Genomic DNA, 144,179 nt, shown 5'->3' on the forward strand with positions numbered 1-144,179 from the left:
AAGCGATGCAGTTTGAATACGACAGCATCATAAAGAATGACACTTGGGAAGTAGTGGATCGGCCTCCAAAGAAGAAAGTCATTGGCACAAAATGGGTGTACAAGCTCAAATATAAAGCTGATGGCTCTTTGCAAAAGTACAAAGCCAGGTTAGTAGCACAAGGATTCTCTCAAGTCGAAGGGTTTGATGTTAGTGACACCTTCGCTCCCACAGCTCGAATGACAACTATTCGTCTTGTGCTTGCTCTTACTGCTATCTATTTATGGGTTGTTTACCAAATGGATGTTTTGTCTGCATTTTTGAATGGAATTCTCAAGGAGGAGGTGTATATTGAGCAACCACCAGGGTTTGAGACACCCCATTCAAAACAGAAGGTTTGCAGATTGAAGAAGGCTTTATATGGCCTGAAACAGTCTCCAAGAGCATGGTATGTCAGAATTGATAAGTTTTTAAAAAAACTTGGCTTTAGAAGAAGTGCTTCTGAAGCGAATTTATATGTACTTAGAGAGAATGGAAAGCAAGTCATTATTATCTTGTATGTTGATGACTTGATAATCACAGGTGATCACAAAGAGCTCATCCAACAAACTCGTGAGAGTTTGAGTTCTGAATTCGAAATGACAGACTTAGGTTTGTTGCATTATTGTTTTGGGATTGAGGTTTGGCAATCCTCAAAAGGCATCTTCATCTCTCAACAAAAGTATGCAACAGAGATCCTAAAAGCTTTTGGCATGATAGATTGCAAACCTGTGAGCACTCCAATGGAGGCAAATGCAAAACTCTCCATGGAAGATTCTTCTCCCTTAGTCGACATTAAAAAATATAGAAAACTTGTGGGAAGTTTAATTTTCTTGTGCAACACTAGGCTAGATACTTCTTTTGCAGTAGCTGTTTTAAGCTGGTTTTCCAACCAACCAAGAGAATCTCATTGGAAGGCAGGTATGCGAGTTCTTAAGTACATCAAAGGTACTTTAAGCCATGGCATTTCCTATGGCATTGGCACAAATATTCTTAGTGGGTATTGTGACTCTGATTGGGCAGGAGATTGTGACTCTAGAAAGTCAGTTTCTGGATTTTGTTTCTCACTTGGTTTTGGAGTGTTTTCTTGGATCAACAAGAAGCGACTTAGGTGTTTCTCTTCATTCAGCAACAACACTTCAATGCGACAACCAGAGTTGCATGGCGATTGCCAAGAACCCTGTCTTCCATGCCTGTACAAAGCATATTGAGGTTCATTATCATTATGTTCGAGAGCTAATTGAGGATGAAATTGTGGAGCTAGAGTATTGTCCTACTGAAGATAATTGTGCAGATATCTTCACCAAAGCTCTAGGGAAAGACCAACTACTTCAACATCTTCATCAACTTGGAGTTGGCACACGGCCAACATAGAGCATCTTCGGGTGTTCATTGAGGGGGGGTGTTGGTATACTTACAATGCCCACCTCTCTAAGTTTTGCCACCACAATATATGCTGCACAGTTTGTAAGGCCCTCATATGAGGAGAAGCCAATGGTGCACATATATTTGGTGGATTCCAGCTATGCATGCTGATGAGATCTCTATTTGTGATCGTGGATGGTACAGAGCAAATTCAGGGGCAACTTTGGGGGCCTCGGGGGCGGAAGCCCTCGTGACTTTTTTTTTCCTTCGCTGGAATATTCCTTTTTGCCGGAATATCTTGGCCGGACGACGGTCGGAAGACAATCGGAAAATGGCCGTCCGGTGGCCGGTGGCCGGTGGTCCATGGTCTTTGGTCGGTGGTCGGCGGCCGGTGGTCGATTTCTAGGAGGACTTGTCTACCCAAAAGCGGCTACACATGGGCACATGGGAGAGTCCTACTTGGACTTGGCTATCTAAGGGCGGCTGCACATGGGCGTTTAGAGGCTCCCTTACAACTATATAAGGAGGCCTTTTCATGAGTATTTTTGTAGAATGGTGTGCACACTTGATGCACACAGCACATCCTTGTGTAAGGATTATTAGTCCCTGGTATTCACTTGCTCTAGTTGTCTAAATCGCCATCTAAGCTCTACCTTGAGAGCGCATGGGTGGATGACGCCATCAATTTGTATAGTGTGCTAATCTAAAGTTTTTGATTTGCCACTAATCTACTTTGCATCGTGTCTCTCTCTACTCTCCTTGCTACTAGATCCTTATTGTATTCCGCATTTCTTACAAAGACCTCACGAAGTGCCCAAATTTGTTACAGTTGAAGTAGACACCAAAAAAGGTACCAAAGTTCAATGGAATGACCCGGCCCCCACATTCACTACAAGATTCTTGGTCTGCCCATGTTGGGATGAACCCCAACAAACACCCCCTTCATCCAAACTTAGCATCATCATCATCATCATACACCCCCTTGAACAAATTTTTTCACTTTCATGAAACAATGAGTTTTTTGTATACACACCAACCGTGAGTTTTAGGTTTTCTCACAACGTGGCACTACTACTGAGCTACCAACACAAGGGGGTTTTGGTTTATGCCCAAACCTCGGGTTTAGGTTTACCAATTAACCTCATGAGAGTGGGTTACAAAACAAGCTAGGACTTTTCACAAATAGTGAGGGAAGGTCTTACCGTCGGCATCATCATACTCATCGAGGCAGTGTCTACTCCCTTTGCAAAAAAATTCATTGAGAGATATCTAGACAAAAAGTTTCATCATAATTATGGAGACAATTGATAGGGTTTTATCCAGATCATTTGACATATTGTAGTTTTTTTTGTGTGATTACAAATAGTTGTTGCATCAATAGGCTTGCAAACCACTAAATCTATTGCATATGAACACTAGATGTGTTCGCAAACTAGAGAAAAGCAGGTGAACAAACTGTAAGAGAAAACACAAACATTTGTCACTCTAAGGAGCCACTAATTCTATTGTAGTGGAATAGTACAAATGAGATATTCCTACTAAGGCTATTGAACTTCTCCTCTGTGTATTGATCGAGCTTTGCCTGGCGCTTGGGGATTACTTTAGATACAACAAAACTTATTGATCTTGCTCCACGGGAGCGCATTTGGCAAGGATGACGGGGTCGACCACCTGACATCAAATCTCCTCATCATGGCCACGGTACCTCTTGGAAGACTTGATGCGCTTCTTATATTTCATGCGAGTGTAGAGGCAAATTACCTCCACAGAAATTGTTTTGTTATTTGAAGAGCACACCACTTTGCCTTTGATCCTTTTTATGGCCTGAACTTGCAATTTCTAAGGAGCCAGACCCTTGCTATTTGGTGAGAAGAGAAGGTCTTGCAAATGAGCTTGCACCCAACTTCTCTCCCCGGAATCTCGCCTGCAATGCGGGAATTCTTTAACATGAGGTCGCACATGCCCTCGCCATTGCTGCCATCACTTCCGCTGTGCTACTTTGATTGCTTTCGATGCTTTGCATGAGTAGTCATATGGCCCACGCTCGACGCCGTGAGCTCTAATACCACCTGTAGAGCTCGTAGCGAAAGGCAATGACTTCTCGCACATACATGGAAATTTAGAGCGTGCACAGAGAATAAAAGAGAGAGAAAGGGGATAACACATGAGTGGAGCAAATGAAAGAGAGAGTTATCATTAAGTTTTGGGCCTTATATAGGCTAATACAATGCGTTCACACATAGAGATTGCCCAAGTTAGGGTGAACCCCAACAGGCTGCGCCCCCGTTGTGTTGGGTTGTGACAACTTCCTAGCCTTTATCTGACACACCGGGTGAGGGGTCCTTTGCCGCCCCCTGAGCATTAGAAAAACTTAAGAATCTTCTCTCTTTAAACATCCACTTGGTAGCTCATGGACCTATCATCTATCTTGATTAAATGCCTTTTTCAAGGTTAAAGAATAGGGATGCTACATTTTTCTCTTGTTGCCACATTGAATGAGCTTGCAATTGGAGTAAATGTTAAATCCGTACATAGCTATCTTTGCAAATCAAGGCCGTGCAAAATGCAAGAAAAACATGGCACTCACAACCTACCGCGTGCCCACTCCTAGCTAAATTTGGATTTTGTATCTTTTTTTTTTCAAAACTCACTCAACGGAGTGAGTATGTCATACCCATTTCGAAAAAAGATGTAATAACCCGAATCTTTCAAAATCTTGTCTCGAGAGGCGAGGTAGCCTGAAAATGGGCGAGGAGCAGCTCGGCGATGCGCTGGCTGAACCTTGTTCTGGAGAGGTAAGGCAAGCAAGGTAGGCCACAACTGCGTGCGACGCCACGAGGGGGAAAGGAGGGAAGGGGGGACTGCTTCATGAGTTTTTGTTTTAAATTTATTCAGCACAGCTCGTAGCACGCACACTTTTTGCCCGCATGGCTTGGAGCAGTGAGGACTACCGGTGCTGGCGACCTTCGTTCGAACCCTGCATTCATACTTCTTTTACAAAGGGACTTCACACGACATGAAGAGGCAAATACCTATGTGTGGAGATGGAATATGCCCGACTATTGAATAAGTTGATGAAGCTACCAGTATGGACGGAGTGAGTAGATTGAAGTAATCTCAAAACAATAAAACAAGTCCATGCTCATCACGAGCCATGGATTCAAAAAGAATTACAGAGGTATCATTTAGATGGTTGTATTGAGCTCTGTTGAAATTCGGATTTTGAATTTTAAAGCCTTGTCTCTCAATGAGCGACCTTTCAAGCTTGGATTTTTGGGCTCATGAAATATTTCAAAAAAAAATTATGAGTTGGCACTCAAAAGTGCTACCATGATGGCTCTCTCATCTTCCTATACTGGACACACAGTCATACCAAGCACTTAGGCCCTGGGCTAACATCAATAGTTGAGACTCGAGAAGGTTGATGCGTCCCCATTCCTCCATGCTAACAGGGTATAGGTCAGACTCAAAAATGAGAGAGAGAGAGAGAGAGAGAGAGAGAGAGAGAGAGAGAGAGAGAGAGAGAGAGGGAGGTAGGTTTAGCAAAAACATTATTTCTAACCACACAAGCGTGCAATTTTTTTTTTAATTTTCTTCACAAGTGTGAAGTCCAGCCCAAAATCGAAGACGACACCCACACCGCAATTGTTTTTTGCCAAGAAATTACCTAGTATGGGGATATTTTTTTGCCCATCTTTTCTAGCTGAAAACATAAGCTATCCTTTATAAATTCACTAAAATACAAAAAAAATCATAGAATATCTAAAATTTATGGCATGGATGTCCATCAAAATACAACCTTGCTCACACAACACTTCGCAATCTCAATAAGAACGATTGAAACTTTATGTCACATGATTGGTACCTTTACTTAAGTGAGGCTATTGTGGGAGTTAAAGTCCTAGGCATGGTTGTTCACTAGTAGGTTTTGAGTTCGAGACTACTCTCAATGAATGCCCATGCACATGTAAGGGCAGTTTTGCACAGGTCAACGAGTACAACCCCCGTCGGTTGACCTCAGCGAACGTTGCCTACTTCTTCCCACTCTGTCGATTTCGGCAAAGTTGGCAAACACCCTCTTCTACCCTCACTTTCGGAATTTTGTGTAGCTCACACACGGAGCCTCATAATTCACTACGCTCGAAATGGAGGACTCAAAAATTTGAGACTTCCTTTTTGATAGTCCTTTTCCTTGATGTTTGCTTTTTGAAGCCACTTTTTGTCTTTGTAAATGTATAAACAGGGAAGACAATTGAAGAAAACCTAGGTGTGGGATTGTTATGAAAGGCTGTAGAGGCCCTCCAAAGCTGGATAGGAAGTCTTTTAGAAAATTAAGGTAGCACAATGAACTCAAAGTGATAGGTTGGTAAAAAACACAATAAGCATGAGGGTGAGGGGCTATGGACGGCTGCTATAAGATTGTAAGTCAGGGTTATTGGGCTAGCCAGGAAGGTCATGACGATATTGTTATGCAAGAGGTTGGCGTGCTAGGGGTGGGGAGAGAGAGAGCAATGTGGAGGAGGAGAAGGTTGTTGAAGGGAGATGCAAAGAATCTTTTTAATATATCCATTGAATTTATTTGAAGTAGAGTCAATTCTTAAAAATTATGTGCCAATGATTTTGACTCCATTTGCATTAGAGGGTATTTGGACTTCTTTGGTGAACGCTCAAACAAAAAACATGTTTACTTGGTAAGCTTAATGAGATTTTGCTGAAATCGGCCACAAGATGAAGCCACTTGGAGCTACATCACACATTGATTACAGCAAGATCGAACGACCATGAACCCTTAGCTTTTAGTACAACAAATACGTCAGGAGCTTTTCAGGGCAACATATATTAGGCAGCTGTAACATCTTACAAGCGGTTGATGGTTAGCACATGGCCAAACTGCCTTCGTGGTGTCTCCCTTCATGCTACACCGACAAAAGCACTCGAGCTTATAGATTCTTGTGCCATCGTTGGCTGTGATTTATTTTTTCAACGATGGTGCTTTGACGCCTTGCTCGACGAATCGGTGTTAGGATTTGAAGGGCAACCTATTCTTTCAAAAGATGGGTTGTAGAAAAATGCACCCTTCCCTATAGAAGGGTCTATTTTTAGTTCGCCCTTCCAATGAGAAAATTTTGCATAATTTACAAGGCAAGATACTACATTCTGTCAATGAGTATAACCAATATACATATCGATATTATAAATGAGCATTAATATATATATAATGTTTTTTAATTAGCCCTTCATTGACATGTATTCTATTTTTTCACTCTTCTCTATAGAAGGCTAATTTTTTAAACAAGCCCTTCCAATGAGAGACTCAAAAAAACTTTGGCCTTCATACGACCGGCAAAATGCCTTAAGAAGGGCAGATGGACGTCAAATCCTATCATTGTCGACGATGGCCCTACTTTCTGTTTACGGGGCTGTCAGTCCTTTTGACAATAAACAAGGGAGTGCGCATCCTCAATATTCCTCCCAATTCAAGATTTTTGTTTTAAAACCGTGCGCACATACTCTTTACTCGAGCATGGATTGAGCCATTTAATAAGTTACTTGGTGAGCTTTTCTCTTTACTGGAGCATGGATTGACCCACTTGGCACAACAATAGCCCTTGATCAAAACTACCATTGACCAAAATCTATTGGTCACCGAGCAGGGAGAAAGGAGAGCAGAACGGAGGAGGAGAAGGGAGCAAAATGTTTATTTTTGAAAATATTAATAGTGACGTTGTTTACACAGTGAGTTCTTGAGTTGCTGGTTTAGGGCGGGAACTACAATCTCCGTTGTGCTGAGCGGTACAAGTTCGAAACTGTATTGACTCTTTTGTAATGAGTACTAGACAATGCTCTTAGGTGTGGAGGAATCTCTTCGAATCTGTTGGGAAAATGAATAAACGCAGAGGGTCCCCATTTTCGAAAAAAAAAGTCGAAGGCGAATCTTGAACGGATGCCATGTTGAAGTAAACAAGGCATCTGGGAATAGATGATGGAACTACCTTTCAATAGGGGAAAAAAGTTATGATGAAAAAGCAAGTCATCAAAGGGCACTTCTATGTACACAAATGCAGCTATGCTTTGCGTACTTATTCAATAAACAATCATTAACACTTTGATACCAACTTGAACATTTAGAATGTTCCTACACTACCCCTTGGATGAGTTGCAATGTTCTCTTGAGCTAATGAAGTTTTTACCTCCGTAGGTTGGCCATAGAACCTCATATTCACGGCCAACCTCCACCTTCTTTGAGCCTGACCTGGGTAGGCTCCTCCCCTGATAAACTACTCATTGATGGTAACGAGATAAAACTCACAATATATAAACCTAGGCGCCACAATGAAGATCATCTTTTGTGCTTAGCTTTGGATTAACATTCACCCCAATCCATGACTCTATGGTTCCATAACCAATCCTAAGAAGAGGAAACCTTCCAGCATAATGTTGCAAACAATTGAGGTAGGGCTTCATGGACGTGGTCATGATAAACTTATAAACCTAGGCACCACAATGCGGATCATCTTTCGTGCTTAGCTTTGGATTGACATTCACCCCAATCCATGACTCTATGGCTCCATAACCAATCCTAGGAAGAGGAAGCCTTCTAGCATAATGTTGCAACCAATTGAGGTAGGGTTCCATGGACTTGGTCATGATAAACTTTCAATTAGGCTACAGGGATTTGACTAGCCTAGCTCTCGATAGTGCAACACTCGGCAACAATGGTGTCTGCACAATCAAAGTTGAACCTTGGCATGAGCTTGGACATAGTTGCCCTCAAAACTGGGTCGTGATCCAACTATTGAGCTCACTGCGACAAATTTCCTTACAAAGGTTGGCCCATTTGAGCTCAAATGTGTAAAAGGCCGCAACAAAGATGTTTGCAAAAATGATTGTCATAAATTCAAGTTCTTCCCAACACAAGAAAGCATGTAGCAAGTGGCAATGCATGACCAAATCACCTCATCCGAGTTGCAGTATACATGCTAGTTAAATTTTGCTATTGTTTGAGCTCTTTGCTTCAAAAAAGATGCATCGTGACAGTTCCCAATGCAAGTCTTGCACCTCTGGTTGCGGATAGCTTCCTAGAAAAATAAGCTCCAAAAACATGCTTCTAACCCTTGTTGGAAATGTTATGTAATGACATACAAAGCCTAGCGTAAGCTCAGGCTAAAAGCTTGCAAATCACATGTTATGAATGCAACTCCCATAATCACCATAAACTTACTGATTTATGCGACAACAATCCTGTCGTCAGCAACAAGGTCTTTCTATTGAACATGAGGGGCATTCCGAGAACTAATTAGAAACAAAGAACGACACATTTAATTAGGAATCAATAAGTGCAAAAAAACCCAAGGGATATTTCTTACAAAGAAATGTACTTAATGATTACCTAAAAGCTAGAGAGTTAATGGAGTCTGCTATAAGAACTGTAGTGCAATCAACTTCTACAATCCCATTAACGTAGGGTTTCAAATTAGAACGGGTCACAAACGATACTATTAAACATGGATAATTAATTGGAGAGAAAGAGAGAGAGGGAGAGAGATCCAGCTTGTGAAATCCCCTATCTCTAAACTTTGCTTTGCAAAACATGCTAAAGGTAGCGAATAGATGTGTCCCGAACCATGGATGCGTGGGGCTGCAAACCTTTCTCAATCGCCAGCTTCTTCCTAAAGTGACGATCAGTATTGGAAATACTTTGCTAGTGAAAGCCAAAGAAGTGACGAGTCCCAAAAAAATTGCAGCAGTCAAGAAACGCATATTGCCAATTTCTTTTTTTTACTTGGTGAGCCAAAGGCTAGTATCTGAATGCAGAACCCACCACGTGGCATTATATTTATTTATTTTTTAAAACATGAAAGCTCTAAATAAACAAAACGCCGCGTCAAGTGAGTAAAATAAAAAAAGCTCTGCGTTGCTCAATTTCCCTCAGAAGCGGTTCGATCAGCAGTTCGCAGAGAAGCAGCTCGGAGCTTTGACTGCAGGTTTGTCTCTGTACACTCTTTTCAAGCGAGAGAGAGTGAGAGAGTGTAGACATATTGGAATCGGCCTTCTTTTGCAGTGAAGCCTGAATACCTAACTATAAGCCTACCTGCGCCTTCCCCGCGTAGCAATCATAACAGCTTTGTGTGCAATAAGACCCAGTGGGCATCTGAACAGTATGTCCAGCTTCAAATACTCGTTTCTGCAGGCGCAACTAGTTATGGCCAGCATTATGTCGCTCCAAGTATAGCTCATGTGGATTCATCAACCCTGTGCCCTCGGCCATCCTTCAATGTTCATGGAAATGATATATTGCTGCAGGTCCCCATGAGCCATGCCTAATTCTCAAGATTCATACCAATTCTTTTCTGTGCTGTTTATTCGTGCAGAAGCAAGTCGAGAAGAACCAAAAAGGAGTACTAGAGAGCTTTCAAATCCTAGTTATATTTCGTAAATCATCAAGCTAGAGGGTACTTCGGATGCTTGCCAACTTGGTGAGCACTCTCAAAGATCACATATTTCGTGTGATCAACCCATGGTAGAGGTCTGTTCTAGTGCTACTGAAACAGAAGATATCAGATTTCAATCGATGGTTAGTTGGCCTAATCTGGAGTCAAATCGCCAAAACTCATTGCCTTCGCAGGCCCGTTCGACACATTTTTCTACTGATGCTATCAGGCTGTCGGCGATAGAGACGGCAGAGGAAAGAGTAAACGTCGAACTGGACATGAGGGCATAAAAGCTTAGCAAGATCGATACACCAAATCTTATGCTTGTTATCCTCAAGCTTATGATGGTTAGCTGCTTGGGCTTTTTGCAGAGAGTGTGAGGGGATTAGTAGCAAACATCTCGATGTTGAGAGAAAGGCATGGGGGAATATCGCCACTAGTGCAAGTCATGGTTTGATGAGCCGTTGGCTTCAGTCGCACTCCTCATCTAGCTCTATTGATAGCCAACCAAAAAATTTGATGAGGCAAGCATTTCAAAATGATCTGCAGACAAACAGAAACATTTCTCATGACCAATTCAACGCAGAATATGGTGTCCGCGAGGGTTGGTTAATGTGTAGCTCCAAGAAGATGCATCAGCATTGCAGTGAAAGTCTAGTAGTCAATTATGCAGTACCCACGCTGTCAACTAGGATTAAAAGAATAGTCAAAGAGCAGAAGTGGAAGCTAATTCTTTTCCACACAAAGATTCGATATTGGAGAAGCCGAAGAACACTGACTGCAGAGTAATGGAATTTTTGAAGACATGCCTACCAATATGTCAGTGTCTATTAGCTTTCAGCAGCACTTCAGTGCTGGCCATTCAACAATTGGGTAGGATAGTAGAAACTTTACAGTATAGTCTCTCCCTACTACCTTCCCCGTGCTGATGGTGAAAAAAAAAGGCATCAATAGATATTTTACATTTGGTGCTGATGAGCTTGAGTATACCGTCTCTATGGCCACAAAAACACTCATTACACCCTCACCTTTGGGTGGTGATGAAGAGAATTGCTATTGGATTGAGACCTTAATTAAAACCCCTTGGAAATAACATTTGTCAAACGGACCGACAAATTTGACGTTGTGTTGCCTCAAACCACAGGTTGATGTGTTGAGAAGTATAACGTGGGGCATTTACAAGTTCTACTTGGTCATAGCTTGCCACAATGCCTAGTAGGCAGCTAAATGCAAGGTAGTATGGGCTTCATAACTGCTAAAAATGACAAGATCCCTGCCACCTTTTGGCTCTATTTTGAAGGTGAATGATATCGAGTGGAGTGCCACCCGTAATAAGGTCCATGAGCGTCACGTAATAGTAGTTCGCCAGATGCGGATTATTGATGGACGGATTAAATATAGTGCCTTTCGCTATGGGGATGCCGACCTCAAGATGCCCATTATCATGTGTAGTTGGGAAGCACCCCGGTTAGTCAGTAAGGAGACAAGAAGACATAATTGATGACCGAAGCAGCTTACAACACACACACACACATACACTCACAGATACAAAGAGATACACACACACACATACACTCACAGATACAAAGAGATACACACACACACAAAGAGAGAGAGTGTTAGGTGCAGCGGAATGATTGTTTGCGCTTTGCTCAAGATGAGTGCTCTGAACTGTGCTCAAGGTTCCTTTTAGTTCTTATGGAAGGGAGAGCCTTCCGTTCTTAATGGAAAATGTTATGATCACAAACAAAGTGAAGGGACACTGTGCGTGCAAGTGTATGAGACCGAGAGATAGAGAGAGAAGAGAGATACGACACCAGAGACTTTATAAAACCCTCCTCCGAAGGCCCCACTCTCGTCGGCGAGAGTCGTCTACTTAAAGATTGCACAAAGTGGTACAATGCGGGGTGCAATGGACTGATGCAATTTGGGACTATGCCGACGACGATGACGACTTTAGGGCTGAAATCTGTGGTCTTCTATCTGCTGAATTTTGGGGCTGTCTTGATGGCTGAAAGTGACTGTTTTGGCTGCGTTTTCGAGGGCTAAAAATGGAGATCCTCTGCAACCAACTAGGGTTGGATCTGCTGTAGTGTGGACTACTGAAAAACGCTGAACATCTGCTGCATTTATGGCTGAAAACTAAAAACGCTGCCCGTCTTTGCTAGCGTTAGTGAAATGCTGAGGCTCTGGAGTTGATGGCGATGCCAAGCAAGAAACGCTAGGGCTTAACTGTGGATGGCGATGATGCAAGGGCTGAAAACGTAAAATGATGGAAATACCCGGCGATGAAGGAAATCCAAAAACGCTGGGGGTACTGTTGGGGTTCTGCTGAGAAGGTGCCTGTTGAGCATGTGCTCCTGCTGCTTCTTCTGCCAGAAAGTGCTAACGTGGATTTGCTTATATATTAACTTAGCAAAATTGCCCTACCTACTTTTGTTGGAAAGTCACTTAAAAATAATAAGTGAAAAATACCAAAAATAGGGAAAATAGGCTAAATGCACTGGAAAATTCCCCCGACTGAATCTGATGGATTCTGAAGGGAATGCTGATGATCATGCTGTGTGCAACCAGAGGATATGCATCTACACTAAGTGACTGGGCATGCACGGTCTACGAATAGACTCACAAAAGTGCCATATCACTGCCAAATCTAGATTGACTGGACTGACTGAACCCTGTTATGCTGTAGCTTGTCCACGGACACATAGGGTTGGATGTGTCACGTGACATCCCCTCCTTTTCAAAGTGAGGTACTGGTACCGAATTGTATGGCGTCGAGGGAGATCGCCAATAGCATCCGGAATCCTGGAAGGGACTCTTCGCCGGCCCACTCTGATGTGTGGGTCGTGCGGTACTTGAACTTCATAAAGGTCTGCAACGCTTGCTTCTTTGGGTTGCGCCGAAAGCGACACAAAGTCTTCTGTGGCTCCTTCCTTGCTTCAACTTCGTCTAGAGACCTGCTTCTTTCGTCTTCAAGAATCTCCATGGCTGAAAATTCCTGAAACCATTTCCAACACAAAACCATAAACATACCCATTCCATGTAAAGTGAAGGAAAAAAATCTGTCTTCCTCAAAGACTGTGTATGCAATGTAGATAAACAAATAGACGGAGTGACGACCCGTTCATCAAACACATGCAAACATTGAGATCGAATCTTTCTCTTATGATCTAGAGCAATCAACTTTGGCAATTCACAACGGAAATGCCCATGCTTGGTGCTCACACTTACATGTGCTCGTTCGGAAACTGTGTCATGCCAAGGAAGAGACATGGAATGTGACCACCTAACATACATACTTTTCAGCTTTTCACGAAAAATCCGCATACATTCGTGTTCATCCATGAGAGAAACGTGCTCAACATACAATATGTCATGCCTAGGAAAAGGGATCACATAAAGATGCTGACGAAAATACAGGAAACGATCAGGAATGAAACACTCGAACAATGCGTGCATATCAATCATGCGAACACATAATACTTCCTGTGAGGATTCTTTGGACCTAGGCTCGAGAGTCAAGCTCGTTTCTTCCTAAATGATCAAATCGTCCTGTGGGGGTTCTTTGGACGTCGAGTTGAAAGCAAAGATCGATTATTCGTGATTGATTGAATCTACAACGAGGTTAGCTTCACTGAAAAAAGCATCCACTAACACATCATCTTGGTGAAAAATCACATCTTCTTCATGCAAATCATCATGCTTGTCATTGTCATCCAAATCATCATGTAAACCATTATCATTCTAATCATCATGCTTCTCATAATCATGCAAATTCTGTGTGTCATGCTGTGGAGAAAAAAAGACCGAGAGAGTCTCCTTCTCCTGAACCCTTTCAATCTTGTCCTTCATATTAGCAATGAGAGATGGAGAATGAGCAATGTCCTCTCCATGAATGACAATAGAAGAATCACTTTTGGCATTGAGAGTTAAAAGTGTTAGCCTCAAAATCAATGAGAGCGTTAGTATCACGAAACCTCGAATGCCCAAAATCATATCATATCCTGAGAGAGGAGAAACAACAAATCTTCTAGTGAAGGCAGTCTGTTGAATTGCAAACAAAACATCAAGGCACTCCTCTGTGATGAGAGCGTCCATATCGGGACGAAAGCCAGAGACCTCGATAGGAGATCTCGGACTAACTTCGAGGCGGGCTCTTTCAACAAGAGAGGAACTGATCACATCATGCATACTACCTGGGTCAAACAATATGACAAAACGATGCCCCGACGTACGACCACAACATTTAATGAGAGAATCATCAATGGGAGGGTCTTGAGAAACTTGGGGCACACTCTTGTTATCATTCATTGCATTGACAGAGGAAGTGGGTGCTGTGGGTTCTTTAGATTCATTCGATTCAAGCTTAGGACATGTTCTTTTTATGTGACCCTTAATGTGACAATGAAAACAACGACCTTCCTTAGAATAAGTGCTTTGTTCTTCCGACGTGATGTATCCTCTTACAATTCCTTGTGCTACCTTTTCATCTGGAGTAAGCTTAGGTTTAGCAATTGTGTTAGCCTTACCCTTAGATTCATTGGAAGAACTCTTTGCCGAGAGACTGTTGGAAGATTGGTTAGAAGAGTTATCATTCTTACCATTCTTACCATTCTGAGGGTTCTGAGAAGTTTGCGAGGTACTTGTGGAAGTCTTGTTCTCCTTAGGCTTTCCCTTGTTGTGCTTCATCTCTTGTGCGAGAGCAATCGCTACCGCCTTGTTGAGATCGATTGGATCGAGCACTTCGACATCGTACTTGATATACTCGTCCAATCCAAAGAGAAAAGCCTCTTTGCGCTCATCATCCAATTTTCGTAATTGAGTGCCTAGCTGCAAAACACGATTAGAAAAAGACATGACTGGCATACCCTTTTGCTTGAGAGCGCGCCAATCGTCCTTCAATCGTGCGAGGTACTGAGGTGGTATAAACCGCGCCTTGAGCTTGTCTTGGAAATCAGCCCAATTGAAGGAAAGGGACGTGAATCCGTCGGCTTCCTCTAGATGCACGGCTAGCTGTGCCTCTTGCCATGCGTGGTACCAATTGATGGCATCACCGGCAAGGTACATAGCTACCGTCAAAACTTTGCTATTTCCTGTCTTCTTAGTTGTCGCAAATTAAGCATTAAATTGATGCAACCAAGAATGAATAACCGTAGCATCCATCTTACCATCATACTTACTGAAGGTCAACTTCTCTGTGACTGGACGGTTGGAATCCGCGTCGTGGCTTGCGCCACTTGATGAACTCCCACGATCTTTGGGTGGTTCGGTCTTCAAGGCAAGTACCTATCGAACCAACTCTTGAGTTCGTAGTTCTCTTTGAGCCTCTCGCTCGATCTCCAAGGCTGCACTTCGTGCTGCCGCTTCCTCCTTTCTTAGTTCTTTTCTCTCTTTTCGTACGTTGCGTTCGCGTTCGAAAGCAAGGCGATTGTCTTCTTGTTGTGCGGCAAGTCTTGCGTTTCTTTCGTCGCGCTCACGGTCCTTATCTGCTTCTTCGGCGGCAAGTCTCGCAATACTTTCGTTGCGCTCACGGTCTTTAGCTTCTTGCTGTTCTGCTTTGCTCGCGAGTTGTGTCAATGCAACTCTATTCGTTTCTTGTTGTTGTGCCATCATGTCCAACATCGACTTGACCATCATCTCCATAGGAGTTAGTACAACTCGTGGCGTAGATGGCGAAGGGGGAGGGTCGAAAAAATCTCCTGGTGGGGATATAACAGACTTGGACACTCCAAGTCAAGAATCAATCGCGATAGCACCAAATAACCACTCCAAAACAAGTCACAGATCACAATAGATTTACACTGGCCCGACGGAGTTCCGTGCCTAGAGATATTGGCCCCAAAGACTGGCGTCCCTTTCGGTATTTCTTTTTATATTAATCAGATCAAAGTACAAGAGAGCGGTTAGGGTTTCACTCTCAGACTCTGCGTCCAGATGCTCTGAGAAGTGAAGCCCTCATCACTTATTTAAAGGTTACAAGGGAGGCCCAAAAGCAAAGCCCCAAAAGCTTCAAAATCAAAAGCCCTGAAAGCAAAAGCATCTGCTCTTTCTCTCTCTCTCAGAATCCCAAAAGAAAGCAAAAGACTTTCTCTCTCTCTTTCTCTTGCTATTTGCGTAGAAAAAGCAAGAAAAGTTGCCAGCGCAACTTCCGCTGGAAAACGCGGAAATCCGTACTGCTACTGCCACGTGGCACCCCCGGCAAGAATTAGGGTTTTCTGAATTAGGGTTTCAGCCTGAAATTAGGGTTTGCTGCAAATTAGGGTTTCTGGCAGATTTTAGGGTTTGCAGGAATTTTAGGGTTTCAGCCAGAAATTAGGGTTTTTGTTGTCCGCCACGTCATCACTTTGTGACATACCCCCCTCTTGAAAGCATTGTAATCGACCGCGATTACGCTTGCAAAACCGACAAAAGCCATAAACCGTCTTAGCAGACACTGACTGTTAGTACCTACGTACTAGGAACACACATCTAGCACATGTACAAAATCGACAATCACGTCACACGACATCACAGGACATCACCAGACATCACAGGACATCACATGACATTCAACATTCATTGGATCTTAGACCATGATTTATCGGTAATGTAGCTAGCAATCACATCTAGGTCCAATCGGGACCTCATCGATGTCCGATTGACTAACCCCTATTGCAACCATGTCTATTCAAGATCAAGTAGACCAAAATGCTGCAGACATTTCGTCTATTAGTTCCTGCACTCAAAAGAAGTGAAGAAACAAATCAGTATCATTATCAGGAAGTCCATTTCATAAAGTCATACAGCAGAATACTGTCAGCTCTCAGTATCCCTGAAGCTCAAAGAGACATCAGTGAGTCTAGTATCTAAATCAAGGCATCTATTGACAAAGGAGTGGAGTGACTCCCCTCTTGTGCATCCCACTGCACCAGATCTCCTGCCAAGCTGAATTCTGGGTTCCATTTGGAGTAGACTATGCTAAACCAAAAGCATCGAGGTAAAGTTTCACAATCTAAGGAGTATCTGCTAGGTCCTCCTCCTCCATCCACTTCGCATCTAGTGCAGGATAATTCTTGAACTTAACCAAGAACCGCCTTCGGACTTTACCTTTAGTCTTCTTATTTTTATGTGCCAAAATCTGTTCAGGAACAAGGATCTCCTCGTTTTCTTCCACTTCGGGTTGCTCATCGGGCTCCCCATCATCAGGCACATCACCTTTAAAAGGTTTCAAGAGACTCCCATGAAATGCATTGTGAATTCTCCAAGTATCTGGCAGTTTCAATCGGAAGGAGACATCATTTATCTTTTCAGTAATGTGGAAAGGGTCATAGTATCGCATACTAAGCTTTGGAAAAAGCTTCTCCTTTCCCTTTTTCTTTCGTAGGTGTACCTTCTCAAAATGTAAGAGCACCCAATCATCCTCCTTCAATTTCTTGTCGCGACGATGGCGATCCGCTGCCTTTTTCTGTCGTTCTTGAGACTTCTGCAAAGTCTCGCGAACCTTGGCAAAAGCCGTATCCAGATCTCGCGTATATTCATCCGCTTCAAAGATTTTATCTTTCGTGCTCAGGAAGGGTGGAACCTTCGCAACACCTTCAACAATCTCAAATGGCGCCTTCCCCGTCGAAGAGTGTATCGTGTTATTGTAGGCAAATTCCACCAAAGGTAAATATCTTTCCCATTGAGTCTTCTGATCTGAGATATAAGACTTCAATAAATCTAGAACCACTGAATTGACAAATCTTGGATTGCCCGTCAGTCTCCGGGTGGAACGATGACGAGAACTGCAACCGCGTGCCAATGTTCTCCCAAATTGCCTTCCAAAACAAACTCGTAAATCTGGGGTCTCTGTCGGAGACAATCGTCTCAGGCATGCCATGTAATCTGAAAATCTAGGCCACAAACAGTCTCGCTAAGTGTTCCGGCTTGACTGTTTTCTTTACTGGAATGAAATGAGCCTGTTTGCTAAATCTGTCAATAACCGTCCAGATACCATCGTGACTACTCTGTGTTCTCGGGAGATCTATCGGGTGGGTATGGGTAAAGGTTGTAACAATCCTTGTGCCTTATGCCTGTCAAACTCGACCTTCTAGCATACCAAGCAACTGCGCACAAATTCTTCCACATCCTTCTTGAGTCTCGGCCAAAAGAAGTATCTCTCTACCCCTTTCATGGTGGTAGCAATGCCGCGGTGACCCGTAAAAGGTGGACAGTGGCATTCAGTCATAACCTTTTCCCTCAACGGTTGTGTAACGCACAACATAGTCTTTTTCATCAAGTAACCTTCCCGAATACTGTCTCCCCATCCCGTATCCGTGTGAAAATATATGCAACATTTGTATCTGTGGCATACTGATCGACCATATCCTCGAAGCTCCTATGATGTATCACGGAAATAACCAGAACCAACGGTTTCCGAGACAAAGCATCTGCCACCACATTCTTCTGTCCCTGCACATGGACAATCTGGAAGTGGAACTGTGACAAGATGTTCGCCCACCGCATCTGCTTTTCCGAAAGCTGCTTCTGTGACAAGAAGTAGCACAAACTCTGATGGTCTGTAAAGACAGTAAAATCCTCTCCGAGTAGGTAATGCCACCACTGAGTAAGAGCATGGATAACCACCAAAAGCTCTTTCTCATAAATCTGTGCTGTCATCTCCGGCCTAGAGAACAATCGGCTCTCGTAAGCAATGACATGGCCTTCTTGCATCAAGACCGCACCCAGACTACAACCATAAGCATCACAAAATACTTCAAATGACTTCTGCAAGTCTGGCAAAGTCAAATATGGTCCTGTAGTCAATTTCTCTTTCAATGTCTGAAAGGCAGCCACCTCGTGGATCCCTACGAAAAAGGGACTCCTTTCGGTATCAAGATATGCAAAGGGGAAGCAACCTCTGTAAACTTTCGAATGAACCGTCTGTAGTACAAACACAGTCCAAAGAAGCTTTCAACTTCATGGACATTCTTCAAATCGGGCCAATCACGGATAGTGTCTATCTTGGCCGGATCCATTTGCACTTCTGCTCTGCTGACACAATGTGTCCCAAAAAGTGTATCTCTGGTAGGAAAAATTCACTTTTCTTTGTATTAATCACTAACTTGTGATCTCGTAATGCCTGAAAGACTGAAGCAGATGATCTCTGTGTTCTGCCTCATTCTTGGAGAAAACAATGATGTCGTCAAAGAAAGTGCCAACAAATAGCCTGTACTCTCGAAAAATCCTGTCCATCATCCGGTTAAATGTCTCAAGAGCATTGGTTAAGCCAAAAGGCATCACCAAAAACGCAAATAACCCAAAAGTCGTCCGAAAAGCTGTCTTGTAGACGTCTCCCGGTGCAATTCGGATCTGAGGATATCCACTCTTCAAGTCAATCCTGCTAAAGCACGAGGATCCCTGTAACCTGTCGAGTATATCATCGATCCTAGGAATCGGAAATCTGTTCTTGATGGTGATTTCGTTGAGAGTGCTATAATCGATGCACATTCTCCAAGATCCGTCTTTCTTCAAATCCAACAACAGTGGAGAGCAATACGGTGAAGTACTATGTTGGACAAGACCCTTTTCCAAGAGGTCTTTCACTGGGTTCATAATCTTTTCATTCTGTACTCGGCTCACACGGTAAGGTGGCCGGTTCGGTGGCGTGCTTCCAGGTATCAGATCAATGGTTTGATCTTCAGGCCCTCTGAAAAGCAATCGGCATGAGTGTGGAGAAAAATCTTCTTGTTCTTTTGATCAGGTCAAAACATATTCAACCTTTATCCATCGTTCAGTTCTCTCCCAAAAGAATGAGTAAGAATCTGAAGTTCATCAAGTACAATCTCTAAGCCCTTCATTTATCAAAGTCGCTTTCTCGGCCCGGTAGTCAACCACGGCGTAGTTCTTGTGGTACCAAGGGATCCTGAGTAGAACGTCACTCGTGTGCCTTGAACACCCCTGTCATTGCAAACGAAGTTTGCCAATGCTCGGTGTAATGGCAATATCCTATCCGGGTGCCAGTCGAACTAACTCCACCTGTGGCATCAGTCTGTCGGGCATAATTCCAAATTGAGCCGCCAATTCCAAGTGAAAAGAAGTTGGCCTTGGCTCCTTCAAAAGAGCTTCCTGATCCTTCACTTTGCCCCAAAAGCGGCAAAGTTTGTACTTTCATTCATTAGATTCGGTGCAGGTCCCACGCCATGTGGTACCAGTTCTTCTTTTCTATCTGCCTTTTCTGCCACGTACCTCAGCTGCTCTCGAACTCTCGGGCCTGTCATTGTCTTTATCATTCTGTCCTTTCTGTGCCTTTTTAGGGCACTTCGCGGAGATATGGCCTTGTTCCCCACATCCAAAGCACTTCCCCTCTCGGATGAAGCGAGCTCTCTCCTCAGGAGTAAGCTTGGGTCGTGCATCCTTTTTCTCTGGGTTGCTCTTTTTCTTTCTACTTTCATTGCCAGAAGTCTGTTCGGCTCGTTGTGTCATGGCCTTATCTGTGGGGTAGGTCAGACTGCCAGAGTGAATGGCAAAGCCCCGCTTCGCATGACTCATCAACTCCTGAATAGAAGCTGACTTCTGTTCCAAGCAGTGATCTTGGATCTCTGTAGGTAGACCCAAGGTGAACCGATCAATCTGTTCTCTGAACGAGATCTTCTTGAATGAAGAGGCGGGTAGCAAAGAGCTCCAGAATCTTTCACAATAAGCATTGATTGTATCTTTCTTGGTCATCCGAAGATGGTTCCAAGCAGCTCGTATATCTCGTTCATACTCTTGCGTTGTCACGTGACACATCCCAACCCTATGTGTCCATGGACAAGCTACACCACAGCAGGGTTCAGTCAGTTCAGTCAGTTTAGATTAGCAGTGATATGGCACTTTTGTGAGTCTATTCCAAGACCGTGCATGCCCAGTCACTTAGCATAGATGCATATCCTCGTTGCATCGTCGATCAACTGTCGACGCTCCATCTCTCGCCGCTCCGCCTGAGTAGGCCGAGGCGGGCCGTACTGTCTGTCGGAATCTTTGTTGTGATCCCTGCCCGCATCTCCAGATGCAGAGGGAGTCGACTGATCCTTGCGTCAAGCCATAGGTGCCGCAGAATTTTTTTTTTGGGGATCAGATTTCCCGTAGAAGAGAAATTGGCTGTGCTCTGATACCACTCTAACAGACTTGGACACTCCAAGTCAAGAATCAATCGCGACAGCACCAAATAACCACTTCAAAACAAGTCATAGATCACAATAGATTTACAATGGCCCGGCGGAGTTCCGTGCTTAGAGATATTGGCCCCAAAGACTGGCGTCCCTTTCGGTATTTCTTTTTATATTAATCAGATCAAAGTACAAGAGAGTGGCTAGGGTTTCACTCTCAAACTCTGCGTCCAAATGCTCTGAGAAGTGAAGCCCTCACCACTTATTTAAAGGTTACAAGGGATGCCCAAAAGCAGAGCCCCAAAAGCTTCAAAATCAAAAGCCCTGAAAGCAAAAGCATCTGCTCTTTCTCTCTCTCTGAGAGTCCCAAAAGAAAGCAAAAGACTTTTTCTCTCTCTTTCTCTTGCTATTTGCGTAGAAAAAGCAATAAAAGCTGCCAGCGCAACTTCCGTCGGAAAACGCAGAAATCCGTACTGCTACTACTGCCACGTGGCACCCCCGGTAGGAATTAGGGTTTCAGCCTGAAATTAGGGTTTCTGGCAGATTTTAGGGTTTGCAAGAATTTTAGGGTTTCAGCCAGAAATTAGGGTTTCTGCTGTCTGCCACGTCATCGCTTTGTGACAGGGGAAAAATCTTCGCCGCCTCTCTCATGCTCATCACCTGTACGCGAAGTATCCATTCTGCTTCGGGTGACGACCATGCACTATGATCTTTGGTTCTTAAGTTTACGAGGAACTTGGGTTCTTGAGGGTCTTGGGTTCTTGGGTTCTTGAGGATCTTGAGGTTTTCTTTCGCTTGCAAATCGCGTTTGAGAAGGATCTTCTCTTCACCTGAGTTCTACTCCTTTCTGCGGGCGCACCCCTTGGCGGCCTTGCGCTCACACCAAGGTTGCTTTTTCCCACCTCACGTCGATTGGCTGGCCGCTAAGTGCACGGTTCGCTCTCAATGAGTGAAAAGAGACACAAGGGGAGGCTGGACAAGCCCTTCTTTCTTGGGATTCCTGTCACTCTTCTACAAAACACGATTAGGAATCGACACGCCCAAGCGAACTTGGGTTCGTGCGACCTCAACAAACAGAAAAATTCTTGTGGTTCTTGTGGTTCTTGTGGTTCTTTCCTGGAGTGATACAGAACACTGCCAAAGCTCTGATACCAATGTTAGGTGCAACGGAATGATTGTTTGTGCTTTGCTCAAGATGAGTGCTCCGAACTGTGTTCAAGGTTTCTTTTAGTTCTTATGGAAGGGAGAGCCTTCCGTTCTTAATGGAAAATGTTATGATCACAAACAAAGTGAAGGGACACTGTGCGTGCAAGTGTATGAGACTGAGAGATAGAGAGAGAAGAGAGATACGACACCAGAGACGTTGTAAAACCCTTCTCCGAAGGTCCCACTCTCGTCAGCGAGAGTGGTCTACTTAATGATTGCACAAAGTGGTACAATGCGGGGTGCAATGGACTGATGCAACTTGGGACTATGCCGATGACGACGACGACTTTAGGGCTGAAATCTGTGGTCTTCTATCTACTGAATTTCGGGGTTGTTTCGGTGGCTGAAAATGACTGTTTTGGCTGCGTTTTCGAGGGCTGAAAATGGAGATCCTCTGCAACCAACTAGGGCTGAATCTACTGTCGTGTGGAGTGCTGAAAAACGCTGAACATCAGCTGCATTTATGGCTGAAAACCAAAAACGCTGCCTGCCTTTGCTAGCGTTAGTGAAATGCTGAGGCTCTTGAGGTGATGGCGATGCCAAGCAGGAAACGCTAGGGCTTAACTGTGGATGGCGATGATGCAAGGGCTGAAAACGCCAAATGATGGAAATGCCCGGCGATGAAGGAAATCCAAAAACGGTGGGGGTATACGTGGGGTTCTGCTGAGAAGGTGCCTGTTGAGCATGTGCTCCTGCTGCCTCTTCTGCTAGAAAGTGCCAACTTGGGTTTGCTTATATATTAACTTAGCAAAATTGCCCTACCTACTTTTGTTGGAAAGTCACTTAAAAATAATAAGTGAAAAATACCAAAAATAGGGAAAATAGGCTAAATGCACTGGAAAATTCCCCTGACTGAATCTGATGGAATTCTGAAGGGAATACTGATGATCATGCTGTGTGCAACCAGAGGATATGCATCTACACTAAGTGACTGGGCATGCACGGTCTACGAATAGACTCACAAAAGTGCCAGATCACTGCTAAATCTAGACTGACTGGACTGATTGAACCCTCTTATGCTGTAGCTTGTCCACGGACACATAGGGTTGGATGTGTCACGAGAGAGAGAGAGAGAGAGAGAGAGAGAGAGAGAGAGAGAGAGAGAGAGAGAGAGAGAGAGAGAGAGAGAGAGAGAGAGAGAGAGAGAGAGAGAGAGAGAGAGAGAGAGAGTGATGCTGATCTGAGGCCAATATAGAGCATGAAGTTACATTTGCGTGTTTTGTGTATGGCAGGGAGAACATATATTCACAACATTGCACGTTCCAATTGCACAAGCGTGACTCCAACTCAACAACATTTGAAGGTCCGTTATCTGCATCCAATTTTCCATGCGCATGCCTTTGCTTGGCGCAACACATAAATGCTACGGGGTAGGGCACGGCTTCCGTTTCTTATAATTTTTTGGAGAGACCACAATGCCAACTCTCCACCATACTTTTGTATGGCACCTCTGTATGACGTGCACTGTATACTTTGCACTTTCAGTCTGTGGTTTCATTGCAAGATGATATGTTTAACTATTCAAATTCGTTTTTTCAAACTTGACTCAAATATCGGCCTATTGGTTGGACAATCAAAAAGCATCAGTACAACATTGTAGGTCAGTAAGCACCTCATTTATTGTTGCATTTCATCCATCTTTGTCTCTTTGCTTGTTATAGAATTTTTTGTATTACTTCCTTTGCTTCGATTTATTTGGATCTCGTTTTTAGAACTATACACTTGATGTCGATCAACATCTGCACATGTTAGTTACACATGCAACTCTTTGCATACGATTGCTAGCGAATGCATGTGATGTATTACAATAGTGAATACACAAGTCGTGAATGCATGTGGTGTATCGCAATAATGAATTCACCATGTGCATCTTTACTTTAGCTCTAAATAACTGATACCATACTAGGTGTCTAAATAATTGATACCATACTATATATGACCTCGTTTTCCCGTACTAGGTATCAGTATGAAGTTCTCAAGACCTAGAAGATTATAGTCCAAGCGTCAATAAGCTAGGGAGCAAACTGCAACCAACTTAAAACTAGCTTATCATCCATATGCTAGATCATGGTTTGAAATTATTGCATTGTATAAAGATTGGAGCATGCAATGTGACATCTTTGCTCACAATCTAAAAATATCTCCCTCATGCACGACGGCATACCTCACATATATAGCGATGAACAAGGCTGATAGAAAAATAAAATAGACACTCCTGTTGCTCTCAATTTTGTATTATTGTTGGGCTGTATCATTGTTCTCATTCATTGCATTGAGAATAACTACAAAAGAAAAAAGAAAAAAGACAAATAACTACAAAAGAAGAAAAAAACAACACACTCCACATCCACCTTCAAAATGCGAGCCAACATTCTGTGCTACCAACCATTCGATGATTTTTTTTTGAAATACTTTGGTATGCAAGAATTTACATGAATCACATATACTAGAAAAAACATTCATTAGTAGACATAGTAGTACAACCTCGCTTGGATATAATCTCAATTGTAACCATCCTTATAATCTCTAATAGTTGATGCACTTAACTTAGTCTCGTTGCATAAACATTGTAGCATTTTTCAATTTTATATCCCTTTCACTCAGTGCCACGCTTGCCAAATTAGTCATTCTCTTGTTCCCTTCAGTGCTAGATGCTAAATGTCAATTTACATGTGTCATGTTATATTCTATAGATGTTATATATCAAGGCCCACCAAGAAAGACTAGTTGTCTGCAGTGTACACGGCCTGAAACAAGGCTCGGCATATACACCCCCTTTCTGCCGAAAGGCAGTGCCGACAAAAGGGCAGTGGAGTGGGCCGACGGAGCATAGCCATGCGGCAAGGTCTCCGATAGACACACCTGCTCTGTAGGAGAGTGAGCTGACAAAACGCAGGTTTGGGCTTGGGAGCACAGGCCAAGAAAAGCACTCTTTTTAATATAGATGAGGTGCCTTACGGTGCCACGAAACGATCTGGTTGGGGATTTTGCTCGCCATTCCACGAAGCATAAGGATTTCTGAAGGCTAGACTGCAATGCAAACAATATGTAAGAGCTCTCTCTCTCTCTCTCTCTCTCTCTCTCTCTCTCTCTCTCTCTCTGTGCATGTTGTTTCCGCTTGATTCTGCTGCATACGGTGCCAGAAGATTCACACGGATACACGATGCCAAAAGTTTATGCGTAGGTGAGTCTCATAATCCTCGATGACCCATATAGATTGCTATCTATCTTGATGCGCGCCTTGCCCTTATTAATGCCATACTACTGGAAAATCAGATTCCTATATTTGTGCTGGAGTTTGCATAGCAATCGATCCATCTGTTGGTAGCAGCGATCGCAGGGCTGGCATTGCATCCACGTGAGGCCGGAGCGTGTGTCCAGCATCAGGTGAAAGGTGCAACCGCTGCTGCCAACTTTAGGTTTTGCAAATTAGTAACCGTCATTGTTTGCAACCTCATAGCCGGATACCAGCGGCAGTCATGGCCCGGGTGGTTGAGTTAATTGTTTTGCTTATTAGGGTGTTCAAACACAATATATACAATAAATATACATCATGGTGGTGAAGGTTGCGTCGCCGCGGAGTCTTATATTCATCGCTACTTGTAGAGGATATGCAAACCCATTTCCAGATTGGCCCCTCTACCCTCACTTGCATGCCTTGGAAGACATAGCCATGGCACATCTACTTTTTTTTCTTTATGTATGATTATCTATCCTTTATGGATGATTATCTACATGACCATCTCACACCTCCGTGGTACAGACCCCTTTCGCTAGATAACCTTCCATCCACTAGCAGCCATGCCACTTTTTGCTATGCCTCTGGTGTCACGTGACACATCCAACCCTATGTGTCCGTGGACAAGCTACAACACGACAAGGGTTCAGTCAGTCCAGTCAGTCTAGATTTAGAAGTGTTCTGGCACTTTTGTGAGTCTGTTCGCAGACCGTGTATGCCCAAGCACTTAGTGTAGATACATATCCTCTGGTTGCACACAGCATGATCATTAGCATTCCCATCAGAATCCATCAGAATCCTTCAGGGGAATTTTTCAGTGCATTTAATCTATTTTCCCTATTTTTGACATTTTTCACTTGTTATTTTTAAGTGACTTTTGTTGGAAAGTAGTTAGGGCAAATTGAGTAAGTTTGTATATAAGCAAACCTAGACCAACACTAATTGGCAGAAGAGGTAGCAGGAGCACCTTGCTCAACAGGCAACTTCTCAGCAAAACATCAGATCAGCCTAGCGTTTTGCATTTGAGGACATCCGGTGACAACAGATCAGTTTTCAGCCCTAGCGTTTTTGGTTTGTAGATCAGCCCCGGCGTTTTGCAGATTTACCGCGACGGAACACCAAGAAGCATCAACGTTTTCAGTTTTCAGCCTTTAGCACTCGCAGAACAAGTCCCGAACCTCGCAGATCTCACCTTCTCGCAGCAGTTCCTTGCCGCACGGTCAGATTCCGCAAGGTTTACAGTTTCAGCCCAGGAAACGCAAATGTCAGCATCTGCGTTTTCAGCACGTCGTCGTTGCATCGTCGCCATCGACATCGTCACTAACATAGAGTCAGAATTCAGCAGATAGAAGATTTGCAGATTTCAGCCCTTAGCGTTTTCAGATTTCAATCCGTCTCGTTGTCGTCCTCATTGTCGGCAAGTCCAAGCATTGTAGACATTTGTGCAATCATAAGTAGACTGCTCTCGCCATGGAGAGTGGGGCCTTCGGAGGAGGGTTTTACGTCTCTGGTGTCATATTCTCCTCTCTCTCTATCTCTCAGTCTCATACACTTTCCGCACAGTGTCCATTCACTTTGTTTGTGATCATTGCACTCTCTCATTAAGAACGAAAGGCTCTCCCTTCCATAAGAACAAAATGAACCTTGAGCACAGTTCGGAGCACTCATCTTGAGCAAAGCTCAAATATTCATTCCGTTGCACCTAACATCTGGCCTCAAGGCTCGCATGATGCGAATTGTGGTTCCATGTTTCAGCCGGTGGCTGCATCTGCTTCGATTTTCTAGACCACGTGCTTCACTGGTCGACAACTACTGTGGAAAGATTGATGGTAAAGGCCTACTGTTGAGAGCAATTGTCAAGCACATAGGCGAGGGCGGGGGTTGCAAGGGAGGGCATCGATTTTTTTTTTGGGAGGGGGAGGATGAGGTAGGAGGGAATTTGTCACGGGGACGGGCACCAAGTGCCAACGGAAAAGAGCAGACTTAACACTGAACTGAAGAGAGGCACGACACACGGGACGGGGAGTGGCGGTTTCCACCCCAAGAGAGCATTGGCCCCAAACCTTGGCGCCCCTTTCGGTATTTCTTTATATTGCTTGAACTTAGTACAATGTTGATACTCTGTCCTCTGCATCTTCACCCAAAAGTGTGTCAGAGTATGAGCCCTCTGCACATATTTAAAGGCCCTTAGCCTATGAAAAGCAGTTACATGAAAAGCTTCAAACTCAAAAGCATATGGCCTCCAAAAGCAGCCAGCACGTTTTGCAGAATCCGTACAACTACCACGTCATCATGTTAGGGCAAAATCTGGGAATTTCGTACAAGTTGCCACGTCAACAGCAATTTCGCAAATCTGTGTGTGTGTGTGTGTGGGTCATGCTTTGATTTAATCCATCGTTACCCGGAACGGGATTTCGGAACGGGGAACGGGGAATGGCAATGGGCGTGAAACGCCATTCCCTGTTATGGATACTCACGATTCAAACACGGAACGGGGATTCGGAACGGGAAGGTGGAGTGAAAACGGGAACCAAAGACCTGAAAATGGCCATTCCTTGTTTCTATGCTTTAATCTCTTCAGTTCACTTGGGCCCCATTGGACGAGGTCTTGTAAGTTGGCGGAAACTCTGTCACGTGCACATCTTACCCTATGTGCATGTGGACAAGCTACTTCAGGTCCAGGGTTCAAGTCGGCTTAGAAAGTGTTCTGCAACCTTTGTGAGCCTGTGCGTAGGCCGTGCATGTCCAGGCACTTAGAGTAGTTGCATATCCTCTGGTTGCACACAGCATGATCATCAGAATTATAGTCAGTAGCCATCATGAGCATTTTACTGTCACAATTGTGACTATGTTGCAGTATTACACCTACTCCTAGTTGCAGATACGCGAAGTGCCATGCAAAGGAGAACCCCTATGCTTGGATGGTCACGACCCTTCGCTCAAGAGACGTGTCTCTTCGCCAAAAGCCACACTCCTTCGACGATTGGTCACACCCCTTCGCTCGACGGGTGCGACTCTTCGCCCAATGGTTACAGCTCTTCGCGGAAAGGATGTGTCTTTACGTTTAAAGTCATGTCTCTTCACGAGGAGACATGTCTTTTCATTTGTCTCTTCATCTCCTATATAAGGAGCCTATTGTACTCAGTTTCAAGAGGTCATTCAATCAATCAACACAGAGTCTTTTGAGTCTTGTTTCCGAGTTCAATTCAAGTTTCTTAAGTCTTAATCATGAGTTTAAGTACTTAAATAAGGATTAGTACCTAGAATCCTTACAGTGGTATCAGAGAAATGTTTTTTCCGGGACCCGAAGGTTTTGAGCCTCTCACCCTTGCCGCTACACTCTACTCTCTCCCTGAGTTACATGGAAGCAAAAGAAAGGCGGTGCACACACGTATACGTGTATGAGGTAACTTAAACCCTTCTTTCTCAATTGCACATATCAACAATAGATGGCAGATGTGTGTGTGGCGTGCCCGGTGAGTGTACCGAGATCCCGTGTTGGTAGCCCTTCGTGTACCACTTCATTGGGTTGTATCCTTTCGTGCATGGTTCGCACCCCTTCATACGAACGGTCAAAAATTCAGCCATGCAAGTATCCCTTCCCCTTGGTGGCACCCATTCCCCAAGAGAATCGTAGATAGGTGGTGTCTCATAAAGAGAATCGGCAGTGGCCAGGTACCCCTTTGCCTCCACGGGACACACGCGCATACCCTTGTTGTTGGAGCGCTAAAATTCAGCAGGCAGCCGAAATCAGAATCTAGCCGGAACCGCCCTTTTCTCACGAATCTGGCACTCTGAAATTCAGAACAAAGTGCCCTTTCGTGGCACCCCTTTGAAAGCGCGAAGCAAATGGTACCGATAGGTGCGCGTCGCAATGTAGTGCAGGATTGGGACAAGAAGCAGGAGGCCAGAGCAGCAAAGCGCTAGCGCTAGAGATCGAAGCAGGGAGAGAGAGAGAGCTCACGTTTTTGGGGAAAACTCAATAAGTGAGTTTTGGGTTTTCCCACTTTTATTATAAGCGACTTTAAAAAAATGTGTCCTGGAGAAAGTATAAAAAATTAAAATGTACAAAAAGGGGTTATTTAGGCCTTCAACCCAACAACCTCCCACTTAAAGGTATAAATGACGCCTTTAAGTTAACCAATTCCCACTAGCTGTATGCAATGCTCATGTTGAGCCTTAGCACGACTCTTGGTGAGAAGTTAGAACATCTGTAGGGTTATCCTATGTATGGATGTTAGTCAAGGTGACTAGACCATTCTCCAATACCTGACGTATGAAGTGGTACCGCACATCTATGTGTTTGGTACGCGCACGAAACATGGCATTTTTTGCTAAATAGACAGCACTCTGGCTATCACAACCCAACACGGGTGTATGAGCAGGCATGCCAAGTTCTTTTGCAAGTCTGCCCAACCAAATGGCCTCCTTTGAAGCCTTTGTGGCTGAAATATATTCAGCCTTAGTAGTACTCAATGCCACAATTTGCAACCTAGAACACCAAGAGACTGCATCACCAGCAATGGCAAATACATATTCACTGGTAGATTTCCTGGTATCCATGTCATGTGCCGTGTCTGCATCACAATATCCCTGCAACTTTAAGTCACTTTTTTCATAACAAATACACTTAAATTGTGTACCTTTCAAATATCTCAGAATGCATTTGACAGCTTCCCAATGCGCTTTGCCAGGATTCAACATGTATCGACTAACAACTCCCACTGCATAAGCAATGTCGGGACGAGTGGCAACCATAGCATACATAAGAGAACCACAAGCTGATGCATAAGGGATTCTCTTGTCACGTGACACATCCAACCCTGTGTGTCCGTGGACAAGCTACAGCACGACAAGGGTTTAGTCAGTCCAGTCAGTCTAGATTTAGAAGTGATCTGGCACTTTTGTGAGTCTATTCGTAGACTGTGCATGCCCAGTCACTTAGTATAGATGCATATCCTCTGGTTGCACACAGCATGATCATAGGCATTCCCATCAGAATCCATCAGAATCCTTAGGGGAATTTTTCAGTGCAGTTAGCCTATTTTACCTATTTTTGACATTTTTCACTTATTATTTTAAGTGACTTTAGTTGGAAAGTAGGTAGGGCAAATTGAGTAAGTTTGCATATAAGCAAACCTAGACTAGCACTAAATGGCAGAAGAGGCAACAGGAGCCAAGCTCAACAGGCAACTTCTCAAGCAAGACCTTGGTGGTTTTCCCTCCAAGCAAGATCCCATCCCTAGCGTTTTACATCAGGAGGTCATCGCCCTCATTAGCTTCAGCTTGGCGTTTTTCATCAAGGTGATCCTCGCCACACACCCCCAGCACTTGGCGTTTCCAGATCTCCCACATCGCCATAAGGTCCTCATTCCTAGCGTTTTTCCCTACAGCAAGCATCACCTCAGATTTCAGCCTTTGGGCATTTTCAGCAGGTGATTTTCAGCCATAAAAGACCATCAGCTTTCAGCCCTAAGACCTGCAGATTTTCAGCAATAAAGATCAGCAGAAATCAGCCTCAAAACGAGCGTTTTGGATTTGCAGCAGATTTCAGCCTTAAGCGTTTTTGGACAGCAGATAAAGACCTTCAGTTTTCAGCCCTAGTGTCAGCCTCGTTATCGTCGTCGCTGTCATCGATCTAGCCTAGACTTGCATCAGTCACATGCATTCAGTTTGTTCCAGTTTGTGCAATCAATAGTAGACCACTCTCGCCGACGAAAGTGGGGCCTTCGGAGGAGGGTTTTACAACGTCTCTTGTGTCGTATTTCTCTTCTCTCTCTATCTCTTAGTATCATACACTTGCACGCACAGTGTCCATTCACTTTGTTCATGATCATTGCACTCTCTCATTAAGGACGGAAGGCTCTCCCTTCCATGAGAATAAAAGGAACCTTGAGCACAGTTCGGAGCACTCATCTTGAGCAAAGTTCAAACATTCATTCCGCTGCACCTAACATTGATATCAGAGCTTTGGCAATGTTCTGTATCACTCAAGGAAAGAACCACAAGAATCACAAGGATTGTTTTGCTTGTTGCGGTTCGCAGGAACCCAAGTTCGCTTGGGAGTGTCGATTCCTAATCGTGTTTTTGAAGAGTGACAGGAATCCCAGGAAAGAAGGGCTTGTCCAGCCTCCCCTTGTGGCTCTCTTTCACTCATTGAGAACGGACCGTGCACTTAGCGGACGGCCAATTGATGCGAGGTGGGAAAAAGAAACCTTGGTGTGAGTGCGCCCGCAGAAAAGAGGAGAACTCGGGTGAAGAGAAGATCCTTCTCGAACACAGGTTGCAAGCGAAAGAAGAACCTCAAGAACCCAAGAACCTCAATTACCCCAAGAACCAAGACTCCCAAGAACCCAAGTTCCTTGTGAACTTAAGAATCCAAGACCACAAGAACCCACAAGAAAACCCAAGACTTCACTGGATGGTCATCACTCGAAGCGGAATGGATACTTCGCTTGGAGGTGATGAGCATGAGAGAGGCGAAGAAGAATTTTCCCCACCAGGAGGTTTTTCCGACCCTCCCCCTTCCCCATCTACGCCAAGGATTGCACTAATTCCTATGAAGGAGTTGCCGCAGTTGTTTATGGACAAGAAGTTAGACCGTAAAGCAGAAATAGAGCGTGAACACGAAGAATTGATGGCAGCCATAGAGCGTCAATACACAGAAAGAGTGGCAGCCATACATTGCGAGAGCAAAGAAAGACAAGCCAAACTGGATTGCGAGAACAAAGCAAGACAAGCAGAATATGACTGCAAGACCAAAGCACGACAAGAGAAGAGCGATCAACACATGAAAGAATTCTTGCGACTCTTTTCTCAAGTTCAGGCACAGATGTAAGAGATTCGGGAAAAGGAGACTCTCTCAGTCTCTTCTTCTCCCAAGCATGACACACATGATTTGCATGATGATTTGGATGACAATGATTTGCATGATGATTTGAACGATAATGATGAGTATGATGATTTGGATGACAGTGACAAGCATGATGATTTGCATGATCAAGATGTGATTTCTCACAAGCATGATGAGTTGCATGAAGATGATGTGATTGTTCACAAGGATGAGGTGTTAGTTGATACTTTCTCTAGTGAAGCTAACTTCATTGCAGAGACGATCAATCACGGAGACGCGATCTTGGCTCTCGAGCCTAGGTCCAAAGCACCCCTTTACGAAGAACCAATCTTGGCTCTCAAGTCGAGGTCCACAGAACCCCCACAAGAAGATTCAATCAGTCACGAAGAACCGATCTTGGCTCTCGAGCTTAGGTCCAAAGAACCCTCACAGGAAGTATTACGTGTTCGCATGATTGATACGCATGCATTGTTCGAGTGTTTCATTCATGATCGTTTCCTCTATTTTAGTCAGCGTCTTTATGTGATTCCTTTTCCTAGGCATGACATATTGTACGTTGAGCACGTTCCACTCATGAATGAGCACGAATGTATGCGGAATATTCATGAAAAGCTGAAAAGTATGCATTCAAGGAAGCCACATTCCGTCTCTTCCTTGGCACGTTACAGTTATAGGAAGAGCATATGAAAGTATGAAATGGAATATGTATGTTCATGGTTTTGTGTTGGAAGTGGTTTCAGGAATTTTCAGCCATGGAGATTCTTGAAGAAGAAAGAAGCATGACACTCGACGAAGTTGAAGCATTGAAGGAGCCACACAAGACTTTGTGTCGCCTTCAGCGCGGTCCAAAGAAGCAAGCGTTGCAGACCTTTATGAAGTTCAAGTATCGCACGACCCACGCATCAGAGTGGGTCAGCGAAGAGTCCCTTCCAGGATTCCGAATGCTATTGGCGATCTTCCTCGAAGCCATACAGTTCGGTCCCAGTACCTCACTTTGAAACGGAGGGGATGTCACGTGACACATCCAACCCTATGTGTCCGTGGATAAGCTACAACACGACAAGGGTTCAGTCAATCCAGTCAGTCTAGATTTAGAAGTGATCTGGCACTTTTGTGAGTCTATTCGTAGACCGTGCATGCCCAGTCACTTAGTATAGATGCATATCCTCTGGTTGCACACATCATGATCATAGGCATTCCCATCAGAATCCATCAGGGGAAATTTTCAGTGCATTTAGCCTATTTTACCTATTTTTGACATTTTTCACTTATTATTTTTAAGTGACTTTTGTTGGAAAGTAGGTAGGGCAAATTGAGTAAGTTTGTATATAAGCAAACCTAGACTAACACTAAATGGCAGAAGAGGCAACAAGAGCCAAGCTCAACATGCAACTTCTCAAGCAAGACCTTGGTGGTTTTCCCTCCAAGCAAGATCCCATCCCTAGCGTTTTACATCAGGAGGTCATCGCCCTCATTAGCTTCGGCTTGGCGTTTTTCATCAAGGTGATCCTCGCCACACACCCCAGCACTTGGCGTTTCCAGATCTCCCACATCGCCATAAGGTCCTCATTCCTAGCGTTTTTCCCTACAGCAAGCATCGCCTCAGATTTCAGCCTTTGGGCATTTTCAGCAGGTGATTTTCAGCCATAAAAGACCATCAGTTTTCAGCCCTAAGACCTGTAGATTTTCAGCGACAAAGATCAGCAGAAATCAGCCTCAAAACCAGCGTTTTGGATTTGCAGCAGATTTCAGCCTTAAGCGTTTTTGGATAGCAGATAAAGACCTTCAGTTTTCAGCCCTAGTGTCGGCCTCGTCATCGTCGTCATCGATCTAGCCTAGACTTGCATCAGTCACATGCATTCAGTTTGTACTAGTTTGTGTAATCAATAGTAGACCACTCTCGGCGACGAGAGTGGGGCCTTCGGAGGAGGGTTTTACAACGTCTCTGGTGTCGTATTTCTCTTCTCTCTCTATCTCTCAGTCTCATACACTTGCACGCACAGTGTCCATTTACTTTGTTCGTGACCATTGCACTCTCTCATTAGGGACGGAAGGCTCTCCCTTCCATAAGAATAAAAGGAACCTTGAGCACAGTTCGGAGCACTCATCTTGAGCAAAGTTCAAACATTCATTCCGCTGCACCTTACATCTCTTCATTGCTTTCAATGCCACCTCATCCTTTGGGCAATCTGCTTTGCGAAGCTGTGTGTATGGAGGTAAAGGTACTCCAAGAGGCTTAGTATCAGCCATATTAAATCTGTCAAGTATTGTTGCAATGTACCTTTCTTGAGATAAAAACAATAATTTCAGCTTTCTATCTCTTTTAATACGCATGCCCAAAATATGCTCTGCATCACCCAAATCCTTCATAGCAAATCGTTGAATTTAACTTACGTTTCAGAGCATCAAGACTAGTCTTATGTTTCCCGGCAAGCAGCATGTCATCAACATAGAGAACAAGTATAATGGGACTACCATCTTCATCCCTTATCGTATACAAACAATGATCTGCATGGCTGCGTTTAAAGCCTTGAGACATCATAAAAATGTCAAAATTCTTATACCACTGCTGTCATGATTGTCTCAAACCATACAGAGCCCTTTTCACTTTGCATACAAGTTCCTCGCGTGTAGGAACTATAAAACCTTCAGGTTGTTTCATGTATATGTCCTCTTCAATGTCACCATACAAAACCGCTATCTTTACATCCATTTGATTCAATTCCAAATCAAGCACCGCAATGAGAGCAAAAAGGACACGTAAAGTTGTAAGCTTTACAACAGGGGAAAAGATTTCTTGACAATCAATTCCTTTTTCGTGTGCATATCCTTTTGCAACCAATCTTGCCTTGTACTTCGGTTTTTCATCCACAATCTTAATCTTGTATACCCATTTGTTAGGAAGAACCTTTCTCCCTTTAGGCAATGGCACAAGATCCCAAGTATCATTTGCATACAAGGATTTCATTTCCTCTTGTATTACAATCTTAATCTTGTATACCCATTTGTTATGAAGAACATTTCCTCTTGTATTCATTTCATCCACAATCTTAATCTTGTATACCCATTTGTTAGGAAGAACCTTTCTCTCTTTAGACAATGGCACAAGATCCCAAGTATCATTTGCATACAAGGATTTCATTTCCTCTTTTATTACAAGCTCCTACTTATTGCTTGACTCACATGACTTAAGACTTTTTATAAGTAAGAGGTTCATCCTCACGTGTGAACATTAGATGATTCAAAGAGGGGTTAAATCTCTGCGGTTGCCTTCTCAAACGAGTTGATTTGCGTACCCAATGATCTACATTCTCAGGTAACGATTCTACATCATAAGGCAACTCATTTTCAGCTCTATGATGCTACTGAAAATAATTTTTAGCCAATTCAGGTGGCTATCCATCCTCATTATGAGCATCTATATCATGTCCTACCTCTTCTGGCTCAAAATTAACCGGCTGATTATCAATTTCAGCTTGCGGTAATGCATCATGAGACTGTTTTTCAACATTAATGGGTGGCACGGAAGGCTGAAATTTGACTGTTTTCTTGTCAGCATCAGATTTTGTAGCATTCTTAAGCAATTTTGCCCCATTGAACACTACATCTCGGTTGTGTATTACCTTTCTAAATTGTGGTAACCACACTCTATAGCCCATTTCACCTTCTTTCCTATTCTCCTGATTCTTTTCAATCTGCGCCTGCACGTTAGAAAATAGTAGGAACAACTCTTGCATGTGTTGTTCTCTCTGTTCGGTCGCCAAGCGCACTTGCTCACGCTCGCGCTCCAAGGCTATCCTTCTGTCTTCGGCTGCCAAGTGTGCTTGCTCGCGCTCACGCTCTATGACTGCCATTCTTTCTTTGTGGTCACGATCCAATTAAGCCTTTCTTTCTGCTCTTCTTTCTTCGCGTTGTATCTTTCTGTCCATCATCATCTTGACGAAAGCCTCCATAGGAGTTGGTGCAATCCTTGGCGTAGATGGGGAAGGGGGAGGGTCGGAAAAACCTCCTGGTTGGGGAGAACTCTTCTTCGCCACTCCCATGCTCACCACTTCCATGCAAAGTGTCCATTCCGCTTCGGGTGATGACCATACACTGAAGTCTTGGGTTCGTAAGTTCACGAGGAACTTGGGTTCTTGTGAGTCTTGGGTTCTTGAGTCTCGAGGTTCTTGAGGTTCCGGAGTCTTGAGGTTCTGGAGTCTTGAGGTTCTTCTTTAGCTTGCAATCTGTGTTAGAGAAGGATCTTCTCTTACCCGAGCTCTTCTCTTTCTCGAGCTCTTCTCTTTCCCGTGGGCACCCCTTGGCGGCCTTGCGCTCACACCAAGGTTGCTTTTTCCCACCTCACGTCGATTGGTCGGCCGCTAAGTGCACGGTCTGCTCTCAATGAGTGAAAAGAGAAACAAGGGGAGGCTGGACAAGCCCTTCTTTCTTGGGTTTTCTGTCACTCTTCAAAAACACGATTAGGAATCGACACGCCTAAGTGGACTTGGGTTACGTGCGATCGCAACACGCATTTTTTTTTTCCTTGTGGTTCTTTCCTTGAGTGATACAGAACATTGCCAAAGCTCTGATACCGATGTAAGGTGCAGCGGATGTGAATGTTGAACTTTGCTCAAGATGAGTGCTCCGAATTGTGCTCAAGGTTCCTTTTACTTACGGAAGGGAGAGCCTTCCGTTCTTTTAGTGAGAGAGGGTGCAATTGATTACAAACAAGTGGCAAACACTGTGAATGAAGATGCTGAGATTGAGAGATAGAGAGAGAAGAATACGACACTATAATGTTGTCAAACCCTCCTGCGAAGGCCCCACTCTCTATGGCGAGAGCGGTCTACTATTGATTGCACAAATCTCTATAATACAATGGACTTGCTGATGATGTCGACGACGACGACGACGACGACGAGACGGGCTGAAATCTGAAAACGCTAATGGCTGAAATCTGCAAATCTTTATCTGCTGAATTCTGACTCTATGTCGGTGACGGCGACGATGCGATGACGATGTGCTGAAAACACAGATGCTGAAATCTGCGTTTTCCGGGCTGAATCTGCAAACTTTTGCTGATCTGATCGTGTGGCGAGGATTTGCCGCGGGAAGGTGAGATCTGCGAGGTTTGGGGGCTGCGGTGCGGAGTCTATATGCTGAAAACTGAAAACGCTGGTGCAGAGAAGGTGTAGACGCCGGAAATCTGCAAAAACGCTAGGGCTGAATTTGTGTCTGATGCAAAACGTTGGGGGATCTGTTGCATCTACTGTCGCCAGGTTGCTTCAATTGCAAAACGCTGGCTGATCTGCGATGTTGAAAAGGTTGGGCTTTGTCTTGGCTGAAAACGCTAGGTTTGCTGTCGGGGGGGGAGGGGTCTTGCTGAGAAGGTGCACTGCTGGATGTCTGGTCCTGTTGCCTCTTTTGCCAGAAAGTGCTAGCGCTAGGTTTTCTTATATACTTACTGAGTCAAATTGCCCTACCCAGTTTCTCAACAAAAGTCACTAAAAAATAAAGTGAAAAATGGCTAAAATAGGGAAAATAGGTATTGTGCAAGGTAAAATGCTCCTGATAGAATCTAATGGTAATCTGATGATCCTGCTGTGTGCAACCAGAGGATATGCATCTACTCTAAGTGTCTGGACATGCACGGTCTGCGAACACTGACAAAAGTGCCAGAACGCTTCTATTCCTAAGCTGACTGAACTGAATTGAACCCTTGTCATGAAGTAGCTTGTCCACGTACACATAGGGTTAGATGTGCACGTGACATCGTCCCCAAGAAAAATACCCGTCTTCTTAGAGTGGCTCTTTTCTTCAAAAAATTATTCTTTGCTTCCAAAGAGGGGAAGCAGAGGATGAGCGCTCTTTCCTTGGAAGTTTCCCCCTTGCTTTCACTTTTCTTGTTACCTACTCGCCAAGCTTTTGTATGCGCTAGCGTAGTAACTCCCATCATAAACATGAGTTCGTTGACTTCTTCCTCAACATTATCTTGGTCTTTGAGGCCGGTAATGCTCACATGTAAGGAACGCATGTCTTCTTTGCTCCTCTGCTAGTGTCAAGTTAATGGGGGTGGGGGTTGATTCTTTGCCTTTGCCTTTTTTGGTGACCTCAATCCACTTCTCGGCCTCATCCGCTTTCTTTCGAGTTTTTGTAATTATGTCCACCCAAGAAGTTGTCATTTCTTTATTTTGCTCCTCCTTTGTCTTTTATGGTGTTGAGCTCTTCTAGTACCGATGGTTGGAGTTTCGAGTGCACTTTGTGAGCGCACCTCTTCAAGCTCCTTGTCGTGCAATCTCCCCTGGGCCGTCACCCGATCCTCGAGTATCTTTATAGTACCTAGGATGCTGCGGTTGATTTTGTTGATGGTCTCTTGCATCTCCTCTTTGCATTTTTGGACGGCATCTTCGAGGAGGTTGCCCTTGTTGTTTTGCTTCCTCATGTCCGCTTGTTCTATTTGTGCATGCGAAAGGAGGAGCAAAGCCAACACTCGTAACAGGTTGATCAATGGTAGTGGCGGGATCTGCAGAAGTGACCAACAAATAGTCAATGTAGGCGCTCGAACACTTGAGTACTCCCCTGCAGGTAGCAAGTCAACTTGGCACAGACGGACAGGGTAGCAGCACACAAACGTCCAGGACAACAGTGCACAGGCGGACAGCTATGGTGTGCAAAACATGTGCAGGTCGTCACTGATCAGCAGGTTTATGCGTGCGCAGATTGTTGCAGGCGGCTAGTTAGGGTTTGCAGAGGCAGAACGAGACGTGTCCAGGCTTGAAGGAGACGTCGTCAGCGGCAACAAACCCTAGCATAACAGGTCATGACACGCCATAACCTGTGGGCTTTGCGTTAGAGAGAGAGAGAGAGAGAGAGAGAGAGAGAGAGAGAGAGAGAGAGAGAGAGAGAGAGAGAGAGAGAGAGAGAGAGAGAGAGAGAGAGAGAGAGAGAGAGAGAGAGAGAGAGAGAGAGAGAGAGAGAGAGAGAAGAGAAAGAAAGCTTTATTAATGTCTTCGAAAGGCCGAACTCGACCTATGAGACAATATCATATACATGTGTTGATGCTCTAGGCATCAAGAAAAAAAAAAAAAAAGGGTACAAACTGAAATGAGCCTATACTATGCAAAAGGGTGTGGTAGGGTGGTGCATGTGGTGTACAATGTATAGTGTGGGTCCTCGTGTCGAGGTGTGCTCACGCATCATCAGGCTCAACTAGGGGCTGCAAGGTGATACCACCATGAGATAATAGGGAGGGTATCTAAAAACAAGCAACATATGTAGGGTAGAGAATGTGGTACATCGGTGGTGGCCTGCTCAGGTATCTCTGGAATGCTGGATCCCCTGGTGCTGGTACATGACTCTGCTCTAGATATTGATGGTGTAGAGCTAGTATCCTCGAGATCTCCCTCTAGTGACACCCATGTGTCCTGTATCCTGGGAGCCTCGGTCTCCGACGTGCCCTCTGAGACTCTGCCTGCAGAAGGGTAAGCCCTCTACTCTGTGTAGGTAGTGTGGGGGGGTCTGGCCCTGCTCGTCGGAAAAACTGTGTGATGGTAGTCTGTGTCCTGCTATCCTGACTCTGGCGTGGCTGTAACAATTGCTCTCGAACCTCTAAAGCACAGAGAGAGAGAGAGAGAGAGAGAGAGAGAGAGAGAGAGAGAGAGAGAGAGAGAGAGAGAGAGAGAGAGAGAGAGAGAGAGAGAGAGAGAGAGAGAGAGAGAGAGAGAGAGAGAGAGAGAGAGAGAGAGAGAGATGAAATGAAATGTTTATTAACGTCTACAAAAGGCCTAAAAGACCTGTGAGACCAATACATCACATCCTCATTGTCACGTGACACATCCAACCCTATGTGTCCGTGGACAAGCTACAACACGACAAGGGTTCAGTCAGTCCAATCAGTCTAGATTTAGAATTGATCTGGCACTTTTTGTGAGTCTATTCGTAGACCGTGCATGCCCAGTCACTTAGTGTAGATGCATATCCTCTGGTTGCACATAGCATGATCATAAGCATTCCCATCAGAATCCTTCAGGGGAATTTTCCAGTGCATTTAGCCTATTTTACCTATTTTTGACATTTTTCACTTATTATTTTTAAGTGACTTTTGTTGGAAAGTAGGTAGGGCAAATTGAGTAAGTTTGTATATAAGCAAACCTAGACTAGCACTAAATGGCAGAAGAAGCAACAGGAGCCAAGCTCAGCAGGCAACTTCTCAAGCAAGACGTCGGCGGTTCTCCTCTCCAAGCAAGACTCAGCCCTAGCGTTTTTCCTCATCGCTAGCCCCTTTTCCCCTTGGCGTTTTTCATCAGACACAAGACCGCATTGCCCCCTTGCCCTAGCGTTTTGCATGAGCAAACCATCGCCAGCAGAAGCTTCAGCAACCCTAGCGTTTTTCCCAGCACCTAGCGTTTTGCTACAATGGCGTTTTTGACAGATTTCAGCATGGCGATTTTCAGCAATGAAAGACCATCAGTTTCAGCCCCTAAAGAGTAGCAGATTCAGCCCCAAGAAACCTCAGTTTTCAGCCTAAGACCTGCTGATTTTCAGCGACAAAGATCATCAGAAAACAGCCCCAAAATCAGCGTTTTTGGACTTGCCGCAGATTTCAGCCCATAGCGTTTTTGGACAACAAAGAAAAACATTCAGTTTTGAGCCCTATTGTCGGCCTCGCCATCCCCGTCGTCATCGTCGACATAGTCTAGACTTGCATCAGTTCCATGCACCATCATTGTACTAGTTTGTGCAATCAATCGTAGACCACTCTCGCCAACGAGAGTGGAGCCTTCGGAGGAGGGTTTTACAACAGTCTCTGGTGTCGTATTCTCTTCTCTCTCTATCTCTTAGTCTCATACACTTGCACGCACAGTATCCACTCACTTTGTTCGTGATCATAGCACTCTCCATTAAGAACGGAAGGCTCTTCCTTCCATAAGAACTAAAAAGGAACCTTGAGCAAAATATGGAACACTCATCTTGAGAAAGAACAACATTCATTCCGCTGCACCTAACATTGGTATCAAAGCTTTGGCAGTGTTCTGTATCACTCAAGGAAAGAACCACAAGAATCGCAAGAATTTTTTTTTCTTGTTGCGGTCGCACGAACCCAAGTTCGCTTGGGCATGTCGATTCCTAATTGTGTTTTTGAAGAGTGACAAGAATCCCAGGAAAGAAGGGCTTGTCCTGCCTCCCCTCGAGCCTCTTTTCACTCATTGAGAGCGGACTGTGCACTTAGCGGCCGGCCAATCGACGTGAGGTGGGAAAAAGCAACCTTGGTGTGAGCGCAAGGCCGCTAGGGGGTGTGCCCGCGGGAAAGAGAAGAACTCGGGTGAAGAGAAGATCCTTCTCAAACACGATTTGCAAGCGAAAGAAAACCTCAAGAACCTTAAGAACCTCAAGAACCCAAGAACCCTCAAGAACCCAAGTTCCTCGTGAACTTAAGAACCAAAGATCATAGTGCATGGTCATCACCCGAAGCGGAATGGATACTTTGCATACAGGTGGTGAGCATGAGAGAGGCGACGAAGAGTTCTCCCCACCAAGAGATTTTTCCGATCCTCCCCCTTCCCCATCTACGCCACGAGTTGTACCAAATTCTATGGAGGTGATGGTCAAGTCGATGATGAAGATGATGGCACAACAACAAGAAACGAATCGAGTTGCATTGGCACAACTAGCAAGAAAAGCAGAACAACAGGAAGCCAAGGACCGCGAGCGCGAAGAAAGAAACGAAAGAATTGCCATCCAACAAGAAGCGTCTCGCATTGCTTTTGAACGCGAGCGCGATGAACGAAACGAAAAGAAAAGCACAAAGAAAGGCCGAGCGTGAAGCTCAAAGAGTAGCCTTGGAGGTCGAGCATGAGGCTCAAAGAGAACTACGCACTCAAGAATTGGTTCGACAAGTACTTGCTGCGAAGTTCGAACCAGCCAAAGATCGTGGGAGTTCCTCAAGTGGTGCAAGCCACGATGCGGATTCCAACAATCCAGTCACAGAGAAGTTGACTTTCAGTAAGTATGATGGTAAGATGGATGCTATGGTTATTCATTCTTGGTTGCATCAATTTAAAGCTTATTTTGCGACAACTAAGAAGACAGGAAATAGCCTAGTTTTGATGGCAGCCATGTACCTTGCCGGTGATGCCATCAATTGGTACCACGCATGGCAAGAGGCACAGTTGGCCGTGCACCTAGAGGAAGCTGACGAATTCACGCCCCTTTCCTTCAATTGGGCTGTTTTCCAAGACAAACTCAAGAAGCGATTTATGCCACCTCAGTACCTCGCACGATTGAAGGACGATTGACGCGCTCTCAAGCAAAATGGTATGCCAGTCATGTCTTTTTCTAATCGTGTTTTGCAGCTAGGTACCCAATTACGCAAGTCGGATGATGAACGCAAAGAGGCATTCCTTTTTGGGTTAGACGACTATATCAAGTTTGATGTAGAAGTCTTTGACCCAATCGATCTCGACAACGCGGTAGCGACTGCTCTCGCACAGGAGATGAAGCACAACAAGGGAAAGCTTAAGGAGAACAAGACTTCCACAAGTACCTCGCAGACTTCTCAGAAGCCTCAAAACGGTAAGAACGGTAACTCTTCTAACCGATCTTCCAATAGTCTCTCAGAAAAGAATTCTTCCAATGTACCTAAGGGTAAGGCTAACACAATTGCTAAACTTAAGCTTACTCCAGATGAAAAGGTAGCACAAGGAATTGTAGGAGGATACATCACGTCGAAAGAGCAAAGCTTTTATTCTAAGGTAGTTCGTTGTTTTCATTGTCACATTAAGGGTCACATAAAAAGAACATGTCCTAAGCTTGAATCGAATGAATCTAAAGAATCCACAGAACCGACTTCCTCTGTCAATGCAATTACTGATAACACGAGTGTGCCCCAAGTTTCTTACGACCCTCCCATTGATGATTCTCTCATTAAATGTTCTGGTCATATATCGGGGCAACGTTTTGTCATATTGTTTGACCCAGGTAGTATGCATAATGTGATCAGTCTCTCTTTTGTTGAGAGAGCCCGCCTAGAAGTTAGTCAAAACTCTCCTCTCGAGGTCTCTGGCTTTGTTTCCGGTATGGACTCTCTCATCACGCAGGAGTGCCTTGGTGTGTTGTTTACAATTCAACAAGTTGCTTTCAGTAGAAGATTTTTTGTCTCTCCTCTCTCAGGATGTGATATGATTTTGGGCATTCGATGGTTTCGTGATCTTAACCCTCTCATTGATTGGGAGGCTAACACTTCCACTCTCTATGCCGAAAGTGACTCTCCCATTGTCATTCGTGGAGAGAACATTGTTCATTTTCTCTCTCTCTCATTGCTAATGTGCAGGACAAGATTGAACGGATTCAAGAGAAGGAGACTCTCTCAGTCTCTTCTTCTCCAAAGCATGACACACATGATTTGCATGATGATACGCATGATGATTTGAATGACAATGATCAGCATGATGAATTGGATGATAATGATGAGCATGATGATTTGGATGACACTGACAAGCATGATGATTTGCATGATCAAGATGTGATATTTCACAAGCATGATGAGTTGCAGGAAGAAGATGTGATTGTTCACAAGAAGGATGATGTGTTAGTTGATACTTTCTCTAGCGAAGCTAACCTCGTTGCAGATTCGATCGAAGGATCGATCTTGACTTTCGAGTCGAGGTCCAAAGAACCCCCTCAGGAAGAACCGATCTTGGCTCTCGAGCTTAGGTCCAAAGAACCCTTACAGGAAGTATTATGTGTTCGCATGATTGATACGCACGGATTGTTTGAGTGTTTCATTCGTGATCGCTTCCTGTATTTTAGTCAGCGTCTTTATGTGATCCCTTTTCCTAGGCATGACATATTGTACGTTGAGCACGTTTCACTCATGAATGAGCACGACTGTATGTGGATTTTTCATGAAAAACTGAAAAGTATGCATTCAAGGAAGTCACATTCCATGTCTCTTCCTTGGCATGACACATTTGTGAAAAGAGCACATGAAAGTATGAGCACCAAGCATGGGCATTTCCATTGTGAATTGCCACAGTTGATTGATTTAGATCAACAAGACAAGATTCGATCTCATTGTTTGCGTGTGTGTGGTGAACGGTTTGGCACTCCATCTCTTTATTCATCTACATTGCATGAACAGTCTTTAAGGAAGACAAGATTTTTTCCACTCACTTTACATGGAATAGGTATGTTCATGGTTTTGCATTGGAAACGCTTTCGGGAATTTTCAGCCATGGAAATTCTTGAAGAAGAAAGAAGCATGACTCTCCACGAAGTTGAAGCATTGAAGGAGCCACACAAGACTTTGTGTCGCTTTCGGTGCGGTCCAAAGAAGCAAGCGTTGCAGACCTTTATGAAGTTCAAGTACCGCACGACCCACACATCAGAGTGGGCCGACGAAGAGTCCCTTCCAGGATTCCGGATGCTATTGGCGATCTCCCTCGACGCCATACAGTTCAATACCAGTACCTCACTTTGAAAAGGAGGGGATGTCACGTGACACATCCAACCCTATGTGTCCGTGGACAAGCTGCAGCACGACAAGGGTTCAGTCATTCCATTCAGTCTAGATTTAGAAGTGATCTGACACTTTTTGTGAGTCTATTCGTAGACCGTGCATGCCCTGTCACTTAGTGTAGATGCATATCCTCTGGTTGCACACAACATGATCATAAGCATTCCCATCAGAATCCATCAGAATCCTTCAGGGGAATTTTCCAATGCATTTAGCCTATTTTACCTATTTTTGACATTTTTTTAAAGTGACTTTTGTTGGAAAGTAGGTAGGGCAAATTGAGTAAGTTTGTATATAAGCAAACCTAGACTAGCACTAAATGGCAGAAGAAGCAACAAGAGCCAAGCTCAGCAGGCAACTTCTCAAGCAAGACGTCGGCGGTTCTCCTCTCCAAGCAAGACTCAGCCCTAGCGATTTTCCTCATCGCTAGTCCCTTGTCCCCTTGGCGTTTCTCATCAGACACAAGACCGCATTGCCCCCTTGCCCTAGCGTTTTGCATGAGCAAACCATCGCCAGGAGAAGCTTCAGCAACCCTAGCGTTTTTCTCAGCACCTAGCGTTTTGCCACAGTGGCGTTTTTGACAGATTAGCAATGAAAGACTATCAATTTTAGCCTCTAAAGAGTAGCAGATTCAGCCCCAAGAAACCTCAGTTTTCAGCCTAAGACCTGCAGATTTTCAGCGACAAAGATCATCAGAAAACAGCCCCAAAATCAGCGTTTTGCCGCAGATTTCAGCCGATAGCGTTTTTGGACAGCAGATAAAAACATTCAGTTTTCAGCCCTATTGTCGGCCTCGCCATCCCCGTCGTTATCGTCGACATAGTCTAGACTTGCATCAGTTCCATGCACAATCATTGTACCAGTTTGTGCAATCAATCGTAGACCACTCGCCAACGAGAGTGGGGCCTTCGGAGGAGGGTTTTACAACAGTCTCTGGTGTCGTATTCTCTTCTCTCTCTATCTCTCAGTCTCATACACTTGCACGCACAGTATCCACTCACTTTGTTCGTGATCATAGCACTCTCCATTAAGAACGGAAGGCTCTCCCTTCCATAAGAACTAAAAAGGGAACCTTGAGCAAAATATGGAACACTCATCTTGAGAAAGAACAACATTCATTCTGCTGCACCTAACACTCATCAAGTGTGTCCAAGCGTCTAATACAAAAATAAAGTACTAAAGTAAAGGCTGAACTTTTGAAAAGGAGGGGGGGTGAGTGGCTGGCATAGGAGCAGCCTGCTGAGCTCGAAGCAGTTGGTGTAGGGGTGTCCTCTTCGGCCTGGTTCTGTCCTCTGTCATCCCATGAACTCTCTCATGGGTCTCTGTAGCATGATATCAATCTTCTGCTCTGTGAAGAACCTCGTAGGAGTCGTTCTGTATCTCTCAAAGATAGCCTGAATACGCTGGTGGTATATGGAGCGGCGGTGTGACATGCGGGGAGGTCGTGGGCGTTGAGATCTGCTGATCTCTGTGGCTCTCTCAAGTAGAATCCCACGTGGTGTGGGTCGGGCTGTTGTGTAGTCTGCTGCTTGGGGGCGGCCGCTCGGGAAGTAGTCTGTAACTGGCCTTTGGATGGGCCCCCGCCTAGAACACCTCACCCTCTGTAATAGGTCCTCTCTGTCACCGTAGTTCGAGCAGGAAGAGCTTGAGGCACCTCTGATGAATATAATCCATCACCCTAGACAAAGGCTTGAAGCCATCTCTAAAAGACAGTGGAAGCGTCCCCTGATCACATAATACACCGAACACTAGCAGATATAGTGCTTCTCTGTCTCTGGCTCTATGTCACATAGCTCACATATCCGCTCCTCTGCAGGAGTCGAAGTATATTGCCCTGTCTCTATATGTAGCTGATGGGAGGAGGTGCGGAGCTGACCTATCACTGAGCGGAGTCCATGTGAGGTGTGAATCCATGTATCGCGGCTGCAAGACATATCTATTCTCGGAAGTGTGAAGAAAATGCTCTCTATAAAAAGCCATCTTCTTTCCCAGTTCTTGAGGGGGGCTCAACCATGTTCTCTGTGTGTCGAGTTGTGTGAGATCCTATCTGACTATCCTGCTGATCTCCGGGCGAGCCAGTACGAGCGATGGTGCATCCAGGGAGTATTAAAAAGGTGGTAGCCTGTCCATCGTGAAACCATTTAGCTGAAACCATGGTGACATCTGTGCATACCAGCATTTGGAGTCACCTCCCAAAGCTAGTTGGCGGGATGATTCAAGGGCCAATCTAGCATATCGGTGAGATGGCAGACCCCACAATCCATGTACATACATAACTGACCTGGCAAGTGCCTCAACCACCATCGGAGGTGTCACAAAACGGGAGCGTACACGAGCACTTAGAAAATCTGAAAATTATAATTCTTTGAAAACATAAGAGAAGGGAGAAGATCGACATAGTATTGGGGACCAGAAGATGGGCTGGTCCCCCCCCGTTAAGAATATTCTTTTATTCAGGGAGAATTCTTATACAAGCACGAGAACCCGAGGAAACCCCTCCGTTCTGTAATCTTAGACCCGAAGGTCGTGCTTTCCCGTAAAGGGCTTGGGCACAAGGCCGTTCCTTCCCGTAAGGGACTTAGGCGTGAAGCCGTACTTTCCCGTAAGGGACTTAGGCGTGAAGCCGTACTTTCTCGTAAGTGACTTAGGCGCGAAGCCGTACTTTCCCGTAAGTGACTTAGGCGTGAAGCCGTACTTCCCGTGAAGGGCCTTCCCGTAAGACGGGAGATTCCTGCAAAACAAACCACACAAACACGCGACAACAATTCGTATGGCGAATCCACAATAGATACCTGTCGCTCTTGCGCGGGAAAAAGCGACTTCCGTGCTTCGTAGTCTCGCGATCTATTGCGGCAGAGTCTTCTCTTGCTGACGTTGGTACCTCCCGTGAGTGAGGGCATGTGGTGCTTTTATAGCTCCCTGGCCGCGGCACGAATAACTGCTCGCGTAGAGATCGCGGCCGTTTTTTTTTTTTTTTTGCGCTGTTCTACCCGAAATAGGGAGAGAGAATTCGCTGGCTGGTTTTGTTGCTTTATCTTCTAAGTGGCTGCCCACTTATTAAGTGGGTGGCCGGCATATTTTAAAATTGGTCTGAACCTGCCCAAAAACTCAATAAAACCTTATAGGCGGCCGGCATATTTTAAAATTGGTATGAACCTGCCCAAAAACTCAATAAAACCTTATAAGTTAAAACCAATGCATTTAACAACACTTCCCAGGCGTCCCTAGATGCAACCACATGCACGAATGCAATGCAAACATAGATTCCTCGCGGGAAAGCGTCTGCCTTCCCGCGATTGTTCCTGCTTTTCGTAAAAAGCTTCATTGAACCCATCTTTTTATTCTTGTGCTTGCGTTCTTACGCGTATTTTCTTACTCAGTTCGGATTTCCTCCTTAGCCTACGGAATGCCCCCTTTTTGATGCACCCGTCACCCATCATGTGATGCATCAGGGGCACCCGTAACCCGGCCCTTTCCACCGAACTTACGGAAACTCCTTCGCGATGTTTACCGTCACCCATCAAATGACACATCAGAGTTGTCCGTTCCTGATGGCAGTTCCTGTAGCTACAATCTTTTAACAGTTCTTAGTGCACATAATAAAATATCCTAAAAAAGAAATTAATCATTAAAAATAAGAAAATAGTCCAATTAGCAACATCCCTCTGGCTTCTAAACAGTTGACCTCAACTGTAGTGCTTGGACATATACCTCCAGTATGTCGGGATAGGCTGCTAATTCCTCCTGCGTCATCCATTGAGCATCTAGATTCGAATAGTTCTTAAACTTAACCAAATACTTCCGTGTTATCTTTCCGGATTTGAGAGACCGCTCCTGATGACTTACTATCTGCACCGGTTGGAGTATTTCTTCTGTTTCCTCAACCTTAGGAGGTTCCTCAGCACTAGGCTGGCTTGGAGGCGGTCCTACATACGGCAGGAATAAACTGACATGGAAAGCATTGTGGATCCTCCAATTAGGCGGTAGCTCTAATCGGAATGTAACATCATTCACTTGCTCAGTGATCTTAAACGGCCCATAATAACGGGTAGAAAGTTTTACCACCTTCCCCTTATGAGACGCTTGTTTCTTAAGTCTTGTCTTCTCAAACTTGAGTAAGACTAAATGTCCGACTGTTAAGTCTAGATTCCTTCTGTGCTTGTCTGTAGCTTTCTTATGCTTTTCCTGAGAGCGTAGAATAGCTCTCCTAACTTGCCCGTAGGCGGTGTCCAAATCCCGGACAAATTCATCTGTTGCAAAGATCTTATCCTTAGTTAAAAGGATGGGTGGAAGCAAAGGCTTACCATAAAGAATCTCAAAAGGTGCTTTCCCCGTCGATGAATGTATGGTATTGTTATACGCATACTCGACAAGAGGCAAATATTTCTCCCAGTCAGATTGCCGGTCTGACACATAAGCTTTTAACATATCCAATACTGTGGAATTGGCTATCTCACTTTGCCCGTCCGTTTGAGGATGGTAGGTAGATGAAAAATTCAGTTTTGTACCAAGATTATCCATCAAGGCACGCCAAAAATTTCCTGTCATGCGAGGATCTCGATCGCTCACAATAGACTTAGGCATTCCATGATGCTTAAAGATCTGTGCTAGAAAGACCCTAGCCATATGATCTGCTTTGATCGTTTTCTTCACTGGTATAAAGTGTGCTTGCTTGCTAAACCGGTCCACAATGGTCCTGATCGCGTCATTTCCAGTCTGAGTTCTGGGGAGGTCCATGATGAAGTCCATGGCAATACTTTCCCAGGGTTCATTAGGCAGAGGCAATGGTTGTAGCAAGCCAGGCGTCTTATGCCTATCATACTTCACTTTTTGGCAAACCAAACATTCCCTGACATACTTATCAATGTCTGCTTTAAGGCTAGGCCAAAAGAAATATCTTTCCATTGCTAAGGTCGTAGAGAGAATACCCCGATGACCCGCATAAGACGAAGCGTGTGCTTCATCCATGATCTTCTTTCTTAATGGTTCCGCCACACATATGGCCTGATGGTGGTAGAGATAACCGTCCCGAATGGAATAGGGAAACTCATTCTCTCCATGATGTAGCTTTCCCCAAATGGTGGAGAAGTCTGGGTCATTCGGATACAAATCCGGTAGTGCTTCTAATTCTTGGTGATACACCGAAGTGATAGCGTTCACCCTTGGCCGTCTAGACAATGCGTCTGCGACCACATTCTTACTCCCAGCCGTGTGAAGGATCTGGAAGTGAAACATAGACAAAAAGTTTGCCCATCTCATCTGCTTCTCAGATAGTTTCCTTTGCGTAAGAAAATACCGCAAACTCTGGTGATCAGTCTTGATCACAAAATCCGCTCCTAGAAGATAGTGCTTCCAGTTGGATAAGGCGTGAATCACAGCCGTGAGTTCCTTTTCGTAGATTGATGCATGTAACTCTGCATCTTTAAGCCGTCTGCTTTCGTAGGCCACTGCATGGCCTTCTTGGTTTAACACTGCTCCGATGCAATCGCTTGAAGCATCGCAGTGAACCTCAAATGGTTTCCTTAAGTCAGGCACTATCAAAATAGGTCCATGGCTTAGCAAGTACTTGAGCCGATCAAAAGCTCCTTGTTGTTTCGATCCCCATCTGAAAGGAATCTTCTTCTTTGTCAAGTCATGAAGTGGTCCTGCTACATGAGCAAATCCTCGGACAAACCTTCGATAATATGAACATAATCCCAGAAAGCTACGTACATCATGTACCGTAGTGGGAATAGGCCAATCTTCGACCACTCGGATCTTGGCAGGATCCCTACTCACTTGATTGTGAGAGACTATATGGCCGAGATAGTGTATCTCTGAGAGAAAGAACTCGCTCTTCTTTGCATTCACATGCAACTCATGCTTTCGTAATTCTTGAAACACTAAGTCTAAGTGCTTCCGATGTTCCTCTTCTGACTTAGAGAAGATGAGTATGTCGTCAAAGAATACTCCCGTAAAAGCTCAATACGGGCTGAAAATGCGGTCCATCATGCGATCGAAGGTCGCAGGAGCATTGGTCAAGCCGAAAGGCATTACCAAAAATTCATATATTCCAAAGGTTGTGCGGAAAGCAGTCTTATGGACATCCTCAGGGGCGATCCGTATCTGATGATACCCACTCTTTAAGTCTATGCGACTAAAGACACTTGCACCCTGCAACTTATCAAGTATATCATCAATCCGAGGGATCGGAAAGCGATTCTTGATTGTGATCTTGTTTAAAGACCTATAGTCTATGCACATTCGAAACGTGCCATCTTTCTTCTGCACCAGTAGAACTGGAGAGCAGTAAGGTGAAGCACTGGGCCGTACTAACCCTTTCTCTAGAAGCTCGTTGACTTGCTTTAGAATTTCCTCTTGCTGAGCAAGACTCACCCATTAAGGGGGTTGATTGGGAGGCGAGCTACCGGGTATGAGATCTATGCGGTGATCTTCCGGGCGTACCGGAGGGAGTTCATCAGGAAGTGTTTCCTTGAACATCTGGAATTGAGTTCGAGCTTGGTGGTGCGGGTTCCTTCCTTGCTTTCTCTTGCCTCGTAGAGGCTTGTTCTTGCCGTTGCTGCTTTAGCGGGCAGTCGGTTTTCATATGTCCTTTCTCGCCACAGTAGAAGCATCTTCCTTCCTCTCTGAAAGTTTGAAGTTGAGTAGGAGAAAGATACTTAGTTTGCTTGCCAGTGCCCTCTGGCTTCTTAGAATGATCATCGTCCCTCGATGGAGGACGTTTTCTTCCTTGGCCCCCTTGGTCATCGTAGACCCCTCTTTGTCTTGCACGGTAAGTGCTATGCTCCATCTTTCTGGGTGTCCCAGTTGGGTGCAAATCCTTAGCAATGATTGCTGACTCCATCATCCTCTGAAGAGTATCATGCGGATACACCTTCATACTCTTTCGAAGCTGCAGTTGGAGACCCGCTTCGAACTTTCTTTTCTTTTCCTCGTCGGCAATCTTCATGAAGGGAGTGACCTTTAGAAGAACCGACCAATACTTGTCCACATAGGTCGTTACTTTTTCATGTTCCTTCTGGGCAAGCCAGTCCCATTCCTTCCGTATGTCCTGCTCGAAGTCAGGTGGAAGAAATTGTTCATAAAATTCAGCCTTTGAATTGAATCCAAGTCTTGTCGTAAGTTCCTTGCAGAGCTTTGGTATACCACCAAGTACTTGCAATCCCCTTGAGGTGTTTGGTCACATGCCTCATCTTCGACGCTTCTCAGAAATTGCCGTTTGCAAAGGCAACTTCAAACTCTCGAATGACAGCGGTAGCTTTCGGGACATCTTTCCTTCCGTGAAAAGTATCACACTTGACCGGAATGTTCTAAGGTCTAAAGACCTTCTTCATATCCTTCTCGGAATGACGGGATTTCTTGGCTATGGTTATGGTTTGATGTTCATGGATATTTTGAGGATTCTTAAGGATCTTGAGCATTCCGCTCCTTGGATTCTCTACGTTCTTGAGCATCATGCTCTTGTCGCCTTCTCAGAGAATCCCAAGTCTTGTGTCGACTTCTTGCAGAGAGAAAAAAAAATTTCCCAACTCTGCGAGCTTTTCCTGCAGGACTTAGGTTTCCGCCTGCTTACTTCTCTCTTGACTTGTCATGGCTTCTTCCCGTATCTTCCCAGAGTCGTCCTCCTTTACAGAGAAAGAGAGGAGACCATGCTCTGATACCACTGTCACAAAACGGGAGCGTACACGAGCACTTAGAAAATCTGAAAATTATAACTCTTTGAAAACATAAGAGAAGGGAGAAGATCGACACAGTATTGGGGACCAGAAGATGGGCTGGTCCCCCCCCGTTAAGAGTATTCTTTTATTCAGGGAGAATTCTTATACAAGCACGAGAACCCGAGGAAACCCCTCCGTTCTGTAATCTTAGACTCGAAGGTCGTGCTTCCCCGTAAAGGGCTTGGGAACAAGGCCGTTCCTTCCCGTAAGGGACTTAGGCGCGAAGTGGTACTTTCCCGTAAGGGACTTAGGCGTGAAGCCATACTTTCCTGTAAGTGACTTTGGCATGAAGCCGTACTTCCTGTGAAGGGCCTTCCCGTAAGACGGGAGATTCCTGCAAAACAAACCACACAAACACGCGACAACAATTCGTATGGCGAATCCACAATAGATACCTGTCGCTCTTGCGCGGGAAAAAGCGACTTCCGTGCTTCGTAGTCTCGCGATCTCTTGCGGCAGAGTCTTCTCTTGCTGACGTTGGTACCTCCCGTGAGTGAGGGCATGTGGTGCTTTTATAGCTCCCTGGCCACGGCACGAATAACTGGTCGCGTAGAGATCGCGGCCGTTTTTTTTTTTTTTTTTGCGCTGTTCTACCCAAAATAGGGAGAGAGAATTCGCTGGCTGGTTTGGTTGCTTTATCTTCTAAGTGGCTGCCCACTTATTAAGTGGGTGGCCGACATATTTTAAAATTGGTATAAACCTGCCCAAAAACTCAATAAAACCTTATAAGTTAAAACCAATGCATTTAACAACACTTCCCAGGCGTCCCTGGATGCAACCACATGCACGAATGCAATGCAAACATAGATTCCTCGCGGGAAAGTGTCTGCCTTCCCGCGATTGTTCCTGCTTTTCGTAAAAAGCTTCATTGAACCCATCTTTATTCTTATGCTTGCGTTCTTACGCGTATTTTCTTACTCAGTTCGGATTTTCTCCTTAGCCTACGGAATGCCCCCTTTCTGATGCACCCGTCACCCATCATGTGACGCATCAGGGGCACCCGTAACCCGGCCCTTTCCACCGAACTTACGGAAACTCCTTCGCGATGTTTACCGTCACCCATCAAATGACACATCAGAGTTGTCCGTTCTTGATGGCAGTTCCTGTAGCTACAATCTTTTAACAGTTCTTAGTGCACATAATAAAATATCCTAAAAAAGAAATTAATCATTAAAAATAAGAAAATAGCCCAATTAGCAACAAGAGGAGCTGCCAGTTTTACCCTAACAATCTCATGGGGCACTGCTGCCTTGCATCGAATCAGCTTGGAGATCATAGTGACAAGACGTTTCTCTATCCCTCTCCACCCATTAGAGGTTTCTCCAGACCGCTTGCGGTGGTCAAGACTTGGTCCCCAAATCTGAACTCCATACAATAGGGTGGATGTCACCAGCGTATCAAACAACCACAGCTTAGTATGGGGCTCTTGGTGCATGCATCTCGCTTTCAATCTCCTTCCTCATAAGGCTGAGCTCAACCTTAATCATCACTTGGACTTTCTCGTACATGAGTTCGTCCTTGATCTTGGATAATTTTCCTACTCTAGATGATTGTAAGGTGCAGCGGAAGTGAATGTTGGACTTTGCTCAAGATGAGTACTCCGAACTGTGCTCAAGTGTTCCTTTTACTTACGGAAGGTGAGCCTTCCGTTCCTTTAGTGAGAGAGTGCAAATGATCACAACAAAGTGGTAAACACTGTGAATGAAGGTACTGAGACTAAGAGATAGAGAGAGAAGAATACGACAGCAAAAAAGTTGTCAAACCCTCCTCCAAGGGCCCCACTCTCTGTGGCGAGAGCGGTCTACTATTGATTGCACAAATCTCTACAATGCAATGGACTTGCCGACATGAGGACGGCGACGAAACGGGCTGAAATCTGCAAATCTTGTATTTGTTGAATTCCAACTCTATTTTGGTGACGACTATGCGACGACGACGCGTTGAAAACGCAGATGTTGAAATCTGCGAATAGGAGGCTGAGTCTGCAAACTCTGGCTGATCTGACCTTGCGGCAAGGATATGCTGCGAGAAGGTGAGATTTGCGAGGTTTGGGGCTGCTGCTACGGAGTCTAAGTGCTGAAAATTGAAAATGCTAATGCATATGATGGTTTTGTCGCCGGGAATTTGCAAACGCTGATGTAAATCTGCAATGCAAAAACGCCAGGTTGATGGGTTTACTGCTGGAAATGCTTGGCTTGTTGCTGCAGAAAACGCTGGCTATCTGCTGTAGAAAATGCTAGGTGATCTTGCTGGCTGAAAAATGCTAGGTTGTCCCGCTGGTCTTGCTGTGAAGGTGCACTGCTAGTTGTTTATCTGTTGCCTCTTCTGCCAGAAAGTGCTAGCGCTAGTTTTCTTATATATTAGCTTGGCCAATTTGCCCTACCCAGTTTCCCAACAAAGTCACTTATTAATAATAAGTGAAAAATGGCGAAAATAGGGAAATTAGGTTCTGTGCACTGTAAAATGCTCTTGATGGAATCTGATGGTAATACTGATGATCATGTTTTGTGCAACTGGAGGATATGCATCTACTCTAAGTGCCTGGACATGCATGGCTTGCGAATAGACTCACAAAGGTACTGAACCCTAGTCATAAAGTAGCTTGTCCACATGCACATAGGGATAGATGTGCACGTGACTGATCCTGGGGACAATGTGCTTTCTTGTAACCTCCTTCAAAAGGTGTTTTTGGCTTTTGGCGAAGTATGGTAGGTGCTGTCATCCGGGGGATCAAGAGGTACATCCATCGCCGGGAGTGATGGGGACGGAAAAAAGGGGGGGGGGGGGGGGGGGTGTCACGAGGACGTGGCAATTGCTAACCTTAGTTGTTGGTTTCTTCCAATGATTTTTGTTTTATTTTTGAGACCCTCTTTTTGAAGTTGCAAATGGTCGGACATTGTATGGCCAATGTGAACGGTAGTTTCACCCGCAGATGGGAAGTTGGTCGGCACTGGAATTCGTACAGTAAGAGGATGTCTAGGCTTAGAGCAAGATCATACAGGTTCCCCCCGTCGCACTTAGCAAGTTGGTGGATACTAGGAAGTGAACTCAATAAAGGCATAAAGTCAAGGTGGGATCACCAACAGAAAGTATCCGACAGTTGGGCCACATTGCACTTTTGGATGCGGTCCCAATGAGGATAGATGGTCAGAAGACCAGCGGGAGCCCAACGGAAGCATCTCCTAAAAATTAGGGAACTGCTATTCTGGGCCGTGAAATGTGTTCGCGTCATTACCTTCGGTATGACCAAGGGAACATTTTAGTACTCTGTTGCAAAGTCAACTGATGCACAAGTTGAGAGATTTTTAAGCAGGAAGCCCAATGCGGGGAAATTGCATGTATCAGTGCCTAGTGGCACTTTGTGGTCAATTTACCAAGTCTGGGAGAACAGAACCCGTAACTGACTTTTGAGAGCAGTTTTGGAGGCTGTTAACTTGGATTTTCAGCCATTTCTCTCCATTTTTGAGCTTCCCATGACTTTGCCTAGGTCCAAGGAGCTCATTTTCAGCATTGGAAGGCATCAGATGCGTGTTTACAGGGCTGTTTTGCTGCGTTTTCAGCGATACGTAGGTTTTGGCAGCCATGGAAATCTTCTCCTTTTTGCATCTATTTGTTCACAGATGCATTACAGGTCAAGGGCAGAAGAGAGGGCGCTCGATTTATGCTGGGAGGATGCTTCATTGAGAACCTGTCACAGGTTAAGAGCTATGGAGTGCTTCCTTTCCCTCTCATGTACAGTGTGGTGCTAGGAGTGATGCCCTGCACACTACACACTGCTCTCTCTCTCCCCTACGTGCAGTTATGTGATGCCCCACAAGAGGGCTCCTCATTTGACTGATGTACAGTTGTGTGGGTTCATGCTTTTGTGCTAAGGCAAGAGCCTCCTTGAGCAGGAACAGGGGTAGCTAGCTGCTGCTCCAAAGCAGGCACTGGTGAGGGTCATAACCTCACCATACAGGTGCAAAATCAGCGCTGTGTATGCGCTGTATATTTACTGTTTTTCAACCATACGGACGCCAGGATCATTGGGAATCGTGTCCCACTGGCAGAGGACAGTTAGGGGACTGCTTGGGGCTGAAAACAGGGCAAAAACCAGTAAATACAGCGTGCTGAATTTACTGTTTTTGGACAGGAATCAGAGGGTTTATGCCAGTGGAAGTGAGTTCCAACAGGGAAATTGGTTTCGCGCAAGTTTTGGGGTTGTTATGCCGCCGAAATTTGGCCAAATCAAGTGGTATCTAGTTGGATATAGACAAAGGATTCGTAGGACTCTACGTTGTAAATTTACCCTCTCAAAGTATAAAGAAATACCGAAAGGGGCGCCAATTTTGGGACCTACAGATTGTCAGCGTCTGCTCGGGGCATTCTAGCTTCCGAGCCGTGTGTGTATTGAAGTGTTAATTCCCGTCGCAGGTTTCCTTTGCAAAGTGCTCTGTGTGTGTGTCTAAAGTAAAGAAGGATTTCTGGCGTGAAACCTCTCCGAATTCACCTGTACCTGCGGGGGATTAGCCGCTAGCTAATCTAGTACCTGTGCAAGAGGCTCTTGCCTCGGTAATCGCGCATGAACCCACACAACTGTACATTGGTCAAATGAAGAGCCCCACTAAAGGGGCATAACATACTGCCAAAGGGGAGAGAGAGGGCAGTGCGTAGCGTGCAGGGCATCACTCTTGGCACCGCACTGTGCATATGAGGGAAAGCAAGCACTCCATAGCTCTTAACCTGTGACAAAAACTGAAAATGAGGCTCTCCCCCTCCTAAATTCAGCGCCACTTCTTGTTGCATGAGGCAAGTGCACGAGAAGGTGCCACTTGGCACATTTATAAGCATTTTCCCGTTTCGGGGTTGCCGCCTAAAAATCTCGCAACCGGCTGTCCAGTTGACTTCACGGCAGAGTAAGAAAATGTTCCCCTTGTCATTCCGGAGGTAATGACGTCAACACATTTTCAGGTCCCAAAATAGCAGTTCCCTAAATTTTAGGAGATGGTGCCATTGTATCTTTCTAGGTCATCCGACCCTCTTTTACACTGCGGCCACATCCAGAACTGAAATGTAGCCTCTGTAGCAAAAAGGATTCCACTTTGGATAGTCAATGACCCCACTTGGCTAACCATAGTCCTTGTCCAACCTTAGTGCTCTCTTGCCCTCAGGCTTGGACTCCCTCTGGACAGTTCCACACTAGCTATGCAATGCAGGGCAGTTAGATTTCCCGAGGGGTGTTTCCAAAAAGTGAAAGTAAATAGATAATAAGAAAGAAATCAACAAAAAGAATAGATAGTAGTCACACGCTGGTGAGATACCCCCCTCTTGAAATCTCAGACGTCCTCGTTTGCATCTATGTCGTACATGCTTACTGTCAACACTGATGTATTCAACACCTGTCGACACATATACGACACATACATGCTCATTGTCAACCCTGGTGTATTCAACACCTCGTCGACTCATGTATTGCCTGCGTGTGAACCCTGTCCCAATGACATAGTGGTAGCTTCGCACTCTGCCATTGCTTTGAGTCACTAACTTTCCAATGACAAAATGGTAGCTGCACATTTTGCCACTGTCTTATAGTACACGTTGGATCCCGTAACACTTTCGAGCATACCCAAACCGACAGTTTAAGAATGCAGTTACACATGTACTCTTCAATAGAAGCAATCACTGTATCCTTGACAAACTGACAAGAAATACTCACTTCTATAGCACTAACCAAACTTTTGGACATTCCATAAGAGCAATTGCCAAACTGACAATCTGTACAGCTCTAACATTCATGTAACAGGTATTTGATTTGAGCTCACTTTAAATACCATGTACATCATTTGTTTCAGAAGCCATTGTCACACTGACAATCCATGTAGCTTTGAAACTCATGGGGTCAAGGTAGGTTGCAAACCGAAGGCTTCAAGGTAAAGTGATAACACAGTTGGTGACTCTGCAAGTTCACCTTCTTCCATCCACTTAGCATCCATTGGTGGATAGTTTCTGAACTTTACCAAGTAACGCCTAGCAACCTTGCCTTTCACTTTCCTTTCTTTGTGTGCCAAAATCTATTCAGGGACCAAGATCTCGTCAAGTTCCTCGACTTCCGGCTGATCTTCAGCTGGCATATCTTCTGGCACATCACCCACATAGGGTCTGAGAAGACTCACATGAAATGCATTGTGAATCTTCCAACTGTCAGGCAATTTCAGCCTATATGCAACATCACTGATTATGTCGCATACTTGAAAAGGCCCATAGTAACGCATGCTGAGCTTTGGAAACAGTCTTTCCTTGCCCTTCATCTTCTTTAACCTTGCCTTTTCAAAGCGTAAAAGCACCCAATCACCAAGTGAATATACCACTTCACGACGGTGACGATCAACTGCTTTCTTTTGCTTTGCCTGAGTCTTTTCTAAGGCCACTTTGACCTTCTTGTACATTTCATCCATGTCCTGAACATACTTATCTGCTTCAAATATCTTGTCCTTTGTATGCAGTATGGGAGGAACTTTCTTGCCATCTTCAACTATTTCAAAGGGTGCCTTGCCAGTTGATGAATGCACTGTATTATTGTATGCATACTCCACCAATGGCAAATACTGCTGCCACTTTCCTTTATGCTCTGACACATAGCACTGCAGCAGATCTAGGACAGTAGAATTTGCCTCTTCTGACTGCCCATCTGTTTGAGGATGAAATGACGAAGAGAATTTGAGCGTGGTGTCCATATTCTCAAACAAGCCTCTCCAGAACAAACTTGTCATGCGTGGATCACGGTCGCTAACAATCGACTGTGGCATGCCATGATACTTGAAAATATTGCTCGTAAACAAGCGTGCCATATGATCTGGTTTTATCTTCTTCCTGACAGGAATGAAATGAGCCTGTTTGCTAAATCTGCAAATAATGGTCCAAATACTATCGTTTCCTGTCTGCGTTCTCGGAAGATCAAAGATAAAATCCATAGCAATACTTTCCCATGGTTTATCTGGAATAGGTAGTGGTTGCAATAACCCTGGTGCCTTTTGCCTGTCAAACTTGACCTTTTGGCATATTAGACATTCTCGCACAAAGGCATCCACATCCCTTCTCAATGTAGGCCAATAGAAGAATGTCTCAACCGCTTTAACTGTAGCATCGATACCACGATGCCCTGCATACGGTGGGACATGACTCTCTTCCATAACTTTGCGTCGCAATGGCTTTGTGACACACAATCTGCCATGCATCATCATGAACCCATCTTTGAGAAGATAGTGTTCATGACGTTGTCCATCCATTAGTTGCTCGAAGACCCTTGCAAAATCTTCATCATTTGCATACTGTTCTCTCATATCATCAAGTTCATGATGATAAGGAATCGACACAGCTGAAATTTGTGGCTTCCTTGACAAGGCATCAGCCACAACATTCTTCTTGCCTTCCACATGCACAATCTGAAAATGGAACATGGACAAGATATTTGCCCATCGCATATGCTTCTCAGATAACTTTGTTTGTGTCAAGAAGTATCGCAAGGTCTGATGGTCCGTTTGGACAACAAAGTCTGCACCTAGCAGGTAGTGTTTCCAACTTAAGAGCGCATGAATCACAGCCAGTAACTCTTTCTCATAGACCTGCATGGTCATCTCTGGCCCTTGCAAAATTCTGCTCTAACAGGCTACTACCCTGCCATTTTGCATTAGCACTGCACCAATGCTACTACCGCAGGCATCACACTGGACAACAAATGACTTCCTAAGATCTGGCAAGACAATGACTGGATCTCAAGTCATGTTTTCCTTTAAGAGATTAAAAGCTGAAATCTCTTTTTGTGTCCATCTAAAGGTGACTGCCTTCTTTTGAAGAGCATGTAAAGGTGAAGCAATTTCAGGGAAATTTCGGATAAACCTTCTGTAATAGGAGCATAGTCCCAAAAAGCTTCGGACATCATGTACCGTCTTCAAATTTGGCCATGACTTGATCGCTTCAACTTTTGCAGGATCCATTCTGACACCATCCTTTGAGACAAATTGACAATGTGTCCCGGAAAGTGAATCTCTTCTAGAAAAAACTCACTTTTCTTTGCATTGATGAGCAGCCTATGACTGCGTAGCTCTTTGAACACAATGGCCAAGTGATGCCTATGCTCCTCTTCATTCTTTGAGTAGACCATCATGTCATCAAAGAATGTACCAACAAACTGCTGGTGTGGACGGAAAATTCTGTCCATCATCTTATTAAACGTAGCGGGAGCATTTGTGAGACCAAAGGGCATCACTAAAAATTCGTAAAGGCCAAACGTCGTTCTAAAAGCAGTCTTGTGCACATCCTCTGATCTAATGCGGATCTGATGGTACCCACTCTTTAGATCTATCCTGCTAAACATAGCTGCTCCTTCTAATTTGTCCATAATATCATCAATTCTAGGTATAGGGAACCTATTCTTGATGGTATTCTTGTTCAGTGCACGGTAGTCGATGCACATACGCCATGAGCCATCCTTTTTCTGCACCAACAACACTGGAGAACAGAATGGAGATGAACTGGGCTGAATCAGCCCCTTTTCTAACAGCTCCTGTACTTGGCCCATTATCTCTTTCTGCTGAGCCGCACTAACCCTGTACGGAGGCTTATTTGGTGGGCTACTGCCTGGCACCAAATCTATCGCATGGTCCTCGGGTCTCTCTGGCGGTAATTGAGACGGTAATGAATCGGAAAAACAGTCACTGTACTGTTGTAAAAACATTGACCTTTCTTTATCTAGCACAGATAAATTTGATTCATCACAATCTGACACTTCACGTGCAAAAACCAAGTACGCAGAAAGATGCTTTTTCATTATAGAAGTAATAGCAGAAGCTGATACAGTAGGAATAGACTCCCCTTTAAGCTTTACATCCAGAATGTGAGTCTTTCCCCTGCTCTGTACAGTGATCTTTTTGTTGTAGGCATCCATGATTCCCTGTACACGAAACAACCAAGGAATACCTAACAGCACATCACATCCGTCCAGTGGCATGATGTAAAATTCTTAAGCATCTACATAGGACTGGATATGTAGACGCAACTTTCCAATGATGGGTGTTACAGCCTCTGTATGGCCAGGACATTCCAAACCTGCCTCTGCTGTATACCCCATCTCTTCAGGTCTGATTCCCAACTTTGAAGCCAATTCTGGGGAAATGAAGTTGGCTTTGGCACCTGGATCAAAGAAAATAAGCACTGTTTGATCCCTGATCTTTCCCCATGCTCTGCAAAGCTCACTTGCATCTGAATTTGACTTGTCGCCCACCATATGTGGCACTAGACCGGCCATGGGCTTCTTTCCTTTCTTGTCTTCCTTGTCTTCGGAATCAGCTGGCCTTTTCTTTGTAGGACAGTTGTAAGCAATGTGGCCAGGCTGCTCACATATAAAGCATTTGTTCTCTGTCCTCCGGACCTTCTTTTGCTCTTCTGACTTGCGAGGAAAACGTCTTTTCCATTTCTTTGCTGGTCCTTTTTCTGATTCAGCCGTAGCTTTGTCTTTCCCTGCGTTGGCTGACTCCTGAGTCCCTTTAGGAGTCTCATTGGGAACGTGCTTCTTGGCTGAATTTTTCTTGCCTGATCCCGCCAGTGTTAAATTCACAATCTTCTCCCTTGAGCAAACCATTGCCAGTGTTTGCTACCTCGATGAGATGCGTCAAAGTAGTGACTTTTGTCTTCGTACAGTACTTTCTCAATCCTTTGGGTAGGCCACAACAGTATTTTTCAATCTGTTCTGTCAATGGCACAAACCTATAGGAAGTTACTGGAAGTAGAGCTTTCCAAAACTTCCGATTGTAATCATCCAGATTTCTGCAAGTGGCAGCATTAAGCTGGTGCCATTCTGTCATGACATCTGCTTCAAAGTCATCAGATAACCATGCTGCTGCAAAAATCTGCTTGAAGTAAATCCATGTGGACGGAGCTTTCCCTTGAAGCAATAAAGTTGTCCACCATTGTCCCGCATTCCCTGTCAAGAAAGTGGCTGCCTTGCGGACCTTTGAAGCCTCTGTAAAGTTTCCCCCTGCATAGGCCTTGTCAAACTGCTGGAGGAATGAGAGAGCCTGCTTCCTGTCATCAAACCCTGTAAAGGTCGTGAAAGTCACACCTTTGCCACCTTCTTTGTACGGAGTTGGCCTCTCCAGTGGCGTTAAATTGTCATATGGAAGTGACTGAAACATGGGAACACTATTAGGGTTCATCTGTGTTCCTTGGCCGCTATTAACTTGACCTGGAAATGCCATATTTGGCTGCTGATTTGTAATTCCAGCCATACCAAAATTTGCCTGTGGCATCCCAAATTGACCCTGAGTGTTCTGAAACCCTGGTTGCATACCCATGACACTGTACATGGGGTTAGGCATCATCTTTTGAGCACCCCCAAACACTGTTCCTGGTGTGTAAAACTGATTTCTAGGTGCATGACCAGCCATGCTCTGGAATACGGATCCACCTCCAAAATAGCCAGGGTGTACTGAAGGTGGTGGGAAGACCTGTTGCATAGCCTGTAGGTTGCTTCCCTGCCCATTAGAACCAGCTGTAGGCTGCTGAAAGGTGGCGGGCTGAACTGGTACAGCTTGAAAGACTGGCATCTTAGCCACCTGTTCTTGCACCTTAGGCACAGGTTGTGGAGATTGCATGTTCTCCGTCAAGTGTACAGGTGTTTCCATTGACTGTGGGGTATGAATCACCTGTGCTCGAGCCTTAACAGGCTTTTGAATATGATCCAGTGACCCAATTTGCTGAGACAGAACAGGAGGTTGCAGAAAGGCTGAAAACCTCGGATTCTGTATTACTTGTGTGAACATAGCCACAGCAGTAGCCAACTGGGTCCTGAATATATCGTCATTTGTCTGTGGTGGTCTTGAGGACTCACCCACTTCATGTGTCTGTTGACCCTGTGAAGAGGAAACCTCTTCAGTCACATCATCTGGTCTGTCAGCCATAATTGTAATTCCCTGTGTCTGGTCTATGATCCCCTGTGTCTATTCCTACTGTATCAGCTTCTGCTATTACTTCTGTAATGAAAAAGCATCTTTCTGCGTACTTGGTTTTTGCACGTGAAGTGTCAGATTGTGATGAATCAAATTTATCTGTGCTAGATAAAGAAAGGTCAATGTTTTTACAACAGTATAGTGACTGTTTTTCCGATTCATTACCGTCTCAATTACCGCCAGAGAGACCCGAGGACCATGCGATAGATTTGGTGCCAGGCAGTAGCCCACCAAATAAGCCTCCGTACAGGGTTAGTGCGGCTCAGCAGAAAGAGATAATGGGCCAAGTACAGGAGCTGTTAGAAAAGGGGCTGATTCAGCCCAGTTCATCTCCATTCTGTTCTCCAGTGTTGTTGGTGCAGAAAAAGGATGGCTCATGGCGTATGTGCATCGACTACCGTGCACTGAACAAGAATACCATCAAGAATAGGTTCCCTATACCTAGAATTGATGATATTATGGACAAATTAGAAGGAGCAGCTATGTTTAGCACGATAGATCTAAAGAGTGGGTATCATCAGATCCGCATTAGATCAGAGGATGTGCACAAGATTGCTTTTAGAACGACGTTTGGCCTTTACGAATTTTTAGTGATTCCCTTTGGTCTCACAAATGCTCATGCTACGTTCAATAGGATGATGGACAGAATTTTCCGTCCACACCAGCAGTTTGTTGGTACATTCTTTGATGACATGATAGTCTACTCAAAGAATGAAGAGGAGCATAGGCATCACTTGGCCATTGTGTTTAAAGAGCTACGCAGTCATAGGTTGCTCATCAATGCAAAGAAAAGTGAGTTTTTTCTGGAAGAGATTCACTTTCCGGGACACATTGTCTCAAAGGATGGTGTCAGAATGGATCCTGCAAAAGTTGAAGCGATCAAGTCATGGCCAAATTTGAAGACGGTGCATGATGTCCGAAGCTTTTTGGGACTATGCTCCTATTACAGAAGGTTTATACGAAATTTCGCTGAGATTGTTTCACCTTTACATGCTCTTCAAAAGAAGGCAGTCACCTTTAGATGGACACAAAAAGAGATTTCAGCTTTTAATCTCTTAAAGGAAAAGATGACTTCAGATCCAGTCATTGTGTTGCCAGATCTTAGGAAGTCATTTGTTGTCCAGTGTGATGCCTGCGGTAGTAGCATTGGTTCAGTGCTAATGCAAGATGGCAGGGTAGTAGCCTATGAGAGCAGAATTTTGTAAGGGCCAGAGATGACCATGCAGGTCTATGAGAAAGAGTTACTGGCTGTGATTCATGCGCTCTTAAGTTGGAAACACTACCTGCTAGGTGCAGACTTTGTTGTCCAAACGGACCATCAGACCTTGCGATACTTCTTGACACAAACAAAGTTATCTGAGAAGCATATGCGATGGGCAAATATCTTGTCCATGTTCCATTTTCAGATTGTGCATGTGGAAGGCAAGAAGAATGTTGTGGCTGATGCCTTGTCAAGGAAGCCACAAATTTCAGCTGTGTCGATTCCTTATCATCATGAACTTGATGATATGAGAGAACAGTATGCAAATGATGAAGATTTTGCAAGGGTCTTCGAGCAACTAATGGATGGACAACGTCATGAACACTATCTTCTCAAAGATGGGTTCATGATGATGCATGGCAGATTGTGTGTCACAAAGCCATTGCGACGCAAAGTTATGGAAGAGAGTCATGTCCCACCGTATGCAGGGCATCGTGGTATCGATGCTACAGTTAAAGCGGTTGAGACATTCTTCTATTGGCCTACATTGAGAAGGGATGTGGATGCCTTTGTGCGAGAATGTCTAATATGCCAAAAGGTCAAGTTTGACAGGCAAAAGGCACCAGGGTTATTGCAACCACTACCTATTCCAGATAAACCATGGGAAAGTATTGCTATGGATTTTATCTTTGATCTTCCGAGAACGCAGACAGGAAACGATAGTATTTGGACCATTATTTGCAGATTTAGCAAACAGGCTCATTTCATTCCTGTCAGGAAGAAGATAAAACCAGATCATATGGCACGCTTGTTTACGAGCAATATTTTCAAGTATCATGGCATGCCACAGTCGATTGTTAGCGACCGTGATCCACGCATGACAAGTTTGTTCTGGAGAGGCTTGTTTGAGAATATGGACACCACGCTCAAATTCTCTTCGTCATTTCATCCTCAAACAGATGGGCAGTCAGAAGAGGCAAATTCTACTGTCCTAGATCTGCTGCAGTGCTATGTGTCAGAGCATAAAGGAAAGTGGCAGCAGTATTTGCCATTGGTGGAGTATGCATACAATAATACAGTGCATTCATCAACTGGCAAGGCACCCTTTGAAATAGTTGAAGATGGCAAGAAAGTTCCTCCCATACTGCATACAAAGGACAAGATATTTGAAGCAGATAAGTATGTTCAGGACATGGATGAAATGTACAAGAAGGTCAAAGTGGCCTTAGAAAAGACTCAGGCAAAGCAAAAGAAAGCAGTTGATCGTCACCGTCGTGAAGTGGTATATTCACTTGGTGATTGGGTGCTTTTACGCTTTGAAAAGGCAAGGTTAAAGAAGATGAAGGGCAAGGAAAGACTGTTTCCAAAGCTCAGCATGCGTTACTATGGGCCTTTTCAAGTATGCGACATAATCAGTGATGTTGCATATAGGCTGAAATTGCCTGACAGTTGGAAGATTCACAATGCATTTCATGTGAGTCTTCTCAGACCCTATGTGGGTTGATGTGCAGAAGGATATGCAGCTGAAGATCAGCGGAAGCGAGGAACTTGACGAGATCTTGGTCCCTGAATAGATTTTGGCACACAAAGAAAGGAAAGTGAAAGGCAAGGTTGCTAGGCGTTACTTGGTAAAGTTCAGAAACTATCCACCAATGGATGCTAAGTGGATGGAAGAAGGTGAACTTGCAGAGTCACCAACTGTGTTATCACTTTACCTTGAAGCCTTCGGTTTGCAACCTACCTTGACCCCATGAGTTTCAAAGCTACATGGATTGTCAGTGTGACAATGGCTTCTGAAACAAATGATGTACATGGTATTAAAGTGAGCTCAAATCAAATACCTGTTACATGAATGTTAGAGCTGTACAGATTGTCAGTTTGGCAATTGCTCTTATGGAATGTCCAAAAGTTTGGTTAGTGCTATAGAAGTGAGTATTTCTTGTCAGTTTGTCAAGGATACAGTGATTGCTTCTATTGAAGAGTACATGTGTAACTGCATTCTTAAAATGTCGGTTTGGGTATGCTCGAAAGTGTTACGGGATCCAACGTGTACTATAAGACAGTGGCAAAATGTGCAGCTACCATTTTGTCATTGGAAAGTTAGTGACTCAAAGCAATGGCAGAGTGCGAAGCTACCACTATGTCATTGGGACAGGGTTCACACGCAGGCAATACATGAGTCGACGAGGTGTTGAATACACCAGGGTTGACAATGAGCATGTATGTGTCGTATATGTGTCGACAGGTGTTGAATACATCAGTGTTGACAGTAAGCATGTACGACATAGATGCAAACGAGGACGTCTGAGATTTCAAGAGGGGGGTATCTCACCAGCGTGTGACTACTATCTATTCTTTTTGTTGATTTCTTTCTTATTATCTATTTACTTTCACTTTTTGGAAACACCCCTCGGGAAATCTAACTGCCCTGCATTGCATAGCTAGTGTGGAACTGTCCAGAGGGAGTCTAGGCCTGAGGGCAAGAGAGCACTAAGGTTGGACAAGGACTATGGTTAGCCAAGTGGGGTCATTGACTAGCCAAAGTGGAATCCTTTGCTACAGAGGCTACATTTCAGTTCTGGATGTGGCCGCAGTGTACAAAGAGGGTCGGATGACCTAGAAAGATGCAATGGCAGCATCTCCTAAAATTTAGGGAACTGCTATTTTGGGACCTGAAAATGTGTTGACGTCATTACCTCCGGAATGACAAGGGGAACATTTTCTTACTCTGCCGTGAAGTCAACTGGACAGCCGGTTGCGAGATTTTTAGGCGGCAACCCCGAAACGGGAAAATGCTTATAAATGTGCCAAGTGGCACCTTCTCGTGCACTTGCCTCATGCAACAAGAAGTGGCGCTGAATTTAGGAGGGGGAGAGCCTCATTTTCAGTTTTTGTCACAGGTTAAGAGCTATGGAGTGCTTGCTTTCCCTCATATGCACAGTGCGGTGCCAGGAGTGATGCCCTGCACGCTACGCACTGCCCTCTCTCTCCCCTTTGGCAGTATGTTATGCCTCTCTAGTGGGCTTTTCATTTGACCAATGTACAGTTGTGTGGGTTCATGCGCGATTGCCGAGGCAAGAGCCTCTTGCACAGGTACTGGATTAGCTAGCGGCTAATCCCCCCGCAGGTACAGGTGAATTCGGAGAGGTTTCACGCCAGAAATCTCGTCCGATTCAAAGGGCAAGTAGCCCTACAGGTGCGGGAGCTCGAGGACTTGCTACGGATGCGACCGGCATGCGAAACGGAGCCCGAAACAGTGAATTACAGCCTGCTGTGTATTTTTGCAGGTTTAGGGTTTTGGCCCTAAACGGACCCTAATACCCCCAGGAGGTTCGGGGACGCAAGGGGACCGTTGTACAGGTGATCTGGCGCATTTTCAGGGCTGAAAACAGAGAATTCAGCGTGCTGCAGATTCTCGCTAGGTTTTGCAAAGTGCGCGTATGCGTCGGGAAAGTCAGTCAATGCGTGGGAATACTGACTGTGAAGTGTTCTAGTACAGTTATGTTGCCGAAATCGGGCTGGAACAGTGGAAATTCAGCCAAGTTTGTGCGGGGCAGCTTGTAGGGAACCACAACGTTTATTCCCTCTTTTGAACAATAAAGAAATACCGAAAGGGGCGCCTAAGTTAGGGGCCAATCTGGTGTCGGTCTACTCATACAGGTGCAATCTAGCAGCCTGTATCTCTCTCCCCTTTGTTGTGTCTTGAAAGTACAGGTAAAATAGACGACTATAATGGGTGAAAGCTAAATCAAGGTTTGAAGTAAAGTCTACCGCCCTTTTTGGATTGAACAGGCCGGTTTCATTCCCCCATCCGTCTGTGCGACCCGGCCTCCTGTGGTGATCCAATGAAGGTCCCCATATCTCAGCCCCATAGAGCAATGCTGAGGCCACCAAGGTGTCAAAGAGCCAGAGCTTCGTCTGGGGTTCCTGAAACTGAACCTGCGAACACATCCTCTCCAATCTACCCAATGCTACGTGGGCTCTAGTCAGTCTTGTCTCTGAGTGAGAATGTGGGTCCAGTAAAAACCACTCCAAGGTAAGTGTAAGCGTCTGCGTACTCCACAGTCTCCTGGCCGTATGTGAATGTAGGTGTTGATCTCCTGATCCACTGTGGGGTGGTATTAAACACCATAACCTTGGTTTTACCAAGGTTGACAGACAAACCACTTTCGTGGGCAAACGTATGCAAAGCATTCAATTGGCGTTGCATTCCCTCTAGGGATTCGGAGATCAACACAATATCGTCCGTATATAACAAAAGTGGAATCCATGTCCCTGCCAACTGTGCACCTTTATCCCCATCCCTGTCAATGTAGTCAGAAACCTCATCCACATACATACCGAAAAGAGTAGGAGAGAGCGGGCAACCCTGCTTCACCCCAATAGTGGAGTGAACCGGTATTGAGAGTCCCTCCGGGGTGCGTACATGCCCTACTACTGATCTGTATAATGCCATGATCCCCCAAATGAGCTCTATGGGTACTCCCATTTCCTGTAATCTGCACATCAGTCTAGCTCTGGGTACCGTGTCAAAAGCTTTGCGGAAGTCCACAAAGCTACAATAGATCCGTCTCCCATGAGATCTGCCTTCCTCGATGATGGCCCTGAGTGTTAGGATATGGTCAAGAGTAGAGAAGCCTCTCCTGAATCCTGCCTGCCCAGTTGCACGCATTCCTTTCCTCTCTGCCCATCTACTCAGTTGTTGCTCAAGAATGGATGCATACAACCGTGCCAGTGTGTGCCCGATCATAATAGTGCGATAATTCCCAGGCTCCATGGGGTCTCTTGATTTGAAGATAGGTACGATCGTAGATAGGCTCCAAGTGTCCGGTAAGCCCTCACACATGGCACGGTTAAACATAACTGCTAGAAGCTCTGCTAGTAGGTCTTTGGCATGCATGAAATGCTCAGCTACTAGGCCCTCATGATCATATGCTCTCCCAGTCTTCATCCTGTCAATAGCTTTCTTCACCATCTCAACGGTGAAAAAGACACATGTATGTGGGCATGGGTCGGGGGGTTGGGGAGGGGCGGCTGTTCAGGTACTGTGTACAAAGATGATGCGTACTGACCCCAGGTCTCTGTGGAGGAAATAGCGGGGGGGGGGGGGGGGGAGACTACTCATGAAAGAGCCGCCACTCCTCATGCGAGTCTTGACTCATGAATAGCTGATATAGATCCTGCTCGAGTCGAGCCAAGAGTCGAGCCAAAAAAGTCCTCTTCTTCCACCGCACCAGGCGTCGAAAGTCCATCTGTGACTGTCTGTGAGTGACGTCCCCCAACAGCACCTCCCTCTGAAGTCTGGCGACACTCCTCATCGTACCAGTTGTTCTGAGGCATGCTCCTAGATCGGCGGCTCTACTCAGGCTGGGTGTGTGGGTATGCTTCTGCTGCTGCCTCATGTAATGTGTGTGTCAGTATAGTAGTTAGCTCCTCTAGAGGTCGCCCGGGTCCTCAGTGCATAGGCGTCTGTAGATTCCGTCCATGTATACAGTGTCCGTCTCCCTTGTGAATGTGTAGCGAGTAGGGGTTGCTACTCGTGGCTTGTGTGCTACACTGAATTGGAAAGAGATGGTCATTGACACCAGAGAATGATCCACTGCCACCCCGACCGGTCTAGGCCCAACTGTGAGATCCTGGATACTAGAGATGAGATTCGGTTGTGCCATGACATAGTCCACCGTGTTGGCTCCATCTCTGTGTGGGAAGCATGTAAAACCTCCCGCGGTAGGAAATCTCTGTAGGCCGTTCAAGATGGCCAATCCATGTGCAGTGCCCATGTCTATCAGGTGTCGCCCATACTCAGTATATTCCATATCGTGTGATAGTCTGGAAAGGCCTGTATTTGCCACATCTATCTCTCTTAGCATCTCCTCTGAAGTATCATAAAACATTGCCTGGTGATGGGCAGTCCTAGCATTGAAGTCCCCGAGGATGATAATGTCACCGTCCCTAGAGAACTCCCATATGTCATCATCCAAAATAGAGAAAGGGGATGTCCCCTGGGTGGTGCATAAACTGATGTACTCGGGGGAAAGTAACAAATAGCTAGATAGAGGTATCTGTCTGTCTCTGCTTTCAGTCTCACCCACATGTACCTGGCTTGCTCGTCCCTGCGGGCTATATGTATCAGTGGCTGCAGATCCTCTCTAAATAACACTGCCACTTCTCCCGAGCCCCGCCCTCTATGCTCTGAGCGTGTCTCCTGTCTGTAGGCTGTCTCCCACCTATATCCACTGATGTGAGGCATGGATTGCCCCGGGGCCTGGTGTGTCTCAGAGTAGAAGATGATGTCTCTTCCAGTAAAGCTATCCTCAAAAGCACCCACATCAAGACGCATAGATCCATTGCAATTCCAGGCAGCTACTTTGAGTGTGGTCCCATAAGTCTCGCACCGTCATGTGGAGCGTCGCTCCAGTATTACTACTTTTCCGTCTCGGTAAAAAGCGATCTTGCCTTTTCCCCTTGCCGCTCTAATCTCCGGCATTACTTCCTGCATATGAGCGATCTGCGAGAGGGTGAGATCGTCCCCAAGAAAGATGCCAGTCTCCTTAAGAGTTGGTCTTTTCTTCAAGAATGACTTCTTTGCTTCCATGGAGGGAAAACGGAGGATGAGTGATCTTTCTTTTGAGGTTTCTCCACTGCCTCCATTTTTCTTTATGTTGCCCACTCTCCATGCCCTTGTGTGTGTCGGCTCATGAATCCCCATCAGGGCTGTGAGTTCTTTTACTTCTTTGTCCACATTGCCTTTGTCTTTAAGACCACAAATTCTCACATGTAAAGCGCGCACCCTTCTGTGCTCCTCCTCTAGTGTCTGGTTAATGATGTTGTTGGGTGTGGACGTGGGCGTTATCTCCTTGTCTTTTCCTTTCTTGGCCACCTTGATCCATTTCTCGGCTTCGTCCGCCTTCTGTTGGGTTTTGGTAAGAACATCCAACCAAGAAGTCGTCATTTCTTTGTGCTGTTCTTCTCCCTCTTTGATGGCCCGTACTTGTTCCTTGATCGTGTTGATTTCTTCAATTACTGAGGGTTGCAGTTCGCCCTCTTCCACGTCTTCAAAAGGCCAAAATGACCTATTAGACCAAACTGATACAATCCTGGCGGATCTAATCTAATGTCTACTAATAAAAATGAAGTGAAGTAAAGTGAAAGACTAAAATCATCATCATCATCATCATTATTATCATCATCATCAGTGCCCGAGGATGCCTGACATCGAGCGTTACCCGAAAAAGTACTGCATCAATCGCTGAAGAGCTTCGTCAATATCCGCCTCTTTAAATATCGTATTGGGCGTCTCCCCATGTCGTGCTAGAATAGTCCTGATCAAGGTAGGATCAAAACGTACGTACGGATCCGCTTTGTACCTTATGGATGTACTGTATGATCCGTACGGTACAGATCGATCCGTACAAGGCACTTTTTAAAAATTTTCTTTTTGGAAGATAAGCGTGGCCGAGGGTTTTTGATGCATTTTTGCTGACTTATGGGCGACCAAACCAGTTCTCATTTGAGCTTTAATATGCCCGTTCAATCATCAATGTCGTCTAAACTTTGAAGTCTCTTGCAGTAGTTACACAGTATGTGGTTGTTTTGTAAAACATGTCTTTAAATGTCTCTAAAAGTTGTTGCCCTTTCTTGTTTTTTATGAGAAATGTCCTAGAAAGTTTGGTAAATTGAGTTTTCTTTACAAGAGTACGTATTTTTACGTGCATAAAAAATTATGTTTGGTACCACCTTGGTCCTGATCCTCTGATGGAGCCTCTGTCGATGTCGTGGTCGCCCTCGGAGACGTGAGGTCTCCGAGCTTAGTGGCTCTGTCAACTAATATACCTCTGGTATAAGTGCGCTCTGAACTCTGTTGTGAAGCATGCTCATTTGGCTGTTGAGTCCTTGCTCTAAAGAAGTTTGAAATGAAATGAAATGTTATATTAACGTCTTCAAAAGGCCAAAATGACCTATGAGACCAATTCATTACAAACTATTGAATCTGATACCATGTCTAGGTACAAAAAAAGGAGATACTTAAATGAATCTAGAAGTGCTACTAGCTGGAACTGTGTGGGGTATGTGTGATCATTGATACAATGGGCACCCAATACAAGAGGGTAATGTTACCATGTTTGAGTTAACAATAAAAAGCTGGCAGGTCTGCTTGGTAGCTAATAAAATGGTATATATTGCAGAATGGGAAATAAACTGGCACGAACTACCCAGGGATCTGCATCGGAGTACTATCTGCATGATCTCCCTTCCACATGCAACCTTGTGCTCAAGGAGCCCCTAGGTGGTGGGCGGTTTCTCAAATCGATTTTGTGCCTTCATGATGAGGGTCTTGTTGTTGTCAAGGTCTACTTCAAGCGGGGAGAGTTTCCAGATCTCAAGGTTGTCGCATCCTAGTTTCTTTCTATAAAACATCTTAAGAACTTTAACATGCTACAGATATTGTCAGGATTACTTCAATAATGCGTTGTAGAAACTACTTTCAAACAAGAGTTTCATTCTAGGTGAATGTAGAAACAGCTAAAGATATTCGACTGATAAAAAACTGATGTGATAGCTCTCTTGGAATAGGGACGAGCTAGAGGTGGGGAGACGTGTGCTTGTTTTTTGGGGGGTTGGGAGTGTGGAGGGAGGTGGACTGAAGGGTGGGTTTGTACATGGGTGATAACTTTTAAGATGCACAGGAGTAGGTAAAAGACTTCTTTTCATTTTGTCGGTAGTGTCTAGCTATAGGTGTTGCTGTCAACGAGCATGCTTGTAAATCTTTGAAACTTAGCTTCATGTGCTGATGATGATATTTTGGCACACTTCAAATTGTTTATAGAATCCTTGCATGTATGTGTCACTGGTTATCTGGTTTTCCTATCTATATGAAAGTGAATGATTTTTGATGCTTGTTGATGTGTTTATTTTTGCTGAGCAGTTGAATTGATTGAAATCAAGTAGCCTTATGTCGACTTAAGTTTGTAGTAACCTAAACAAAATTCAGGAACATGAAAGAAAACTTCAACATATAAGGGAGCAGCTGAGCAAAGTTGAGCAGTCACACGTGTGGCCTTTCCAAGTAAGCAACTAGGCCTTGCATGTTATTTGTGCTAGCAACTGTATTTGTAGCATTGTTTGGTAGTCTGGTTGGCTTTTCCTTTCTGTTTGATTCCTTTTCAATCCCCATGCATGGAAGAATAATGTTGTCTCTTAGTAAGATTTTTATGAATTAGGCTAACTATTCCTTCACCTGTCCAGTATTGGCTGGAGACCGATAAAGCTGCATATCTACTTCGGCAGTACTTTTTTAGCAATCTGCATGATCGTATCAGCACTCGTCCTTTTTTACGTGCTATTGAGAAGAAGTGGATTGCTTTTCAGGTATACATTTGAATGTGTATGCGTGTGTGTACCGCACATGTGCTCGTGTGATGCTCATGTTTCTTGGTTTTTGGCTGGAGGATGTTTGAACATTTTCATGTAGATACCACTAGTGTCTGCTAATCTGAGCTCCCTGGTCTTACAGCTGTTGCTTTCAGTGAAGCAAAGCCACGAGCGGGGCATCTGTCATGGTAAGCAGCAACTTTGTATTGCAATTTGTCCAGGTTCTCATTTTCCTACTCATGAATACTGGTCTACTGGCCGATTGGCACATATGCAGGGGATATCAAGTGTGAGAATGTACTTGTCACATCTTGGAACTGGCTATATCTGGCAGATTATGCATCTTTCAAGCCGACATTTTTACCTGTGGATAATCCTGCTGACTTTTCGTTTTTTTTTGATACTGGTGGACGGCGACGTTGCTATGTGGCACCAGAGGTCAAAGGACACAATCTATGCTTCCACGCTTTACATTCTCTGAGAAATTGTACAGTTTTTGAGTTTATAATTTCTGGTAATTTAGAGATTTTTTGAGCCTGGCGGAGACACAGGGAACGTTCAAAGCGGTGTCTTAACTCCTGCAATGGATATTTTTTCTGTTGGGTGCGTTTCAAAACTTCTAGCTGGAGTCACAGGATTTTGAAAGTGTTGCTTTTGATGGATTGGTTTTTTGTGTGCAGATGTGTGATTGCAGAGCTCTTTATGGAGGGTCAAGCGCTTTTTGACTTGTCGCAGCTTCTTGCCTATCGCAGGGGACAGTATGATCCATGCCCTTCCTTGCAGAAGGTTTACTGTTTTGGGTTTTGATTTACATTGACCAACTGAGGTATGCACACTACGTAATTTCTAATTTCTTTTTGAATGAACAGGTAGTGGATGTTGGTGTCCGTGAGATGATTCTTCACATGATCCAGCTGGATCCCACTGCTCGTCTCACTGCTGAACAGTATTTGCAAAGTTGGGCACCTTGTGTGTTTCCTGCCTATTTTTCACCTTTGCTGCACAGCTTCTTTTCTTGCTTACTTCCTCTGGACATCGACACAAGAGTGAGCAGCCTTTGCGTTGAGTTTTAAATGCACTAGTGGATGCTGGCAATGTTGACTGCTTGCAGCCTTTCTTTTTAGGTAGCGATAACACAGAGTGCATTCCCAGAACTATGCAAGCAAATGATAGAGAGTTCTTCCCCTGACTACAAGGACGAAGACATTCGAAGAGTTGACCAAGTTCAGGATGATATGGAAGAGGAAGTAGGGAGCGCAGAAGCGAAACAAAGCTGGCACACTGCCAACATAGATGCCACACCCATGCGGAGGTTGAAAGCAGCTGCGGTTCTCATGGAAAAAGCATTGATGAAGCAAGAAACAGAGGCGGTGATTACTGATGCAATCCATCAAAAGGACATTTATCAACCAGGACAGGTAAACTTTGAGCGAAAAATTGCAAACAGGCCCCAAGCTGAGACTTTCATGGCATGTGACATTCTTGAAGATGCTAAAATGGTCTGTGAGCTGAGCAAAGTCACGTTTATTTATTGCCTTGTTCTGGGGTGTAATTAAGGAGCTAGTGGAGTCCATGGTGCATGTGAAGCTTTAGTGTCTTTTCTAATAAATATTTTTTTACCGTCAAGCAGAAGATATTTTCCTGGGTCAGATGTTCTGTCCCACTGCTTGCTTCTAACTAGTATATGTTCTTCTTTGCATCATTTTGACTTCTGGTTTTAGATTATCTTCTTCTGTGTAGTGTTTCTCTCTCTTAGGGTGTTCATCCAACATGGATATGGTTGCACTTTGTGACGGCTCACCTTTTGGAAGGGTTTTGAATGAATAAGATGGTGAAATGATACTCTTAGATGAAGGTCCTAAAGACTGTGCAGTAATGACTCGTGATGATTTTTTTTCATTAATGTCTGTTTTATTGTATATGTTCATCCGGCTACATTTTGTCTAGTATCTTTGCTTTTGACCTGTTTTGAAACGAGTACAGGGGAAATGTTATCAAAGACCTCTTTTCTTTCTGCTGTAGGTACTAGAAAGCAAAAAACATTGCTCACAAGGAGACCTTGGCCATGGAGGAAAGTGCGAGGGGATGGTTTTGATAGGCTCACTACTTTGTGCGAGCATTCGAAACGTGAAACTTCCTCAAGCAAGAAGAGGGGCTGTGCAGATGCTTTACAAGTCATGCCTTTACATAGATGATGAATCACGGTTGCAGCAGGTTTTGCCTTATGTTGTGGCTTTGCTCTCTGATCCTGCAGCAATTGTGAGGTGTGCTGCCCTTCAGGTGGTTTGCCATCTGCTGTCTTTAGTGAAAAATTTTCCTCCAAGTGATTCTAAAATTTTTCCGGAGTATATTCTTCCTCTACTTTCTATGCTTCCGGATGACCCAGAAGAGAGTGTTCGTATTTGCTATGCTGACAATATACACGAACTAGCACACACAGCTCAACGCTTCTTAGAGTCCTCTCATTATATGACAGAGATAGGTGTATTATATAAATCTGTGCAGTCTGTGAAGGGAACAACCAAGAAGATGGCAGCTCCAAGTTTTCCTAATCAGAATGGGAGCAGATACATGCTTGAACTTTCCCAGCTTCGAGAAACCATAGCTCGTGTTATTCAAGAACTAGTGATGGGGCAAAAACAGACTCCAAACATAAGAAGGGCGTTGTTACGTCATGTGGGGCACCTTTGTGATTTTTTTGGTACAAGGCAGTGTAATGATGTTCTACTACCAATCCTTCCAGCCTTTCTGAATGACAGAGATGAGCAGTTACGGGCTGTGTTTTTTGAGCAAATTGTGTATGTCTGTCTTTTTGTGGGCCAGACTAGTATTGAGTCCTACCTACTTCCCTACATTGAACAAGCCTTGAGTGATGTGGAAGAAACTGTCATAGTGAATGCATTGGAATGCTTGGCAGCCATTTGTGTACATCGGCTTTTGAGGAAGAGAGTATTGCTAAGAGCTGTTGAACGCTGTGCCCCATTGCTGTGCCACCCAAGTCAGTGGGTAAGGAAGTCTGCCTTGACAGTTGTAGCCTCGGCAGGTGCCAACTTAGAGCTGGTTGATTCTCATGCGTTTTTGCTGCCTATACTTTCCCCCTTTGTGCGAAGAGAACCAGTTTCTCTGAACCTGGAATCAGCTTTATCAGCTTGTCTGAAGACCCCCATGTCTCGTGAAATGTTTAACCGTGTTCTCAGTGATGCAATGCTCTCGCAGACAGCCCCACAAAAATTGGAGAACAAGAAGCCTGAGAGAAGCAAACAGAAGGGAGGTTCACCGACTACTCCACTTGACACAAGTTCAGCTAAAAAGTTTGTCGAGCAGCAGAAAGCTGATACAGAGGCCCATGACCTAGGGAATACTTCTCTTTTGAGCCCTATGCGGCAGGGAGATCGCTTACCTTTTACAGAGATGGATGATAATGAGAAGATGAAGGCCATGGAAGGCTACATTCGCAACCTTTCCAGTACAATGCAGAGTCGAATGCACAATTGGGAAGTGGATAACTCAGAGAAGCTTCAAAGTTCAGTCATAGGGGCAAATGCTGGTGTTGGAGCAGGATTCTATACCAACTATGACGGTTCTTCTGATGGCATTCCCTTGTATTCGGTACCTTTAAGTGAGAGGCGAGCTGACAGCCAGAGATCATCTTCCTTCAATGAAGATTGGAATGGGATTATTGCTGTACGCCATGGAACGCATCCCTTTCATATTGCAGCGCTATCAGGGACCCCCAGCATTTTACCCACTGTTACCACCTCCCATTGGGCAGAGGGAGCATCTACTGGACACGAGTCTCACAGGCAGCAAGCTGTTCTAGGATCCAGATTTGTGAGTGGGTCGAGTTTTATTAATGCTATTGGAACTCGCCAGGCGTATGAGGTTATCAAGGATGTGGATGGTGGCGACACAGATACAGATTTTGCAAAGGCTTTGACTGCAAGCCGTTTGAAAGATAACATTTTTGCGGAAGTAAGTGTTCAAGGGGCTCTTGAACTGCCAGGTACAGGAGTCCTTCAATTGACAGAAACAGACAATCTTCAACCTTCCTCTCCTTCATTTGCGAACAACCAGTGGCAACCTCGCGGTGTATTGATTGCTCATCTGCAGGAGCATCATCGTGCTGTCAATAAGGTTTCCGTTTCCCATGACAACTACTTTTTTGTGAGTGCATCAGATGATGGAAACATTAAGTTCTGGGATTGCAGAAGGTTAGAGAGCAACATCTCTTTCCGGTCTAGGCTGACATATTCCTTTCAGGGAGCGAAGGCACTTGGTGTGTGCATGATTGGTAACAGCCCTCAGGTTGCTGCTGCGTCTAGCACCGGTAAGATTCATGTCCTTCGAGTCGATTATGTTGCAAGGGTGGCTGGCAGCATAGAGCGATACTCTGGCCTAACAGATGTGAGAAATCTAGAAACCCAAGAGGGAGCAGTGGTTTCACTACTCAACTATTCCCCTGACGGGCCACCTATGCTGCTTTATACTACTCAGCGCAATGGTATCCATTTATGGGACTTAAGATTACAGAAAGATGCTTGGTGCTTGAGAGCTAAACCTTCTCAAGGCTACATCTCGGCTACAGCTCTAGCTTCATGCTATAATTGGCTAGTTTCAGGAACCTCAAGGGGGGTGCTTACCTTGTGGGACCTAAGGTTTCAGCTTCCAGTGAATACTTGGTGCCACCCATCAAGCTCCTTGGTGGAAAGTACAAGCACGGTGTTTCCTCCATCTGAGTCTGGAGCAGTGGCAACATCACGTGCGTATGTTTATGTTGCTGCTGGACGTGATGAGGTAGCATTGTGGAATGCAGCAGATGGAAGCTGTCAACAGGCGAGCTGCTTGGCGTTAATATATGATTCTTGCTCCCTTCATTCTCAATCAGCTGAAACTTGAAATTGACATGCACATTGCAGGTGCTAAGACTAAGTGGCGATCCGACAGATACAGAGTTTGCTGACCTTCCAGCTGCCTTGCCGCGGCGTAGGCCATCTGAAGTCAAGCGCATTGAAGGTTCTAAGAAGAGTGACTACAAACTAGAAGAGTTGAATGAGCCATCTCCTCGTGTTCCAGGAGTCCGGGCATTACTTCCTTTGCCTTGCGGTGCTGGGCTTCTTATGGGGGGAACAGATTGTAAAGTCAGAATGTGGGATAGACTGAGGTGATACTTCCACACATGTTTTACGGATTGTGGTGTGTTTTGAATTGAATAATTTCTGACAGCTACTTTCAAATTTACAGACCAGAAAGAAGCTACTGTGTCTGTGGCCCAGTCACCAAAACTTCAGCAGCCCCGGATAGCTACAAGTACGACAGCCGAGTGGTACAGGGGGTGCAAGTCGTCCAGGTAATCAAATAAAAAATTCCAGTTCTTTTTGGTTGTAGTGATGTCTGCATTTCATTGCTATAACATTTCAAGGTTCTTAACCGATGTTGGTTAAAGATGGTACTCTTAAGTGAAGGCTTGTGCCACTGTTCGTAAGTTCTCCTCTGTAGTTTATTAGAATCAGTTGTGCCAATCTTCTCAAAGTATCTTGGTTATTCTGAGATGATTTTACTAGAGCGCTTGAAGGAAAAAAGGGGAATTTGGTTGAAGAAAAAGGATAGTGCCTTGGACAGAAGATGACTGCGGTAGAAAAGTAGACCGTGTAAAATTGCAGAAGTTTGAATGTCTGTTGGTTTTCTCTGCTTTCCATTGAGAAAATTTAATCTTGGGTTCAGGAAATGTTTGTTCGGCATCAAGGAAGCAAAGCTACTCCCTCAAGCAAGCGACTATTTGCAGCGGCAGCAACTGACACTGTGGGCTGTCATAGAGACTCCATCCTCTCTTTGGCTGCTGCTCAAACCACCCAGCACCTCCTCATTTCGAGCAGTCGAGATGGTTCAATCAAAGTTTGGAGGTAGTAAAAGCTTGCCATGATAAATGAGGACACATGGCAGGGCCTTTTTCTTTGTTTTTGTGCCAACCATGACTGGCAGCCAACCACCGCTCCGCTCCCACAGCATCAGGTGAGGTACATATGCACATAATTGAATATTTGACATGTCCAACCAGCCTGACACTAATTAACTTCTCTGCCGGAAGGAGTTCAGCTTCAAAAGCCCATCACCTGCCTCCCAAGCTAGTTAAAACCCGCCTTGTACATTTTTCCGAGGTTTGTATATTAAAACCAGTACATCCATAGATCCTCAGTAACCACAGATATCTTGACAGAGCGTAGCTGCAGGTTGTCATGTTGCTCATGTATCGTAGTAGGAAAATGATAAAGTATTACCAACCCACTCTCTCATCTTTATTGTAAAACGTGGCTGATCCAACTGATTTTCATGCAAAACCCTTTGGAAAAAAGCATTTGGCGACACTATTGAAGGCTATTATCGCCCAAGTCCCCTCTTTCATTCTTTTCTAGCATGCCCAAGAGCAAAAGGCCTTAGTGATGTATACACCTTTTGCTAACAAAAAATGTCTTTGGTAAATCAGAAGTAGATTTAATATTCATTGTCCAATAAGAATACTCCCCATTGTTTGATGTGCTACACTTGATATGATGAACTTCTTGTTCAATAGGTGAAAAGATGGAAAGATGAAGTAGTGAGTGGTTAGTGTTTGAATTTTGATCATAACTCGCCCTTCTATTTATGATACAACTTCTGTGTTCACATAAAACAATGAGTTCCTTCAAATTTGTTGCACATACAAATCAACCTACCAAGCCTTATAAGGGCACTTTCTAGTGGCCAAAAACATGTCAGCCTGGCAATTGTTATTTTCAGGTCTTTTAAACTTGTTAATCTATGACTTGTCATTTTCCTCTTGCATAGAGTAATTTTTAGGGTTCCTATTGTCTTCATTTAAGAGATCAGAACGCTCGGGCGTATGTGCAGACCATGCATGCTATATGCACTACCCAACAAACCTTTCCATGCGCCATGCATATGAAATTACCCCTACTCCAAAATTGCATGCGAAGATACCCTCTAAATAATAAAACCATTCACCGGTGATTGACCGCTCGTGATAGGCTTGCATGTTGGGTATGGGTTGTCCTTTGACCTAGCATCCTTGTGGACCCCACTTGAAAGACCTTTTGTTTAGCACTCAAATCAATGATGATAATGTGGAGTTGAATGTGGTGTTGTCAAGTTGTACATGAAGCCAAGAACATGCCCCGGTCGCCTGACACCTTAAGGGAGCTTGTGTCATGAAGTATATAAGATGTGATGCTAGACTTGGATGCCAATTCTCTCTTATAGGAGCACTCTTGTATTCAATGCAGAGCTACTTTCATTATCTCTACATGGTTATCTACATTGTCTAGTACTCACATGTGGTACAATCTCTAAGTTGAGTGCACATGAGGATACAACACACCAGACTCTCTGCAGGCGCAAGATTATGTGGGCCATGAATAATGTGAAGCGCTATAGTGCTGCTCAAGATGGCACCAAGACAAGCTCAGTTTCAAAAGATCTTGATAGAATCACACATGATATGTACGAGGGCTCTTTAGCTGTTATAAATCTTTAATTGTTAGGACTATACCATATGGCTACTTCTTAGCTTCATATCGATAAGATACCTTCCACTAAAACTATATTTTGGAGTGATCGTGGCAAGTACCAAAACCTTGCCTTGCTTATCACCCTTGCTTTGTCAAGAATAACATCTCCTTCGTGTATATCCACAATTGTGTCTTCAACTTGTGTTAATGGTAACCATTGTCAATGTGATGTTTTTGTCATTCCCTACTATTGGCACCAAGTTATGGCATACATGCAAGTCTTCAAGGATAGATCTTTGTAAGGAAACTTATGGGGGTAGCATGTATCCGAATTTGGACAAGCTTAATGTGGTCTTCATGTGTCTTTGCCTCCAAAGTGACTGCACACATCTTTTGTACCATTTGAATATCCCACTAGTGTACTTCCTTTCAATGCTTCTTGCGAGTATTTTCCATAGCTTCACTAATGCCTCTTGCCGCAAATGCAACCTGCACAGTCTCAATCAAATAACAAATGCGTAAAGAATCTTGGCTCCATTTGTGAATCTATACAAGCCCTCATGAGTGTAATCCGTAAGAACTCGCATGGCTTCATTGGTTCTAATGAATCTCACGTTTGTCAAATGATGCCTCTCATCTATGTATTCTCTCAATCCCATTGTTGTCGGCATTGTAGTGTTTGTTGCGTTTTTCATGTATCTGAGTGGACTAGAAAACCCTGGTGGTAGATGATTTGTCATGGTTAAGGCTCACTCAAGATTCTCAAGATATCTTTTACAAGCCGACTTTAGATTAGTGCAACTTATTTCTTTTTGCCCTTAGTAAGGTCTCTCAAAAGTTAGGTCTTTGTGGTTTTTTGGTCTTTGAAAAATAGTTTTGGATATCCTAGAAGTTTGGATTTAGGAAACCTAAAAAAACTCAGCTCTAGGTGTGTTCTATTGCCCGCAAGCTATCTTCCTAGCTTTACCTGACTCAATTTGAAGTTGTCTATCAAAAGTTAGAGCAATTTTGGTGAACTACACTTGAAACAGCGCTCAAAACAGTTTCAAGACCAGAACACAGGAACTTTGACTTGTATCTTGGCCTCCCTAAGGTATTTTTAGCTCAAACACGGTCTTGCAAATCCATAGTTTAAGCAAAAAGAAGGAGAATCGGTTAGAAAAGCATCTTCAAGACTAAAACGCTACGTAAAATTTTGCCCTATGGATGAGTTACCAATTCAGTCTAGAGTCATGTTGATATTTATCCAAGGATTGAGGAATGCGGACCTTTAGAAGGATCTGCATATGAAAAGGAGCACAAATCTAAATGAGTTGACCAAAGAAGCTCTGTTATGCCTTGGTGAGGTGTTGTGAAAGGTAGAGCGGCCTGGCTGAGAAACCCATTCAATGTAAGGTCATAAAGGATGATGTTAGAGAGAGAGAGAGAGAGAGAGAGAGAGAGAGAGAGAGAGAGAGAGAGAGAGAGAGAGAGAGATGGTGCGCCTAGAGGTTTTAACACCCACACTGCAAACATTGTCTCAGCAATTTGTTTTCAGCGCAATACGTCGAGACCTTGCTCAAAAGGTTGAGAGCTTGGAGTGCATTATAATGATCGAGCCCACAAAATCCAGCCCTGACCTACATGTTTCAGTCACTATGCTACCTTTGGAGGTTGGAACGATCGGAGGTGGTACACAGGTTCCATCGCAAGCTGCACGTTTAAACCTTCCAAGAGTAGAAGGTGAAAATGCTGAGTTACCAGGTGCTACCGCACAGAAGCTTGCAAGGATAGGTGATGGGGCCGTTTTGGCTGGAGAGTTGTCACTAATTATGGAGAGTTGTCACTAATTACGGTGGCTTTAGTAGCAAGGCATCTTGTAAAGAGTCATATGCGGTACAACCGTTCTAGTTGAAGTCTCTAGTTGAAGTCTGGCTCAAGAAGCACAAGCATGTCCTTTTTAATTTTGGAGATCAGTATTTGGAGATCAGTAGGGTAGGGAGTGCTCGACGTTGGTTTTGGTTACATTTTTGGCTAGCTTGCTTGCGTGGCAGGGCAGCTGGAGCCCGTTATCAAATGAAACCAACTGGGAGGAGTTGACTAAAACGTCAAGGCAATAGCACAGTGTACGTCTTGAGCTCACGACCTCCCCATTACATGCAGGAGCTGTACCACTATGCTACACATGCACTTTGCAAGCGGGCTGTAGCCTGCATTACATAAGTTCAAAAAAATTGCTTGCCCCAAAAAGCATTGTGATCGTCTCCCCCGATCAGCTCCACCTACACATAACGTAGCTAGCCAATATTTAACATGAGCCACCGAAATCACTCACAGACTTGTTCAGATTACATGCTTGGCCGGTGCTAATAAGGATTAAGGAGGGAAATGGATTTACATATTCGAGGCATGCAGTCATAGAGGACAGGATACAGGTTTTCGATTGAGCCACCCTAGGCTATAGGTGCACGCAGAGATGGCTTGCACTACAATTGGGTAAGTCTAGCGTATTCAAGAGTGGGGCATTATACTTTTTGGGAGAGGATATGCCCGAGAGACTCACTTAACTGCTCAATACTCCTGAGGCAAGCGGGGCAGATCAGTGTGGAGAAAGGCTTTAGGTATGGGAGAGCTGTAAGGAACATGAGCTAATATCATTGTTTTGAGAACGGGGATCATGCCATAACTCCTTCCGCGTCTACGTGGTATGATTTAGGACCATGCTAGATTGCGAGGAGAAGCAAATGTGTGCATGGAGTCCCTCCAACAACTGCAAAATCAAGTGTAGGGCTTTGTAGGAAAGTACCTAGGATTGAGAAGAGAAATATTGTAGGGCTCTAAGCACACGAAAGCAAGCTCCTTTGGGACTCTTTCCTAATACCTTCCCCGCCGACGTGGTATGGTTTAGGAGTGTGCCCCAAATAGAGAAGAGCAATATCGTGTGCTTAGAGTCCCTCAATAGCCTACCATGGTTATGAAGGATCACTTTTTTATTGAGCACATAGTAATGTTTTGATGCCTACTACTAGGACACCATGCAGGTGCTCATGCAAAGCATGACCAAAGCCATGCAGAAAAGGATGGATACAGGGCTCAAGATGGGTGTGGGAAGCATGAGTTCCTTACACATAAGTAAGGAATTTAGAAGCCAAAGAACGTGGGAGCGGCCATGGCGGATCTACACAATACTGACCAAGACCTAGCTGAGCTCAGAGCGTGTTTTTTTGCTTTTGAAGCATGTGAGGGAGATAAGTCTCTCTCTCACTCTCTTTCTTGTGTTGCTTTCCACCATTACTGGTTGCAGTAGAGGCCCTTGAGTTCATACTCAAAGAGCCATTACCCTAAAAGTGGCCAGGCAGTTAGACAATTGTTCCCACTCATGCACTTTGCAGAAAGTCTCCAATGCTTGGCAAGGCCTTCAAGCCCTATACTATCCCACCAACCTACAGTAGAGGCCCTTGAGCTCATACTCAAAGGTCCATTACCCTAAAAGTGGCCAGACAGTTAGGCAGATGTTCCCACTCACACACTTTGCAGCAAGGCTCCAATGCTTGTCAAGGCCATCAAGCCCTACACCTATACTGGTTGAGACCCATATCCCACTAACCAATAAAAATACAAAAATAAAAACAAAATTTTCTAGCAACATTGTGAATTTTGAGGCCTGACAATATTCAAAGCATGTCTTTATATTCATGATGTTTCAACAATGCGGCCATAGGGATGATGATACAAAGAGGGCTTAGGAAAAAAGCAGCACGTTGTGATTGTGAAATCAATTTGCAACATTCAATAAATTCAAAGAATTAAATTAGGTAATTCCATTCATTATCGGGATCTCATCGATCTCAGAGCAGCAAGGTTTATTTGACTAGATTTTCATACAATACTAGAGCCACATCTTCTAATAAAACTATGGTGGCGGATACAATTCCACATCAAAAGTAGATGGCAACCAAGGTTACCTAGCAGTACGGAAATTTGAATACCACAAGCATCAGAAATGTTCAGAGATGGGTCTTCTGAATCGGGGAAACTCCTACAAGTGCAAGGCATCATGCAGAGCAAATTACCGAACAATGATCATAAGATTGGCAAAGTTTATGATTATGTGACTTTTTTGACTTCATATATGAGTGAATATTGCATGAAGCCTTCCAAAAGGTTTCCAAAGTAAATTTTGGTTTCAAAGACAAGGCATGTTGCTAGAATAGAAAATAGGGCAAAGAAGTTTGGCACGATCGACTCTTTGTTGGTTAGAAATAGCTTTCTCTGTCATGCCTATGCTTGACAAAGGAGGAAAACATGCTCGGCCTCGCCGGCTATTTGTTTCAATTCACGAACCCGTAAAGGGTCTCTCTTTCTTCATGTCCAAGTTTTGGGGTTTGAAGATTTATCAGGACATTTTTCTAGGCAAAGTGTTTTTGCACTTGCGCTGATCAATTGTCATCATACACATTCTGATGCCAAGGGTGGAGATTACAAAAAATCAGTAAGTACACTAAATTTACGTTTCAAATTTTGAACTTATTTAATCCTATAGAATTATTTTACCATGCCAACTTGACAAGCAAAGGTTGCTTCGGTCAAGTAGATTGTGGCAATTGGTGAAGTTTGATAGCTACATTTCTAATCCTTGCTAGTGTACATTGAGGAGAACGCTAAAAGGATGGCGCAAAATCCATGGTACAATGTTCAAACCTATGACAAACCATGCAAAAGACATGCCTTCATCAATGATGAGTGTGATTTATACTAAAATATCATGTTTTATCCTCGATGAAACCAAATGTGAGAATTACTTTGTTGTTAAGAAATGATATTAGTTAGTGTTCAGTAGAGTGTTACTCTTGACTTGGAAATGGTAGCAAATGAATCCTTCTTCTTCTTCTTCTTCTCTCTCTCTCTCTCTCTCTCTCTCTCTCTCTCTCTCTCTCTCTCTCTCTCTCTCGTGGATTTTGCTCAGTTTTTGTGTTCACTCGATAAAATTTGCTTGTTGCTTGGTAAGACTCTGGGACAATAGTACTGACCACACAAGGAGGGATTTTGAAAGTTTCAAAGATGTTTTGATGAAGAAGCTTGTTTTCTTTGAAGATGGCAAGATTCACTTAAGTAAAACAAGTAAGCTCTTGGGGGAAAAGTTTGGCAAAGGAAGGATGAAGAAGCTAGTTGAGTACATGGCTACTAGCCATGCCATCTCAATGGTTGAGGCAGTCGCCTATGGGTTGAAGTTGGAGCCTATTAACAAGGAAGGAGTCAGGTTTGGAGAAGAAGCATCATTTTATTATTTTTGAGACTTGTGGCCATGCAGAACATAATTTGTTATGAAGGGTAAGATGACTAAAGAGGTTTTGCACGAAGTTGGAGTTTGCATTTGGCTAGAAATTGGTTAGAATGACCCCGCAGACTCTTTTTCAATGCATGAGTACATTGCCAAATGTCAACGAATCCATTGTTGAGGAGAAATGAAGGCATGCAAATGGGGATGGAGGGCCTTCAAAAAGGGCCATGAGGAATGGAGGCAAAAATGACATGGTACCTCCTAGATCAACTTCTCCACAATGAATGCTTATTACTGAAGTGCCGATGCAAGAAGCATCCAAAGAAAAGAAGAAGGAAGCAATGAAAGCTAAAGCAAAGGGTCCGGCCTACAAAATCCAATCTGATATAGAGGCAACAACATATCTCAAGAGGGTTTGGAAGAGAGGATTTTGAAGAGTAAGGTGGAATTTACCTTGGGTGAGGTCCATGTCATAGCAAGACGGGAGTTTTATGAAGAAATAATTCATATTATAAAGAGAAAGCAAAAGTCTCTTACAAAATCTATCCATGTACAGGGTGAAGGAGAAATTTTTAATGCAAAGGATGTACATTTCTATGGTGAGCAAGGTGATGAAATTGTTGTTAGATGTTATAGTTCTAGGGGAGGAGTAAAACAGGTTCGCTTCTTGGATGATGAAGAAGAGGTTGAGACAACTCGCAGGAGTTATTACTCCAAGAGTCATTCGGCAAGAGTGACTACTGAGACCTTGGTAAAAGTGGGAGACTTGGAAGAGCCATACATTGTGCTGGTAGATCATGGGTCAAAGATTAACCTCATGTCAAAGAGTTTATATCAAAAAATCATGGATGGATGATTCATGCAGAAAATAACTCATCAGGGAAGCTATATGGAGCTTGTCCAAATGTAAGGGTGACTATAGGTACTATAGGGGATGTGAGAGATGACCAAAATTTCTTTGTCCAAGAGATATCTACACACCCTCTTATCCTTGGGCGGCTACCCATACATCATTGCTACTTGTATGGAAACAAAGGTGATGGTCAACATACACTAGGATAAGGAGCATATATGGGAAGCGTGCAGTCCAATTCCTTACTGTTTGTGTGGATCAAGAAAGGAATTGTGAAAGTCTTAAGAGAGCAACCCTTGCCAATGACAAACAAATAATTCAAGGACTACAAGGATCTGAGTGGTTTTGTCCATGTACCATTGTAGGGTGGGATTGCAGTGGTACAAGAAGAGAAAGGTTCTCACATGAGGTATATGCAAAGGAGGTTTTTTTACAGGATTTGTAGGATTAACGGACTATGGATCTATCACTTTTGCAAAGTGTGAGGACTTGAAGCGGGGTGAAAGACATGTAAATAGTGTACAAAGAGAACGTGAAAATGAATGGTTTTCTAGAAGATGATGAATGCATAGATGGTGTGTTTGATGAGTATTCATTTTTGGATACCATGCAAGACTTGAAGTCTTTAGTGGATTGAAATTCGCATATGGGAAGTGACATTTTGAAAGTATGATTAATAGAAATGTATAAAGTAATTTCAAAAGAGCTCAAGGTGTTGATGTACGAGTAGAGAACAAGTATAAGTCTATGGCAAAGAAAGTGAAACCATTAGAACTACCTCTACCAAAAGACTGCATATATATGATGGAGGAAGCTTCTTTGAAAGTGACTTGAGAAAGATTGGGTACAAGTTTATGAAGGATTCTTCGAAGAAGTTAAAGGTTGATGGCGAGGATAGTTTGATAGAGGTGGAATGAATGTGCTTTGAAGAAATGATTTCCAAACATGAAAAGGCTTTTTCATTTGAGCTGCATGAGATAGGGTGTGTTGATCCTTCCATTGTTCCTCCTATGGCGATATTTACTATCCCTCATGTACCTTGGAACTTGAGAGAGAGAGAGAGAGAGAGAGAGAGAGAGAGAGAGAGAGAGAGAGAGAGAGAGAGAGAGAGAGAGAGAGAGAGAGAGAGAGAGAGAGAGAAATGAAATGAAGTGTTATATTAACGTCTTCAAAAGGCCAAAGTGACCCATGAGACCAAAAAGTTACAATGTGGTGGATCTGATACAAAGTCAGAGTAACAAAATGACAAAATGACAAAACAAATATGCTATGGAATCCTGGACTGCTAGGTATGAACGAGGCAGAGCAGCTAGCTGGGGTAGGTAAGTCACAAGAGATCCAGCACCGATCGCGCTGGCGGATCTCATCAATCTCCTCCATGGTCAGTAGTTTGACTGGGCGTCGTGCATGTTGGGCCAAAGTGATCCGAAACCTCTGGTGTAGCCTTCTTCGATACTGTGTAGTCCTCCGCAGTCGTGGGCGTCTGTATCTCCCCAGCTCGGTCACCCGGTCGATCAGTGTGCCTTTGGTGTGAGGCGACGGGCTCTGCTGTGGTAGTGGCTCCTCCGGGTGTCGAGTGTCTACTCTAAAGAAGTCTGTGATGTGTCTTTGAGACTGGCTAGCCTCTCCTCTCATCAAGCTCTCTCTGTGTCGATGCAGCTTGAGTAGAAACAAACCCAAGCATCTCTGGAGAGTGGTCCAAAGCCCTCTCTGAACAAGCAGTGGAAGTGGCCTCGTATCTCGTAGTAGGCGGGGCAATGGCATGTGTAGTGCAACTCTGTCTCTGGCTCCATGCCACACAGGGGGCATGTCCTGGCCTCTTCTAGTACTCCATTGTATCTCCTAGTCTTGATCCGTAGCCGGTGTGAAGATGTGCGTATCTGGCCAATAGCACATCATATTGAGTGGCATAAAATGGTAACCATCTTTTTGCAACATTTTTCAGCCTACTCAACGTCCTCTTCCTCATATGTGTATATATTTTTCTACGCTATTAAGTTATTTAGAGTAAATTCCCCCTCTTCGTTTAACCTTTGTGGTGACACATACATTGTACTCTTCCCAAAAATGTCACCTTAGTCATATATTTATATTACCACCCTTTTCTTTTTGCTTTGTAAATAAAATTAAGCATACAATAACCAACTATCTACCCCCAAACTTTCTTACCTCTTGTAAATTAGTAGTAGAAAAATAATATATCCATCTTCCATCCCATATAGATAAATTACCATGGAAAATCAACTCTCCACTTGTCTTTACCAAAGATTATGGTCCATCTCTACAAGTCTTCTATGCCCCCTACATAGGTGGCCCAATATCTCTTAAGAATATACATATAGTTTTTCTCCTTTCAAAAAGACTCAAATTGTATATTATTTTCACAAGAAAATAATATTGGGCCCTCCTCTATTTGTTTAAGCATCATACCCTTTTGAAAAAGCATGATTCCGCTTGGATGCATACAAGCAAAGGGCCCATACAAAAAGACTTGGAAGCAAAAGGTTCCCTAACCTAGTGTGGACCTTCCAAACTGAATTCCTTGGTGCATGGGCGTGAAGAATAGTCCAAATTCATATCAAACATGTTGAGAAGGTCAAATTTGCCTTTTGAAGCATGTCATTCCGAGCTACAGGTAAAAAGTTATGGTCAAAATAGTGTAAATCTACCAGATTTGCAGCAAAAGGGAACTGTAAATCAAGTAAATCAAGAGGGTGAGATCTTATTTTGCCCTTACTCATCTTTTAGAAGAGCAACGAGTGTTCAAGGTCACTTGCATGTGATGGGACCAACCTAAAGATGCTTTCTAAATGCCAAGACAAACAAGTTGAGATACCCCGCAAGAGCCACCCGTAGGGCCTCATGGTGGGGCCCACCTACATTATGCACCCCTATGGAGCCTTCACGGTCTAAAATGATATTTTTGGTGAGTAAATAGTCCATTTTATGTCCAATATTCAATGAGTGGTCAAGGGACACTTAATTAGGGCTAATCACTCACCCTAATTAAGTGTAGCATAATCCCACTCCTACACAACTATAAATAGCCCCCCTTGGAGAGACTCAAGGACACACCTATATTTTCAACTTCATGTTGTTCTTGATCAATAGTAGAGAAAACCCCAACTCTCCCTCTTTCACATCCTCCCTCTTGACCCTCCTCTTTGGAGGAAGTGCAACTCTATCCTCCACTCTTTCTATTCTACAATCTCTTACTCCATCAACCCAATAAATCATTTGTAGCACCTCATACATCATGATCTCTCTCATGTTTATGTTAATGATCATTAAATCATCTTCAAAACATTCAAGTGTCGCAATTCGTGATGGTTAGCCAGCGTCTGTCTTCCCCTTAAAAGGTGTGCGAGAAATTCAGTAAGTGTTCTATTCTCAATTTAACACATATTTAGGAATTTTGGAAAAAATGCACAATTTTGGGACAAATCTTTGTTAACCAAGCTCTTGAGTGATGGTTGTAATGTACTAGGTTGCACTATTATAAACCATTGGTGTCAATTTCTAGAGTGCAATTTGGATTGTGTTAGGATGCCTTGTTGTAACACATTGGTGTCGACTTCTAGAGCATATGTTGCATTGTTGTCAAAGATTGGGTGTCAAGTTCTACTGAGACTTGGAGAAGTTGCATTGTGGTAGGGATGAAGAGTGTAAAAAGAACTTGTACAAATTTAATTAAAACTTCATGTTTAAATTGGGATCAAAAGTATACAAAGAACTTGGGCAATAGTGATGCCTAAAGTGTAAAGAGATCGTAGCTTTGCCTTGCTCTAGAAGTAGAAGTAGAGCTTGAAGAAACTTCGAGGGCCTTGAATGGTTAAGTGTGGGGCCTACCATGCTCAATGCCACTTCTTTCAAAGCTTGGGTTAGTTGTCTTACAAAACTCAAGTTTGGAATGTGGTAGTTTGTGATACAGAAAGCATTTCTATTTTAGAGTGAAAGAATAGGGATTTTTTTAATTTTGAGGTCCCAAAAGGCATGATTTTTTTACAGCACAAACGTCAAAATTTGATTTTGCTCAAGCTAAAATGTTGAAACTTGAGCTAGCTAGAACACTCACTACAACAATAAACAACCCAAAAACAAAAGGCAAGTTGCATGTACAAATTGACAAGAGATTGCAAACATTTGTATGTAGGAAAGATGATACTCTCTCTCATGATTTTTCCACATTAAGAACTTCTTGTGAGAGGCCACATATTGGAAACTGACCCCCCATGATCTTCCAGGCTATGCACCCCAATATCCCGATGCAAGGGTAGCCTCAAGATGAAAACACCAATAGATAAAATAGATACTGACAATACCAAAATCCATACCAAGAGAAGAGAAAAATCCATAACAACAGAGTAGAGTCCATTGCCTCCATTATCTCGCTGTAGTAATCCAAAGAAGAGCAAGCACGAAACCAAAAAAAGGCACATGAACCACCGTATCATAGAACCACCAAGCATGGTGATGACGGACTTGCACGGAGCCACCATGCAGTCAAAGACTTCCACACTTTAGCAACATGCCAGAGCAGAGCTGACCCCGACCACAATGCTCACCACATCCGACAAAGAGATCAGACCCCTAAAGGTGGGGCAAGCACCATACACCTCACCATGGGCTGTCATAATAGAAATCAACCCTGCCACCATTAGCAACTGTCTCACCATACTGCTAAAGGTGGGACATGCACCATACACCTCGAGTGGGACTGCCACGATAGAAACCAAACCTCCCAATGTTATCAACTGTCTCCTAGGCATGAATCAACATGTTGCTAAAGGGATGACACCCTTTAGCAACATGTTGCAATAGAGCCGATGACAACCACAATGCTCACCACATTCGACGAAGTGACCAGATCATTAAAGGTGGTCCAAGCACCATACACCTTGCTAGGGGTTTCCATGGAAAAAACCAACCCATCCAATATTACCAAATGTCTCCCTAGGCAGGAATCAACACTGAACACATCTATTATTGATGCTCTTTGCATCGCAAGGAGGAGCGCCTCCACCCGTTCTGCAAACACAAGAAGCCGACAAAGGAAGAAAGCAGATAGAGAGTGTGGATCCGCTGGACCTCTCTCACCGTCAAGACGGGTGCCTTCAAGAGCCCCCCCATCTACCTTCTTCAGCAAGAAATATTTAAATCCATCCTGTCGCTCGCATCGCCAACTTTGAACCTCACCGGTCCCTGGCCTTGTATATTGCAGGGCACTCGATGCTTCTTTCTCTAGTGATGAACCCTAAAAGAACTTAAATTCACGTTGATCTAATAGTTTTGTTGGGCAATTCTCACAAGAAACAAAGCTCAGTCTACAATTCAAGCCATCAAGAATCACCTGGAGCCTACAAGGCTGGAGCTCCAGTTCGATTCTTAAGGAACCACCTAGAGCCTGGAAGGCTCGAGCTCTAGTTCGAGCCTCACCTAGAGCCAAGAACTACACAAGTATTCAGATTATACATGAATCATTTTCATCAAAGTCAATAGCAAGATTAGAAACCTCATCAAACTTAGCCCAGGTTTAGATGAGACGGTGGAAGATCTTATAGAATAATGGTGGTGCATTCGTTTTGCCAAAAACAAGGCGCACATTTTTGGACCCACCAAGAGCTAGATGACACCGCTCCCCTCGGTAAAGATGCATTATCAGGCTAATATCGTAGTTGAACATGGATGGCGAGAGTAGCATGAAATCTAGATTAATGTTTACTAACGCATCTAGTGAACCTGGTGAACATAGAGCATGGTGGGAGGTTACATGATTTCACTGGGCTCTCGTTTGAACATGCCATTATCAGTCAGTTTTAAAATTCAAAACCAACGTCCGTCAAACTTGAAATCGGTGTTATTCCTCTGTCAACAAATTATAAAACAACGTTAATTTTGAAATTCAAAACTGACGGCGACAAACGACCGAGAAGACGGGAAAATCTTGGCAACGGTCTGTGGGTTTTCAAGCCATGGCCCCTCGCACCTTGTTGCTTGCTGTCCAATGAGCCCATAGTTTCTTACCGAATGTCACTTCTGCCATGAGCTGTGGTTGCATAAACGGAATCATGAATCGGAGCAGAAAGCAAACGTCACCTTGCTCAGTCATGAACTACAGCAGGAACTAGAGGTCGCCTTGCCTCTCGGGATGTTGTGGATGCCGTAACGCTCTAGTTGTTTGTGAGCCTTGCACGAATATCTGCAGGTAGCTAGTTGCTCATCAAGGCATGACGTGGTAGCTCACCTGGATGGGCCTGATCAGCTGCACTCTTCCACCTCGTAGGAACCTTGACATCATGTGGATGGGCCTCTCCACTTGCCTCAAAGGATTCGATCATGCAAGATCATGAGGATTAGAAGGCAAGGGTGAAGCCGCCAGTTTAGAGGCTTATGTTGCCGCTATGATAGCATCTTTCGCTCCCTCCATCGCTTCTTAGACCAGCACGCCTGCTGCTTGAACTTCAAGGCCTGGGATGGTGCTGCCCTTGCCAAGGCCAACCCCGTGGTCTGCACACTCAAAATTTGAAGGTTTGAATAAACAATCCTCACACTACTCGAAATGCCCATGGATCTTGTGCATACCATGCTGCTACCCACAAACACCTCCCTTGCAACTGTCATCCGAAATCACCACGTCCTACAAAGGTATTTGCGCTTGCCGCTCTCTTTACTCAAGATGCCACACTATATTTTGCTGCTCTTTTGTTACACTTGCTCAAAGAGCCTAGCAAAGCTTAGCCAAGAGCAAAGCTCGTCAGGTCATGGTCATATATCATGGTTAACTAAAGATGTAGGAAAGCATGATATGACCAAGAACTAGGATGTTGCTAAATTTTATATAAATGTCTTCAAGATCTCTCTCTCTCTCTCTCTCTCTCTCTCTCTCCATGTGTCTCAAGCTTATGAGAGGCTTGAAACCTCGTAAACTACAATCTTTGATCCTAGAGTCTCTAGCTTGTGAGAGGCTTGAAACCTCATAAATTACAGTCTTTGCTCCTAGAGTCTCTATCTTATGAGGCTTGAACTTAAGTTCGAGCCTAATGACCTGGAGACTCAAATTTCAAGCCTCATGTGACCTAGACATGGTAGTAAGATTATTTCTAGCTAGAAAGCTTTGCAAACATCTATAGATCATGAGACTTGAGCTTAAGATTAAGATCCTAAAAAGATCACCAGCTTAAAGCCTCATAACTGATAGTCTCTTCTTTGAACATCTAGCTCATGAGACTCGAACCTAAGTTCGAGCCTCTATGACCTAGCGACTCAATTTTCAAGCTTTATGAGCTAGAGATCACTGCAAGTTTTTGAGGAAGATTGTTGAAAAACTCACAAGCTTAAAGCCTCATAATTGACAATCGCACATCTAGCTTAAGTTCGAGCCTCTATGACCTAGAGACTCAATTTTCAAGCCTTATGAGCTGGAGATCACTACAAGTTTTAGACAAAGAATGTTGAAAAACACACAAGCTTTATAAGTGACGATCTCTTCTTCGAATATCTAGCTCATGAGGCTCGAACTTAAGTTTGAGCCTCTATAACCTAGAGACTCAATTTCAAACCTTATGAGCTACATATCACTATATGCTTTAGATGTTTTCTCACTCAAACTTGCAAATAATCTCCATGCGTTCAATTTTTTAGAGTTTGTTTTGTGCCCATTGAAAAAAAAGAGCAGTCATGGTTGTCATGATTCATCATTGAGAAAAACAATTACTCTTTGGTGAGAAAAGAGGCCTATTTAATCACACCTAAAAATATTTCCCAATCAGAAAAAGGGTCTTTCACACCTAGAAACATTTTTCATAGAAAATTGATTCTCTAGGTCATGAGGATTCTTTCCACCTAGAAAAACTCACAAGCTTAAAGCCTCATAATTGACAATCTCACATCTAGCTCATGAGGCTCGAACTTAAGTTTGAGCCTCTATGACCTAGAGACTCAATTTTCAAGCCTTATGAGTTGGAGATCACAACAAGTTTTAGACAAAGAAATTGAAAAACGCACAAGCCTCATAAGTGACGATCTCTTCTTCGAATATCTAGCTCATGAGGCTAGAACTTAAGTTTGAGCCTCTATAACCTAGAGACTCAATTTTCAAACCTTATGAGCTACATATCACTATATGCTTTAGATGTTTTCTCACTCAAACTTACAAATAATCTCCATGCGTTCAATTTTTTAGAGTTTGTTTTGTGCCCATTGAAAAAAAGGAGCAGTCATGGTTGTCATGACTCATCAATGAGAAAAACAATTACTCTTTGGTGAGAAAAGAGGCCTCTTTAATCACACCTAGAAATATTTCACAATAAAAAAAAGAGTCTTTCACACCTAGAAACATTTTTCATAGAAAATTGATTCTCTAGGTCATGAGGATTCTTTCCACCTAGAAATCATTTCAAAATTCTCTAGCTAATGAGTCTCAAAGTACCGAAGTTCCAGTCTCCATGACTTAGAAACTCAATTTTTTAGCCTTATGAGCTAGAGACCTGTACAAGTTTTAGACGAAGATTGTTGAAAAACTCACAAGATTAAAGCCTCATAAGTGACAATCTCACATCTAGTTCATTAGGTTGGAACGTAAGTTTGAGCCTCTATGACCTAGCGACCCAATTTTCAAGGCTTATGAGTTGGACATGACTACAAGTTTTAAGACAAAGACTATTGAAAAACTCACAAGCTTAAAGCCTCATAAGTGACATTATCTTCTTTGAATATTTAGCTCATGACGCTTAAACTAAATTTCGAGCCTCTATGACCTAGAGACTCAATTTTCAAGCCTTATGAGCTATAGATCACTACAAGTTATAGAGCAAGTTTGTTGAAAAACTCACAAGCTTAAAGCCTCATAATTAACAATCTCACAGCTAGCTCATGAGCCTCGAGCTTAAGTTCAAGCCTCTATGACCCTAGAGACTCAATTTTCAAGCATTATGAGTTGGAGATCACTACAAGTTTTAGACAAAGAATGTTGAAAAACTCAAAAGGTTAAAGCCTCATAAGTGACAATCTTTTCTTTGAACATCTAGCTCATGAGGCTCGAACTTAAGTTCAAGCCTCTATGACCTAGAGACTTCATTTTCAAGCCTTATGAGTGTTACCATATACATGTGGTAGTGATGTGTGTGAGCACACTAGGACCGTCGGGGTGGTTTTTCCCCCCGTGCATTGATTATACGCCCATCACTCTAGGGCTATCTATCTTTCCATTGCACACTAAGTAACACACTCTCTATTGTGTGCCTTGAGCTTCCTTCGTCTTCTCCAAGCTGTGTGAATTTCTCTGCAACCCTAATTCCAACAATTGGTATCAGAGCAGGTTGCAGGTTATTTCATCATTTTGTGCAGAATTTCTGTCAGTGCCCTTTTTTGCATAGCAGCTGCCTTACAGTCTTCTACGGTTTGTGCTATATAGCACGGGTTGTTCTCGCTCCGTTTCTCCTATTTGCGGGCAGTTTTCACATCAGGTGCAACATTTACCATGGTTGACAACAAAATAGATGTCTTCAAGATGTTTGCTGTTGAGGACAGGTTGGATGGGGACAATTACCCTATGTGGACTTATATGATGCAACACGTTCTTGTTTCAAAGAGCGTCTGAAATATTGTGCAGGGCATTGATGTACGTCCTGGTTCTGAGGATGCAGACGATGTTGAGGATGTTGCAGGTCTTGCTGTAAGGATTGCTGCTATTAGAGTTGTTTTGCCTACGGCACAACAATCTCGTTGGGATGTAAAGGATGCATAGGCTCATGCATTGATTGCGTTGTCTGTGAAGCGCACCATTGTTCCTCACATCCGTACAGCAAAATCTACAAAACAGGCTTAGGATATTTTGGCTGGTCTTTATGCAAGTCGCAATGAGGCTAAAATTGCTTTGCTGCGTAAAGAGTTGGAGTCGAAGATTATGCATGAGGAAGATGATATGAACACTTTCCTTGCTAGTGTCAAGGATATCAATAAGCAACTTATTTGTGCAGATGAAGTCGTTTCAGACAGTTCCCTTGTGCAGATTGTTCTTGATGCCTTACCAGATTCTTATCAGACTTTTGCTTGACCCAAGGAAATCCTGAAGTTCTCAAGTTTGATGCATTATGCACATTGCTATTGCAAGAGTCACTTTCGAGAAAAAACAAGACTAGACAGCGTGGAGTTGAACATGTTTTTATTTCTTTTTAAAGAAAGGGTGGTAATAGTAATGGAAGCCACTTCTTATGGTTCAGCTGCGAGCGGCAAAACTTCTGTTCCTAATGCTTCTACTGGCAGCATTTCGTCTGGCAATTCTGGTGATAAGGGCAAAAAGAAGATGCGTTGCCATTATTGTAAGCCTAATGATCACTTGATCAAGCAGTGTCCTAAGTTGAAGGCCAAAGAGGCTAAGAAGAAAGAGGGTGGTTCCACTGCAAATGCTGGTTCCACTACAAATGAAGCCATTGTTGAATCTTCTGTGAAAGGAGACCGTGATGCTGATGTCGATGCAGAATGGGCTTTTAGCACATAGTGCACTTACAATCCTGCTGTCCATGATGCATGTTGGTCAGTTGCTGCAGATTCACATGTGTGGTATTTTGATAGTGGTGCTACAAAGCACATTACCTCACATCGTGAATTGTTCACCTCTCTCCAGTGTGTCCCTCATGGGAATTCTGTCACTTGTGCCAACAATGTCTCTTATCCATTTCAAGGAGTTGGAAAGATTGTGCTTACTGCTGCAAATGGTAGTTCCTTCACACTTGTTGATGCACTTTATGTACCTGGGATCAAGAAGAATCTCTTGTCTGTATCCGCACTTGCTGGACTTGGACTTGTAGTCAAATTTGTGGATGACAGATGTACAATACATGATCTCAATTATGGTGATGAAATTGTTGCATTTGGCCTTTTGTGTCGTGGGCTGTATAAGCTCACTTTGTATGACAAGTGTGGATAAAATTTTACAAATGATGTTGTAGATTCAAGGGCTATTTCAGATGCAAAACTTTGGCATGCATGTTTTGGTCATCTGAATTTTGCCAATTTGCTGCGCTTGCAGAAATCTGATATGGTTGCTTCTTTGCCGCCTTTTTGGGTAAGATGCAACGTTCTAAGTTTCCAAAGGATGCTTCAGTTTGGGCCACATGAGGTTGCAGCTGTGCATAGTGATGTTTGTGGGCCCATGCAAACTCCGTCCTTGGGCAATTACCTTTACTTCGTGACTTTCATTGATGATTACTCCATGCATGCATGGGTATTTTCGCCTAAAGCGAAGTCCGAAGTTTTTATGTGCTTCAAACAATTTCTGGCTATGGCTGAAAATGTCTCGAAATGTACTATGGGCACCCTCCGTTCCGATCGAGGGGGGGAGTATATATCTCATGAATTTAATGCATTTCTGGCTAGTCGTGGGATAAAACACCAATGTATAATGCCTTATACACCTCAGCAAAATGGTGTTGCTGAGAGAAAAAACAGGTCACTTATGAAAATGGCACGATGTATGGTCAAAAGTCAAGCTTTGCGGCTTTCTTTTTGGCTTGAGGCCATTATGTGTGCCACTTATGTACTAAACAGGTGTCGTACGAAAGCTTTGCAGTCTATTACTCCATATGAAGCATGACATGATAGAAAGCCTTAGAGTATGTACAAGAGGAAGCATAATGTTAAGGATGCATATGTCTAGGGTTAGCCCCTTGATATGGGTGCCAAGTCTATATTTATCTCTTGTTGTAAATATGAATTACCTAAATGAATAAGAGTACTTGTTAATATCTTGTTGTTCTTCATTTGTTATCTCAATGTTTTTGAACATCATCCTCATTTGAGATCCCCTCAATATGAAAATTTCTTTACTGAAGGCTTGTGAACAAGTCCATTTTTGTTTCCTATTTGTTATCCTAGTGTTTCTTAACACTATAATCCTTGATGATGCTTTTGACTCTAGTGTCCTTATTTTAAAATTTATTGAATTTTTTGGAATTATATCGTTCTAATTAGCACAATTTATGATGGAATTGTTCATAAAGAGGTAAATATTTCATATCAACAATGTTAAACCATGCTTCTAGAACTGGCATTGTATAAAACCCAACAATGTGGCTTTGTGTTGAGGCTATGCCTATGTGTTAAGGTTAAGTTTATGATCTAAGGATCTAGTCACTAATAATGACTTGCTTGTGTGAGGCAGGTGTGGCTCAAGCTTATGTCATGTCTTCAACTCAGTGTCCTAAAGTAGGATTAGCAAGTATAGATTGAATGTAAATTTGAGCCTCCCATCCATGTGACATTGTCTTATTTCTATATGGCACCAATTAAGATTTGCATGTACATCTAGAAATATGTATGAGACTATGCTCATCTGCTAGTTCATGAAAGGCATACTAAGTAGCACCACCAACAAAGTGAGGAAAAACTTGAATATGAGACACATAGAAGCGCTAGTGCCTCATTGTGCCTCTTTTTGAAATGGCACTAATAAGAACTAGCATGTGTGCCTTGAACTAAGTTTGAGCCTCATATTCACTTGCTCGTTTAGTTAAGGGATTTGAAGTAGTTAGGCTAAACCCTCACCTCAGTATCCTTCATAACAACAACAAGTAAAACCTTAACTTATGTCTAAGTTGCACATCCATGTGCTAGTGCCTAGAGCTATGTTTCAGTGTGTCCACTTGCTATTTTAAGTGTGGCGTGTGAGGCTCAAAGTTAACTTCAATCCTCTTCTTAATATCCCACTCAACAACAAAAGTGAGACGCAAACGTCACTTTGAGCCCCCTATTCATGTGCTAGTGCCTCATTTCTATATTTCACAAAGGGTCCCCACAAACAATCATGAGGTTAAACTTAAACAAACTGCTCTAATTTTAAGTCTCATTTTAAAAATTGGGACTTGAATAATTCCCAAAATTCCTAAATATGTCTTATTTACCATTGGTTTGTTTCTCCACACTTATTCAATTTGTCTAAAGAAATTTCTCACTCCAAATCTCTTTTGCTTCATTACATATGCATGTGGCTACCTCTCATGGTGATTTTATTTGTGTCACGGCATTGCATAGATGGAGATGAGCTCTCTATGCAAAGTGTGTTAGTTCGATGTAGGTGATTCTCTTGTGTGTTTGAGAGGCAAGTCTTGTGCGCATGATTTTTTGATGAGTGCTTGAGAGAGGAGTATTTTGGATGTATCATGGGTATTCTTAATGGGGAGAAGGTGAATGCTATTCCACAAATTGCATATTTCATTTGATGCACGGCATTGGGTTGCTTAATCGTTGATGGTGTCAAGTGTCCAAAGTGTATATAGAGTAAGGGGTTTTCAAAGTGTGTTGCTTGAGTGGGTGAGTGCAAGTGTCATTTTGATTGGTTTCCTTCTCCACTCCCAAAAGAAGGTGGTGCCCCAAGTAGTGTGCGTACCTCTTTACGAACATTTTGTGAGGGTAGGCCCATTGGTTTGGGTTTAGAGGCCCCATTTTCAAAAAGCTCGCCCTCATAAAGTGGTGCCCCCACTGAGGAACATATTTCCAAGTTACCTTCAAATTTTTAGTGATGAACAATGGAGTTCCCATCTATCCATTTCATTTTGCACAACACATTAGAGTAAATGTTCACATGGATAGAAAAGTCTTTTTCCAGCAACGCATTGTTTTTATGTTTGGTGCAGAAAGACTTAGAGAAATACTAGCATCACCCAATCCAATTATACTTCCAATCATCAATTATGAAACTTCTTTTGATATTCACGTTGGTGCAGCTAAAGTTGGTTCAAGCTAGGAGATGGTCAATGCTAGGCAGAGATAACATGTGAGTGCAGTGCAGAAGGCTAGGGCAGGTACCAAAGCCCTAGGCAACCCAAGGATAGCGGAGGTGTATGCTCGAAGTGGTTTTTTAGGCCAAAGGTGTGTTGCAAAGAGCCAAGCAGGTTGGTGGCCTTATGTGCCCGAGATGTGGGTTATTTGCGCTATAGTGTAGTGATCAGTGTGCTCTAGAAGCCGGTCCAGACGGATCGTCAAACGGAGCCCCAATGCTCAAGATATTGCGGTTTATAGTTGAAGTGTGTAGTAGATCCCCGACGGACAGGGCAGTTGGTGACAGGTGGCCTGGGCTGATGTCAGTGTATATGTGTGTAGAACTCGAGTTGTGGAGCATGCCTGTCTTCTTGGATTGCGAATTAGAGCTCTGGATAGCAAGATATGGTCAGTTGAAGATTTCCTGGGGGCTAGGTCTGTGCTCATTTGACTGCACGGGAAAATGTGCCATCTGGCGTCTTTTGAGCCTCGCCAAAGTTTTTGGTGGAAGGGTGAGTCATGTGGAGTTAGCACGAAGTGACGGCACGTGAATCGAAGCTCGGAGCGGGGAGTTGTAAGCCAAAGTCGGCAGTTAAAAAATGAAAGCGGGGTGCCTGACGATTTTTTGGTTTTCTGCGCACACTGTTTGAAAGCACACTAAGGCCAAAGGAGGATGAGGTCAGGGTGGTCCGGAGTCAACAAGGGGATCTTCCCACAAGGTTGGATGGATTGTGCATTGAGCAGGTGAGCAAGTGGATGCTGCAGGTTAAAAGGGGCACCATGAGAAGTTTTTAAGAGGTTTTTTTAGAGTACTCAAGGGTGGTTTTTGGAGGACTCGTGAGCTGCCGCCACATGGCGCTGGAATAGACCCGTATGCGCAAAACAGGGCCACGAAGTTGTGGTTTATATACTGGGGCGTGAGGCCCTCTTGGGCATGTGAAGAGGAGTAGGCTCCTTGGGAGTTCTTGGCTATGGCGGAGGGCCACGGCGGCGCCAAGGGCGCTGCGCAGGCGGTGGGTGGCAGGTTACGGCGGTTTTGGAGGCGAGCGGGGTGGCGCAGTGGCGTGCCTGCGTGGCGAGTTGGTGGTGCACTGGCGGCGCTGTCAGATGATGTGGCGGCCCCAGTGGGGGGATGGTCCCGCGGCCCGAATCTTGGAAGAAGAGAGAAGGGGGCAATAACGACATCGCTATTGCCGCCCCCCCTCAGTTAAGAGGCAAGTCCCGCGGAGGTCAAGCATAGAGGGCCAGTTGAGGCCAGACAAACCAAGGCAGTAGAGGGTAGTGAACAGGAGGCCGGGTAGAGATAAGAGCAAGGCCAAGTGGGCCCAAACCAAGTGATGTCCGGGCAAAGGCAAGATCAAATAAACAAAAGAAGGAAAAGGAGGAATCGGTTAGAGAGGATAAGTCAAAGTCAAAGCATAAAGAGCAGTGCAAGGTTGAGGCCATAGGGTAAAAGATAAAAAATAAAAAATGAAGAGCCTAGGGAGCAATAGCGACGTCGCTAATGCCCCCCCCCAAAGAGGAAAAGAGAGAAAGAGAGCAGATGGAAAAAGGCGGTGCCCCCCCTCCCAAGAGATGCCAAAAATGGGTGCCACATGGACCAATTAAAGGGAAGTTCCCCAAATTGAACCCCCCACCCTATAAAAGTCAAAAAGTGATCAAATTAGGGGCTTCTTCTTAGTTTTTTCTTGGCTTGAGGAGCCCGTTTGAAGCCTGCAAAGTGGAGCTTTTGGACAGAGGAGTGTGCCTGTCAAAGCCCTTTGTATTCTCTTGTGTAAATGGCCATGGTGATGGCAGTGTGAGTTTGTAAAGGTGTTTTGTGGAGTGCAATTGAGTCATTGTTGCCTCGCCTTGTTGGTGTTTCCCTTTCCCCCCTCCTCTTTCTCCTGCTTTCATGGTTCTCCTCGGTGCCGGCTGTGTGGAAGTGTGTGCCCCCCCGAACCGACGGTGTCTTGAGTGAGAGAGAGAGATTGAGTGTTTGTGTGCATGTGTGAGGGTGGAGATAGGCAGTGGTAGTAGGTGTATCTTGTGTGGCGGTTTTGTGGAGTGTGTGAGCAGTGGCAATTGAGTAGGCGGTGGTCTGCTAGTGTGAGTTGTGTGTTTGAAGGTGTTTTCCTAGAGGATAGGGGTGTTGTGAATGCCCTGAGCTATAGAGAGGCCCTTGTGTTTGTGCCGGGAGTGTTCCCCCATTCCCCCTCTCCAACGTGTTCATTTTGTTTTAAAGGCAGGAACAAGGAATGGTGAAGGGGTGCTCAAGGGCCATATGAAGGAACGAGGTCTTCAAACCAACAACGAGGAGTAGCACATGAATCACGATCAAAACAATGAACCTTTTAGTCCTATTGCTCGGCAATTCGTTCATATAATCATTGCAACTAAGTTTAGGTTTCAATCTATCATAAGGAGGATATTTGGATCCACTCGCCTCAATGAAATCAATGCTTCAATTAATCCATTTATTCTACCTATGATAAAGTACGAATTAACAATGGATGTGTACATCTTCATTTCAATGTAATCAGATTATAGTGTCAACAATCTTGTGCGGCCTGTAAGATAAAAGTTTCTTGAAAAAAAATAAAATTCAAAAAGTCTAAACAAAATGTCAAGTTCTTTTCCCACGTTTTATGCAAGAAGTGGGGAAGATGCGCAAGAGTTTCTTGACAACTTGGAGATGGCACATCTCATATCCGGGAGAGATGAAGAGGAAGTAAAGCTACGAGTCTTCCCGTTGGTTCTAAAAGTAGAAGCTAAAGCATGGTATGAGACCTTGCAACCCCAAATCAAGTCCAACTGGGAGAGACTGCGAGCAAGCTTCCTCTCCAAGTTCGGGCAAGGTGATACTTCTGAAGGACTATGGAAATGTCTTATTGGACATAAGCAGGTATCACTTGAAGACTATCCCTCTTATGAAGCAACCATTGTCAATCTATGGGGTAGGTGGGAGGCTACATTAGAAAATCATGGTGGTGCACCTAACTTTCTAAAAAAAGAGAGATTCATGGCTGGCTTGTATCCTTTTTTAAAGGCTAAAGTAGAGCTAAAATTCCCATCCACCTTCGAAGAAGCACGTGAGGTAGCCATCATCAAGTTTAGAAAACTACACTTCCAAGCACATAGAGCAAGGGGTTTGAATGAAGTGAGTCAGAGGGAGTCTTCACAAACCATGGAAGCACCAATTAGGGCCCCTCTTGCACAATCTTCACAAATAGGAGATAAATCTCAACAAGAGGTTTTACAAAGGCTAACTCAACAGCTTGAGAACCTCACTCTGAATCTAGTACAGGACCTACCTCAACAACGACAACCAAGAGAAGGGAATCGCAATCAAAGAAGACAAGCTCAAGAGTTGCGATGTTGGAATTGCAATGAAATGGACCATGGAATGTACAATTGTCCACATCCAAGGCGACTTCCGGGAGACATATACCCCCCTAGACTGCCTCCTCTCACTGTGCAGCAAGAACTAGCTCAAGGCCCACAAATCCTTCGTCGACCACCACCACCAGCAAATATACCTCCCGTCCCACATGAGGAGGAAGAAAGAGGAGTCAACATCATCAAGCTAGAAGAGGTAATAGATGAGCATACTCTAAACTTTGATGTTATGCCGGTAGAAAAACGCACAAGAGCACATGATAAGGATGAAGACATGAGAAGTGAAGGAACAAATTCAGCTAGAAGGGACAAGAAGAAGAAGTCAAAGATGGAAGAAGCTGAAAGTAGCCGGAAGAAAAGATCAAGGCGAAGGGAAATTGGTATCAACGACTTCCCATTGGGAAAGGAGCTAGAGCCCTACAACATCCTGAAGGATTTACAAACCCAAAAGCCAAACATTTCATGGCCTCAACTTCTACACCTATCAACCAAAGTAAGAAGGCAATGGTCAAAGTTAGTAAGTACAAGAATTCCAAAGAAGAAAGCAAATCTTTCCATTAAGGTTGTGGCCTCAAAGCTACAAAAAGATGTGGAACCCATTGTGGATACTTACATAAGGGGTAAAAAGGTGTCTAATGTATATGTTGATGGTGGAGCTCAAATGTGTGTGATCACGGAAAAATCAATGAACAGGTTAGGGCTTGAAATTACAAAGTCCTCTAATTGTCAAGCTAGGCTAGCCAACAACTCAAGTGTGAAGTGTTTGGGGATCATTGAAAATGTAAAAGTCTTTGTATGTAACATAGATGCATGAGTGGATATGTATATCATGCCAGCTAAGGGGGAGGGCTATCCCATCATCCTAGGGAAGCCTTGGCTCATTGCTGTGAATGCAGATAAAAAATGGGGAAGTGGTCGTTTGATTCTTAAGAAGGGTCAACCGGTGGTGTATGATTGGCGAGAAGGAAAGCAACTAGATATCAACTATGAAACCATGGCAGATGAAGAGAGTGAGGAGGAGAGTCCTTACTCAAGTGATGAGGAAGCATCAACCAGTGCATCAACCAGTGAAGAGGAGTCTTCTTTGGAGGTAATGGGAATTGTATTTAACGCCAACACCCAAGATGTTTCCGTAGAAGAAAAGCCAACAGACAATCACACACGAGGGGATGAAAGATGCCACCACCTTGAAGAAGGATTTGAGAAGATGCTTGCAAAATATCTTACTTGTGAGGAGAAGAGGTCCTACATCAATATGTTAAGGAGGTATCCCAATTTGTTTATCACTGACTACTCACAAATAAGAGGTGTAGATGTAATAGAGCATCGAGTTGAATTGAAACCAGGGACCAAACCTATGGCTCAAAAGTTAAGGCGACTAGGATCTGTGCAACAAAAGGCTCTCCTACAAGAAGTGAATCGACTCTTGAAGGCTGGCTTCATCTATCCAGTATCCAACTCCGAATGGGTATCACCTATTGTAGTCACTCCCAAGAAGAATGGTAAGTGGAGGGTCTGCGTGGATTACAAACCCCTCAATGCTGCGACAAAGAGGGACCACTTCCCTCTCCCTTTCCAAGATAAAATTTTGAATGAAGTAGCAGGTCATGAATGCTACACTGTGTGTGATGGGTATTCAGGATATTTTCAAATTAGAATTGCAGAAGAGGACCAACCAAAAACCACCTTCATCACACCTTGGGGATGTTTTGCATTCAGAGTAATGCCTTTTGGGCTCACAAATGCTCCTAGCACCTTCATGAGATTCACAATATTTGTATTTCAGCCATTCTTTGGAAAATCTATAAGAGTCTTTATGGATGATTTCTGTATTCATAGTTGTAGATCACTTCACTGCCAAAAGGTTGAAGAGGGGCTTAAGAGGCTCCATCAATTTGGGGGACAACTCAACCCAGAGAAGTGTCATATTGGTGAATCTCAGGTGGTTTTGCTAGGCCATGTGGTTTCTTCACAAGGAATTCAAGTGGATCCCTCTAAAGTAGAGGCCCTTTTGTCATTATCTCCACCAACACCAACTAAGGAGCTAATGACCTTCAACCACAAAGTGAGGTACATGTCTCGCTTCATCCATCTCCTAGCAGAAGCCATCGCCCCTTTGCATAGGCTGGAAAACCAATCTACATTTGAATGGGGGAGGGAACATGCAAAATGTTTTGAGGAAGTGAAGGGCATTCTTAGCTCTCTCCCAATCCTAATGCCACCAGATCCAAAGGAGACCTACTATGTCACTCCAAGTGTAGGTTTCGAAGCAATTGGTTTTGTTTTGATGCAAAAAGATCCTAAAACATCATACATGAGGCCGATCTATTTTGCAAGCAAGGTGATGACTCCGGCCGAGAAGGGATACATTGAAATGGAGAAAGTGGTCTTTGCAATCTTGTTTGTGGTAAGAAAGTTTCGATCGTATCTTCTTCCTGTGCCATTTGTTTTTCTCACCTTAGAGCACAATCTACCATATGTAGTACAACACATGAGCCTCTCATCTAGAATAGCAAAGTGGGTGCTTGAACTCCAAGAATTTGAATACACTTTCCTTGTAGAAGATAGCACAAGAGCAGGACTTGCAGACATTCTCACCTACAAAGTGAGAGAAAGAGAAGGATCACGACTACAAAGAGAGGAAGGCTCAAAAAAGTTCAAAGTGAAGGAGATTGATAATGCCCATACTTTATGCTTTGACGGAGCTTATCAATGCTAACAAGACAAAGCAGCAGGGGGATCATCATTTTGAACCCACAAAAGGAGGTAATGGTTAGAAAAGGTATCACTCTACCCAATGTTCACTCTAACAATGAGGCTGAGTATGTTGCTCTAACCCTTGGGCTAGAAGAATGCAAAGAATTAGGCATACAAATACTTATTATAAAAGGTGATTCTTTGCTAGTGGTCAGGCAAATCAAAGGGACTTGGAGGTGCAAGAATCGTACATTGTTTGAGTGGCTTAGTAGTGTAAGAGCTTTGATGAAGGTTTTAAAGCAACATAGGTACAACACATTGTGAGAACTCATAACAAGGAAGCAGACTTACTCGCAAATGAAAAGCTTCAAATGGCGGTAGGAGGTGTGAAACTATATGAACCCAAATATCAAGGTCAAGAGGAGCTAAAAGACATTATTTTCTTTCTACAAGAAGGTGAGTGTCCCAAACACTTAGACAAGGTGCAAGGAAATAGACTAGTTAAGAAGGCCACACCTTACCAGTTGATCGGGGATGATTTATATCACAAAGGGAAAGATTTGGTCTTGAGGAGAGTACCAGGTGTGCAAGAGATAGAGAAAATTCTTCTTTCATGTCATGATGATGTCTGTGGTGGTCATTTTTCTCAAGATATTACAAGTAGGAAGATTTTACAAGCAGGGTTTATTTGGCCGAGCTTACATTGTGATGTCCAATATTGGTGTAAGGCATGTAAGCAATGCCAAATTGCTGGGGATAGACGACTAACATATGAGCCTCGAGTCCCAATAATATTTTATGGCCCTTTTGAAAAGTGGGGTGTGGATGCAATAGGTCCCCTACCTCGTACTTCTACAGGGAAGGTTTTCATCATCATAGGTGTTGACTACATGACACGATGGGCGGAGGGACCTTTCATGATAAAAACAAAGTTTGGGAATGGTAGTTATAGATTAGCAAATTTATCACGAAAACTCCACAAGACCAGAGTCAATGGATTGAGATTAAAGCCCTACTTTCAACGTATCAATCCGTTGATAGGAAGTCATCTACCTACATCGTCTAAGCTCCAAATTGGCATGGCTCCGTTCGGCTTGGCAAATGCTCCACCTATTTTTAAAGCTTTGATGTGCAAAGAAGAACCAGCCTTGGAATCTGAACATACCCAAGGCAACCCTCCCATCTCCGATTTATGGGATTGTGGTAATGAAAAGCAGGTCGAATGGAGTAAAAGAGTGCACGTCGCTCCTCCTATTAAAAAAAAAAAAAAAAAGAGAGGAAAAGAAAAAAAAAAAAGAAGAAGAGAAAGAAGCAACACCGTCCTCCTAAAGATATGAATATCTCTAGGCTTGGGGGAGGGCTAATATGAGTGGCATAAAATGGTCACCATCTTTTTGCAACATTTTTCAGCCTACTCAACGTCCTCTTCCTCATATGTGTATATATTTTTCTACGCTATTAAGTTATTTAGAGTAAATTCCCCCTCTTTGTTTAACCTTTGTGGCGACACATACATTGTACTCTTTCCAAAAATGTCACCTTAGTCATATATTTATATTACCACCCTTTTCTTTTTTGCTTTGTAAATAAAATTAAGCATACAATAATCAACTATCTACCCCCAAAATTTCTTACCTCTTGTAAATTAGTAGTAGAAAAATAATATATCCATCTTCCATCCCATATAGATAAATTACCATGGAAAATCAACTCTCCACTTGTCTTTACCAAAGATTATGGTCCATCTCTACAAGTCTTCTATGCCCCCTACATAGGTGGCCCAATATTTCTTAAGAATATACATATAGTTTTTCTCCTTTCAAAAAGACTCAAATTGTATATTATTTTCACACTTAAATAATATTGGGCCTTCCTCTATTTGTTTAAGCATCATACCCTTTTGAAAAAGCATGATTCCCCTTGGATGCATACAAGCAAAGGGCCCATACAAGAAGACTTTGAAGCAAAAGGTTCCCTAACCTAGTGTGGACCTTCCAAACCGAATTCCTTGGTGCATGGGCGTGAAGAATAGTCAAAATTCATATCAAACATGTTGAGAAGGTCAAATTTGCCTTTTGAAGCATGTCATTCTGAGCTACAAGTAAAAAGTTATGGTCAAAATAGTGTAAATCTGTCAGATTCGCAGCAAAAGGGAACTGTAAATCAAGTAAATGAAGAGGGTGAGATCTTTTTTTGCCCCTACTCATCTTCTAGAAGAGCAATGAGCGTTCAAGGTCACTTGCATGTCATGGGACCAACCTAAAGATGCTTTCTAAATGCCAACACAAACAAGTTGAGATACCCCGCAGGAGCCACCCGTAGGGCCTCATGGTGGGGCCCACTACATTATGTACCCCTATGGAGCCTTCACGGTCTAAAATGATATTTTTGGTGAGTAAATAGTCCATTTTATGTCCAATATTCAATGAGTGATCAAAGGAAACTTAATTAGGGCTAATCACTCACCCTAATTAAGTGTAGCATAATCCCACTCCTACACAACTATAAATAGCCCCCCTTGGAGAGACTCAAGGACACACCTATATTTTCAACTTCATGTTGTTCTTGATCAATAGTAGAGAAAACCCCAACTCTCCCTCTTTCACATCCTCCCTCTTGACCCTCCTCTTTGGAGGAAGTGCAACTCTATCCTCCACTCTTTCTATTCTACAATCTCTTACTCCATCAACCCAATAAATCATTTGTAGCACCTCATACATCATGATCTCTCTCATGGTTATGTTAATGATCATTAAATCATCTTCAAAACATTCAAGTGTCGGAATTCGTGATGGTTAGCCAGCGTCTGTCTTCCCCTTAAAAGGTGTGCGAGAAATCAAGTAAGTGTTCTATTCTCAATTTACCATTGGTTTGTTTCTCTACACTTATTTAATTTGTCTAAAGAAATTCCTCACTCCAACTCTCTTTTGCTTCATTACATATGCATGTGGCTACCTCTCATGGTGATTTTATTTGTGTCAAGGAATTGCATAGATGGAGATGAGCTCTCTATGCAAAGTGTGTTCAATGTAGGTGATTCTCTTATGTGTTTGAGAGGCAAGTCTTGTGTGCATGATTTTTTGATGAGTGCTTGAGAGAGGAGGAGTTTGGATGTATCATGGGTATTCTTAATGGGGAGAAGGTGAATGCTATTCCACAAATTGCGTATTTCATTTGATGCACGGCATTGGGTTGCTTAATCATTGATGGTGTCAAGTGTCCAAAGTGTATATAGATTAAGGGGTTTTCAAAGTGTGTTGCTTGAGTGGGTGAGTGCAAGTGTTAATTTGATTGGTTTCCTTCTCCACTCCCAAAAGAAGGTAGTGCCCCAAGTAGTGTGCGTACCTCTTTACGAACATTTTGTGAGGGTAGGCCCATTGGTTTGGGTTTAGAGGCCCCATTTTCAAAAAGCTCACCCTCAATATCCCATGAGACAAGTGAGTGTCCATGTATCTGGGCCTCTCCACAAAACCGTCCTCTGTAAGCTGGAGAAGATGCTCTCTGTAGAAAGCCATCTTCGTGCCCAACTCCTGCGCTGGTTGTATCCATGTCTTCCTGATGTCTAGCTGATCCAGGTCTTGTCGGATGAGCCTGGTGATCTTGGACTCTGTAAGAGTCAGTGAGGGTGCCTCTAATGAGTACTGGAAGGGGGGAAATCTGTTTATGCTGAACCCATGCGCCTGAAACCATGATGTCATTTCACCATACCAGCATGTTGTATCTCCCTGCATGGCTAACTGTCGAGAGGACTCAAGTGCAAGGCGGGCATATCTGTCTCTGGGAAGCTCCCACATGCGGTGTATGAAGGAGACCGATCTGGTAAGCGCCTCGACTACTAGTGGGGGGGCAGTAAGCTCTGCTCAGATAATGGCACATGGTACTGAAGCCTTGGCTCTAATTAGCCGTGAGATCATAGAGACCAAAGGCTTCTCCATGTCCCCCCACCCATTAGTGCAACATGTCCTCCCTTGATGATCCAAAGAAGGCCCCCATATCTCAGCTCCATAGAGCAATGCAGACGCTACTAAAGTGTCAAATAGCCAAAGCTTCGGCTCCTGAAACTGAACCTGTGAACACATCCTCTCCAAACTACCCAATGCTGCATGGGCTCTGGTCAATCTAGTCTCTGTTGCTCTCCTAAGTGAACATTAGGAAATTTTTGAACTCATATTTGGGCCTTTTAAGAGTGCCACATCATCAAAGTTGTACAAAAGAAAGCAACCCAGTAGACCCCTCTAAATATTGTTTAGAACCCCATGATATGACCTATCATTGGAAAGTTCTTGAAAAATGGATTCTAAAGAGCCAAGGTCCGAAAAGTTTGGATGACTTCTATGAAAGTTATGCCATTTTTTTTCAATCAGCCAGGTTTTGTTACCGTTACGGTAATGTAAAATCACCTTTTTCTAGATCTACATGAAGGCAATGTCCGATACATGCATGCTATAGATCAATAGATAGAATTTGAAGAGTAAATTCTAAATATCCAACCTCCGACAAGTTTGGATCTTATTTGAAAAAAAATTACCGATCCCCACTTTTTGAAAGCTATGCCACATCAACAATTCTTACAAGGCCCATTTTTGAGTCCAAACTTTTCCTAATGAATGCTGGTCCACTAAGAACCACTCCAAGGTAAGTGTAAGCATCTGTGTACTCCACCATCTTTTGGCCGTATGTGAATGCGGGCGCTGACCTCCTGATCCACTGTGGTACCATGACCTTGGTTTTACCAAGGTTGATAGATAAAATACTTTCGTGGGAAAATCTATGCAGAGCATCCAAGTGACGTTGCATCGCGTCCGGAGAGTCGGAGATCAACACAATATCATCAGCATAGAGCAATAGTGGGATCCATGTCCCTGCCAGCTGTGCACCTCTAGATGTAGTCAGCAACCTCATCCACATACATACCAAATAGAGTAGGAGAGAGCAGGCAGCCTTGCTTCACCCCAATAGTGGAGTGAACCGGTGCAAACAAGCCATCTGTGGTGCGTACATGTCCCACTACTGACTTGTACAATGCCATGATCCCCCAAATGAACTCTGTGGGTACTCCCATCTCTTGTAATCTGCGCATCAATCTAGCTCTGGGTACTGTGTTAAATGCTTTGCGGAAGTCCACAAAGCTACAATAGATCCGTCTCCCATGTGATCTACCCTCCTCAATGATGGCTCTGAGTGTCAAGATATGGTCAAGAGTAGAAAAGCCTCTCCTGAAACCTGCCTGCCCAGCTGCACGTATCCCTTCCCTCTCTGCCAATCTACTCAGCTGTTGCTGCTCACGAATGGATGCGTACAATCGTGCCAGTGTGTGTCCAATCATGATAGTGCAATAATTCCCAGGCTCCATAGGGTCTCCTGACTAGAAGATGGGTACAATCGTAGAAAGGCTCCAAGTATTAGGTAAGCCCTCACCCATGGCATGATTAAACATAACTGCTAGAAGCTCTGCTAGTAGATCTCTGGCATGCATGAAATGCTCAGCCACTAAGCCATCATGATCATATGCTCTCCCAGTCTTCATCCTGTCAATGGCCTTCCTCACCATCTCAGTGGTGAAAAAAGCACATGTGTGTGGGCATGGATCGGGGGGGTTGGGGAGGGGCGGCTGTCCAGAAACTGTGTACAAAGATGATGTGTACTGGCCCCAAGTCTCTGTAGAGGTAATGGTAGGTGGGGGGGATCGCTCATGAACATGAGTCTTGACTCAAGAATAACTGGTAAAGATCCTGCTCTAGTCGAGCCAAAAATGCCCTTTTCTTTTGCCGCACTAGGCATCGGAAGTCAATCTGTGACTGCCTGTGAGTGATGTCTCCCAAAAGCACCTCCCTCTGAAGTCTGGCTCTAGTCTCGCGGCATTCCGCATCATACTAGCTATTATGGGGCATGCTCCTAGAACGGCGTCTCTGCTCAGGCTGAGTGTGTGGGTATGCCTCTGCTGCTGCATCATGTAAAGTCTGTGTCAGTATAGTAGTAAGCTCCTCAGTGCACGAGCGTTTGTATATCCCATCTATGTATACAGAGTCCGTCTCCCGTGTGAAGGTGTAGCGCGTAGGAGCAGCTGCCCGTGGCCTGTGTGCTACAGTGAACTAGAAAGAGATGGTCAACGACATAAGAGCATGAGAGAGAGAGAGAGAGAGAGAGAGAGAGAGAGAGAGAGAGAGAGAGAGAGAGAGAGAGAGGTTCTATTTAATGGGCGCCCATATTGAGGAAATATTGTGTCTTGAGACATATGAAAGTGTGATTTCCAAGCAGAGAGAGAGAGAGAGAGAGAGAGAGAGAGAGAGAGAGAGAGAGAGAGATGATGGGTGCCCATACAGAGAAAATCTCAAGTCTTGAGGCATGTAGAATTCCAACAATTGGTATCAGAGCAGGTTGCGTCCTCCCGAGCTTGGTCGCCAGAGCAGCTCCAGCACACGTCTCCTCACTTTCTCTGATTTCTGTGAGCTTTGGTGAGCATTGCAGGTCGATAAAAATTTTGAGTGGACTTGTAGAGCTCAATCTGCTCAAATTTCTGATTCGGGCTCATTTTGGCCTTTGTTTCCACCACAACCAGGTCTGTGCATGCAATTTAGTCATTTTGTGCACATTTTTTTTCAGTGCCACAAATATTGCTAGCATTGTAAGCAGCAACTTCGTTTTTACCTGGGGATTCAGATAGATAGATAGATAGATAGATAGATAGATAGAGAGAGAGAGAGAGAGAGAGAGAGAGAGAGAGAGAGAGAGAGAGAGAGAGAGAGAGAGAGAGAGAGAGAGAGAGAGAGAGAGAGAGAGAGAGAGAGAGAGAGAGGAAAAGAATGAGAATACGGAAGGGAAGAACAATACACAGGGTTCTTTGGTGGAGCTTGTGAGAGTGATCCTCTCACTTCCTTATTGTTCATTATACACAAGACAATAAGTGGGTGGTCGCCCGCCCAACCATAATGGGCCACATGCCTGAAACCCAACAATCTCCCACTTGAACGCCAACGTAGCCCAAGTGGCTAAAGAATGTAGTGTGGCTATTATGTACAAATATACAAACCGTGAAGCATGACTATAGCTTCACCCTACGCCCATCATCTATATGCAATGTGTGAACCGCTTCGAGGCTAGGCTCTTTGTTAGAGCATCTGTTGGGTTTCATCAGTGTGAACTTTGACTAGCTCAATGCGTTTGCTAACCAAAATATCCCGTACCACATGATACCTCACCTCTATGTGTTTCGACGGGGGATATTTCCACGCGAGCAATTTTTGGTGAGCGCTTTTTAGGAATCAAGTGAGCAGATTCCTAAAAGGATTCTCTCTTCCTCCTTGTCCACTCTTTCGTCTTTTTCATATCTCTATCTCTCGCTGAGAGAGAGAGAGAGAGAGAGAGAGAGAGAGAGAGAGAGAGAGAGAGAGAGAGAGAGAGAGAGAGAGAGAGAGAGAGAGAGAGAGAGAGAGAGAGAGAGATTCAACGAGGTATTAGGGAGGTTGAGACATAGACAAAGATATGAGAGCTAAACAAATTGTTTCAAAAACAACAGAGATAAGGGTACTTAAAACAAGAACATCCATTGATAATAGAAAGTTACATTTTATTGCACTTGCATTACATAGGCAAGAAGCATTCATATTCTGGAAGGCCCGGTTTTAGGAGTAGATGTGCTGCCTTTGAGTGGAAAAAGAAGATTCACCACATTCCCTAGCTACTGCGTCATTTCCTCCTCATCCTCCTATGTGAAGAGCCCAATCTTCTTCCAGCAAGAGAAAGCGAATTGTCCCTTCTTGTTCAAGCTGAGTAAGGTCCACATATTGAGTTCTGTTTGGCAATGATAGAGGCGATACACATTGACTGTTGCCTCTAGAGCCTCCCTAAACCAGTCGGCTCCACACAACGCCTCTCCGTTGGGAATGGCTTCCATGGCATACCACGCAGACTTCATTTTATTCTCAAGATTGTCAGGCATCGTGAAAAGTAAGAGAGGTATGCTACGGAAGCTACTGGACGCTTTCACAAAAATAATTCAAGCAATGGCAATTTATAGCCATTGTGGAAATATTATATTACTTTATTCACGATTTGACACATAAACAAACATTTTCCAAATTTGGAAAAAAACTGCAAATCAATGTAGCAAAATGTGGCCATCATAATATAAAATTAGCACCTAGTAGAGTTGTCCATTTTGTGAAGCATACATACAAAAAGTGAGAAACGACAAATGCTATGCATCCATGCCTGGATAGGTCCGGCTTTTGCTCAGTGTCCTGAAGATATCAACATTTGCCAGAATTGGTTGATGGATAAACATGTTCTCATTTTAGCTTAACCCTAGCACACACAGATAAATAAAATACAAATGTTTACATGCAAGATATGGTTTTTGCTTTGACACCCGTTTCGTTAAGTCTGGACATGTGCACGATGGCTGGTTGCAAGTACAAACTTTGTACAGCCAGACATGGCCATCTTCACTTTTAGTCTCTACTTTGAAGACCTCATTAACACCATATGCCGCACATATCTCTTTTATGACCTTGTCTCTTAGCGCTAGTGCTAAACTGATCTTGCGAGCATGTTAGAGAGAGAGTCAAAGGCAACCCACAATGCTGTGAAGGTGCACCATGTACCTTGGATTATAGACATGACAGGCCATAGTCACCCATTCGTTAACACATCTAGTGTGATCAAACTGGATCCACGCATGTTGTTAGACCAGCGTGGCGGGTAGACAGACATGCTAATAACCTCCCAACCATCCTATATATAGGCCCCTGGCCCTCTTCCATATATAGACCCCTTTACTGCATGTGTGTCCGGCACATTGCCCGGGACGTGCCCGTCTAGTCCTACCCTTGGCATGACATTACTCCCCCCTTGGAGAAGCGTTTTCGTCCTCGAAAACACAAGTGGTGGTATCTTCATAAGAACACTAATGTTTTCCACCGTGGCATCCCTCATGGATCCAATGGTTCGTTGAATCGGAACCCGGTTCATTGGGAGGTTCAATGAAATCAAGAGTAACATCTTGATTTTCTACATTGTTGTCCTTGTGCAACCGTCTTGGTTAACCGACTCATAATCAAAAGAGCGTGAAGGCTCCATTTAGAACTCACTTGAGAATGCTAAACGAATTATCACAACTAAGAGGTGTTTAAATGCATACCCAGGGTTCAGACTTTATGAAGGTACTGGAATGTGCAATATAACCTCGGCTCATCTTTCCATGAAAGTACTATGCTGACATACTCATCAGTAGCAACCAAGTCCTTGACTTGCGGTGGTTTCTTGCCAATAGTCAACCTCATCCAAACTGATGATTAAGGTTGATAACTTGAGAATAACAGGCAGAGACTAGAACTAGCCGTATCATGCCTTTCAACATATGAAGAAAACTCCAAACCAGAAAGGTAACCGATCTAGTTGTTTCACTTCTTGCTAACGTATGCACTTAGCATATCCTTTAGCATGCTTTACTAAAGTATGCACTTTGCATATCCTTTAGTACTAAATAGAATGCTTGTAAGATGCCCATCCTACACGGGATGAATAGCAATAGTAAGAGTGAGGTGCTTTTCCCCAACCACTGACAGACAGTCGCCCACGACTGATGACAAACTATGACTCAATCATTGATTATCCAGCCATATAATAGATATGGAATGGAGACAACCAACTAGGTTGAAAGCAGATTGGAGTTTCAAGAAGCCAATCACGAAAACCCATACTCAGCCATCACCTTGTATGGCAGGGTGTAAACTCATACTAAATCTGCAAGAGAGATTGCACTGGCAGTGCAAAAAATTGCAGAAACAATAATGTCCATGAATTTGCATGCCGCTTTGAATAAATTTGTGTTAAACACTAGGGCCCATAACACCTAGTGTGCATGCATTTAACACAAAAATATCCGAACCGCAATTCCATGACGAGACTTTCCACGGTACGTACGTGAAAGTCTTGCAACAAATTTGGGCCATAACAGAATGTGACAACTCGATCACACCTAGGTACCAACCATGAGACATTCTCATGAATATAGCATACTTAGCTATATGTAGAAACGACCCTCCGTTAAGGTGGTTTCACAACACTTGTAATCATAACAAGTTTGTACTTAGTACCCGACAATTTCTGGCCACTGAAATTTCTCCTGATACTGTGTGCTTAAAATGGTCGAACCATTGGAGGCGACCAGCACGTAGGGACTTCGTCGCGACACATTGGTAAAAATTTGGCGCCAGTGTCAGTCCAAGAGACTCACATTCTCCACATGTGGAATATGTCTCAAACAAGGATATCAAGAAAAGAGACATCCATCAAGTATGAGCTGGTACTTGTGTGTGGAGGTAACTGCCGACACTCCGCGACAAGAGTGAGAGGGACCCTCATTATCATGCTCCACACTGGCTAAACTGAACTCCTTGAGTTCTTAGACCATGTTGTATCCCATGTGACAACATGTGCCAAATCGAATACAACTAGGTTCGTAATAGCATAAGGTATAGTGGACGCTACGGTCCAAAATACTCTGTTCCAACATGCCCTTGGCATGGCTTTGAAACATTCAAGCGTATTTATACAACTTGCACTGGAAACCGTGGGTGTTGCCTGCGCAATCCAACCCTTTGGTTAACATCTACGTAGTCAATCCCCTTGGTAAGACCCTCTGTAGAAACTGCTCAACAAGCAGGCAACGGTAACCAACATAGTTAACTGTGTACATAATGATTGGAATCAACTCAAAAAGTTGAATTCGTCCACTACCGTGTGGTAGATTGCGAAATTCTTTCCTTGAAAGTTTAATTGGGAGAGATCAAACTGTGATCCTCAATGCCTATGGGGTGATTTAGTAGTCACCCTCCGGGTCGTAGTACCCCAAACAATATGTCCATAGACACTCCGTAGTGCTATAGAGAGAGCAAGAAATCCACACAAGTGAACTGCCTAGTTCTTGTGGACAGCCATGCTGCCTCAACTGATTGCTGCATCTATACTTCCTTGTAGAGATTAGCTGCTGTGAGTTGAAGATTTATCAAAAACTCAACTTGAGTGTCGCACTGAAAACATGTAGTGCAAAAATGACACTGTAAACATCCTGAATGACAAGACCCTTGCTTGTCCATTAACGTCGATGTATACTTCCTTGGGTAGATATGTTCACTCTTGAAAACAATCACCCAAAGAATGCCAATAGTTGGGTCTTACCCTTGGCCTGACAATGGCTCGTAGCCTGTGTGGCTCATAGCCCTTGTTCAAATTAGTGTTCAATGGACGAACTGATGAAGACTAATTGGAGTAGCATCTTAGCCACGTGCTAGCTGAGAGTTAGAGCACCTTGGCTCAGGCTGACTCACAAGCAAAACACGTATCAAAAGCTTCTTAGAAGATTTTCATTATTCCCTTAAAGAGAGAGAACGAGAGAGAAGAAGAGCATGGTGGGCTGCGGAACTGTCCTTGAATGACTATGACGTGTATAGTTGATTGCCATGCTCGTGTGCATCTTATGACTAAGCATGCAACAAGTTTTTTCTATGACTCTCCATTGAGAGAGGTAATAGAAAACACAACCACATCTTGATCTACCTGGCTTGCATGGTCGTGATTGTATGAAATGACTTAGCATTGGCACTTTGAGAGAGTCATAGCAGAAAAACACAACCACATCTTGATCTACCTGGCTTGCAGGGTCGTGATTGTATGAAAATGACTTAGCATTGGTACTTTTCTTGTGAAATAAGTCCTAGATTTAGGTTCCTTTTAGTGTTGTTGGGTGTTGCTAGCAACCAACCATCAGGTTCAACAATCCATCACCTAGTCTGTCCTTGACAGAGTTGCGAGTGTGATAGCGGAAGCATAATGCATAAAGTCGTGGAATCCATGCCACCTGCTTAGCATGCCTGGCATGCAAAAACCTAAGCCCTTGGCTACTATAATGGTCTCAAGCGTGAGAACCAAAACCATAAGTGCTTTGCACAGAATAAACTGGTAGGGATTTTGTGAGCTGACATTCCCTATTTTGCCAGTTCCCCAAGCTTGTGTGCCAAAGCCCTTGATTCCAAGTAAAGTGTAAACATGGAAAAAAATCAAGAAAAACTTAATCTTGGCTAACCCGATAGTTGTTGCTGCAACCCGTTGTTATGAGATTCCAAAGGGAAAGCTCGCGTAAAGGTGGCTCATAGCCAAATCGGCCGTGCGAGAAAGAGTTGTCACATATGGATATACTCCCTCTTGTATCATATACATCCGTCGTATACAGAATGAAATAATATGAAAACCGTTTGCCAAAGCCTTCCCAAATTTGTATGCTCATAGCATATGCCAAACGTGGTGAGTCATTATGCAAGATGCATAAATAGAAGCCTTGCTTCACCTAAATCGGGTAGTGCTAATAGCCAACTGATGTGGCTGCAAATAGCATGACAAAAAGGATCGACCTTGTCAAGCAATTTCAAGTGAAATTAACCAGTATTGTGTGACAAGAATCCTATGTTGGCTTGTAGAAACAGTGACAAGGAGTCGGCCATGTCGAGCAACTTGCTGCCTGTCCCCTTGAGATACTGAAAATTTGGCCCTTGGCCTTGCCTTTGAAGAAAAATGTAACCTGTGATGAGCGTGCTCTATCAAGGTACTCAGGAGAAGCCTTGCTTCATATAACTATGTCTGGCCTCATTGACAACAAATGCTATTAGCAACAGATGTCATAGCAAAGAGAGTCGACCTTGTCGATCATGCACAAAAAATTGATCGTGTCGAATTGTAAATGTAATGAAAAAAAATAGTAGAACACGTGCAAATTATGCATCGCGTACCTGCTTGGCTCTATGAATGATAGCCGTGATCATCCATTCCATTGCATACAAGAGTTATCAAGCACATGCTCAAGAACTACTCTACTTCATGCTGTCAAGGGCCTTGCCCAATTCGCAACCAATTTGCTATGCATTTGCATAAATTGAACAGTCGTCGAACTGTGCTTGATGTGGATATTTCTCAATGATATATGCAGCAAGTATGTAATGCATATGATAATTGTCACAAGCCTTGCCCAGTAGCAGTCTTGTACGGGGCCTTGCTCATTGCAATACCAGTTACAGCCTGATTGAACAGTACTACTAGACACTTTGTCACCCTACAAAACTATGAGGGTAATCAACTTGATAGAAACAAAATTGAAAGAGGGTACCTTGTTGCCGTGATCTCTGTTGATTCTCGAGTCGTGCTTGAGGACTTATTGTAACCGTAACCATGGTCCTTACCATGGTAGGGTATAGCCTTGTCGATTGCAGCCTTGCTGGGTGTTGTTGATCTGTAAAAAGCAGTGCTCACAGGAAATTTTGATAACAAACTCTTAAGTTACCTCCATCACTCGTCTTGAATCAACCAATAATCATCATCCTTGTCGTAATCTCCTTGCCGGGATTGCTCCATGCTAATTGGCAGCAACCTCCCTTGCATGTCAATCCTCCAATTCGATGACAAGCTGGACGTCTTGTTATTTATGTGTAGATTGCTTCCCAAACCCGAGGAGCTTCCTTGCCACATGACTGGCATTCCAATTCAACCTTTTGAAACACGAGGTTTATTCCATGGTCATGATGTTTTGACATCACGCCGATGGATTTGCAAACCGGCGTTACCCATCGAAGTCATGATGTATCTGACGCGCTGTGCCCTCCTTGCTTTGAAACGCTGCACATTTTGCTCGCCGTAGTCGACCCGGTAAGGATGGGCTCGTGTATACTGTCCTCTTTGTGCCCTTGCTGCAGCGGCAAGATAGCCCGTGGGCCAACACCCTTAACTGGGTGGGTTAAAAAAAATAAAATAAAAAATGAACTATGTTTTTGTTTTTAATTGTGGAGAGCTTCCATGGCGAGCTGCCGCCACAGCGCAAGAGAAATCCGCACGCAGGGGGTGATGGGATCCTCCCCGGGCCTTGCTTGCATGTTGAAAAAGGATTTCCATGGCCTAACACTCCTGTTTGGAGCCAGCGCCGGTCGAATCTGTGAAGTCGCCTAGAAGGACCCGGTATGCAAGCGACGGTGCCCGCGTGGCCCTGTTCTTCATCATCTTCCATGCAAGCGGCCTTTCCCGCCATGCAAGGTTGCATGCAACCTCTTGGACCCTTGTGGGTCATGCCCCCCCTCCTTGGCGAAATCCATGCTCCCTTCATTGGCGAAAGCCATGCTCCGCCATGCCGAGGTCCACCAACGCGAGAGAGAGAGAGAGAGAGAGAGAGAGAGAGAGAGAGAGAGAGAGAGAGAGAGAGAGAGAGAGAGAGAGAGAGAGAGAGAGAGAGAGAGAGAGAGAGAGAGAGAGAGAGAGAGAGAGAGAGAAGAAAACCATGCTTCCTCCGTATCATGGCTCCACCCTACCTCCTCCTCTGCACCTTGCTCTGATACCAATGTTAGACCAACGGGTAGACAGACATGCGAATAACCTCCCAACCATCCTATATATAGGCCCCTAGCCCTCTTCCATATATAGAGCCCTTTACTGCATGTGTGTCCGGCACATTGCCCGGGCCGTGCCCGTCTAGTCCTACCCTTGGCATGACACACATCAAAGATTGTCATCCCGATCTTGTCTCATTCGATTCACCAGGTCCACAACGGATGCTGGACCAATTGTGGACATTTTGAAGAAATAAAATTTCTCCCCCTCCGTCCGTTGACCAGGAAACCTGTTTCCATGGAAAAAGTCATATGTGCAGTCTCGCTTCAGCTTTAGGAGTACATCAATGCTGAAAGATTCTTTGTCAACCCCTCTTCGTAAACTAGATACTGACCTTCGAAACCTAACAATGTTCAAAGTGTTTAGAGCAAGAATAATTTAGCATAGAGTTTTTCATTGAAATAAGAATCTAAGAAATGCTCATACCAATTATCTTGCACCAATGGCCCCAACTCCTCAACGATTGCAAATACCTGTTGCTTGCCTAAAATTTCTTCTTTGGTGTTGTTGCAAAGAAGTGTTGTACTTATAATTTCTTTTGCCAAACACATTTGAACCTTCCTGGCTCTTGCGTGTGGGTTAACAGTAAAAATCCTTTGCACCATCACCTCGGTGTTGTCTGTTAGTGTTTTGGATGTGCCGCTGCACACATCCTGTCTATGTGTGCCACGATGAATCATGACTCTAGTGGTGGTCTCATCGGATGGCATGACATAGTATACTACACAATCACATGTTGCAATACAGAAAGCAATTGCCTTACAAACGTGGCATGTAAAGCTCTTATCTCCAATCTTACAATATTGTCGGGGTGCAGTTGCCTTTTGTATGTACTCGTTGAAATGACTTGTATTGGGAATATGATAATTAGCCAAGAGGGCACATTGTTCATTCATGCACTTTAGAGATCCTGTGCAATGACTTAGATGCACTACGCCTGGAAAAACTATATTGGACGTTTGTGGCTTCGACCACAAATGAGGATCATACTTATGCTCCATTGCATCCATATGGTGCAACTTTCCCATGGTAGGTGGAAATTCTAAAACAAGATCACCATTGTAAAACCCTGGAATCTCTGTAACTTGTTCCACTTGTTGTATTTGCATTAAAAGCTTTGTCAATGTGCCCTTCTTTTCGGCCCGTAGAAGTTTTTGTCTTGTACTCCTTTTGAAGCTATTTGGGAGAAAAACTCAAGGCGGGGTGCATAGATCTATTAACTCCTTTTGAGCGAATTGCACCTCTGATGGACTATCCACAATGGCAATGGGAGTCGTGCTCGGTGAGCCTACATAGTGTGTTTGATGGGATACACTGACTTTGTATTTACGTGAAAGCTGTTCATCTAGTACATAGATGAATTCACCCAAATTGTTGAGCATCCTTTCAAGAGGCAAATTCATTTCAATATCACCAACTTCGATGATTGCATCTAAAGTTGTATATTGCATTGGAAAAATTAATTCTAAAAGAAATGATTCAGATATTATAAATTTACCATTGTAAAAGTGATAAGAAAGATCTTTACTCAGGAAAAATAAAGAGCAAGCCATAATAATAAGCTAAACAAATAATTAAGCACAAGATCACATTATATAAACTATCAATTTTTTTATATACTCACGTCTAATAATATAGCTGTTATATATTTAAATTTAATAATATTTTATTATTTAACCTAGGTATTGGCATTGGGCTTGGCGCATAGGAAGCCCTTGGGTTCCAAGTTTAGCACGGTGTGGCCCAAAGTTCATATGTGTGGTCCTAGGCATAGCAGACATCGGATGTGACATGCTAATGCTAGTGGGTATGGTCCCATTGAAATAAGAGCTTGGGTGTTGTGTTTGTGGAGCATAGGTTGTTAAAAAAAAATGGGAGGTGTAGGGGCTACATGAGTACGAGGACCCATAGGTGTATACGATTGGTACACACTTGTAGGTACTGTTGCAAGCATTGAGCTACCATGTAGCGATGCTTTACTAACAAATGAGGTCCATGGCGTGTTTCTTGGCATGCCCATCATTGGGGTAGGCATGGTAGCTGTGGTATCATCAACAGAAAGATGAGCTAGATTTGGAAAACTAAAACTACTACTTGTGGGTTCAGACTGTACCGAAACTCCATGTGACACAATATATGAAGGGTCCAATGGACTCACTAAAGAAGTTTCCATTTGTGATAGTGTCGGTTGTCTTGCCTTGCCTGTATCCAAGAATCTCATAAGGCCCATTGAAGGAATGTTTATCCCTCGGTTTTGCCTCTACGATTGGATGATGCTATGGATGACATTGCAGACCATCTGTTGCCGCTCCTCTAGAATTGTGGCGCTAGAAGTAGATTGTACAACTTCTAACCAACTTATATGGTATGTGTAACCCGTGTACAGGTCATTCAAGGTTTCAATTTGTAGGTCGTTTGTAGGTCATATTACCAATTTTCGTTGAAAAATAACCCTTCTAGGCTCACCATACTAGAGGTTTCCCTTGAGGTGGAAGCATTGTTGTTCCCCACAGTTTGACCCACATTGCCTACTAACTCAAGAGCCCCCGATTAATTGATTGCTATGCCTGTTGTCCCAAGGGCCTTTCCCTTCATGGCTCGGCGTTGTTCTAGGAAACTCTCCATTTCCCTCTCCCTAGCCACTTGCATATAGCACTCAACTTCTTGCACCTCCGCAAGACTCCTACCATCGGGTAGTGGAACTTCGGGGAGTGATTGCTTTACAGGGTTTTCTATGAAAGCAGGGGGCAGGATATCGATGTGGACACTCTTGGGGAGTATAGGATCCCCCTGAGATAAAAAAAGGAAAATATAACTCTTCCTCACTTTCGTTAACTTCACTAGCCGCAGGTTCAGAGCGAGTAGATCTACTAAAGGTTTCTATAAAATGACTAGACACATGTTAGCAGCAAGCTAACTCGGACACCATTTTTCGGAGTTCTCTTTGTAAAACATTTTTATTTTGATAACTCGGGAATATTGTAACTCCTATTTTCTCGGATACACTTTTTAATTAATGAGCCGGAGCTACAAGCTTCCAGATTGTATCAGCCAGTCATTTCCCAACTTTGGTAGAACTCCACATTATCAGTTTTGACCACCCAAAAACCTTGGCTAAGGTATAAAATTCAATTTTTGTAAGCTTTTTAGAAGTTTTGGATAAGAAATACACAGCGTGAGCTAACGACGGTCACTTCTCTCCTTCTCGCACTTCCTACTCCCTCTCCGGTTGTCACATTGCAATTGCGTTTTTTGCATTGCAACCGCAGGTAAGAGCTCTACGCATTGATGTGAGCCATGCAGAATATTTTGTTGATTGTGGCGTTGCCAACAGGCGGCCTAATTTCATCATAACTAGGAATTTACACTTTTAAATCTAAATCTAAGTATAGGTGGGGTATTGGGGCATCATTGCTAAGCATTTGGAAAAATTGAGAAATGAAATGGAAAACAAAGAGATTCGATCAGTTCCTATGAGCAAAGTCAGAGAATATTATGAAGGAGAAGAAGGAAACACCACCCTCCCAATGAAATATAATGACATTGAAACCATGGCGATACTGGATAGTGGAGCTGGCATAGCCATAGCCACTAAAGCAGTATGGGAATCCTGGGGACAACCAGCCATTAGACAAACTCCAATGAAATTGCAGTTGGCTGACGGACACATTGAGAGACCATTAGGGCTGCTTGAAAAAGTGATAGTCAGTTCTTGTGGAATTGAATATCAACACACTTTTGCCATAGTAGACTTTGGGAAAAAACTCAACTATGAATCATATTGGGAAGACCTTTCATGCGATAGGTACAACTTATCCAAGATTGGGGAAACAACTATCTGTACTTGAAGTAAGTGGGATCTATAACAAGAGTTAATCTAAAAGATCACACTTATAGAGATGTCTTGAAAACACCCATCCAAGAGTTTGATTCAATCTCTTCGGTTGAAACCAAACTCCCATTTTGGTTAAACAAAGACCCTCCTATTTGGATGTGTGGAGCTTCAGAAAATGAAAGCTTAAGACGAGAAGAATGTATCCTAGAAAGGGACTGCACAGATGAAGCCTACGTACCTGAACCCTTTCCAGAACATTTATTTGAGCCATTCGAGTGGACTCAAATTTTAGCAACAATGAATGTGTGTGTGAATCTGTCTATGCCTACTCAATTTTGCAATGAGGATGGCTACGACATAATTCCCATCCAAATGATTTCAATCCTCAACATTGAAAACAAAGATGAGGAACCCAAGGACTTAATGAAAGATCAACAAGTCTTTTCAGACCTCTATTACGATGCAACTGATGAGTTAGATGAACACTCAGCTACCTCGGAAGATTCGGGGTCAGAAAAATAGCATACGAGAGCTAAGTTACTCTTAAAAGGAGGGGAGGAAAATTTTATTGACTTTCCAAACCAGAAATCAAGAAGACAAAAATGGTATAGACGAAAGAGATGTTGGGGTATAAAGCCCAATGTGGTCGCCCAGGTAAGTGGGCGGGCCGCCAGGTATGTACACATATTCTTTTGTTAAAACCTAATAAGAACTCACTATGCTCTACACATTACAGTAGAGCGAGTTCACCATATCGTCGTTCTCTTCTTCTCGCACTCTCTCTCGCGTCGCACTTTCGCTCGTACTCCTTCAACTGGTATCAGAGCTCAGATCGAGGCTCGGGGCAGCACTGCAGGAGGCTAGAGTCACCAGCTCATATTGGAGTGAAATTTGACAGGCAAAGACACGGCCCCAAATCTCGTGGGAGCAACCCAAAGGGCTTGGTGTTGTCAGAATTTCATTCTGAGGTCATCTCGGCCACCGTTCGGCTTCGACAAAGGTCTGCGCAGGCCATTTTCGAATACGTGGTCTCTACGGGTGCAGATCCGAATCTGCAAATATGGGATTTTTGGCCTACGACTGCAGGTGTTGAGGATATCGACACTCCCAGAGTGTTGATTTGTGGCTGTCTACACATCGAAGGATGGCTCACAGTTCTTGGAGGCGTGTCACATACGACACGGGCGCATCTACACACACACTATAGGCGACATCCACTAGTTCATCAGGTATCTTGTGTTTGCTGCTTGATATTCCAGATTTCATCCTGACATTGCAGGTACTTCCACATGGGATGTATTGTCAGAGATGATGTATGTCTGTTGAGGGTGTGCTGGCTGTGAGTCACGCAGCAAACAACCGCCGCAGCGGTTACAACATACAGTGGGAAATTTTTGGATGTATGACTTTGTGGGAAGTCTATGTACTGTCAGATTTACTGCAGCCTTTGTTGAGGGTCGAGTGAGGTTTTATTGAGCTGGGGGATTCTCGAATGTTGAGATCCTTTCGGTGATTCAGGTCTTGGAGCGATCCCTCGAGCACCCTTAGATAGGCAGCTAGGATGTATTGACTGAGTTAGACAGTTGGGATTGCATCTTTGCTTTACTGCCGTTGAGGCATTGTCGCAGTCTATGCTTACAGGACAGTGACAGGACAGTCAGAGACAATACAGGTGCAGGACAGGTTTACCCACAGCTTACAGTGTTAGAGAGACAGTGGTTTTTTGAGCTGTTTTTAGTACACCAGAGCCATTTTACAAAGGAGAATCTGCCAAAATTTCTACAGAATCTGAAGCTTTCTTGGTTCATTTGACAGGTTGATATTGGTTCAGAGGTCAGCTTACAGGGGAAACTCTACCGAATTTTTCCCAGGAAAGTAAACTACTGTGAAGCGTAGCTATGGCTGGATCACAGGACACTGCTCTTTACAATATCAAGAAGTTGGATGGAATCAATTTCCCATTGTGGAAGCGGCAGATTTGGCACGTGTTGGTACAAAATAAGCAGATAAAACCTATAAAGCTCAAGGGGATAAAACCAGAAGATATGGACGAAGATGAATGGAGCGAAATGGATGAATTGGCACTTTCTACCATTATGCTGACTTTGGCAGAAAGCGTTTACTTCAATGTAGCAGACGAGATGTCGCTTATCAAGCATGGTTAAAGCTGAGTGATCTTTATGAGAAGCAGAGTGCAGCTTCACAGGTATACTGGCTTAAGAAGCTTGTTGACTTGAAGATGAAAGAAGGGACACCTATGTCCAATCATCTGAATGAATTCAACACACTTGAAGATGAAAGAAGGGACACCTATGTCAGCTCAAGGTGTCAAGTTTGATGAACCTGTTAGAGCTATGTTCTTGTTGATCACATTGCCGGAAAGTTGGGACACTTTTCGCACAGCTTTGAGTAATTATGCACCTCTAGATGGTTTTAACATAGCAGGTGTAGAAGGAAGTCTGCTTACTGAAGAAACCAATAGAAAGACAATGGACAAAGGCAAAGGAACAGCCTTAGTTGTCAGGGGAAGGACCAAAGAAAAGTACAAAGGTGGAAAGAGGAATCAATCTCGTAGCAAGTCCGGCAGTGCTAAAGGCAAGAGTGACATAGAATGCTACCATTGTGGCAAGAAGGGTCACATGAAAAGAGACTGCAGAGAATGGAAAGCAGAAAAAGGCAAAGAGAAAGCTGAAGACCATGGTGAGAAGAACAAGTCCTCAGTGAAGATTCAAGAAATAAATGTGACAAACACTATTGCAGAGGATGACACTATTGCAGACGCAGGGGCATATCACTTCATGTGTCTCCAAACAAGGAGTGGTTTACCTCTTATGTGACCACTAAAGATCATGTTCGGCTAGGCAATGGGCAGACATGTGAGATCTTAGGTGTTGAAGATGTTCAATTGAAGTTTCAGAATGGCTCTTCTTTCACGCTGAAGAATGTGAGACATGTTCCCGCAATTACAAAGAGCTTGATCAGCACAGGTTTACTTGATGATGCTGGTTACGTCACCACTTTTGGATAGAACATGTGGAAGATATCCAAGGGTTCTATGACAGTAGCACATGGAGTAAAGTCTGGAGGACTTTACATGATTTATGTATCAAATGTCTCTAAAAATGTAATCAATGTAACCGAGCAGCCGAACGTTTCTTTGTGGCATACCCGGTTAGGACATATGTCCAAGAAGGGAATGGAAATCTTGTCTCGTTCTGGTTATTTGCCTGGCTTTTCATTTAATGATTTTGAATTCTGTGAACATTGTCTGTATGGTAAGCAAACACAACAGCCACATAAGCATAGAAGCAGTAGAAGAGATACACAGTTGGCACTTGTTCATAGTGATTTGTGTGGACCTATGCCTAACCTATCTCTAGGGGGAGCTTCTTACTTTATGACATTTATAGATGATTACTCGAGGAAAGTATGGGTTTACTTTCTCAAGCACAAGGATGAAGCGTTTAGTGTTTTCAAAATGTTTGTGACACTTGTGGAGAATCAGAGTGGCAAGAAGCTTAAATGCTTTCACACTGACAATGGTGGAGAGTATATTTCAAAGGACTTTCAGGACTTTTGTGAGTCAAAAGGTATAAAACGTGAACTTACTGCTCCTTACAATCCTCCTCAAAATGGTGTTGTTGAGAGGATGAATAGGACCATACAAGAGAAGGTCAGAAGTATGTTGTCTAATGCACAACTGCCAAATGGGTTTTGGGCTGAAGCTATATCAACAGCTGTTCATCTTGTAAATAGATCTCCTAGCAAGTTTTTGCAGAAGGATTCAGTGTCAGAGATGGTATGGTCAGGAAAAATGCCCTCATACAAGCATCTCAGAGTCTTTGGCTGTGAGGCATATACTCACGTTCCAAAGGAATTTAGGAACAAACTTGAGCCAAAGAGTAGAAAGTGCATCTTTCTAGGCTATGGTAATTCTGGTGAGATGGGGTACAGACTTTGGGATCCCGAATCCAGAAAGGTTGTCCGCAGCAATGATGTTCACTTTAATGAATCCAAATATCATTCTAAACCAGAGAGGGTTGAGGAGATTAGAAGAGTCGTCTTCCAAGAAGATGGACCTGCACGTGCAAGACAAAATGTCAGGGCTCAAGAGGAGCAAGGACAGGATAGAGTGGAACCACAGGTTTTGGCTGAGCCTGAGCCACCTATTATGCATAGATCTGGACGTGTCACGCGACATCCTGATAGGTTTGTTCCATCTATGAACTATGTCATGTTGACTGATTGCAATGAGCCTTCATGTTACAAGGAAGCAGTGCAAATGAAGGACTCCGGGAATTGGCAATTTGCCATGCAGTCAGAGATGACAGCTCTGCAAAAACAAGACATGGAAGCTAGTTAAATTACCACAGGGCAAAAAGGCTCTACCTTGTAAATGGGTTTACAGGTATAAGATCACCGCTCATGATAGTCAGCCAAAGTACAAAGCAAGGCTTGTTGCCAAGGGCTTTAAGCAAGAACAAGGCATTGACTTTGATGAAGTCTTCTCTCCGATGGTCAAGATGACTACATTGAGATGCTTTCTTGCATTGGTTGCCATATTAGATTTGGTGTTGCACCAAATGGATGTCAAGACAACGTTCTTGCATGGTGATTTAGATGTGGAAATTTACATGCAGCAGCCAGAAGGGTTTATTGAGAAAGGCAAGGAAGATTGGGTATGCTAGTTGTTAAAGAGTCTTTATGGCTTAAAACAATCACCGAGGGCATGGTACCATAAATTCCACAAGTTTATGCTTTCTCAAGGCTACAAACGTAGTGAGTTCGATCACTGTCTATATACAAAGAAGGCTAAGGATGGTAGTTGGCTAATCCTTATTTTGTATGTGGATGACATGTTGATTGCTGGCAAGCACTTGGAAGAAATTTCAGCTTTGAAGTCAAAGATGGCAAAATCGTTTGACATGAAAGACATGGGTGAGGCAAGTCATATACTTGGTATGTGCATTGAGAGAGACAGATCAAAGAAGTTGATTTGGTTATCTCAAACAGAGTATATTGACAAGGTTTTGCAACGTTTCAATATGGAGAAGGGAAAGGCACTGAGTGTTCCATTGCCACCATATGTGAAACTTAGCAAACAAGATTGTCCTGTGTCTGAGGAAGAACAGGCTGAAATGGATAAGATTCCATATGCGCCTGCAGTGGGTAGTTTGATGTATGCAATGATTGCTACTCGCCCAGACATTGCATTTGAGTGGTAGTAGTAAGTCGATACATGTCAAACCCAAGCAAGAAACATTGGGAGGCAGTGAAAGGAATATTGAGATACCTGAAAGCTACAAAGAGTATGCGTATATGCTATGGGAGTCAGGAGCTAAGTGTAAAGGGTTTTACAAACTCAGATTATGCAGGTGACTTAGACAACCGAAGGTCTACGTCAGGGTATGTCTTTACATTGGCTGGTGGAGCAGTATCATGGCGTTCTAGATTACAAGATTGTGTTACTCAGTCTACTACAGAGGCTGAATATGTTGCAGCATCAGAGGCATGCAAAGAATCAATTTGGCTTAATCAACTAGTAACAGATTTGGGAATCAAAGAAGAGATGCCTGTGTTATATTTGTGATAGTCAAAGTGCTATACAATTGGCTCGCAATCCAGTTTATCACTCAAAGACAAAGCATGTGGATGTGAAGTATCATTTCATCAGGGAAATGATCGAGGATAAGCAACTTCAGCTTGTCAAAGTTCACACCATAGAAAATCCTGCTGATCTACTTACAAAAGGACTTCCCTCAGAGAGCTTTGCGCATTTTCGCAAGCAGTTAGGTGTAGGGTAGTACATCACTTCTCTACATCTCTTGTATATTAGCTTGTATAGTAGCTTCTCTCACACTTAAAGTACCACATTGGACTTTAAGTGGGAGGTTGTTGGGGTATAAAGCCTAATGTGGTCGCCCAGGTAAGTGGGCGGGCCGCCAGGTATGTACACATATTCTTTTGTTAAAACCTAATAAGAACTCACTATGCTCTACACATTATAGTAGAGCGAGTTCACCATATCGTCGTGCTCTTCTTCTCGCACTCTCTCTTGCGTCGCACTTCCGCTCGTACTCCTTCAAGAGAGACACCAAAATTGTGAAAACACGACCTATGCCATCAGTCTCCAGTAAAACACAATTCCTAATGCAGATAAATGCTAATGATTGTGTCAAGGACAAAATAACTGGCAGATATCCTTTTAAAAAAAACTCAAAAATGTCTCAGACATTGAGAAAAACAAGGAAGGGTTCTCAAGAAAAATCATAGGATAAAAAACCACTCATGACCAGAGTCGAGCGGAAAAAGAAATATCAAGGGTTGAAAAAAGCTCTAAAGGAGATATACATAACCAAAATTGAAACCACGAAAGAGGATGTTAAGGATGTAATGCATGTTCGATCCCATTACAAAAAGTATACTCTCCAAGATCAGAGAATCATAGTTGAACAACCTGTTAGGGAACTACAGAAACAGGGCGAGTCTTATGAAGTGTCTGAAAACGTTAAAAGTTTAGACTTGGCTGAACCAGGAGAAGAGCCTAGACCTGCTTACATTGCGAATGACCTAAGAGAAGAAGAAGAAAAGCTTTTGCTGAGCTTGTTAAAGGAATACCGAGATATCTTTGCTTGGTCTTACAAGGATCTCAAGGGTATTGATCCAGAAATATGTCAACATATTATACCCATGAGAGATGACGCGAAACCAAGTAGACAAAGACCATACACGTATAATGAAACATTTGCCAGGAAGATCAAAGAAGAGATTGAAAAAGTAAAGAAATCCGAATTCATTTACGAAATTGAACACACAAGATTGTGTGTCTCCAATAGTGGTAGTACCCAAGAAGAATGGAAAATTATGAGTGTATGTTAATCTCAAAAAGGTGGATGCAGCTACCATGAGAGACAAATTTCCTCTTCCAATAACTGAGCATGTTTTAGAACGAGTTGTAGGGAAAGAAGCTTATAGCTTCTTAGATGGCGTTTTCGGGATACAATCAACTTTTGGTTGACCCAAAAGATCAGCACAAAATTGCTTTTGCAACATAATGGGATATATTTGCCTATTGGGTTACGCCGTTTGGGTTAACAAATGCTCCAGCTACATTCTAAAGGTTGATGAGACATGCTTTCAAGGAATATCTTAGAAAATTCTTAGAAGTATATATGGATGATCTATGCGTACATTCATCAATCCGGGCTGATCATTTTGAACACCTCAAAAAGGTATTCGACAAATATAGACTTTATAGGATTTGCTTAAATCCTGAAAAGTGCATGTTGGCGTATACGCTGCGACGGACATCAGCACAGCGAGAACTCACCTAACAAGATTTGTCAGCTAAGGACAAAGCTTGACCCGCTGGCGCGTGGAAGCAAGCATAGGGTGTCAACCTACACTCGACCGACTCTCGACTAATTCCTACAGAGGTCTCTACCCAATGTCTAAGCTACAGCCTTCAGGAGTACATAAGAGGAGATTTCCTACAATGCTTCCAAGAGCCAAATACCCATCAAACGGTATCGAAACACCATAGAACTTGAAGGAGACCCTACTAACACCAATAGGTCGCTCTCCCTAAGGTCCATGAACCAAAATCCCAACCCTAAACACCTGGTGCAAAATCACGTAGGATGTCTAGCCGAAATTTGCAGGTCGTCGTTTCCGAAAACTAAAGTGCCTAATGTTTAGCTCTACTCAATGCGAACGCGTGGATATACTGAAATGAAAAAACGGATAACGTATGCTCACCGAATCACCAGATGAAGCTCATAGGTCAAGCTCGCAAAACCAGACCGTACACCCGCAATGTAGATATCGGTGCGTAGCTCTCATCGGGGGCAACATGTTGCACTTCTCCGCACTCGATTCCGACCACCAGTACGTGCGTAGCGTCAAGATGAAACTCTCACTCTCTCTCGTACACAGTAAGCTCACTCACAGATAGAACATTTTTAAAAATGACGAAGGTTTTTTTAATTAATGTCAAAAATTGGTATAAATACCTTACAATCTCAAACCCTAATGTTCCAATTTAACCATCTACTCAATCTAAATGTAAAAAATGGGATACAATCTGGAAGCTTCTATAAGCCCCACTATTTACAAAGGTGAAATGTTGGTTTTTCTCAATAAATGAATAATTACAAAAAATAATATTCCGTCGAGCTCCATAGGGTGTGTCCCGCTGCTAACACTCCCCCTCTCCTTGTTCATGTCGTCCCCGACATGGCTGTTGAGCTGCTTCTTCAGTGTAGGCTTTCTCTCATCTTGAGAAGGGGCTCATATCTTGCATGCTGAGCCAGTAGCATCGGGCCAAATATATCTGTGCTGATTGTGAAGAAGTCGGTGTAGAAGGCTTCTTCAAAGGCCTGGAGGTGATAAGATGGCAAAAACATAATCCTTCGATACAATGCATGTATCACCTCGTGAGAAGGCTGACCAGACAGATCGTATGCACGTCTGTATGTATCTTGAAAGAAGAAGATATTGTCTGTCGCGTGGCCTAGTTTGAATGTTTCGAAGACTACCAAAAGGGTTTTACATATATTTCTCATCATGATGAAGGATAGGTAAGGCGAGCCAGTGAACAATTTGATTGTGCCCGTTAGGGTTTTCACCATGTATTTCTCACTTATTCTCTCGCCTACCTTCAAGCTTGGCAGCTTCGGGTAATTTAGCCAAGTGGGTTGGCTTCTCTGGAATAACTCGTGGGCTTTCCATGTCCTCATCCTTGGTAGAGGGCAAAAACTGAGGTTATCTCTGATCACTTTAGGTGCCTCGACCAGATGGATTAGATATTGAGGATACTTTGTCAGCATGCCTTTCTCCACCTGGGCTGAGAGTCCACTATCAGCTTGACTCCTTCAGGTTTGGAGATATCTGCTTTGTACAATGGCACTGTTGGCTTCTCTTTTATTTGTTTGTTGATTGTGGCAGCTTCATACTTTAGTAGAGGATATGGGAGAGATGGCTGTAGCCATTCACGACGAAGGTTACTGGCATCTATCTTTTGAATAGTCATTGACTTAAACATCCTCTGCTCCCATTCCAATGCTTCTTTGGCTGTGTCTCTAACTGCCGCTTCTATGGCCTTCTGCAGCTTCTCTTCTTCTTCTTGTGTCAGATCTTGTGGCTCTTGAGGGTCCTACCAGGATGTCCTCTTGCATGGTGGTGTCCACTGGATCTGACACATTTTCTATGTCAATTCCCTCCATGGCTGCTGGCCCGGTGCTAAACTGCTGCTCTTCCGTTTGTTGCTGGCCTCTCAGCTCTTCTATTTGATTTTGAAGTGTCTTCTTTTCCTCTTCTACTTGCTCTCCCATGTTTACTAGGAGGTTGTTTAGATCTACATTTATCTTTTCCGCGTCCTCGAGATTTCTCTTGATGGCTTCTAGCTCATTCTTCATGGCCTGATTTTCTTCTTCTAGGCGGTTTTGCATTACCATAGACCCCTCGGCCAGCATCAGCCTTTGCCACTTCTCTAGTGTTAACTCCTTTTAGAGCTCCTTCATTTGTTCTTCATATAGCTCATTCTCTGAAGTGGTGCCAGTCGAGCTAGTAGCTCTGACTCTGGCAAGAGATTCCCGCAGCCTTTGGATGGTTTGGTCTTTCACTTTCATCTGGTCTTTCAGCTCGATGAATTCATCCTGGCTCGCTTTATGCTCTATCTTGGCCTAAACTGCTGCTCTTCCGTTTGTTGCTAGCCTCTCAGCTCTTCTATTTGATTTTGAAGTGTCTTCTTTTCCTCTTCTACTTGCTCTCCCATGTTTACTAGGAGGTCGTTTAGATCTACATTTATCTTTTCCGCGTCCTCGATATTTCTCTTGATGGCTTCTAGCTCATTCTTCATGGCCTGATTTTCTTCTTCTAGGCGGTTTTGCATTACCATAGACCCCTCGGCCAGCATCAGCCTTTGCCGCTTCTCTAGTGTTAACTCCTTTTAGAGCTCCTTCATTTTTTCTTCATATAGCTCATTCTCTGAAGTGGTGCCAGTCGAGCTAGTAGCTCTGACTCTGGCAAGAGATGCCCGCAACCTTTGGATGGTTTGGTCTTTCACTTTCATCTGGTCTTTTAGCTCAATGAATTCATCCTGGCTCGCTTTATGCTCTATCTTGGCCTTTTCCTTGGCATTTCTCAAAGTTTCCACTTCTTTGGACTCGTCAGCAAGTTGTAGAGTTAGGTTTTCCCTTTCTCTCTCTGCATCTGTCAATGACTTGCTGATTTTCTTGTATTCTTCTTCAGCTCTTTGAAGCTTGTTTTCTAGTGCCTGATTTTCTTCTTCTATCTCCTAGCATCTTTGTAATGCCACGTCCAAACTAGCTTGCAGCTTTGTTTGTTTGTCCATATTCTCTTGGCTTTGTCTTTGTAGTGTGTCGACTTCAGCCTTGATCTCAACTTCATTGGCTTTGAGATTGTCAATCTCACTTCCCGTGGCCACTGATCTTGCCCTGAGCCCAGTTAGCTTTTGCATCACCACATCCCAACCATTGGTAGGTGGCTGTAGGTCCACTGTATCAGTGGCCATCTCTTTGAGTTCAACTAACCACAGGCTCTGCATCGGTTCCTTGGGCCTTGTGCTTGCCAACTCAAAGGCCACAATGTCTGCCTCTTCTCGTGAATAACCCGCAGCTAGTAGATCAAGAAATATTCTGAAGTTCTTTTCTTCTGGATCTAACTTCTCCTCTTTCAGTTCAGCTACTTCTTTCTGCTCTTTTCTTGGCTCTTCTCTTGCTTTTAATCTTCTTGTTCATCCTCCTTTTGTTGGGTTTGTGGAGGGCTAAGAGGAGGTGGTGATGGTGGTGGGCTGGACTCCCTGCTTGATGGTGGAGTTGCTGGCTTCTTCTTGAAGTCCCGGTCTAATGCCTTGGTCTTTCTCTCCCTTTCTTGGCCTTCCTGCTCTTCCAGCAGCCAGCTGCCGTCGTACTTCATCCACTTCTTCTTCTGTAAAAGGAACATTCGGAATATTTTCTATCGTAGCATCTAGGATCTTGAACTTTTTGATGTAGTCTTCAAATCTATCTCGGTGCACCCTTCGAGATGATCCCGACATGGCTTCCAGGGAGGGCTTCCACAACTCGCTCAAATCTCCCTTGAGTGCTCTTTCGGCTCTGAAGCTTTCCATTAGTCACTCTAGCCGCATCGCTTTTTGTGATTTGGTCTCTTTGATCGGCACTTGTACACTTTCCTTCTTTCCTTTCTTAGACTCCGGCGGATCTTCTAGCACAGTTTCTAACCGGCGCTTTAAACGTGTGGCAACTCTGGGTGCTTTGGGCAGTTCTTCCTCTTTATCTTCCTTTAGCTTTAGCCAATCATTCTGTGAAGGTGGTTTAGTCCAATTTCCCTTGGCATGCAGTGCTCCATAAACCACTTTTGTTATTAGCTCACCAGGTACAATGTAGGTGGGATTTTTGTTTCCCATCTTCACCAGGTTGTCATGGATGTAGGTAGCATAATTGATCACTTTTGGCTTGCTCTTCTGCATTGCCCAGGTGAAGGTGGTAGCAATGGCTCTAGGTGGCATTTTGTACTTCTGTGGCCGCTTTGTACACATATGGAAGTATTGATTGTAGAGCTGGCTCATAATAGCCACTTTTGGGTTTGCAATGTCTTCAAAAGTGTAGTTGTTCTTCTTTTCGGAGTACACCTTGACTTCATCTTGGCGCTTTGTCACACTATCTCCCTTATTGGAGATGTCTAGTGCAACTGCCACCACTCTCTCTATGATGACAATGATGGTATCCGGCTTGCCCTACAGATCAGTGAGTCGGGCCACTCTATCTTCTTTGATAGTGGTCACAAATTCCCACACTCGTTTGATGTCAATCTCCACTGGCAAAGCTTCAAAGTAGTTATGGAGATCTATCTTCTCTAGGTAATCTCCCATCTTGCTTCTGGGTGAAAGCATAGAATGGTGTCTAAATACTTGGTGTCCATGGACACCAAGTATGATGCTATGGATGGCACCATAGCTGGGCTTTTAAGTCAATAATTTTCAAAAGAATATAGGTAAGATAACTGACTTCACGACTCCACTACTCGGATTGAAAGACATGGAGCAGTTAGCACGCATGGACCTCTACCTCTCTCTCCCTTTCTCTCTCTCTCTCTCTCTCTCTCTCTCTCTCTCTCAGATGGCCTCCAATGCCCATCTCCATGTCTCTCTCTCTCTCTCTCTCTCTCTCTCTCCTAATCTCCTGTTCAGAATATGGATGATGGAGACTCCCTTCCTCTCGCTTTGGTTCCAGCTCATAACTCCTCACAAGTAGCAATGGAGCTTCTTGAACTCAACAATGCAGCACAAATGGATTTCAGTTCACTCTTACAATCAGGATGTTTTGTACGACTTCATTCATTTCAAACTACTGCAGACTATTCTAGGATGGTGGACGACAGATTTTATGATGAGGCACATGGAATAGACACCATTCATATGCAGGTGCATTCCAAGAGAAAGGTTTGTCTAAATGAGGATGAAATTATTGTAGTGAGGAAGTATGAAGCACAGGCTAAACGTGAGTACAGAAAGCGATGTCGTGCAAGAAAGCAAGTACAGCCAAGCGTCAACATAGGAGCGGAAGATTGTCATAGGGAGGACGTCAATGTACACACAAAGGAAGACAAGAAGCAAAATACTATTCAGAATATTGTTCAACACATTGTGAGACAGTTGCATAGTTACTGGAAAGAAGATAAGAATGCAATTCTTCAAGGTGTTTTCAATGATGATAGAATCTTGCCATTCTGTGAAGATTTGTATCTTCCTGCAAATGGCCTTATTTCTGCACTCAAGGTCTCCTTACAGGAATTAAAGATTCCAAAATCAGCTGACGAGATGTTTTTAAAATGAAGCACATTCAGCATGCTGGTGAATAGATTACTGCATGATACTGGGAGCCAAGGTAGAGGTGTTACTCTACATAAAGTGGAAAATCTATTAAATGTTCATCCAAGGAATTTATATTCAGCTTTGGGTAGACTTGACAACGATCCTATGTCAAGTACGTTGAGATTCGACTTATGCAAAAGGAAGTCTGGAAATGTTGGGTCCTTATCGGAGGAATTGAAGCAGACAATTATTACATTTTGGATAGAGCACAGTAGGGTGTCTCCAAACAAGAAAGATATTTGTCGGAAACGATTGGGCAGAAAACATTATCAATAGCATCCCATACACTTACTTGATGAATCTCAGGTAAACATGTCTCATTCTTACAATGAATAACTCTCAAGTGAAACATCTCACTCTTATGAATAGCTACCCATTGGGTGTTATGGAGTTTTGTACATCCTACTATATGTGATATGTAGCCAAGTAATGTGTCAAGATAGTCCATTGTCTCTACCTACACTATTATGTGTGCTATATTGCCCAAGTGTAGCCCAATGTCCCTGTCTATGCTATAAGTGTGCCATGTAAAAGGACTCTATTGTAGTAAGATAGCAACATGTGTGCTATACAGTAAAAGTGTGTGTAAGAATAGCACAATGTTCTTGTCTATGATATGATGTGTGGTATATGAAAGAGCTATATTACATATTGAGAGCACTATGTGTGCCATATAGCGTTAGTGTGTGTAATAAGAGGCCAATGTCCCTATCTATGCTATTATGTCATAGTATTTCTTGCAGTATGAGTGCTATATAGCATAACTATGTGTAATAATAGCCCGATGGTCGTGTCTATGCTATTATGTGTGCCATGTAGAAGGACTCTATCAGAGTATGACAACATCATGTCTGCTATATAGCAGACATGTGTGTATAATAGCACAATATACCTATCTATGGTATTATCTGTGCTATCAGATTTTATAATATTATGAGAGCACTATGTGTGCTACATAGCAAATGTTAGTGTAATAGTAGCACGGTATCCATGTCTATGCTATTATGTGTGCTATGCAGAGTGTGATATGTGTAATAATAGCACAATATCCCTGTCTATGCCCTTTTGTGTGTTATGTAGAAGAAACGTGTTATAATATGAGAGCACTATGTGTGCTATCATAGCAGACGTGTGTGATGTGTGTGTAATAACAACTAAAAATCCCTATATATGCTATTATGTGTTATATAACAAAATTGAGCATGTAATGAAAGCTGAGTTATCTATCTATGCTATTATCTGTGCTATGTAGCATAGCTATATGTATTTATAGCAATAAATCTGTAGCTATGCTATTATGTGTGATTTATAGCAAAATGTAATTCTAATGCATTTTTTTTTCAAGCAGACAGAGTATTTCTTGAACTTTAAAGATAGCCACCCACATGTGACAATTGCGCAAAGGTCCTTTGAGAAGCTGAAGCCTTGGTTCGTGCGAAAGTTGAAAGATCAAAATACTTGCTGTTGTGTTTATCATATCAAACTAATGTATCTCAAATATGCGTTTAATGTTATGCGCTCATCTGCTTTTGGTTTTCATGGGAGGTCATGTACATGTAAATGCAATGTTTGCAAATCAGATGGGGTGAATGTAGAATGTCTTGCTGTTGAGCACTCGTTTTCAGGGATCACGAAGTTGTGGGAATCATGCGTATGTAGAAAGGCTGAGGGGGATATGTTCCATAAACACACCTGCTTGATGGGCCAATGCAAAAAATGTGGTGTGGAAAAGCTCAGCCTTTGTCTACGAGAACTTGCAAAGATGACAAAGACAGTTCCACTGCAAGTCTTCGAGGACATTAAAGTTCAAACTAAGCATGGTCTAAGTAAGAGAAAGATGTTGTCACTCAAACACGTGGCTTTAAGTGAGCTGACAAGGATGATAAAAGACGACATCAGAATCTTCATCGAGCACAATTTCACTTACAGATGGCAGGCACATCAATACAGAGAATGTTTGAAGGCGTTTCCTTCAGATACTATTTTATCTGTAGTAGACTTTGCTGAAAATTACTCGTTCAAAGAGAAAAATGAAGTACAATCCATGCATTGGCATACAGATCAATGCACCATCCTTGTTCACATAACGTACATGTGTGACAACGAAGATGACAATATTATCAAGCATATGCATTTCTACATCTCCGATGATAGGCAACATGATATGCTACTTGTCCAGCATTGTTTTCTTCTTTGTGATCAGTGGCTTAAAGACCAGGGGCTGAATTTCAAGAAGCACTGGGTGTGGTCAGATGGTGCAGCCTCGCAATTCAAGGCTGCAAGGCCATTTTACTTTGTTGCTAGATATTACCAACTAACAGGTACAGAGATGACATGGAATTTTTTTGGGCTCTGGCCATGGCAAGGGGGAGCATGATGGCGCTGGCACTGTGATAAAGAGAGCCCTTACACATGAACAACTAAAGAGTAATGGAGTTGTTCTTAGGCAAGCTGCAGACGTGGTTGCATTTTTGACGAGAACAATGTCCAATGCTGCATGTAGCTCTTATGCACAATCCACAAAAGCAGGTCCTCTTATAAACAGGAAATTTTGGCTAGTAAAAGAGATAGAAGTGGACATGTCTAATCTATGGGGTTGTGAGAGAGTACCAGGATCTCGATCACTCCATTGCATTTCAGGCTTTTTTCATCATGATCCTACTCAATTAAGGAACAGGCGGGTTTCTTGTTTTTGTGATGCTTGCATGAAGGGCCATTGGAGGACTTGTTCCAGCAAATCATATGTAGGAAAGTGGACACATAAGGCATTGAAACCACTCTCTGAGGTAGCAGAAGAGACTGAGGTACCAGAAGATGAAGCTGAAATGTTTGAGGGATCCCAGGATATGCTGAGTGAGTATCTCATTGAAGGTGATAACTTTGCAGTCAATGCAGACGCTGGCAATGCAGAAGGTGTAGAGTTCTTTCTTTTGAGATGTACAAAGAGAAAATGGATGACAGATTGCATCTTAAGAGATAAGTGGAAAAACAAATGTGATAAAAACACTTATGTTTTCACAGGGTGTTATTATCAACAGCAAGAGGGGGACCCAAATCACTACACTCTACTTGATGATAGGGGAGTTACTAACCTGTACTCTCACCTTGTTCGGGAAATCAAGTTTGACATGCCTTTGGTACATGCTACCTCAAAGACATATTATTTATCTCTGGAACTACATGAAACCATTTACAATGCCATGCCCTATGAAGCAGCATGATACCTATTTAACAGGCTTATATTATGTTCCATATAGCCTTCACCATTCAGTACCTCCTTACACATGTCCATTGTGCTATGTATCACATAGCACACAACCACACAGAGCACATAGCATAGAATCACACACATTTCAGATAATGAGTTTACTATTGTGAACATGTTGCACCTTGAAAAAAGTTAGCCAAGATATTTGTCGGAAACGATTGGGAAGAAAACATTATCAAGAGCATCCCATTCACTTTCTTGATGAATCTCAGGTAAACATGTCTCATTCTTACAATCATCTCACTCTTATGAATAGCTACCCATTGGGTGTTATGGAGTTGTATACATGCTACTATATGTGATATGTAGCCAAGTAATGTGTCAAGATAATCCATTGTCTCTACCTAGGCTATTATTTGTGCTATATTGTACAAGTGCGTGTAATAATAGCCCAATGTCCCTGTCTATTCTATAAAAGGACTCTATTGTAGTAAGATAGCCACATGTGTGCTATACAGTAAAAGTGTGTGTATCACATAGCACAATGTTCCTGTCTATGATATGATGTGTGGTATGTGAAAGAGCTATATTACATATCGAGAGCACTATGTGTGCCATATAGCGTAAGTGTGTGTAATAAGAGGCCAATCTCCCTATCTATGCTATTATGTCATATTATTTCTTGCAGTATGAGTGCTATATAGCATAACTATGAGTAATAATAGCCCGATGGTCTTGTCTATGCTATTATGTGTGCCATGTAGTAGGACTCTATCAGAGTATGACAACATCATATCAACAAAATAAAATTACATCATATCACCAAAATAAAATTACATCATTCAATCATTAAGTTTAGAGAACTTTGAACAGGTCAGTTTTTTGTATAGTAATCGCAAGTACATTCAGTGCGCAAAATGCTGTATACATGATTCCATAACCATAATCAACCTTCCCTACATACTTCTCGTTGACTTCTATAGTGGCTGATGACACGAGCAGACACTATGTCCGAAGGATTTTCAAACTGGTTCATCTTTGCATAAGCATTAGGGCTGGGTGAGACTGTCCACTTGACTAACCAAGGGAAAAATGTGCTAACCAGGTAAATTGGGGACTGACAAATATCTGTTGGTTCACATGAAGCAGGACAGACCCAAGTCCCGGGAGGGTTGAGCAGACACTTGTAGAGTGTGTCATCCACCACCGGTGTATTATCAGAGTTGAACTTAGGATGGTGCTTCCAAAAGTCTTTCAAACACTTGAAAAATATGGGCTTTGCATTATCTCTACATGGAGGGATCCCAAGAACTTCATTTAGATTGAAGCTTGCCTCTCTACACCCCTCTTGACCGATAATATCAAGGAAATGCTGTTTGTTCAGCCTAGGAAAGCATGCACTCAAAGCAAGTGCTAGATTGTCCTCGGTCATGCAGCTCCATAGTGCAACTTGTGCTCTTTGCAGCAGTGCATGCAAAAAGATTGATACATTGGGCCTGACCACATATTCAAATTGCATCTTTCCTGTAGCATTTGGCCCAGTGACTACCTGATACCTTGATCTTGCCCAATAAGGAGTACTGCTTCTCGCTATTCCTTTGCAGAAGGAGACCTTATACCTCCTTATGAGAAGCCCATTCACATCCAGTATGATGCATAAATTGTCCCTTCTCTTATTGTCCTCAAAAGATGCAGGAGGCAGTGCAACAATCTGTACTGTCATTACCACAAGACACGGCCTCTCTTGCCTCTCATATTCATGTCCATTTTTGGCCTCTTTATCAGCATTCGTTGTATCTGCCTCATTTGTATGTGTAGCAGCCGCTCGACCCATAGGGACCTCTGGACTTTTACCTTTGGTATTCCCAATAGTGGGATCTGTACAAGACTCAGTTGTATCATGTACAACTGCCTCTTTTGTGTCCACAACAGCCATGAAATGTTCTCCCATTGCCTCTCCCGATTGAGTTGCTCTGTCAGTGGGCACCTCCGTGCCTTTCCCTGCCTCATTGTTTTGCTCTATACATGCCTCAGTTGCATTATGTGTATTTTCCTCTTTCATGTCCGTAGCAGCCACGAGAACTTCTCCCATTGCCTCTCCTGATTGAACTACTCTGTTGTATGCCTCAGCTGTGTCGGCAGAAACCGCGACATCACCATTACCCACTGCTGAGCCTATTCCAGGTACTCTCTTAGTGAGGTCCTCCTCACCCAAGCCTCCCATATCTTCAACAGCGGCATCTGTACCCTTTGCCTCCTCTGCATCAACAATGTCATCAGCTGCATCACTTGGACATACCACCTCGGCTTGGGCTGTGACATCACTTGCACCCACTTCCTCACGTGTTCCAACTTCTCTCTCAATAAAGGCCTCCTC

At 43.6% G+C, this 144,179-nt stretch overlaps 1 protein-coding gene across 8 annotated transcripts; it reads left to right on the forward strand.

The window, feature by feature from the left end:
* Window positions 1–9,254: 9,254 nt before the first annotated feature.
* VPS15 (protein kinase family protein / WD-40 repeat family protein) lies at window positions 9,255–80,367 on the forward strand. 8 transcript variants are annotated; one of them, XM_086483384.1, is made up of 16 exons: window positions 9,282–9,368; window positions 23,365–23,502; window positions 72,627–72,728; window positions 72,807–73,005; window positions 73,613–73,687; window positions 73,867–73,989; window positions 74,135–74,180; window positions 74,270–74,430; window positions 74,516–74,595; window positions 74,673–74,778; window positions 74,862–75,038; window positions 75,117–75,410; window positions 76,015–78,825; window positions 78,909–79,153; window positions 79,234–79,339; window positions 79,714–80,367. In XM_086483384.1, the coding sequence occupies exons 4-16, from the start codon at window positions 72,808–72,810 to the stop codon at window positions 79,894–79,896; spliced, it is 4,605 nt and encodes a 1,534-aa protein (XP_086339510.1). In that variant the 5' UTR covers window positions 9,282–9,368; window positions 23,365–23,502; window positions 72,627–72,728; window position 72,807; the 3' UTR covers window positions 79,897–80,367. The 8 variants fall into 8 exon arrangements, with proteins under 8 accessions (XP_086339514.1, XP_086339507.1, XP_086339516.1 ...); XM_086483378.1 differs by having other exon boundaries at window positions 23,365–23,435; XM_086483381.1 differs by lacking the exon at window positions 23,365–23,502 and having other exon boundaries at window positions 9,262–9,368.
* Window positions 80,368–144,179: the final 63,812 nt, after the last annotated feature.

This window comes from Adiantum capillus-veneris, chromosome 2, assembly GCF_014529385.1.
Source record: "Adiantum capillus-veneris isolate H3 chromosome 2, ASM1452938v2, whole genome shotgun sequence".
NCBI classification, from domain to species: domain Eukaryota; kingdom Viridiplantae; phylum Streptophyta; class Polypodiopsida; order Polypodiales; family Pteridaceae; genus Adiantum; species Adiantum capillus-veneris.

Excerpts from the sequence above, each read along its gene's own strand:
- VPS15 (XM_086483388.1), top strand. The coding sequence starts at position 72,808 with ATGGGAAATAAACTGGCACGAACTACCCAGGGATCTGCATCGGAGTAC. Across the intron at positions 73,006-73,612 it reads GAGAGTTTCCAGATCTCAAG|GAACATGAAAGAAAACTTCA; the intron begins GTTGTCGCATCC and ends AACAAAATTCAG. Across the intron at positions 75,039-75,116 it reads CTCTGGACATCGACACAAGA|GTAGCGATAACACAGAGTGC; the intron begins GTGAGCAGCCTT and ends CTTTCTTTTTAG.